General features: G+C 39.4%; 2 protein-coding genes across 2 annotated transcripts; both read right to left on the reverse strand.

Annotated features, from left to right (window-relative positions):
- Window positions 1–38360: 38360 nt before the first annotated feature.
- On the reverse strand, window positions 38361–39728 carry GCNT4 (glucosaminyl (N-acetyl) transferase 4). The gene has a single exon (XM_054286312.1). The coding sequence runs from the start codon at window positions 39726–39728 to the stop codon at window positions 38361–38363; it is 1368 nt and encodes a 455-aa protein (XP_054142287.1).
- An 18345-nt stretch (window positions 39729–58073) lies between these two features.
- Window positions 58074–120701, reverse strand: ANKRD31 (ankyrin repeat domain 31). The gene is made up of 24 exons (XM_054286240.1): window positions 120467–120701; window positions 120112–120167; window positions 118327–118421; window positions 115037–115083; window positions 114312–114391; window positions 113260–113300; window positions 109291–109953; window positions 105955–106094; window positions 105397–105524; window positions 102155–102334; window positions 99138–99280; window positions 96618–96762; window positions 95084–95142; window positions 92236–92398; window positions 88524–88709; window positions 87595–87737; window positions 84849–85008; window positions 84239–84321; window positions 83393–83474; window positions 81232–81328; window positions 76584–77643; window positions 73186–73326; window positions 72508–72604; window positions 58074–58754 (listed from the first exon to the last, which is right to left on the reverse strand). Exons 1-24 carry the CDS (start codon window positions 120532–120534, stop codon window positions 58603–58605), a joined length of 4209 nt encoding a protein of 1402 aa, XP_054142215.1. The 5' UTR covers window positions 120535–120701; the 3' UTR covers window positions 58074–58602.
- Between the last annotated feature and the right edge of the window lie 1195 nt (window positions 120702–121896).

The following is a 121896-nucleotide window of genomic DNA, read 5'->3' on the forward strand; positions in this document are numbered from 1 at the left end:
CTGGGAAGATATATAAGCACACACTCCAGTTTTAAAATACATTTGGGGTTTACTGGAGTTGTGATCAAACACTTCCCTGATGATTACAGTGAAAGAATTGGGATATTCAGTTGGTTTGTGTTTTACATACCAGGAAAGTCTGCCACAAGAAGCTATAAACTGAACTAGTGAATATCAATATTTTAGACCAGGAAGCTGCTCTGAATTACATTTTTCAGCTTTTGCAGTATTGAATTAAGCTCTGAAAATGAGTCATTGGGGAAAAAGAGTGGATCATAAGAATCCATTTTGAATATATTAGCTACATTACATTTTAGTCTTGTAAAAGAATAGTTTCCCTGCTCAGCTGAAGTTCTTACTGAAAAAAAAAGATACAGAAGCATATGTTATGTTGCTCCATGACTCCTTACACCATTTGTGCATGTGCAAACAAACTATAAGATGGTTTTGTGTAATTCGTTCAACATGCATAAATTTATCCACATAGTTGCTCCATTGACTTAAAAATAAGGACTGCATTTGGCTGTGTATCAACAACAGAGAAGTGGGTAAATGAGCAGAATTTGGCGGGGGTCGTTTCCATGTTTGTATGGAGTGAGTTGTTTATTATTGATGTAGTTAGCAGATGGAAAACATTATAGCCATTCTGCATGAAGTCCATTTATGGTACTAAAATGTAGTAAAAAACAATTAATTAATGTCTCTGTCAAAGAATCTCTACAAAAATGAAAATTGTATAAAAAAAATAAGGTTTGCAGCAGACATTTGTTAAATCTTATATATAACATTCACATGCAAGCATTGCAGCTCCAGTGCTGTAAAGCACAAGACTAAAGGGAACAGCTGCACCTCCACAAACTTCTCAGGTCACTCTGCACCTGGAGAGTGTGTAGGCACGGGAAAGGCACAGTGCCTGCCCAGGTTATGGTCCCTAATTCTTCCCTTCTGACTGGGAATTTTTTTCCAGTTTATGCCAATTTATATATTGGTTTAATAACTAAATAGGACTTTTATTAAAATAAGGACATCCACTGATGTGGTAGATACCAAGACATCTCCCCTTTATGCCAGGTACTATCCTTTAGGCTAGAATATCTTTGCAAAACTGGCCCTGTTTTCACTGAAGATTCATAGAGATTCAGGCTCATCATCCATTGAACTCCAATATAATTAAGATCCTTTTAAAATTTCAGATTTTTCCACTGATAGTGGAAATCGTTTTCCAAACTGCAGATTTGCATACAAGAAAATAGGTACCAAAATAGCTCCATTCACGAAAACCACTACTCCTCTAACCCAAGGGTAAGCTGAATACTTGTGCACCTAACCAAGCTGCTAAATAAAAAAAAGTCTGTATTTTTAATTATTAATCTTTATTGAGTCCTGACAGGATGCTGTTTATTAGCTCCCTAAGTCAGGTTTGCACATAGAGGCTCAAAACTGAACGCAGGCATTCTGACCAGCGCTGCGTCTGAGCTAACAGACTTTTCATGGCCTAGAAGGAAGTGTTCTCCCAAGGCACTCAAAGCCCTGTCAGTCTGCCTTGTCAGTGCTTGTCAAGGTGGAGCCACCCCTGCCCCTGAACCCTTTGCTCCACAGGCGTGGACGCCAGCACTCTCCCGTGATGATCAGCATTTGAATGAAATGTTACGCAAGGAGACAAAGGCTTCATGAAAAGCAATAGATGTTGTCAGCTTGCAGTGAAATGCTGAGGTTTGGCAGCCCTGACTGCGCTTGAAGCTTCCCAGAGCAGAGCTCCCAAGACACCTGCACTGCTGGCTCCAAGCTCAACACAAAAAGTTGCTGTAAGACTATCCCTCACATCAACTGAAGCTCCAATACAGCTTTATATCAAGTCATGCAAACTATTGCATGACTGGAGAAAGTGTAGCAGAACATTATGGATGTTCTCTGGGGCCCAGAATCCCTGATACATGTTTGAGGATGCTCAAACCATGCTTTTATAGGGTAGAAGTATCAAAAAAAGTCTTTAAGCAATGGAATATGATGGAGATAAAACACTCTGAGATATAAGGATAACACAATTCTCTTCTTGGATTTGTTCAGTCTATAGAGTTCTATGGAAAGATTTGATCATTCTACACAAGCAGTTTGAACTGAGTTTTAATGTATGAACTACATTTCAACAACAACCTCTGTTCTTCAGGTACTTTACAAGCGTCATTTTCCCCATCTCTAGCCTACTGAAGCTGGGCAGACCTTTCCTCTCATTAGGAGCAGGAATATCATACAAGACTCACTCATAAAGCTCCCTTTAATCTCACCTCATGAAGTTATGGCTGTGCTCAGGCTGCAGGTCAGGCAAGGCTGCCATCTGTTCAGCTTTGCTGCTGCAGAAGTGGTTCTAAGCCAGCAGGTGGTGGGGTCTGAGTGCACAAGCTCAGCCTGACATCAGGATGCAGGGGAGAGGGGGTCTCTGTGCCACTCCTGCCCTCTCAGAACATTGTTTTCACAAGTTACACAAATTCAGCACTAGGTCAAATTATCAACTATTTACTTCAATAAAAACAGAAGCTACTTTTTTAGCGGTTTCCATGTTTCATTGCTTTCATCTTTCACTGTCAGCTTGTGTGAAAGGGCACCACACAGTCTCTGGCACCTTCCTGGAAAGTTAGAGTGAAACAGCTACAATTTCTCCTAATTTCATAGGACTCTTATTAGAGGTCATGTTTCATAGCAGAAAATATTTTTAAGTGAGTTTGGTTTTGGGTGCTTTCTGTGATGAAAATCAAACCACAAGTCAGGTCATAATTTTTGATAGGATGGCAGAAATGGTAATGTGTGTACTGAACTCAGAAAATGAAATAGCCACTAGGGGACAGGAGAAATCCTACCATTATGGCCTACAATAAATAATATTTAGTGTAACAGAGTGAAGAGACATTAAATTCAAATACATTGTTGTATCTCTTTGGACTATGATATCTTTCATTTTGTCAGGGAGCTGCCCATCAAATTTAGTTATTTGTGTGGTATAACTAAAAATTGTTTAAGATACTGGAAAAATATGCAATAATACATGCTACAAACCTTTACAAAAATAACTTGAAAAACTAACTGTGCTTAATTTAATCAGAGACAAAATTCTTTCTCACTAACCACCTCTAGAGAAAGAGACAAATTACTGTAAACTAATAAGTGTAAATTAAATTAGTGTGTAAATTCTCAGACATGGGAGCTAGAGTTGGATAGCTGAAAATAAATCAACATTACCCAGACAGAGTGAGGATTTTTAGTGGCTTTAAACAGAATGATCTGAAGATGTTTGTGGACTGAAGAGATTTTATAATTAATTATTTTAAACTATTCAGTTGTCTCATGCTGTTTTTATAAGAATACACAAGAGGCCATAATCTCCTGATAAAAATTTTCAGCAGGTTACCTGATTCTATGTTCAGAATTGAGATGTGTTTTTATCCATCAGGGCAGAAAACCTGAAAAGGACACAAGTCCAAGAGACATGGCACAAGTGCAGTCAGAAGATGTCGTCTGAACTCTCTCCATCTAATGCAAATCTGTTTGCCTGCTACTGTCCAGGTCCCTTCCTCCAGAAAGGAGCTGGTCTGGGGCTGTTCAAGGCTGTTTCCAGAGATATGCACTGGCCAAGGTTCACATTAATTGATGAAATGATTCGTTTCCCTGTAATGAATGTTTAAACAGTGGGGGCTTTGCTAATGCATTTTGCAACTGCATACTAAGATCAGTGCCAAGACAATACCACAAACATAGTCTGAAACCAACAGACGATAAATAATCTATTGCTGCTCTTGTTATCAGATATTGGCTTGCAATCTAATAGCTTTTACAGTTTTCCATTAGACTTCCTGGCCATTCATTTAGTCCCCGTGAAGAGGTACTATGCAAAATGGAGGAAGAAGGATGGTCTGGTCTGGACAGTTTCTCTTTTATCAAGGAAATTTAGCTGCCCAGTCTGAGCAGGCAGCTCTTGATGAGCAGCACAGTGGAGGACACTCACCAGGCATTGTTCAAACATGTCAGCAAAGACAGTGAATAAACACAAGGCTTTTTTGCCCACCACCAGGTTCAAGACTAAAAGCATGCCTGGTTCCTCCTAGTCACAAGAAGAATGGCTTAAATAAACTGCAATAGAAAACAACAAGAAAAGGAATATTTAGGCCTGATTTCTGATTTGGGGGCCCTCAACCTTTGGTATTTCAAGTCCTCCCACAAAAGTGAGGAGGTTCAACACCTTTGGGGCTTTAATCAGGACAGCAGTGAATGACCACTGTTGCTATCAGTTTAAATTAATGACACTTCAAAAATTCTTTTAAAATTTTTATAGAGTACATACTTATATGTAATCTAAATTAAATCTTAAGTTTTTCATGAAATATGTTAAAAAATATCACTTTTTCTTATAATCATAGTTGTATGAATTTAACCTTATCACAGTATACTGTATCACAGTGTGAACTTAACCTTACCAGATAGATGGTAATGAGTAGAGAATCTCTGACAAAATCCTGATATGATGCTGACATTAAAGACATTTTTGAAGGCAGAGAATTGACAGGTGCAAGAACTGCAGCTCAACTATTTTGACATCAGACTGTTGGAGTGAATCCAGAGGAGGCCACCAAGCTCACTAGAGTGATGGACCATCTCTCTTATGAGGAAAGGCTAAAGGAATTGGGATTATTCAGCCTGGAGAAGAGAAGGGTTTGGAGGGATTTACTTTCTGCCCTCAGTACTTGAAGGGGTGACCTACAAGCAAGATTGAGCAGAACTTTTTGCAAGAGCATGCAGTGACAGAGTGGTGTGGTTTAACCCCAGCCAGCTGAAACCAGTGCTCAGGACCAGGGAAAATGGCTTCAAACTGAAGAGAAGAAGGTTTAGATTAGATATTAGGAAAGAAATTCTTTACTCTGAGGGTGATGAGGCCCTGGTGCAGGTTACCCAGAGAAGTTGTGGATGGCCCAATCCCTGACAGTGTTTTGGTTGGACGGAGCTCTGAGCAAACCAGTCAAGTGGAAGGTGTCCCTGCCCATGGCAGGGGGGTTGGAATTAGATGAGCTTTAAGGCGTCTTCCAATCCAAACCATTCCATGACTGTGATTTTCGTGGCCATCTCCCTTGCTCCTGCCCCAGCAGCTCCCAAGCAATTTCTTTTTTACGAAACCCCCACACTTGTGGGGCGGCTGCTGCAAACTTATAATTTCTTATAATATAAGGCTTACCTCAGTGAAATGCCTGATCTTGAAAATGAACCTTAGATGCCACAGCAACTGATCTTTGATGTTTTCACGGAGGCACAAAGTGACACCGAAAACAGGGACAAAGATTTATCTAGAAATACTGAAAGCAAGTAACTATTGCTAATTTAGACATAGGTAGGTTCTCCAGCTGAATAAAAAGTCCATGGCAAAATATTGCCAAAAAATTCCTTGGGTCAGTACTGTTTCTTATTCAAATAAATTGTATGAGCAATATTTTTTACTGTTCTAAGAGCCTCCATACAACTTGCTTTCACTGGAATAAACATGCATAAAGCTGAAGTAATATATATGAAGTAAATAATCCTCCTAACCAATATCTCCATCTCATAAAAGCTTGTACTTTTTGTGACTAGTTTCCCAGAGAGAGACAACGTTCCTAAATTCCCTTGTGCTTTTGAAAACATCTACATCATCCAGAAAATAGGCACAGGAGGATTTCCTAGCTCCAAGGATATTAGGCAGCTCTAATTCACTATATTTGGAAGAGGCAAAGGGAATTCAGATATGAAGGCTGCAACATGAACACCAAGAGCTTCTTGATCTACAAAATCTAACCCTACAGACACAAACAGCAACTGGATTCACCATAAACATGGGAGAAGGATACAGGAAGGATATGAGAAACATCTAAAGGGAGAGAGTGGCTTCTATATGCACTGAGGTATTGGGAGGCAAGGAGCATTTATGTGGGAGGTGGAATAGAGGTTGTGGTAAGAAAATAAAACCAAGGGCATTCGAAAACTCTGGCTATGCTCCTCCTGCTGAACACAAGACCTCAAGCTCTTCTGCAATGATGAACATGTTGGGACATTGGCAGCATTCTTCCCATTTTTTCAAGACATTTATGCTGAGAGCTTTTCCTCTTCAGACAAGCACATTCCTGGAAGACAGACTCTAGAGTAAACCTCTAATGCTTGAATAATTTTCCACGTGTGAACACAACTGAATTTTGAACTGTTCAGGATTAATTTACTTCACATCATGATCTACAGTTAAGATGCTCTGAGAAGTTCCTAGCCAGTTCCTAACCAGTCTCATTTGATAAATGAAGCATCATTCCTTCGTTATGGTGCTGAAGATTTTACTGTACATGTGAGTCAACCATTAAGCCTTGCTCTTAAAAAATCAATAAAGAGAATGACTATCATTGTGGTAAAAGACTCAATCCTAAATATAATGATTCTACAAGAAACATTCATCCTAACTCAGCTTTCTTTCAAGTTTATTTTGGGGTTAACTATTTCATTTATCAACTATTTCTTTATAATAAATATAGTATGAATGATACTAGAAAAGTCTTGAAGTGTCAGAAAAGTGTTTAAATTTTTAAGTGGAATATCTCAAGATATTTTTAGCCTATATAGAGTGTGTGAAGCCCAGATATGCTTTCCTTTAGGCTTTGATTTTCTTACACAGAAGAAAATTGACAGAAAATCTCTCCCATTAATATGTGAGATACAGTCAGGCATATCACAATGGTTCATGCACTCCTTTTTCTGTGTTTTCCTCTGCATCAGCTTCCAAAATTTTACTTGAAATTTCCTATCTTCTCATCTAATGTCTGAAAGCCATTCAATTCTCAACAGAAAAGTTCTTTTAAAAAACTCCTCTTTGTCTTTTACCTTCATGGCAAAACTTATGTCAGGTGACCATACCAGTGAAATTTTTAGGCAGGACCCAAGAAAAAGGAAACTTTTTTTATATTTTTAAAACTCTTATCCTAAACTTCAATCAAAAGCACAGGTTCAAAAATTATTATATGATCTCTTCTACAATCCAGGGTTCCACAAATTGCTGACAACACAAACATTCCTCACTAAGTCATTGCATATTTTTCTAAGCATATCCCATCTCAGTTTGAAGCTCACAGATGAGCATAAAAAATTCCATGGGGAGAGAAAAGGATTACATTAGGTTCATTTAACAGTTAATTGTACTAAACTGTAAGCCATCAGTCCTCCCTCCTCTTTCCTCCCCTCCTTCCTAGCTCTTTGATGTTCACTTTCAGCCCTTGTTATTTCAGCCCTTGTTACAAGCTGGCTGTTAAACCCTTACCCTGCTCCAATTGTTAGACAAGTTTGATAATGCTAATCTATTTTCTATCGCATGACTTGCATTGCATGTCTTTATTGCATTTTTTTATTAAACAACATATGAAACCTCCTTATGAAGAGAGTTCATTTCCCTAGAAACCTGACATAGACTCTTTAAAGGCATGTGACTCATTTTCTGCCTCTCTGCAGTTTCAAAATAAATTTTTTTATTGTACTCAAGATTTGAGTAATTATTCAATAGAGATCAGCCTGTCCCAGTGTCTAAATAATAGTTCTTGTGAGATAGTGAAAATTGTTCATTTCCAAGGACTACAAAAGGAAGGCTTCTGTTAAACATTTTTCAATAATTGAGAATTATCTCTATTTCAAATGGACTTAAAAGTTTTATTATTACTTACCTCTTTATGAAGCTTATTCAGTTAAATTGTGATTAAAAGGTCATTGAGATCACATTGGATGTATCCATGCTCAGCAAGCACAGCTGTGTTGTCTGTGCTCAAGAACCACTTCTGCACATACTTTTCATAAAGAGAAATTGAATTAATGAAAATAATCTAAAAAACAAACAAAGGAGAAACTTCCAGACAATCTATGTAGTTTTTCCCTCTTAGTGGTACAATTGCAGGGCTTCTAATACAATTGCCAAGAACCTAATTCCTTTTACCCTGGTCATTTACATCTTTCAGGATTGAATTTTAAAGCCAGATGAAAGATCTAGATACAGAAACCCTACTGACTTACAGAAAACCTTATGTTCTGGCCATAAGTCTCCCAAATGCTTCTGATGTCTCCATGTGTGCAGCTTCTCTATATCTGAAAAAATGGGCCAGTAAATCAGAGCATCAGCAAATGGCAGGTCAGCAGTGAGTCCCCAGACACATTGCAGTACGTAGTGTAGTGTATAGTGGTGTAGTGTAGTGTAGTGTGTAGTGTAGTTTGTATGTAGTGCCCAGCTCCTGATAGCCAGCTGCTTGTCTCTGACTCACTTTTGCAGGCTGACAACCTACCACTTCCTCCTATCTTATGGAATAATGCCAAAATACTGGCTTCTTAAAGATATCTGTCCCTAGGTCATTGTGGTCATTCTGTCTGGCCATCACATCCGTGGATGTGTTTAGTGGAAGGGGCATGCCACCTTTTGCAGTGGAGGACATTGAGCTGATATATGAATGTATGGGGAGAGAAGGGCACAAGGGTCCTGCCCCCTCTCCGGGGAGATCACAGAAGAGTGTAAGATCAGAGGAGACTGTCAGAGCCAGCCACACATGAGCACACTCATGAGGCAATTCACTCAGAGGAACTGCACCTATCAGACGCCCACTGTGTCCATTCCCAGAAAGTTCTAGACACGGCCTAACACTTGTCAAAGGTGACCCGAAAGGAACAGAAGCATACATGTGAAAGTCAACAGGGCTTAATCTCACACTGACATCTTGGTTTAATATTACTAGCTCACAGAACAGGTTATCAGCATCTTGGTACTCCTAATCTCACAACAACTCTCAAAGTGTGTAACGTGTTTATTTTAAAAGTAAACACATTCAGATGCTGACATGCTGGTTTTTGCCTATGATGGATTGCTCCACGGTTTACAGAATGACAGCATGGCTGGGACTGGGAGGGTGTCACTGTCATATTTTCTGAAAAATCCCTTTGCCAAGATTTCTTCTCCTGGGAAGATGAGAAGCTTCAACTTCTCCTGTGTTTGCTGCTCTGGAATGTGGTCTAGAGATTGTTTATCCAAACATGGGAATTGTTTTTACTTAATGACCAATCACCATCAGCTGTGTCGACTCTGAGACGTCAGTCACTAGTTTTCATTATCATTCTTCTTAAACATTCTGTCCGTATCCTTTCTCTTTCTTTAGTATAGTATTCCTTAATACAACATAAATATCATAAAATAATAAATCAGCCTTCTGAGAACATGGAGTCAGATTCTCATCTCTCACTTCTTCCTGGGGACCCCCCAAACTCAATATGAGGGGCCTTTTGAGGTCATCTTGCCCAGACCCTCTGCTCAAACAGGGCCACCTATAGCAAGGAGCTCAGGAATAGGAACTGCACAACCTTTCTGAGCAACCTCTGGTAGTGTTCTGGCACTTTCACAGGAGAAGTGTGTTTTCTATTCAGGTACATTCAGAAAGAATGGTGAATCCTGTGTTTCAATTTGTAAATACTCCCTTGGTGAATCCATTCTGAGCACTCCCGATGATTTTCTTGTTCTTCATGTGCTTGAAAATGGTTTCCAGAACTATTCGTTCTATCACCGTCCCAGGAATCAAGGGGTGGTTAACCAACCTGTGGTTTTTATTTCTACTGATACCATAGGACCTCAGTAACTTCAACAGGCTTTAGTTCAAGTCATAAAGAAAATGATAATAGACCCAGGAACCTTACCTTTTACTGTGGGTCACCAAATATGCCTCTTAACATTAGTGATGATCTACACTGAGCCTGTAGTTGCCTCCTGGACACAGGACAGGTGGAGCATTTGTTTGGACAGCTGTGTAGTGAAGCATCTTCCAGCATCACCTCTGAGGAAAACAGAAACAATAGGAACATACTAAATTGTCTTATTACAAAGAGGCACAAGTATCTCTTAGTACAAAGAGCAAACTTGCTACACTACATATTCAGAGGGATTTTCATAACTCTCTGGCTAGTACTTAAATTGAGATGTTTCTCTCCAAAGTACAAAATATGCTCTCTGGATCTGACTGGCTTTCTGTTTTCTGGGGGATTTTTTATCTGATTGCATATCATCTCTCACTTGCCTTCCCTCCTCCATTTTCCTAGCCCTGCTGCAGCGAACAGACACTCTCACTGTCATATCCTTTTCCAAGCCTCCTGGTATTCAGCCTCTTTTATTCAAATCCCATCTAACTTCATTATTTTTTAAATACAAATGGGAAAAATCTATTTCCTTTGCATTGCACTGATTTATTTCTTGACTACACACACCATTCCAAAACACAGTCCAATTATAAGAGAGCAAGAAGGAATTCAACTTGCACATCACATCTACAATCCCTTCTGGGTTGTGTGACAGGGAAGAGATACTAAATATAGAAATTATATAGCTTCCATACCTAATCTAGATAAAATTAAAATTTTAATATTGGAATAGAATATCTAATGTACCATTTAATCAGGATACTAATGGAATCATGTTTCAAAATATGAAACAGAAAATAGAGTATTTAATATTTTCCACATCAGAGTCTTTCTTTTAGGATCTGTATCACTTTTTGCTTAGGTGTTAGTAATTCCCTTCATACATCTTAAGAGACAAAATGGCTTTAATCTACAGGAAGGTTTGGCCACAGCCCAGAAGAAGATGTGCTGCTGGGTCTCTTTTGGTATTTACAACACCTGGCACTGGCCCCCAGTGGCTGAAAATTGGCTTGGGAGACACTGCAAAGCAAAGCTGCTGCCAAGCCAGCAGCAGGTTGCTGCCTGGCATGAGCTGCTCTGGGCTGATTTAAATCCAAATCTCCTCGGAACAGCTGTGCTCTGTGGAGAAATCTTAATCATCTCCTGCTTGGATACTGCCAATGAAATGTTCTTGCACACACATCCTGCTGCAAACCACAGCTTAAATATCAGAAGGCCTTGTACCACCTCAGAATTGCTGGAAGCCCTGTTACCCCCAGCTGGGGAGCTGCCTTCTGTGTCCCTTTCCCTGGGTGTTGCTTGTCTCCTTCCTTACCTTGCATAGCTCCACACTTTGGGAACACCTTCTGATCTTGTTGGGATCTGGAGGCTCTCAGCTCCCCTTGGAGCAGCTGGGCAGGGCAGAATGTTTGGATGAGCCTGTCACCTCCAGGGGCTGAGGGGCTGGAAGCAACTCTCTACCAAAGGTATCACGAACTGCCCTCCACCAGAACACTGCAAGTGTTGGTGCACAAATCTGGAAATCTCACGTCATTTCCATACCCCATTCCTGTATGTCTTTTAGGGCTTGACTGCAGTTCAGCTAATGGACACATTTGGGTTCTCCAAGCAGGCTGTGTTCCTCAAGGTACCAAAACTCCCGGATTATTTTGTCATAATATTGCTAATGGCAAAGGCTTGCAAAGTTGTCTCTGAAATATATTCCTGCACCCAGATGCCTTAATAATTCATAAAGTCAGCAAATCACAGTGTTGGCACAAAGATGTTTTAATATTAAGCTGCTGTAAGTTTGGACCAGATACATTCTGCTGAGTCCAATGAAAGACAATTGCAATAATGTGACAAGACAGTTGAAATATTCAGTACATTTAGAAAGACAGTTGGAAACCCAAATATTTAACAATTTATGCATTTCTTTTGCAGATACTTAAGAAGGATTTGATTTGTCTGAACACAAAACTAAGCTACTAATAAGGTCAAAACCAAGTTATGTATTTACAATATATAGCACAGTGTTACATAAGAGAGCAAGCCCCTCAAAAGGACTATATGCATTTCTTTCACAACATGCTGGATAATTGTAAAGTAATTCCTCTCATCTACTTCTAGTAACATCAGGCACATGGGACAGGAGATAGAAATTAATGTGGGAAAAAATATGCAGTCAAAGAAACTCACATAATTTTGCCCCTGTAGGAAAAATGGTAGTCACAAGCAGTCAGCTCTGGGGTAGACCACAGCAGGTTTCAATAGCACTGACAAACGCCACATGTATGCTTTGAGACAGAGGAGACCTGTGGGATGTAGGAGACAGATCAGAAAGTGCCATGCCTGCATGCTTAGTCTGTATGGCCGTCTGCAGGAGGAACAGTTTTCAAGCATGTCAAGTTTTTCTTCATTTCAGAGGAACCCAGAATAGGTGAGCAAAGAAAACATAGAAGGCATAGAAAATATTCACGTATTTTGTGAATAAGAAAAATGGCATTGCAGCAAATGGAAAAATAGTGGGTCCCAGACTGGAAGGACCATAGTTGGAGTAACAAAAATAAGGTCTGGTAATATGAATCACAGTACACTCATACTGGTTTTGGCTGGAGTAGGGTTAATGTCTTTCACAGTAAAAGAATTTTGGCTGGGGTTAAACCACAACAACACTGTAAGATTAGAGTTTTATTAAAACCTAACACAGATAAGGTAAGGCAATTACGGATTCATAAGCACTATCTTTGTCTACTTCCATTTGCATTCCAAACCAGGCATTATGACATTTCCCATCCAAGGTATTTTATGTAGACCACAAAGTTTTGTCCATATCTCCCGTTATGACTTAGTACCAATCCTTCTCCAGTTTCCTTTGCTAGCCACCTCCTATCACTAATACTGTCTTCCAGATACTGGTTTCACCCAATCCATCCCAGAGGACTATCCAGCATCCACTCTTTCACTAACAAAACTAAATGTTGAATTATCCAGCCAGTTGACTCTGACCTTCTAATTTGAGGTTATTCTGACCTGCGAATTTGAGGTTTCATATTTAGAATTTAAAACAGAAAATTTCCCAGCCTGGAGCTGAGAAATGCCAAGTGAATACCAAATGAATGGAAAAAAGTAGAAAGGTGTTTTATCTAGGCTAGAAATAATTTTCCAGCCAACAGTGATGAGCTGTTTTTATATACCTCAGTACATATATGCCTTTCAGAGAGAAGTACATTTAAGTTCTAATACTAAACTAACTTGTGCATATAGATGCCAGCTTAACAAGGCAGAAGTCTGGAATGGAGCTTAAAGCATGCCTTGGCAAAGTCCCAGTAGAACATAAACATTCCTTGGAAGGGCAACATTGACAATATCCTATCGAAATCAGAGGATGTTTGATGATCAATTCCGACAAGTCCTTATACACAAACAATAAAGAACTCTGGCTTTGTGCCCCTGTACTGTGCACTGCACCCTATGAGAAGCACAGGCTTAGCCTATCATTGTGCCTCAAGCCCTGGCTTGCCTGGCATCATCACCATCCCAAGCTCCTGCAGTGATGAGCTGAGGGAAGAGTCTGTATCCACACTCAGAGGCAATTTCTCCATGGATGCAGTTCTGCCTCCATCTGCTCTTCTTAAATGTTGGTACTTGAAATGAGGTAGGGCTAGAGGAGCTGTGCAGCCTGGTGTGCCTGTCCAGCTGGGGCTGTGGTGCAGCCAGCAGTGCAGTGCCAGCCCTGAGGCTGCCCGTGCTGACCATGCCCCAGGGCAAGGCACCCAAGGGCACTGCCTGTGCAGGAGCAGGGTGGTGGTGCTGCTGCAGAGCACACATCTGCTCCTCTCTGCCATGGTGGGGGCACCAAACCTCACAGACCTGTCATCAAGGAGCAAATATTTCAGAGGAAATTTTGCTTTAATCAGTTTCACACACATTTTAAAGCTGATTTTAACCACTGTAGTACTAGTGCTTGCTTCTTGCTCATGTTTCTAGCTCTTGTTTCTGTCAAGTTCAGTGAAGGCCTCTTCACTGAACTCAACAGGTCTGCTTCACAGCTCTCACAACCACAACCACAGTTCTTTTTGCAGAGCACTGTATTCCAGCTTTGCGTTTGATCTTGTGTCTCTATCTTGCCTGATCTCAACAGCTACAGCACCCTGCTGCTCACAGCTAATGGCTCCCCTTTTTAGTGCCAGTGATAGATGTCTGCCTTTTGAAGCTGATTATTTCCCAGATGCTGCACTTTACTGCAGGCAAGGAGTTGGTTAGAAAAGCAGGTGAGGAGTTGTATTGTATGAGAAAAATTATTTTTCATTTAACTTAGTCATAGAGGTAGTTAGACTAGATGCACACAGAGATCAAGTAACATATATAAAATAACAGTAATATAAGTTCAAGATCTGTTTCTCAGATCACTACCCAGAGAGAGGAGGAAACAAAAGGAAGATTTAGACAGATACACAGCCCTGGAAAACTCTGCACCAGTCTCCTGATGATGAGGGACACAGACACCAGAGAGAAAAAGAAAAGAACTAATAAAACATGGTTTTATCTTGTCCTGCTGTTTTTTCAGAAAAAGTGAACATCAATTAAGTATTAATGTCTTCAAGTACTCCCCCCTTAGAAAAAAAAATACTGCTGGAAAAGTTTTCATCTTCCAGATGAGCTGCTTCTTTACAAACTACATTTACTGCTCACCATATCAGGCTGGACTCCTGTTTTTTCTTTTAGCAGTAGTTAATGAGAATGTTTGTCTGATCAGATTGTTAGAGTCAACAGAATACAACAGTAAGAGACAAAAACCCCAAACAGGCTTGGTGTTGACTGCCCTGCCTGTCTGCCAAATACATCAATCCAGGGGAGTCACCAGCTTTGTTCTTTTCTGCTGAGCATTTATAGATACAGGGTTAATGAGCTTTGTTTGTCAATCCCAGAGCACAGCACATAAATCCCACACATTCATAAGGCAGCCTCTCCTCCAGGGCTGGGAAAGACTTGGGGGAAAAAGAGACCTGACCAACCAGTTTCTGAAGAGAAGAAACCTGATGAATTGTGAAAATTCCTTCCTTTTAACATTGCTGCCCTCAGGGATACACAGCTGGCTTTCTTCAGGAGGCAAAATCTGGGTGTGAAAATGGGTACTGGTTTGATTTGGTATGGTTTTGTCTGTGTGCTGCAGAAACATGAAGTTTGTTTCCTTAATCAAGTTACATGTTGTCTAATGTTTGCCCATAGACTCAGAAGTAAAGTAGGGAAGCTGTAGAGCATTTTGTTCTCCCCCAGCATGTGGCCATATGGTTGACCTGATGCCCAGAAAAATTCTGAGTTTCATTTTCTCGCATGGTGTGAAACCTTTTAATATAATCTAACTTTGTGGCTTTTGTAGCAAGAGTGAAAGAAATGTAATGCCCTAATTACCAAAAAAAATGTACAACAGCAATTTCTGCCCTGCACATGTTCTATCTGCTTTCTTTTCCCAGCTCTTCTGAACCACTTTGCCCACACCATAGTTACACGTTACCATATCCTGCTCAACACTGAGCAGGAAATTAAAAATAACCAAAAAGCAATGAAGTATCACCATAACATAATTCGCACAAGAGGAGATGCTGCCCTCTTCACTGGAGACCATCACATATCCATATATCTGTATCTCTATATATCTATATATCTACATAAATATAATTATATCATACATACATATAACATATATCACATACATTATATATATATGTGATATAATGATACTGTTTCACTGGTATCAGTGCAGAAACTACTGAGAATCAGACCAAAACAGATATTTCTGTATCCTGGACTCTAAAAATTGTAAAAAAGAAAGAGGATGGTAAAGCATCAGAAGTAAAGAAACCCTCCTGAGACTTACTGATGGAAAGGGACCACACATATTCGTAGGTGACAAAGTAAGTTGTGATGATACCAGTCCACAGTGTGTACAGAGCATGCAATTCTCACCCAAGGGCATGTAAAAGAAAGTTACTTGTAAATGATTTAAATAGGAACTTAATTTGTATCCAGGACACTTCTGTCAAAAGAAGCAAACACCCCAGACTGCAGTCTCTTTCTCATTTCCTTTTCTTCTTGGCTGTTAGTGAGCATTGTCTTATCCACATGTCAGTACAGAAGCTCCATCAAATACGCTTTAATCTGGCTAATGACCAGAAGAAACCAACTTTTTGTTGGATCTCAGGGAAGGCTTTACTCTGTTTGACAGAAACAATGAAGTCACACCTGAAGTCTAGGTAGGTTGGAAAGCCAGCTTCCTAAAATTACTGCCTATGTTCCCAAGAGAGAGAACAGGGACAAACCTGCCTGCCTGAGACTAGCTGCCTAAATAGGATCCAGTAACCCCAAGTGATCTGATTTGCCTTATTCAGTGGTGTTTTGACTTGGTTTATTTTTATCCTGATTTAGTGAGTGGGTTGTATTTATTGGCAGAGGCAGAGCTCACTGCCCTGTTTCACACCACAGTGAAATACAGGGTATCTCCAAAAAGTTTGAAGGCAAATAGAGGTCAGCTCTCCTGGATGCAGACATCTCTTCAGCTACAGACTTTAACTGAGCCTGCAATTCAGTGGGCCTGAATTGCAGAAGATAGGGACAAAATAAAAACTCCAGCAAAACAAAATACTCATAACAATGGGCAGATTTAAGCTTTCTCTTTAACTAAATGGCCTAGGAACTGTGAAGGTACCTCCATCTCCTCTGACCAGTTGTGTGAATAGAGAAGAGAGTCAAAATTACTCCCTCTTACGCCTGAACACAAGAGAGGTATTTCACTTTTTTTTTCCTTTCAGAGAGCACAAATGTTCCCCACCCCACACCTGGGAGAACCAGTGCTGCAGGTTCAGCTCTGCATTTTTGCTGCAGAGCTGCCTTGAGGCTTCTCTGGCAACATTCTAAAACAAAGGCTGGGGCTGGACCAAGGTCATGTTGTTGAGAACCCTGGAAAGGAAGAAGTAGTAAGAAGGAACTGTGGAGAGTTAGTCTTTATGTTCCTTTACCGTCAGCTGTTAGAGATTTTGGGAAGAGATGTGCTGCCACTTGCACAGCACAAGCTCTGCACAAACCTTTTCTGGGTATAATTCCACTCCCCAGCCCAGCTTCCCAGTTATCTGGAACAGACTAAAAATGGAGGCCATGCCATTTTTCTGGCCTGATCCCTTTCATTCTCTGACTTGGCCACAGCTTGCTGTGCTTTCTCCTCGGCCTGGCCTGGCAATGCAGGTGCTACCATACCATGTCCCATTCCAGAGCTGCTTCTGTCCCTGTGTGTGCCCTGAGCCTCAAGCTGGGGTGTGGTAAATCCCTTCTCCTCTCTCCATCTGATTTCCACCACCCGTGTGCTCGCTGCAAAACCACGATAAATATGAGTCAAGATGATACAAACTGGAGAGGTCAGCCAGCAAAGGGGCACATGCAGCTCACTTTAATGGCCTCTCACTGAATGGCCATTGAACGAGGAAGATTTTGTTGTACTTGTTCTTTCACTAATTAATGTCAGTATGACAGCTTTCAGGAGAGGTCAGACAGCACCCCAGGGAGGCCGCTAAATGCAGAACTCATTTGAGCATGGAGGTTGCTGCAACTGCAGCCCTTAATAAAACTCAGTATATTCAAGTATTGCAAGTAATTAATATTTTCCCCATTGGAAGTTGTCTGAGAATGAGATGATAGTGAACTTTTTTTCCTGTAAAGAGTCAAAATACATTTTAGTCTGCAATCAGACAGATATGCAAGTTCTGGAGGCTGAAAATTTATATGTCCTAATTTTTTACTTCCATTCTTTGTTCCAGTTCTTTCTTGGGCCTTGAAAACAGCTGGCATAAATTCTAACAGCAAAGATAGCTCCAAAATTAGGGCTCCAAACCTTTGATATTACTGATAGCTATTCTGTAGAAAAACAAAGACAACTATGGGAATTTTTTTCCATGCAGCATTCACACATAGGTCTGTGAAACTTTTGCCTGGAAAATCATTTATCTTCTCTACTCACAGCAGGTCGATTGCAACCTGTAGTTACATCTCCACAGGCAGAACTGTTCACATTCATACCGAGGCTTAAGTTTCATGTTCTGTCAAATAGCCTGGGCTTTGAACAGGACATGATATACAAGTGCCTCAGTGATAATCTAATATATTGATTTTACCCTTTTACATTTTCTCACATATAGTATTATTATGACTAGATAGTTCTTCTTGATTCTGCTTAGTTCCTAGCAGTATTAGCTACCCTTATGCACACACTCAACAAATCTGTTCAAGGCACCGAAAAGGATGCTTTGTGATTTTTCACCTACTAGTACTCATAAAGAGGTGTTGAATTTTCCAAGGTATTTTGTAGATATTTAGCACCAATGGATTTAAAATCCAGTGGTCACATTTTGTGCTTCTCCAGACATTTTTGGAAGAATTGACTCCTTTGGTTCTTATCTCTAGTGCTATGAAACCAGCAGATTCAACAGTGTGGAAAAAGCCATTGTAGATTTTTTGCTGTAATTTACATTCTAAAGAATGAATTTTTGTTCAGCTTATTCACATATAAGGCCTGCTCACATCTGCAAAACCCACAAGACTCTGCATTAAACTATCATTGAGTGAGTGGCAGGAACAAGCACTGTGTCAGGAAAGCACTTGCTAGGAATAGAGGATATAGTCAGCAACAACAGCTTACAGATATGGTGCCAGGTAATGACAACCTTTTGAAGGCAGTGGGAGATTTCCTTTTGTCAACAGAAGAGAAGATCAGGACTTCATGAAAGAATATATTTTTTTCAAGACACGAGGAAGGAGGTCTCTGTTATGTGGGACACAGTGAAAGCTGGTGTAAAAAAAGAAGGGGAAGAAATAATTTAATGTTCTGACATCCTAGAGCAATGCAAAGCAAAACCAAACAGGAGCAAAGTACTCTGGATACAGATAATGCAGGGCTATCAAAAAGCACAGAGGAGCAGATCCCAAATGCTGATCTCCCAGGTGCCAGAAAACCTCCCCACACCTTATCCAGCCTATGTTATGTCCATGTGCTAGACCTTCATGGAGACATTTTTGAATCCTGAAAGAATGGGTGGGTGTCCAGGTTTACAGCAAATGTGGGGAAGAATCCCCCAAAGGAGCTTCGGTGGGAAAAGCAGATCCAATCAGCCCCTCCCCCCAACTGGTCCAGGAGGGAAAAAATACCTCCTTGGAGAAAAGTGGAAAAAACCTGTTTATTAAACAATAAAACCAACACAATATCAAACAATGAGACCCCTTGCCACTCTAAAAGAGATGACAAACTGAGAAAACCCTGGGTTGAACCTCAGCTTACTCAGTCCCTCCACTGCTGGAATTGTCTTAGGCCAGGCCTGGCCCAGTGGGCCTTAGGTGCAGCTGCCGGTGCTCTGCTGGGTGTTCAGTCCAGAGCAGTTTCAAGAGGTCCAAAGAAAAAGGAAAAAAAACAGTCTAGGGAACTCCTCTGCCTCAGCTAGCTAAACTAACTAAAAGCAAAGGAGAGCTCTGTCCTGCTGTCTGTCCGTCCGCAGACAACACAGTCCAGGAGCAGGAATGCGGAGGAGGAGTGCAGTGTCTGAAAACAAACTGCGCACTTCTTTTCTCCCCCCCTTCACTCTCTGGAACACTCTTAAAGGTACAAAACTTATTATTCAACATAAACAGAATGAGACGACTGGGGATAAAAGCATCCCCATAGTCAAGCCAGGACAGTGGGAGAGCAGCAAAAGTCCTGTGCTCTCCCTGCTGGACCAAGCTGCACTGGACTGTGACAACTCAGAGGGACATGGAATTGCATGCTCTGCGTAGTGACTGGGCCAAATGCTGCTGTGACAGTCAGGGCTGTCACAGTCAGGGTAATGTGACTGAGTCAACAGCCCTCACTCTTCTCTTTTTAACATATGCTTTCAAAAATTCCCAGGAAGGGCCACGGGAAGTGTCAAAGGGAGATCCCAAAAATTAAATCAAAGCAACGTCACAATGTAAGGAAAAGTTTGAAAAGCTGAGTTCATTCTTATCTGAGTAAAATAGCATAAAATGCTCTAAAAACCATGCCAATAAAGTGGGAAGAAATTGACCAGAAGTCATTTATATGCATTTTGTACTCATGAAAGCACCTACCTAAGCGCAGAGAGCAGCAGGAAAGTCCTTAAGCAGTGGTCAGAGAGAAAGACATGAACTTTACATGTTTTCATTTGGAGAGTTGCAACAACATAATTATCTGTGATTCAGGAAAGCAAAGACAAAGCCTTTATTTTAGAATACGTATTTCATGTTTCTATTTTCATGAAAGTGTGTATTTATACATCCTCATGAATAGACACAGAAATATATTTTTTTTATGCATATACACGTGCTTGCACAGGGAGGCTGCATCTGCTGTCTCAGGCACTGTGAGTAAATAGAGACAGTCCTACTAAATTCTGCCTCCAGTGAGTGAACGGGTGCAAAAAGTCTTGCTTCAGAAAAATAACTTGCTTTGAGCCCTGACTCAGCTGGTCAGAAGCCACGGAAGGAGTATCTCCTTACAGCAGAGGAGCCTGTGCTGCCCTGCTCACCACACGCTGGTGACAGCTTGCCAAGTGACAAACCCCGCCAAGCCACGGGAAGCAGCAGAGCTTTCTGCCGTGTGAAAGAGCTTGCTCACTAAGAGAGGGTTTCTTGTTTTCCCCAAACTCTTAGGGCTGCCTTCCTAGTAGGCTTCCTCACAGAGCTTTCTCAGTAGTACAGAAGCAGCACTGTTTTAAGTCATCACTAGAAGGAAATAGGAGAGGCAGCTCATCACAATTCCTGCAGCCTCCCTCCTATTCTCCACACAGAGCTTATCAGATGGCTCTCCATTTAATGAACACTATGAAAAGCTATCTTTTTCAAACTTTATTTTTTTCCTGGAGGACATTAATTCTCAAAATGCAAGGGACTTTTCCATTTGGGAATTTCTTTGGAAAAATACCTTGCTTTTATATTAATTATTCCTCCTCAGACTGCATCACAAAGCCCTGTCCTCATCTCTCTCTTTAGATTTTAGCTGTTAAACTTGCAGCATCCTTGGGGTTTCTCCAGAGACAAAAGCAGCCTTCCACTTCTCAGTACGCAGTGTACCACCCTGTCACTCACAGGTCAGGAGCAACCACTTGACTTCACATCCCAAAGGATACAGTTTTCAGTCACGTGCACCGACCTGAACATGGTTCCAAAACAAACACAGCATCTCTTCACCATCCTAAAGTCTCTGTGGTGCTATGCACAGCTGAGAAGAGTGGGCACTCCTAGCAACAAAGGCTCAGGATCTTTGCTGATTTCACTGCCCAGGCTCTAAGTTTTATTTATTACCTTGCCATGTATGAAACACTTAAATGTCTGCAGTAAAATTAACACACCAAATTCAAATCAAAAATAATCTTCTAATTTTTCTCTCTTTTTTACTGTCTTAAAAAGCACTCTTCACACTGTAACACACAGTTCAACCGTGAGCTTCAAGCAAAGCCCACACCCGTCTACCAGGACACACAACAGCCAAGCACAGGCAGCCACGTCCTGCAATGCTGCAGCTGAGCTTCTGAGCCCCTTCACCTATGTAAAAAATTGAGGGTGCAGTGTTTAAAACTGAGAAATCAACAACACCATGAAGAGTTTAACAACCTGAAGTCTCCTAGGAGGGTATACAGAAGCAGCCCTGTCACTCTGCAGGCTTGCAGTGTCTCAGCCACTTCCCACTGTCCCCAGAGGAGCAGCACCACAGCGGCACTCGCCCCAGGAGCCGTGGTGAGAAGCAGACACAGCCTTTCAGAGGACAGCATCCTTACTGTCAACATCAACCTGCCTGTCTTCCATGCTGTGGCTCCTGCAGATCATTATCTCTATTTAGAGCCAAATTTGTCAGATGAAGGCGGTATAAAACACATCAAAAAAAAAAAAAATTAATAATTGAGGAAAACGCACTGAGCTCCATTTTTTTTCCAGAGTCAATCTCCTGGTCCAGACAATGGTACCTTTCTGTGAATAGTAGAGAAAACCTGCCTGTAAGTTTGGACAGTCTGCCACATGACATATAGGATTTTTTCAGCCACCCATGAGAAAGATGGCTTTCTGCCAAATCCTCAAGGATTTGCCTGGGGAAGTTCTGGTCTCATGATGTTCTCAGTCACCTTGCAGGGACTGAGAGCCTTTCACCAGGGAACCATGAATGAATGCCCACTAAAACATGATCTTCTCTTCCACTTTTCAGAGGCAAACACAATGGTCTTCAGTACAAAGGAGGAAACCCTTACCAGCAAAACCCTCAGGTTTCTGGGAAGCAGCAAACATGACTAATTGCTCAGGCTTGCAAGACACAAAACCACAGGCTGCTGGATGCCAAGTCATTTTGAAAAATCCAAATTAACTCAACTGTACAGTGGAAAATTGGACCTCCTCAATTTCTACACAGTCATCAATCATTCCCTGACAAGTTCCTCATGTGCATACAACGCAGAGCAGCACTGCCTTTTTTTTCAGTTTCATCATACTTTTACCCATTCTTTTTGCCAGTTTCAGTATCTTTTGCTACTTTTGACTGTCCCTCCAGCGCAAGTCTTCTGTGTTCTGAACTTCCATTCATTTTTTTGGAAATAGTCACTTGCTTGAATCTCAATCATGTCTCCCACCTACAAATTCTTCTTCATATTTCTCAGGTTACTTGTTAAACTCAACCTTATTTCCCATCATTTGGATTGCTTTTAATCAGCCAGTGTTAATGGGTTTTGGTTAGCTTATCCAGGGAGAATTTTTCTGGCGTTTTGTCTGTCACTACTCATCACACTTTCCATTTAGTGGGTCACACATCATACCACTCAACGTCACTACCACACAATCACTGGAAGCAGGACCTCAGATTGCTTTTAAGAGCAATCTCTGTAAAAAATATGTAGCATCATTCATCCTTAACTAGAGAACAGGTTTCTGTTTTAGGAAAGAGGAAGGGAAATGTTGCAAATGTACAGAATTAAATCCTCATGTCGTTTAACACAAATCCTCTTAGTGATTATAAATGTGTATGACTAGCTGACCCATTTTACGGCAACCTGTTCTAATTTTAATGTAATTTCTCATTCTATTAATCAAAATTTCTTGTTCATTTTTTTGAAGTCCTAATCACCAGGGGTTATATTGCACAAAATGGGAACATTTTCCTAGGTCACTAGTAATCTCTGCAAATAAGTGCCCTGGAAACACTACAAAATATCTTAACAGCTTTTGCATAAATTAAATTGGTATTAAAACCTGGAGATTAATGTTTGTGTAATGGCTAGTGCAAATGGTATAATATCTTGCTCCCAGCTTGTGCTTGCCTACAAAAAACATCTGCTATCAGTGATTTCTCCCACTGACTAAGGCAGACTGCACAAATCCTTCCTGAACCATTGCACCCTGGAGAGTAAGTCTTATACTGCATCACTATTTGATCCAATTTCCTCCTAGGAATAACCAAATACCACATTCATGCCTGGAACATCAGTAGGTCATACGTCTTTTCCACAAGACAATGCATCAAAGAAAATGCATCAAAGCTGTTCAGGTGAGAAAATCAGAGGATCTCATTTCTTTTCCATGTGGGAGCGCATAATAAGCCCTAATGTAAGCTCCAGAGAACAGAAAATTAAGGAAAGTTGAGATAAGTTCTTTAACTGAGGCAGAGGAGGAGAAAACTAACTTCACATGAATTATACTCCTGTCCCTGTGGTAATTTTTATGCTTTGCTTAGAGGATAGCACATTCTTCTTGTGGCTGAGGAAGTCTGCTGCGGGCTGAGTGGGTTGCTCTGAGCTTCTGTAGGAAGTGAAAGTGCAAAGGCCCAAGTCCATGGAGACAGAGCACAGAAGAGACTTTCCACCTGGAGAGAGGAGAAGGAGACCAGCATGGCAGAAGGAGCCAGCAGGCTGAGCTCCCTGAGGGACTGGCCCAGCCAGCACAGACCTACAGTGAGTCAGACCCATGGCAGTATGGCACAGAGCCTGGCACAATGATCCCTCCAAATCTGAGAAGTCTGGCCAAGCAGAGATACCCCTTTCCTCCATTTGTCAACATCCTTTAAGTGCAGGTCCGAGTAGCTGGAATAGTAGTGGATTACATCATTATATATTGATACATACACAAATATCTCAGGTGAGCCATAAAATTTTCCTTAAGGTAGCCCTGATGACCAACCTGAGTCACATACAGCACAAGAAAACCACAGCCCACATGGCAGAATGCTGATTTTGTTAAAAAAACACCAAAGGACAACTCAATGCAAAGCACCAAGGTGACTGGCATGCATACGGCGCCTTTAAACATGCACAGACACAAACATACATCTCCCCATTTTGTGGGGAAGCTGTCCCAAGCTTTGCACTTGAAAACCACATGGATGTATTTTGCAAATCACATTTGCTGCTAGGAAGTGGTGTCTTGGGTGACCACCACTGCTTTTCATCCTCTTGAAGCACTGACGTTCACGAAAGCAAAGACAGCAGTTTTGTTAAATGTGTTTCTGCATTGCTTCCGTCACTGGCTGACTCACTGTTTTGAAGGTCGCCCTTCTCAAGAGGTGACTACATGAGATTTATGCATCAAAGCTCCTTCCAGATGGCTCATGAGGGCTCTCATGAACTACCAAAGAGAAAAACCATCCCTATGACACAGAGTGCATAAATGACCTTCCTTATTTGTCTTCTTTGAGATAAGGCCAAGCCTAAACCAATCTTTCAGCAACTCTTTCAGGTCATTACCATGTGCTTCAGGAAGGTACAGTAAGTACCTTTTTATAAAGTGGTTCAGTACAAAATGTGACACATTGTTTTCCAGCGAGTTTTCCTAATAGCTTTTCCTATCAGGGCTGTCTAAGATGAAAAGCAAAGTGAAGCATTAGGCCTGGTAAGTCAGTAACCTACTACATAACACATTTGTCTTAGATAAGGTAGCAAACTAAGTGAATTGGGTTTTTTCTCCCCGTTCCTGCAAACTCTACTGTTTGCAGCCTGTGACTATGCAAACTGCCTCCAATGCTGTGTGCCACAGCTGGCCCCTCTTGTGAAATTCACAGGAGCATCATACACAAAACCCAGAGCAGTATTTTCAGGAATTAAATCTTTCTGGTATTTTTCACTTCTCCTTACTGTTTATCATTTTGCCTGCCTTTGATGCAGTAATTTTCCAAGATTTGTTTTCAGCTCAGTTACACTGCTACCTGGCCCAGCAACCACTGTCACCACTTGAACTACAAGGCAGTTTAAGAGCACACATGGCACACCTGGCTCATAGGCAGAAGGGTGACAGTCCCTTCTCATTACAGCACATGTCTGCAGGAGAACTGAATGGGCTCCTCAAACAATAGCTATATCCTCTGGGACAGGAGAAGCAGGGGTGCTTTCTAGCCTATAAAACCTTGGACAACTTTAAGAAAGGCACATGAGCAAGGTGAATGTAAGCTAATATGGACAGATAATAAACAAATTGCTATTAGGAGACTGCTTTGGCCATAACTTTGTTAGTTCTCCAAAGACAGCCTCTAGGGTCTGCCTGGGCAGTGCAGTTGCAGCAGGATTTATTGCATTTTCTTCTTACATGCGTTTCCTGATTTATGCTGGCCCTAGATTCTGAAGCCTAAAATCTTACTTTAGACAAGCTCAGCCTTATTGCAGCTTGCTGCTCAGCAGGTCTGTCCCCACAAGCAGCACAAGAACTACTCTCTGGGTTTCCAGGTGACAGCAAGACAATTATGTAGGTTAGAAAGGAAAGAAATCCAAATTAAACAATTGAAACAGGTCAAATAAGGACATGAAGCCCCTAATCGGTGTCTATGAGATCACAGTGAAAGCACATACATGTACATCTATTTATACCCATCTATATTAACTGGCAGAATATACTGAGCAGAAACGATTTTTCTTTAGTACTATGGGAGGAAGCCAATATGAAGCAAGAAATAAATAATCCTCAGAGTGACCTTCTGGGCTGATGTATGCTGCAGACATTTCCCAAAGCTGATGGAGACAGCATGATTAATTTTCATAAATTATTGAACCAAAACCAACTTTCAGCATCTAGAAATACAGATCACGCTGATAACTGTTGCATTATTCACCGTACACAGCCTGATTGTAAACCTATTTGCCAAGTAGTGAGTCAAATGTTTACTCATGGCAGCAAGGACATGCACACCTCTACACAGAGCCACAGGATTTTTGCAGGATTTTTTGTTCATATCCTAATAGAGGTATAACATGTTTATTATATTTACTGCTGGCTTGATTTGCAAGATTCATTTGCACTTTAAATGGTGACATCCCCATTCAGTGTGTGCTCTAAACACTCCTGTTCTCTGAATGCTCTCTGGGGGCCAAGTCCAGTGTCCTGGCTCCTGTTCATACTGCTTGCTAGCTATTTTAGGCCACACGTGAAAAATCTGACAAATAAGTTTTCCTCTGCCCTGGCCAAAGGCAATATACACCTTCATAATTCATCCTTCTTGAGTTTACCTGGACAAATGGTATCACGGACAGGCTGCAGAGCAGAATTTACTCAGCCACAAATGCAGAAAGAACTGCCATATAGGACAAATCAGGAGGGAAGGATGTGGAAAAGGGGCTAGCAGAAGAATAAATATATTTTGGAGAAGATTTTCAGAGTATATATGTGCCATCAAGTCATTAATATTTGGTCAAATGTTTTTTGAGATTTGTTTGCATACCTTTCATTAGCACTTCTGTTCCTCAACACATTTTGCAGCCAACTCACTTCCAATAGCACAATTCCTATTACAATGCCACAGCATCTAGTAATATTTTCACTGAGAAATGGAAAATGTTTCACCTGGAAACCTGAGTTTTTCACATTCAAGGAACAATAAAGCCCAGGATAAACTTTAAAATGTAACTTTTTTTTTTTTCAAAAGGAAGTCAAAATTGCAGAGGAAATATTTTTGTCAAAAGTCCAGAATTCTGTAGAACAATTTCAGCAGATATTTTCTGACATGTTGACTGGTAACCTCCTTGAGACTTCATCTCATTTAATATCAAGCTCAGAGTTTTTCTTCAAATCTAACTGTAACTATCATCCAGCTGATGTTATTTAAATGGCTTTGTCATGGCAGAGGCCAAGCAAATTAACTTCTTTTACTTTTAAACGTTTTCTTTCCAAAGATATTCTGCACCTGTGATGTTTTGACTCTTTGTGATGTTTTGCTGTCATATCTGGTTACTTGTAATATCAAAACTATGAAATTCAGGGACTGCCTGTATTTATACCTGTGTATAGACATGGGAGGGGACATAGAAAAATCAAACATAAATGGTGGCTCACTTGAGAACAATAAAACCAGCATATAGACATTAGCACTATTTTGGCTATATTCAGAAGTAAAAAATTGCTATTTCTTTACAATAGATCCAAGAAGAAGGTGATCCCAGGTATGTGATTAAGATACTGGCCACCAACTTAAACTGGAGGTCATCTAAGATAATCTGCATTTTTCAAAGCAATAAAAGTAATAATGGAAAAATTCTAAGGAAAGATAAAACAACAAAATGTATATTGGGGCCAGGGAATAGGAGCCTTCATACCATCTGCATCTTACACTACGTGAGGAAAGTAAACATACTGTAGTTACCAGATACACCCTTCTATCCTCTGCCCAGCTTTCATCTCTCTCACACAGCATCCCTTGCAGCCCCCAGCCCCCTTACCTGGCCGCACAGAGTTCTGTCCCCTCCCAGAAGGGAGGGAGGGTTGCAGAGCTCTCTCTCCCTGGGCATGGCACAGTCCAGGATCCCCCTCCCTGCCTCCCTGCCTGCCTGCCTGCCTCCTGCCAGCAGCAAGTCCTTCAGCTGCACCACCAGCCCCAGGAGAAACTGACGGCTTCATTAAAAAGTCCTGCTCTCCGAGTTATATCTACAAACAGAATCTTCTTTTAACCAATTTGACTGTGAAATAAACATTTTATAAATGTAGGGTAACACAGATTACCCATAGGGAAAAGCCAGTTGACTGGGTCAATGCAGCGGCAGGACCATTGTCCACTTAGGAACACTCTAATTGCCCTTACACATCAATATTCATTTCAGAGTTATTAAATTTAGGATATTTTTCAACAGAAGTGTAAAACTGATTTGCTATGGAAGCCGTTTCTGACACTGGAAAACAAGTAAAAACCCGGGGTGAGTTGCAGCCACAGCCGGAAGGGATCAGTGCCTTGGAGCATGGTCCTGAAACAACAGCCTGAATTACAGGCAGAAATTACATTTTACTTCTGTGACTCATTTACAGCATTTCTCTTTCTTCCTAATATTCAGTTAAACTAATCTTTCTCTGAGGGGGTCTGCACTGAATCTGGAAAACTGAAGTCTAAAACTCTGCTTCAGGAAAGGGAAGAAAGTTTTCTAGAACCGGAAAAATCGCTGGGTGACTCTCAAGGCTTTCTGAGAAGCCTTTGAGTAAGCCTCATTTATAATTTTAAGGCAATCTGGTGGCAGGAAGGGGATCCCTGTGGAGACAACAAACAGCCAAGAGCAACACTTTGAAGTCTGAAATGGGATTGTGCTGGGAGAGACAGGGATTACCTTACACCAAGGAGGAATCAAGGTGTGTGTGTGCAGCAACACCACTCCTCCATTAACTTCAGTTAGAACTTTCCAGTAGCATATGACTTCAAAAACTTCAGCTTGGCTTTTAGACTGAGTTTGCATCACTAGCGGGTGACTTTCCTTTAGCCTGTAGGCTGGCACTCTGAGTACGTGAATTAGTATGGAAGGCTGTAGCATAAAATCTCACAAGCAGCATTCTACTGCTGCAGGAGCAGCAATCACAAGTGCCAGCTGCAGACTTTTCCCCCATCCCCAACCCAGAAACACCATTAGCTGTGACTGATAGCCCTTAAAACTCCCAGGGCCACAGCTACCAGCTGGATTACTGGATCTCAGATCTTCTGACCTTTTCATTGAAGTGTCTGTATTGGTTTAACATCTTTGAATAGGTTTATGACTTGTTATTGATGTAGCTGCTTTTGTATGTGCTGTACATATGATCATCCTTTTTACTGTTTATTCTCTGTCCTAACAAGATTAGCGTACATAAGGATAAACTGCACTACTAAATAGGTGTAACTTTTCCTACTAGTATGTTTTCAGCTGATTGAACAAGAGCAGAAAAAATACAGCTACCTACGTTTAAGCGTAGATCACCATCACTGGTGCTGATTAACACAAGGGCCCTTTACGTTCATAATGCTCAACATGAGCATCTCCTACTCCCACTTGAGTTTGGCTTTATATTTTTTCCTAAGCTGATTCTATGATTGTATCTGCAGCCTTGAGCAAATGTAGCCCGCCTTTTGCATAGCACAGATCATGAAAAATCAGAGTCATTCCCATTTCAAGACTTGCAACTGCTGCTAAACTACTAATATGACAAAGAATCTCATGACCAAGAATCATAATCCTCGACAATTTGTTCTAAAGGCAAATTCCTTTGATGAAAAAGAGGTGTAATTTTAATTTTATTTTGGATATCTAGCACCATGTTCCAACCACTAGACCTCCATTATACTCCTGCCTGCTAGATTAAGCAATATGTAGTATCTGATGTATTCATTTTCTTCATTTATGGTCCAAGATCAAGTCCCTTGGGGTTAAAAAAGGCAGGCATTTCCATTTATCAGAAGCACTGACATAATTTCTTTTTGGCTGCTTTCCCTTCCCTCTGTGCATTATTTTACTTTTTTCTGGTCAAGTCACCCATCCATAACTGAGTTTCCATTAAACATTCAGCGCACGGTTCGTTCGTGTCAGCAGGGTTAACTGCAGCGCTGAACAATGGCCCTAGTGCGCCTTCCAGGACTTCTCAGCAAGGAGATGCCCATGGAATTGCTTTTTTGTAAACATCACACAAAAGGACAAATGCTTGATCACAACAATAGACTCAAAAGAAAACAGAAATAAAAGGATACGGTAGCAGCATTTACCCAGCAGCCAAAGGAAAGGGGAATTAATCCACTGTTAGAAAGACTGCTGGACCAGTTTGCTGTGAAGCAAAGTAACCTAGCAGGGGAAGACCCAGCAGCTATGCAACTCACCCTGGTTTGGCATCTCAGTCTTCAAACATACCCCCATCCCAACCTTGGAGACAACAGAAGCTCCTGGGTGCCCTATCCTGTGACTGAGTGTCTTGACACCACTGCAGGATGCCATCACTATTTAACTCCATCCAGAAACAGCCAAATACCAACTGAACTGTCTCAGCAGGGTCCTCTCACATCTCTATGACTTGACTGTGTGGACAAACATGATCGTATCACCAGTATTGCCAGCTAACCAAGCCTTGGACACCGAGTTCAGTCAACAGAGAGAATGCAGGTCCTTTCTCTTTACAGCCCAGCAGTCACTGTGGTTTACTGGAGCACAAATTCATCACGTCTGTGCTGGAGGAGAAGGCGCCAGGAGAGTGGATATTCAGAGCCATCTTTTTCAGACACTATGCAAATTCCCACTTGTTTAACAGAAAACAATTTCAATTTAATTTTAAACTTTCTGTGAACAATACCCAAACTTCATGCTACCATCAGCTAACGTGAAAAATATGGAAAGTCTATTGAAAGACAGCTGAAGATGTTGTCACTTTATCCCTCAGCTGGACTTCAATATCATGCAGAACTCAAGAGTTTAGTTGGTAAAAAATTTGAAACAGATTTGAAAAATAAATCTGTCAAAAACCCCAAGCAAATACAAATAGTAGAAATATGACAGCAGAAAAAACTCCTTTATTGAAGTGGCGGCCAAACACTCTTGGGCTAAGCAAATGAGTTATTGCTGAAGGTTAAACTGGCTTTCAAAGTGCACTTACCACTTTATCACAACCCAAACCTGCACTTCCTATATCTGGTCATCTGAAGGGAACATGTCTGCACGCTTGAATATTTTTTCTCGTTGGGAGCCATGTGGCCCAGACCTTGTCTCCTCTCTTTCCCCAGGCTGTAACACAGAAGATTTTCTGTCATGTTTGTCCATTCCAATGGCCTTGAAACACTGCCAGATAGGATCACTGCCCAAAGGGTTATTTCTAGAATGGTGAGACAGAGGGCACCTCTTCTGCCCCTGACTGCAGTGAGCAGCGCCTCAGCAGGGGACAGCGCAGCCTCTGAGGCACTGGGGAAACTGGTGAAGGTGCCACAGTGCCAGCAGCAGCTCTGCGGTGTGCACATCTGTCCAACAACTGAAATGGAAGCATACCACCTCATACAGACTGAAAAAAACTTTTCAGGTAAGTGCTCCAGGTAAATCTTTCATTAAGGTCTATTCTTCTTGGTATTCTGCTTTATTAAATGTCTCAGATTTCTGAAACTGAATGCAAAACTATCCTCTCAATGACTGCAGAGAAGTAAAATGCTACAGCTACTCAATTTTAGGATGACTCAGTTTTTCATGTCTTCAGCTCTATGGTTTTATTACTGCAGAACCTGATTTGGCTGCCTCCGTTTCAAATGAGGACAAGACATACAGTAATTGAAGACATACTGTGTCTGCTCCAAAGATCTATGTACAGAGATTTTAAATAAATCCTAATTTAAGAAAGCCATAAGAGAGAATGTCATGATTCTTCAGCCAATAAAAACAACACAGATAATACAATTAGCTGGCTGGTCTGGAAAATTATAATGCTGATGTGCTCTAATGAAAAGAAACAGAGACAGTGCTGGCTGAGTGGCCTGATTCCTGCTCCAGCTTGGTTCAGGGATGCAGCTCCATCTTCAAGGGGCTGACTTGTCCAGTCACTTGCATGCCAACAGACACATGCTTTTCTGGTTCTGCTCTACCATACCCAACTCTGGAATCTGAGACCTAGAAAAGAAATAAACCACCAAAGCCTGCTGATGGTTTCACAGAAATACAATTTTGTTCTGCAGAGAGGGATGCATCCACATCCCAGCTAAGCAACAGCTTGGAACTAAGAGAGCATTTTAAAGATTATTGCTAGCAATACAAAAGTCAGAAAAGTAACTCCAACTTCTTACAGTAACAGCTCTATGATATCTCTATTCAAGTCACAGCATCATCTGGGGGGTTTTTGGGGTTTTTTTTAAGTGGGTATTTTTTGGGGATTTTTTTTGGTGATGTACATGACTTTAATCCCTTGGATATATCTTCCTGATACAGCCTTATATATCTCTATATCTATATAATCTATAACTATCTATATCTGCATCTAAATCTATAAATCTCCTCTACCACACAGAATTCTACACAAGAGGAAGAAGCTAGGTTTGACATAGGAACAAAGGATATTTTTGATAATTTTCCCTTCAAATACAAGTGGAGTAAAATACAATTAATTTCCCAATTAATCGAGCACATAAATGTACCAGTTCAGGCCCAGGATAGCTGAGCATATGCACAAGTCCCACTAATGTCAATTAAATAGAAATCCACCCATGGTACAAGCTGATTGCACCAAGAATCCTTAGAACTGCTTCAGGAGCAGAAAGGAAGTTTTGGACTCCAAAGCAGCTTAGAGTAAATGAGGACTAAGTAATAAAATTTAATTGACATGGGTGTCTTACAACCATAAAAACAGCTGGGACTGCTGCATTAAAATGTAAGAAATAACAGAGGCAGGGGGAAAGCAAGCATAACATTGCTTGGAGAAAGTAAATTGGGACATTCAATTCTGCTGTATCAAACCTCTGTAGCAAGAGTGCTTCTGTTTTCTGCTATTTGAAAGGTCTTGAAATGGATCTACAGCTAATTATTCCATGCATCAGATAAAAATGCATGTACCACCTGTATTTTCATCCTACTTCCTATGGTCCCTAGCAATTAAGTGCTGAAATATTTGTGTGCAGTTATTTCCAAGTGTGATTTCCAATTCCTGTCACAGTTATTAATAAATAGTGATTTGAACCTCTACAGTATAAGTTGCAGTTATTCTTATTTTCCAGCTGTTATGCCACAACAATACTAATAGCATAATGGCTATAAATGTAGTAGCATAACAGCTGGTATGGTGGTAATAATGCCACCTGCAGCATCTCTGTATACTCTCTCATCTTTTCATTGCCCCAGGCAGAGCTCAGACTTGCCATCCTTTCCATCTCAAAGCACAAATTCAGGCAGAGAAAAGAGGCTCAGCAATAAAAAAGCTGTTGTTGTTTAATCTAAATCACAATGAAGTCTCTAATTGTAGCCCAGGGAAGAGTCTTTTAAGTAAGCCCACATGTATTAGAAGCAAATGCCTAAGATGCAAATGGGACATCAGTCAACAGTTTTTCAAAATAGCTCATATTAAAAATTTTTACTACATATAACACAGACAGCATCATTAAAAACCATTCACCTGCCATGAGCAGAAAAATCAGATGCTCCTTTTTCTGCCATCTCTGATGCAATCAGCACAGTCTCCTGAGTTTTTCTGTAATCCCCTAGTCAAATTCCAGTAAATTTCTAAGTACCTACTTTTTTACAAGACAAGAAACTGATACAGGCTCCATTTCTTTGCGAAATCATCTCTGTTTTAAAATGTACTAACTCAAGTTTCGCTTACCACAATCAGAGATGGCAGCAGCAACCATGCTATATGTAAGCATTTCCATTTAAATCTCTGCTGAGACATATTAATGGAGGCTCAGCAGCAATGAAACTTACTGTCCTTGCCCCCCCTTAAAAAATACCATCTAACTCCTTCCCATCTAGGTTGGGTTGACCCTGGCTGGTTGTCAGCTGCTCACCAAAGCCATTCTGTCACTCCCCTCCTCTGATGGCCTGGGGAGAAAAAACATAATGAAAGGCTTCTGGGTTGAGATAAGGACAAGGAGAGATTGTTCACCTATTAATTACTGTCATGGACAAAGCAGACTCAGCTTGGGGAAAATAAATTTCTTACCAATCAGGACTAGGGAAATGAGAAATTAAAAACAAATCTTTGAAAACCCCACCTTCTCTCAGCCCTTCCTCATGGTGCTACCTTCTTCAGGCACAGCCTGCTCTAGCCTGGTACCCTCACGGGGTCACAAATCCTGCCAGGAAACCTGCTCTAGTGAGAGCTCCTCCCTACATGGGGCCACATGTCCTGCCAGGACCCAGCTCCAGTGTGGAATTCCCATGAGCTTGCAGCCACTTTTGGGAATCCATTTGTTCCAGTGTGGGCTCCTCAAGGGGTTGCAGGTGGAGCTCTGCTCTACCTTGGATCTCCTTGGGCTGCAGGGGCACAGCTGCTTCACCATGGCCTGCACCACAGGCTGCAGGGGGATATCAGCTCCAGCACGTGCAGCACCTCCTGCCCTCCTTCTGCACAGCCTCAGTCCTCTCTTCTCTAGCTGTAGCTGCTGTTGCTTGGTATGGCTTTTTCCCTTTATTAAATACGTTATCCCAGAGGTGCTGTCATCATCAGCCTTGTCCAGCAGGAAGTCCATCTTGGAGCTGGCTGGCACAGGCTCTGTCAGATATGTTGGGAAGTTCCCGGCATTTTCTCACAGAATCCACCCCCACCCTCCTCCTGCTATCAAAAACTTGCCATAGGCTTTCCTAATTGCAAAAATGCCTCATATAAAGGTTTGTGGTTTTTCCTTTCTCTGTTTTCTAAAAACGACTGGTATTATAAAGATGAGTATCCCTTAGCCATAGAAAATGAAAGAGTTATGTAGCTCTGAAGAAACAGGACCAGGATAGAGTGTGTAACTGTCAGCTTGAAATACTAAACAGCACTGGGGTACTTCCAGTACAGATTCACTGCATGTCAGTAACAGATCACATTGTTCTGCAGAATCACTTCCGTGACTGGAAATTATCATCACCAAGAACAACCTAGGTTCTGTAAAAACATCAAGTTAAAACAGATATTATACCTGAAATAAAACTCAAGGTCACACTGTAAACACACATTAGTGCACCACATATACTCCACATTTGCTGCCCAAATACTGGTTTTCTTATGCTTATACATTCTGATTTAAATGCCACAGTAATGACACTGTAGTCATAGAAATAGTCAACAGGCCAAGTCTGTTTTAATTACAATTACAGATTAGAGTCTAATTCCTAGTCCTTCCTATCACATCCTTTTATTCCCATGCCAAAGAAAATACGTAGTGAGGCATTTATGTTGGTATGTATTATCCTCCGGATTACATGTCTAGCCTAATAAATTCATTAACAAGACAAGTAGTACAAATGTTGCCTCTGCATTTCTTTCACTAAAGCTCATTATTTCCTTTTCTTCCTTACTTAATTTGTCTGTGTTGGAATGCATTCAGCATTTTTTCAATTTTCAGACACCAATAAAATGGTGGGCTGGACACGTACACCAGCACTGACAGCCAGGAGCAGCACTATTGCTCTGCTTATGCATCCTTCCTGAATGGGAAAACTGGGTCACCTGATAGTCCAGATTCTCCACGTGACAAGCACAGGGCAGGATGGGTGGAAGACAGCCAGCATAGTGCTTCTTCAGCAGAACAAACAAAGAAGAAACCAATATGTGCAAATGTATGCATACTTCAAAATTGTGAAATAAATTACAAGGGGAATTTCTCAGAAGTGAGGAAAAGAATGAAGAGGAAAAAAGAAAAAGGAAATCTAAGTTTTACTAAGGAAAATAAAACCAAACCAACAAACATATAATGAAAACCACAAAGAGACCCCCAACAAACCGTGTGAGAGTAAGTGCCTATAATCTAAGTTTCAGCCGAAGTAAAACTTTTTGTTTTGCCATAAACTAGGTTCAGCCACTTTCCTCACAGAAAGGTTGTGTATCATGCCTTGGGTCCAGCAATGGCAGACATACCCATGTAAAGAGCAGTGATGATGAGGATGTTACCCACCCCTGTAGTCTAATTACTTAACTGTGATCCAGGCATCAGTATGGCAACACTGCTGAATGCAAAGCCAAAAACCAGAGAGAATACTATTCAAAAGTTAAGACACTTATATTTTGACTGTTCTTTTCTTCAGAAACAATGGAAAATATTCCTCCTTCCTTAGAGATCTGCGAAAGTCCCAGGAAAACCCAAGAAAACCAGCCCAAATTCAGTGTTGATCCTGTTGCAAGCAAGAGGCTGGACTAGAGGATCTTGCAGCCTCACCAATCCAATGACTGATTTTTGTGAACTGCCTTTCTACAACCTTGAATAGCCTTTAAAGCTGCTTTCAGAACAGCAGAAACATCTAGAATTCATTGGAAAATCAGCACTTCATAAAGTTGCAGCTATGTCTGTACACTGCCCTCTTCCTCATCTAGCAAACCAGTGGCTGATGCTGCCTCACACCGCGCCACATCCGCCCCCACTTCTCCACCACCTTGGAAGAACGAGGTGCCTTCTTCCAAACTCGTTAAATGACAGGCATCATTCCAGCCAATTCAGCTAAAACAGCACAAAGTTGCATGTTGATTAAAATCACACACTTCAATGAAGTTTAATGGGCTGGTGGATTATTTTTATAAATCTATGGCAGATCAAACAATTACAATTAAACCCAAAATGGGTATATGTGTACATGCATACATAAAGCCAGTTTAAATAAATACAAAATTTCAAATATATCATCAATTTATATGTACAGAAGGCTGTAGCTTGGCCCTCTGGGATCCTAACATTCTCTTTCATTAACTTTTTTACCACTGAGGACTCTATTTTATATGCAAGCACTAATACATGAATCCGTAAATACCACCAATATTTAATTTTCTACAAAGTATTTATAAATTACATCAAGTCAGGACAGCCGTGGGTAGACAGGGCATGTCACTGAAGTATGCAACTCAGACTCGAAAAATAATCCCCATTTATTTCAGAAACAGTACATTTAAGAAATACTTGACCTGTGCAGCCACAGACTCCATAAATAGTTTTGTGGATAATAAATTATCCACAAAATAAATTAATACTAAATAATTAGTATTGTGCAACCAAACCCACAACACCCACAGGTTTCAAAGTGCTTAGCAAGACAATAGAAGATTATGGCTCCCATTTCACAATGGGAACAGCTGAAACAGAAAACTCAGGTGGCTTGTCTGAGAACTTACTGAAAATCATTGTCATAAATGTGGAAAAATGCCTGAGAATCCTGACTCTCAAACCAGTCTTGAGCCATGAATTACTTCACTGTGACTAAATCTATAAACAAAATCTGAGACTAAAAAGCAGCTTGGTTCTTTCAGCACAAATAAGGAACAAAAATTTCTCATTGATATGAGATATGGTCATTACTACAGCAATCTGTAGATCAGTAAGACCAGATACAGATATCCCAAAGTCACTCATGGGGAAAGGTCCCTTAATAAAAGACGGATGGCTAGAAAGAAGACAGTGGCATGGAGAAAGCTAAACCCCGAGATCCACTGGAACCACCAAAACTGAACTTGTGGCAGAGCAGCACTCCAGGGAAACCCCCAAAATGCCAGTGGCGTTTCTGAGTTGCACAAGTTTCTGCAGAGACCACTGCACTTGCAAACACTTCCCTCATGCTGGAGTGTGGGAAGGCCAGCTGTGAGGAGGCTCCTGAGCCACTCCACAGCTGGGAGGCCTGGCAGGGCCATGGCAAACAGGGGCTGTAGGAGAACTCTTGCTCCACAGCTGAACCAGGGCCAATTCAGGCACCTGTCAGCCTGGGATCATGGGAGTGCACAGCCACGACACTTGCACAGAAACCACTTAATGCAGGGTCTTCCTTTCTGTAATATGGCTGTTCTTACGATTACTGCTCAACTTTGTGTGTTCAACATTCAACAAAGCACCACACTGCTGAACACCAACAGGAAACAGCTCTGTGTGTAGGGATACTGTCTCAAGAGGACTGGGATTTCATATAAAGATATTCCTAGAGGCAGATAGAAATGAAGATTGACCTCTTTTGGCACGAATACCTCCCCCACATGGCTGCAGAGACTGCCCTTAGGGCAGGCATGTATCCTGCCTCTGGAGAACACACAACTGTGTGCACTCAACAGGGCACAACTATTTCAACCAACTTTCACTGCTTGTGAAACCAACAGTGCTGGCACAGCACCTGATCACACGCTTTGTAGAAGGAACAGCAACACCCAGGTTAGCTGGGAGAAGAGAACAATGGTACACACAATGCAGTATACAGGGATCTTCTTTCCCTTGTATCATCCAGTCATATTCACATTGCAAAGATCTATGCAGCTCCCACAGACGAGAAGTGTGGAACTTCAGGTGGGGTCACATGGCTCATTTGGTGCTCCTGCTGATCTCTTGGTTTTTTCTGTGAGATGGGCACTTGCAGTTTTCCTGAGGTAGCAGATACAGAGGTCTTCCCTTTATTCCTTTAATAAAAGCAAAAGTGAAGGAAAGGAGGAGAGGCAGACAGAAGTGCTGGAGTTTCTCATAAAAGATACAAACACACTTGAAGTAAAATACATTTCTGAAATACTCCATTGGGATAGAGAGCACAAGAGCCTCCAAAAGCAAACTTCACCATCTCAGGATCACCCTGAAGTATAATTACAGGTTTAATGTGACAAAACAGTTAATCAGTGAGAAATTCCTTTACATAAATAACTAGCCAGGCACCTGGCTCTGCAGGGCCCCGGGCGTTATCCAGAATGGACTTTTCCCTCACTGCCATCCTGCAGCCGGTCAAGGCAGCAGGACTGCAGGTGCTGTGCACACAGCAGGGACAGCAGAGAACACAGCACTGCTATGTCAAGGCATTCGTAGAACTTAAGTGCAGAAAGTGCTCATCAGAGGACAAATGTACCCACTCCTTCTGTTGTTCTGCCACCTTTTCTGCCAAGCACTTTACCAGGACAGGATCTACTTTGGAGTCAATCTTGTTGGCAAACCAGTGTCCATAATTCAGAAGCCACCTTAATTCTCCAGCCCCATAGATGCAGACACTGCGAAGGTGGGTACCAGTGCATGGAGGATACAAATAGTCTTCAAGATAATTCCATTTCACCAGACGAGTTTTGCTTTGTAAGTCTGTTACATCCTGGGATGACCTTGGAACTTCCCCAGGGACCCCAGGGACACGTACAAGAGTGGCCCAGAAATGTTCATCTGGAGAGTATGTGTCCCTTGACCACTCAAAAAAATCTTTTGCAAGTGAGCTTTCAAGGGTATATTGAATAAATTCTCGGCTTAAAACAAAATAGGCACTGCCTACAAATATCTCAATACCATGAGGTGGCGGATTTTTGGAAATGTTGGTTTTTACAGGCATCTGCATGTACTCATAAGGCACTTTCATAAGTTCATAATGATAAGTAAATCGTTCTCTTTTGCTACTGCTTGGCTTTGAAGTTTCCAGCATGTTTCCTCCACCGAGTTTCTTCAGTTCAGCGACCAGTTCAAAATTTGATCTCAAAGGGAAATCTTGGCCACACAAATTGATAACATACTTCCAAGGAACTGCAGAGTCCATCAAATCAGACAAACAATTGAAATCTGCTTGCAGACGTGAAATATGTGCGTAGTCCACTGTCTCCAATTTTGATGCAATGAAAATATTTGGGAAACATTTAGCTAGATTGTTCAAAGCTGATTTGAAGCTTTTTGCTGCTTTTTGATCATAATGGATACAGTAAATATTTTGACGACTGTACAATGAATGTATGAGCCTTTCTACCATTGCTGCATCTTTGTGAACAACCAAAGAATAGGCAATCGGAAAACTCTCCTCCTCTGGAGAAACAGGTTTTAGCTGGTATTTCCTAAGTGAACGATACACATGACAGTCACTTGTCATTGCTACAACATCTTCATCAGCTAAATCAACTATTTCTTTTCTTCTTATCTCTAAACTCTTGCCAATTTCATGAGGATCTTGTTCATATATAGATGAACAATTAATTTCATACTGGAACTCATTTCTAGGGTATGAATATCTGTTTCTAACATAAGAAGAAGTGCTCAAAAAGTGCTCAACTAAGTAAATGCCTCTAGAGGGAAAAAAGTGTCTTTCGACATGGAGGAGCTTCAGCAGTGCAATCAGCCACCCAGTAACACACAGAATCAAGATCTTCCTTCGTGAGGGACATTTGTAGGACCACTTGTGTCTCTTCATTCTGCAAGAAAAAAAATACATAGTGTTACTTTAAATCAGAAATCATCTCTGAAGTCATCAGAGACCATTCCAACCCCTAAGAAAGATATGTGCACACCGTCTGTCTACAGCATAAATACCACCTTATTAGGAAGGCCACTGGTAATCTCTAGTTTTTTCCTAATCACAATTTTAAAATTTCATTCCCCTGAATTAGCTAAGCGAAGGCAATAAACCAGACGATTTCCAGTCAAATAAGAGTATCATAACAAGACTCCCACTGGTCTTTTTCCAAATATTTTTAAAATTTCTAAATGAGCTACAAGCTGAAGTACAGCACACCCTGGATTGGCAAAAACATTACTGTCATCCAAATGAGTAGGAAAGATTATTTATTTTCCTGAGTAATATCAAGGCATTTAACGGGAGCAGCAAAGGGATGTCTAGTAAGTCTGAAAAAAATGTGTGCCTAATGGTAGATATTAGTATTGGTTTTTTTAAAAAGCATGAAACTGAAAGTTTTAGTATTCAAACACTGCATTCTTATTATCACAAACACTGGAGCTGGCTCATAAAGATGTTCAAGAGCAAATTAATTTTCTTCCTATCCTGTGCCAACAAGATCTGACAAGCCCAAAGTCTCCTTTCTCTCTTCAGATTTGTTCTGGAAAATACTTCTAACTTGCCATGAAGACAGAGGTGGATAAATACATAGCATTTTCATCCACAGGTATGAACATATAAAGGAAGTACCCTTCTGAAGGCAAAAGGGGTGCAGTAGTAAGGAATAGTGCATCTGTCCTGCTCTCTGCCGTGTGACACAACCTTGGATGTGACCACAAAAAACACATGTGGCCCCTTTTTATACAGCATGTTATTTTAAAAAAATTCCTGTGTAGCCCATTAACAACTGAGTCACTACCACAATAAAAGCTGAACACAGAGATCCTCTTCCACATATCTTTGCTTTACTGGCTGAGTGTAATCAGCACTGTTCCCCAAATCGAAATTAGACCAGAACCACATAACAAGTGCAGCAGTAAACTTAGCTCTACTTAGCTTAAACGAAACTCCACTTTGTTTTTAAACTGAACAGCTCCCACTGTTTCTTTCAAATAGAAACTTTCCATAGTGCTTCTAGAGCCAATAAAATGGTGGGGGCAGCAGATGTGGCTTGGATGCCTGAACATCTCACACATGTATGTGAAATGAAATACTGAGATGTGCATTCAAATATAGTGCAAGACTAACTTGGGCATCTTTAGCATTCCCTTTGATGTCAGGTCTTGCAAGCTGTAGCTACATTCAAATTGCAGCTTGTCAAGGCGAAGCTTTTTCATTTGTCTCTTCTCCCTTGACTTTGCCTTTCCCTATGCATCTTTGTCCTTAATATTTCTATTCGAGGGCAACAGAAAGAAGGAAATGTTATCTCCTGGGGGTTGCCAGGTACAGACCAGGGTCAGCCAACACATACCTATTTCGTAGAAACCAAAGCTCAGCAACTCTCTGCAGGTTTTAGAAACAGCCTCCAGGTATGCTAACAAAGAAAGAGAAAAAAACCAGATCTGATAGAATCATTGAATAGTTTGAGTTGGAAGGGACCTTAAAGATAATCTCATTCCAAAATCCCTGCCATGAGTAGGGGACCTTCTCCTATGCTTGAATAATTCCAGGGATAGGGAATCCACAGCTTCTCTGGGCAACCTGTTGCAGTGCCTCATCATCCTCAAAATGAAGTGAGACATTCATATCCCTATGAAGGCAAAAATCCCACATTCCCCCACAGCAAGCAGGTGCTTTAGTTCATCTCTTCTTCAAATTAATCCCAGTCCAATGTCTAATCTGGGTTTCCCCTTTACCTACTTCTTTATGTATCTGTGATCCTGGAAAAAATCACTTTTAAAAACTGCTCCTAACCAAAGGCAGGTTTTTAGTCATATGAAAAAAAAAAAAAAAAAAAAAAAAAAAAAAGCCCTGCAGAGGGGGAAACAGGTAACATGTCCTGGCTTTTTTCTTTGGAGGGAGAAGACCTATGTGATGTGGCCTTTCTGTGAAGCCCACCCCATGCCTCTGCCCAGCGTCCCCCTGGCTAGCAAGGACAATACCTACACCCCTGCCTGAACAGGGATTGCCTAAATCAAGGAGTGAATCTTCTCTTATTCTCTCCTTCAAAAAGGCAAGTCTGGACAAAGAAAAAGGAGGGGAAAAATCCAACACATTCCAAACTTCTCCCTAACCTCTCTATCTGTGTCAGCCCTGGCCAGCTTCTGCCCAGTGCCAAACATTCTGTTGCTATGAAACCAAACAAAGCCATAGAATATTAGAATGTCCTGAGTTGGAAGGGGCCCACAAGAATCAGTGAACTACAACTCCTGGCCCAGCACAGGATACCCCAAGAGTCACATCATGTGCCTGAGAGCATTCTCCACCTCTGGACCATGGGAGTACTGAACTGTGTCAGGCTGGTGCTCTGTGACCTTTCCCTGGGGGGCTTCTTCCAGAGCCCAGACACCCTCTGGGTGAAGACCCTTCTCCTTATGCTTAACTTAAACTTCCCCCAACAAAACTTCAGACTGCTCCCTCGGGTCTTGCCACTGAGAAGGAATCAGTGCCTGTCCATCTGCTTTCCCTCCCAAGGAAGCTGTAGGTCACTGTGAGAGCTCCCCTCAGTCTCCTTTGGGCTTCATAGACATGGATCTTTCACCATCCTTGTGACCCCTCCTCCTCCCCAACAGTTTTGTATCTCTCTCACACTGTGGCACCCAGAGCTGCCCCCAGCACTGGAGGTGAGGCTGCCCCAGTGCAGAGCACAGCAGGACAATGCCCTCCCTTGCCTGGCTGGCCATGCTGTCCCTGATGTCCCCAGGACACGGGTGGCCCTCCTGGCTGCCAGGGCACTGCTGACCATGTTCAACTTGCCATCAACCAGGACCCACTGGTCCCTCTCTGTGGCACTGCTTTCCAGAATCTCATTTCCCAGTCTGCCTGCACATCCAAGGTTGCCCCATCCACAGCTGCAGAATCCAGCACCTGCTTTTGTTAAACTTCATATGATTGGTGATTGCCTAGCCCTCTAATTAGTTGAGATGTCTCTGCAGGGCCCCTCTACCTTCAACAGCTCCTCCCAGTTTAGTGTCCCACTTTACATCTTTGAGTTTGTCTTGGGTTCTGTATCCAAGTCATTAGTGAAGATGATGAGGAGCACTGGCCCTAAGATGGAGCACTGTGGAACCCCACAGGTGACATGTCACCAGCCTGATGTCACCCCATGCACTTAACCCTTTGTGTCTGACCCATCAGCCAGCTGTTCACCCACCACATGACATATCCAGAAGGATCCTGTGAGAGACAGCATCAGAAGCTTCACTGAAATCAAAAAACATCACATCATCAACAAGGTGAGCTGCCTTGTCATAAAAGGGAATTAGTTCGTCAAGCAGGACCCTCCCCTCATGAAGCCATGCTGGCTATGACCAATGACTGCATTTTCTTTCAGGGGTATTCCAATAACTCCCAGAATAATCTTCTCCACAATTTAACCAGGCACTGGAGTTATCAGGGTCATCCCTCTTGCCATGAAGGAATTCTTCCTCATATCCAACATGAACCTTTCCTGGTACAGCCTAAGGCCATTTCTCATCCTGTTGCTCGTTGTCTGGGAGAAGAGGCTGACACCCATCTTGCTACAACCTTCTTTCAGGTTGTTGTAGACAACAGTAAGGTCTCCTCTGAGCCTCCTCTTCTCCAGGCTAAAAACTCCAGCTCCTCAGTCACTCCTCATATGACTTACTTTCTGAACCCTCAATCACCTTTGTTTCCCTTCTAAATCATTTATCAGTATAAAGGTAATTTCAGCAAAACCTGCGATTTCTTGATGAACAGTGGGAAACAGAGGGATTAAATCTCTTGGGACCATCACACACCTCATCAGGTTTTGACTCATCTGAAAAACTTTATTTGTTACCGTATGCAGACTCAAAGCCCTACTCAGACATGGAGCTGTACTGTGCCATACACACCGTGCTCTCCAGAGGAGCACAGAATGAATGAACAAGGCAGATGAGAACAGCAACCTACTGCTGTCCAAAGCACCTACATTGGGTAGCACTGACCAGATGCTAACTCTAGTTATCTTGTCCACAAAAACTTTTTCCTTAGGTGATGCCATAGAATACACGTGCAAGGTTCCATCTTTTGTATCAAGATTTTATATTATGATCTTATACTATGAGCTTGGCATTGACATCTGGCTTTGTTCCGTAAAATGTGTTACTTGTCTTTTCTACATGTGAGAAGACTCCTGAGGTACATTTGCTTGTTCCAGGACTTGAGGAGAGCAGGAGCCCCAAGTCTTCACACAGTGTAAGACTTCTATCCAGATCCCCCTGGGTTCCAAGGGAGCTTCCAAGGGCTTCCACGAGCCCCTTCACAAACCTGGGCTCCCAGGGAAATCCTCTTCTCCTGCCTCTGCACCATCCTGTCAATAAACCTCAGATTTTACCCTCTCCATGTTGGCCAAAAACAAACACATGCACTTGTATCTGATTAACAGATCCGTTATCAGTTTATTATGTCAAAAAATCTGCATTTCCCTTATCACTAGCACTAGTAATGAAAAAAAAAATTAAAGTCGAGGAATTGTCTCTCCCTTCACAACTGTTGCTCACATTCAGAGAAGATGGATGAAGATGGGTGAAAGCATCCATCCCTCGAGACCAACAACAGCTCAGCCTCACAAAGATCATAACCTCACCTGCAAGGGCTACTGTGTTAAATGTTTCTGAATTCATAAATCCATGCCCACTGCTCAAGATTCAACCCCAAAATGAAAGTGGGTGAAGTTGTCAGGAAAGGGAGGAAATCCTCTCCCCAGGTCCTCAGGCTTCATGTGGGAGGACTCTGACTTCAGGAATGTGGTAGCTGGGCAGTGACCTAGCTAAAAGCTTTCAGTCATGAACCTCAGGCATTAATTGCAACTCTTCTGATTGACAGCAAGGGTCTAAGTGGGTCTTCTGTGATAATGAAGTTTAAAAATGTTAGGCAAGGGTAAGGTATGCTGCTAACATCAGATGCAACCAGGCTGGAAAACCCTGAACATGCTGCTCTCTGAACCATGTGAATAACTGAACGATTTTGCATTTGATTGGCACCCCCAAAACACATGCACATTGCCTCAAGTCAATGTATGTCCCACAAACTCAATAGAAATACTTTCTGTTTCAGTGTTTTCTGTTTGAACTGAACTGAGTTCTAAAAGAAATTCCATTTTGAATGAGAATGAAGTATTACAGAGGGCAACAATCCACCTTTTGGGTTGTTTTACAGATTACGGTATTTTCATCAAAATTAGGATAAATTAGAAAAAGTTTGTTTCTTCATTTGTATCTTTTAATAACTAAAAAAAAATGTTCTTTTCTGTAAAAATTTGTAAAAGCATCAGTGGGACTTCTGGCCTCCAAGGCAGACCCTAAGAGGGAGTGATGATCTGCCTGCCTGAAAAAATATTCTGCTGTTTCACCTGAGTGCTCTGTAACTTTTTCTGCATTCTGATCTAAATACTCTGGCTAAGGCCACTGTGCACTATCACATATCGGGTATCAAGGTAATTGCAAAATTGAAGCTTCTGATTCCTCTATTATTTCGTTTTTATTATTAATAGTTCCATAACATTGAATATCTAAGATGCTGTGGAAACAATACCAACCAGTGTAGGCAGGGTTTTAATTGGTTTTGAGTGTGCCCAACAGAATTTTCCCTGTATTTACCAAATTAGTGAAAAGTGAACCTTATTAACTGTGCATCATCTCAGTGCTATGCAAAGAAATTCTTGTGGGCCCACTGGGGAACTGCATATCAAGGTAGCATTGGACACCTCACACCACTGCAGCATCTTTTCCATGGAGGGAAGCAGACCACAGATACAGAAAGGGGAGAGAAGCCTTATCCACCTCCCCATAAACACACAGGAAAAAAAAAACAGGAACTGCTGTTGTTTTTAATTGGAAGAAGAACAGAGCAGTCCGGTAAAACTCTACATTATGAGATGTGGTGGTCAAAATTGAAGAACCACGTGGGAGCACATATATTAATTCACTAGGACTAACATTTTTTACAAAATATACCTCCATTCCTTCAGGGTAAAATCATGTTTAAACTATCACTCCTACTGAGAAACTGTACACCATCATATGTTGTTTCATAGAATTACAGAAACATGGAAATACATGGCTTGCAAGAGGACTTTTAAATGTCATCTAGTCCAAATCCCCCACCACGGGTAGGAACTTTTCCACTAGACTGCTTGAGGTTGTCACATAACATCTAGTCATACTTAAAGTTAGGAAGCAGAACTTAATGTAGTGAATCTACCCAGACTACTTCTAGATTTGGCCTTGGAAAAAAAAAAACCAGCAGACAACCTGTTCTGCAACGTAGTTGCTCTACAATGCATGTGAGCATAGCAGAGCATTGCTCTACTATGTACCTTGCCCAGACTAAGCATCTGATGCAATCTGCAGCCGGTGGAAAGATACCAGGAACTGCAAAGGATCAACAACTCATCCCAAAACAGGAACTGTGAGATGGGCTGCACAAAGCATCCCTGGAACAGCAAAGGGAAGCAAGGAAAAAGCCCAGCTTTTGCACCATAAATGCCAGCTCTGCCAACCCTGCTTGCAATGGCATAGCCTTGTTGCACCCCTAATGTGAGGAATTCCAGGGGTAGCAGTATCACACATAACGCTGATCCTCTGCCAGGAACACCCCAGCAGCTCCTCCATCCCAGAGTGGTACTCAGATGCAACGGAGAAAAGCCAGGAAGCTGCTCTAGCCAGCACAAGTCTGAGTTAGCTCAGGGAACCAAGATCCTGCTCTGGCTGACCTCCAATGGTTCATATACACCAGCGTCACAGCAGTACTTCTTTGAGTACATCCCTCTGTAAATGTTTAAAGAGGTATTTGAGAGCTCGGAGGAATGGACAGGTTACCTTCATCAGCACAAAGAAACTGGCAGGCTTTGGGCTCACACTGTGTCTCTGAAGATGAGTTTTTACTTTAGAAAGACTTTAATAATATTATGGAGACCTGGTTCGTGTGAGAGACCAGGGCATTACTGCAGTTCCTCACACTATTATTTTTGCTTTTTCCACAACCTCAATGCACCCAGACTCACAGTCTGTGCAACTTTGTGATGCCAATGTCATTCTTGTAGAGAAGTCTATACCTCCCTTCACCCTGAGCAGGAACAAATTACCAACTCTCATATTCCTCTTGCTCAGCATGGCAAGTCTCATCTGCTGTCCACACAGAGCAGAGGTGTTCCCAGTTTGTCCAGTTTATATTCAGAGCGCATTGAATTAGCACATCTGAACTACCTTGTTTGAGAAAATACAGAATTTTTCAACTCCCCAGCATTCCATTCCCTTTCCTCACTGTCTTTTTCAATACAGACTGTGCTGCATTAAACTCAAGTGCTTCAGTGATTAAAAGTAGAAGCTTCCAGGTGAATCTACAATGCCCACAAGCTCCCTGGACGTCGCCTGCAGGTTGGAGCCATTATGAATCATCCAAGTCCATCACAGGAAGCTAAGATATCAGATGTACCTCCAGGTAGAAGGATAAAACTCCTGCTTTGAAGGTTGGGTTTTTTTCAGGAAAAAAGGAGGGATCTCTGCTCAAAGAGAGCTGACACCATGGAGAGGGAAAGGCATTCCTTTGGTGTTGGAAGCAACTGGCTTAGCAGCAGGCATGCAGGCAGGACTACCTGAGGAGGTCTGTAACCTGTCTGCCTGCAATAACCAATGCATCACAACTTTCCTGAGGAAAACAAGGTATGTATTAACATCCACTGCCCCTCTCCCTGCTTTGTCCTTGCCAGTCCTTCCTGAAGGACTTCCTCAGTAGGCAAGCAAAAATCCAGTCTCAACTACTCAGCTACACTGAGTTACAGAAAACAAAAGCCAGGATCTCTCCTAATGCACAGCATTACCACATTTACAATACTTCTGTTCTACTTAAGCAATACTGATCAAAGAGGTCTCTGACCTTCTACAGATGCCACAAATTACTTTTGGTGCCAGGCAAGACAGCCAGCTGGTGGGAACCACCTCTTGTCCTTTGTCACATCTGCCTGGGACTGGTTTACCCAGAGCATAGACTGACAAGACATGGCGACTGTTACTAGAATAGGGATTCTTGGAAGCCTCAGGCTGCAAGCAGGCAGTGCTCTCTCCTCAGTGGATCTGAAATACATGGTGCCCACTGTGAAAGCATTGTGAGGCACCTGCTTCTGTGCTTGCCACAGAGCAACAGTGAAGTGAAAAGGTCAAGTTTGAGTGCAAGTCTGTGGAAGGAGACAAAAGAGGGGGAAGAGTTTAGGGGAATACAAGCGCTTTCACCCCAACAAGTGATTGTTTCTTGCATGAAGAAACCCTTCTGCATATGAATCAAACTCCTTGCTATCACCTAGATTAAAAAAAAAGGAATGTGTGCTGAGAAGAGCAGGAGCAGCAGAATAGACGTTGGAAAATTACAAAAAAGAATGGAGAGAGGGATTGAAAAGGGTAAGTACTTTCATGTAGGTAGCATTAACAACAACAACAAAAAACAGAATAGCAGAACAAGAGATTTCTTTAACCTGTTACACCCCCATCACTCAAAGACATCTGAAACAAAACCAGTGCGTACACCCTTCCTTGGAAACCAGGTCGCAGTGTATTTCAGCAGCCAACACCATTACTACATAAAGCAGGAACTTAAAGAGGGAACAATTCCCTCTCCTCAAAGTAAAAACACTTCAGGAAAGTTCCCCCTGATAAAATATCTCTGTTTGTTTAAAACACACCTGGCTCACACAGCAATGCAAACTCGGTGGTTTGCATGACCAACCCTGTGCAAAAATTTAGTTAACTCCTCCTGGTTTTCCCTGTGTTCTATACAAATCAAGTGTGGGCCTTGATAGGTCTGTGGGAAAGACAGAGGGGAGGATGTTCCTGGGAAACTAGGGAAAAGTAATCATGTGCTTTCCTAAGCTGTTTATTTTATTTTTTTGTAAACTATCTGTCTGAATTGAAATTTTATCACTTCTTAACTATTCAATGCTGCAAACTGGAAAAGTTACTTTACTATGTGCTATTTTTTTCATTGCAAAATTATCTATTGATAGAGATCATGGGATTTCTGTGGGAGTACATTTTATTGTCATTAAATCTCAATCAGTTGATTCTATCAAGTTTGCCTGAGTTTCCACCCACTTGCTCTGCACTGGAGCCTCTGCCTGTGCCCCTCCAACACAGTTACACTTAGCACCAGCCTTATTCTGCACATCTCACCCCCTTGTTTTGGCTTGCCTGCTTGAGTAAGTTAGATTACTTACTTTTCACTTACATTTTCTCTGAATGATGGACAACTAAAGAGCTAATTAAACACTTAATTGCAAGATGTGAAAAAATGTCATTACTTTTAGAAGTAATTAGATTATAAACCTTCCAATTTTAAGACCGTGAAGACTTAAAACAGCAGAGTATCCCCATGAAAAACAGTAAGAAATTACTACAGTTTAGCACAGTGTGATTTTTGCTTCTGGAAGCAGAAAGACATGTCCTTGCCACATACCTGGGAAACACCGCAAAGATCTGGCAGTTATGGATATCACACACAACCTTATCCCAGAGCATTGTCTCTTGCACAGGATCTGCATTTTCCCAGCAGAACTTCCTGTGCAGACAGTAAATTGCTTTGCTTGTCTGTTTGCCACTCAGTTCCAGCTCTCTGTACGCTCTTTAGAAAAGGCTGGATTCTCCTTTCTGGCTGCCTCCAGTGGCAATCCTCACAGTTTCAGTAAAATATCTTACATCAATTTCAGCATGTTCGTGTCCCAGAGGTATGTCAGGGTAAGCAAAGTCAATGTCTCAACTCTTTGGCCAGGAAAAGAGGTAAGCAACTTCTGCAGGGTCATGCAAGCAGCACAAGAGAGAATGTAATTCCTCTGCAACCCCAACTAATCTGAACTGCTTTACAGAAACTTTTCACAAAAGCTCTTTTACTGGAGGCCTGAAAAGTCTCTCAGCAAATCCCTCAGCATCCCGTACTACTGTGTGATGCCAGTCAAAGGATTTGCAGCCCTCTTAAAGCAAGAAAGTGTTCAGAAGGCACAGAGATGTCAGTCATCAAAATTCCCAAGTCTGATGCTTATATATTGAGAATATCAATTCTCTGACTTTGTGACATGGGGGTATCCATGCTTGCCAAGCACATCGTGTACTACAAAGGCAGGAGTCAAGAAAACAAACAAAATCCCACTAACAAATACATACTCCAACAAATAGAGTTTAGTCCTTTCTAATTTGTGGCAATCTAGAGTTTAACAGCTTTTTTCCACCTCATATGGGAGCTTAAAGCAATAGTACTAGAGTGGAGAGAGGGTTAACCTTTAAACTATAGAATAACATAAAAAGTAAACCCAAAGGGACAGTATTTGTGTTCATTGGCAAGGAGAAGCACTGTAAAAGAGGGTGGAAATTTCCTGTTAGACAGGGAAACAGGAGAAAACTGCATGACACCGCAGAAAAGCTCCCATTAACAGCTCAAAATATTTCTCCATTTCCTTCACCCCACCACCAAGCTCTGCCAAGTCCCACTGTAAACCACCCTCTTTAAGTCATTTCACCCCGCAAAGTCACAGCTTGTCGCGTCAGTAAGATCTCATCAGAGAAAGCTGCAGACCTACCTCCTGGACTTTGCTGTGGCCTCTTCCCCTCTTTAGGATGCTCTGTCCCAGGAGATCAATATGGGTACTGCCAGCTCAGTGGGCAAACCAAGTCCTAGTGTCTGCTCCATCCTGCCACTGCCCGCAGCCTCCACCAGTATCAGTGCTTCACATGCGTATGAAGTCGGACATACAGAGGTAGTAGGGATGGCATTATTTCTTGCACAAATTAAAAAAGAAAATGTAAAATGTTAGCTGAAAAATAGTGAACATGGAGGCTTGGTATGTTAAGTCCCAGGGGTGGCTATGGCTGCAGTTCTGAACTAATAAGCCTTTGCTTTTTAGCTGGTTAGTTGGGAAGGTTTTATTGTTATTAAGCTGTGGAAGGCATTATCTGTATAAGAAGCATTTATTCTTGTTTACTCACATAGCATTTCTAAGCACCAAGAAGGCAGGGAGAAAGGAACACCATAAAAAGAACAGATCACATCAAAGCAACCTAATTTCCTTCTCCGGCAGAATAAAGAGGACTTGGGGAGAGGCAGAAAAGCACTGGGACACGAGGAGTCTGTCAAAAGCCTCAGCAAGTCTGAGATGCACATAATACTTCAGGTACCAAGACTCCAGGTGTCAGAGGCCTTGCTCCCTCCACAAATAAAATAGCTCTGACACTAAGCTAAGGCCAGAAGTTTGGGCTACTGTTATGAGATCCACAGTCCTCATGATACTTCCTGAAATTCTCCTTAGATATGATGGCTTGCATTGCAAGTTCACCTATACCTAAGTCCTTTGTATGGTATACAAAGTCTCCCTGGCAAGAAATAAATTTCTGGGCTATTATACCTAACTTTTCTCTGTGTGATGCTTACAAAGAAATTTGAGGAACTAAACACTGTACTATTTGTGTATACCACAAACAACTATCATGGTATTTTTCCTCGAGGAAAGCACTGCAGCAGTATTCGTAAGGCATATGTAGCATTGTCCTCCTCTCCATCCACATTTTGACCAAAATACACACACCAGCCTCCTCTTCATCACCAGTCTGCCAGATGATACAGAATTATAAACTGCACTTTTGTGACTGAAGTGTCACAAGCCTGAGTGTCATAAGCCCCAACAGGGCTCTGGGTGTCACAGATTCAAGGGCCCCTCCAGTCCTGCCTTAGCTCACTGTCCTCAGCATTGCAAAATTATACAGAAATAATGGTATCCAGATTCCTTAATATGGAATGTTAATACTTCATATTGGCACTCTCTGTCTGTATAAGATGCAATGTGGCAAGACAGTAGCTGGGTCAAGTTTACCTCTTTTCTGTATGATGGGAGGGTACCACGGTCAATTATATAATGTGTTATAAATTGATTTTAAAAAAATTAAGTAAATGGGACATTTTCTGTGAGACAAAAGCTCCCAGCACATGCAAAACTGAAAGAGGTCCCCAGACAGCTATGCATCTTTTGAGTAAGATTTTGGATGCTGATTTGTCCCTGCCTGGAAATCAAGCATGAAGAAAGACCTCCCCCAGCAAACAACGCACCACAAAAACACACACAGGCCAGCAGCACTGCACAGTCAATTCAAAAGAAAAAGGTCTTTGATTGGCACCAGGGAATCCTGCACAGGCCATGGGCTAGCTACTTGACCCGCCAGACAAGCCATGCAGCAGTTGGATAATACAACAGAGCCTGTTGCAGGAGGATGGGTGGATCTCTGACAGGCTGGTATCTACCCCACCACCTGCCTTTATCTGGGTTGGGGCAATTAAAGACCTCCTCTTTCTTCACAGTTGTCTTTGTGACAGAGCAATTTCTGCCTCGTGCCTGATCACACTGCAAACCCTGGAGAAGCCTTCCTCGAGTGTTTCAGGGAGAGCCTGATGAGGCTTGACTTGTTGACAATTACGCAAAACGTACTCCCTTGCTGGATTCAGCACCCCGCTGTTTATGTTGCAGAAATGAGCTTTTTATGACTCATCTGGTACATTTCTTAGTTCCTTTATCAATATTTCTTGGAAGACCTCAAAAGCTGGAGTCACCATATGACTCCTAATGACTCTGTAGCTGTAACTGCCACGTAAATGCTTTAAGCTTAATTCCTCTGAACTTACCTGGACTATTCATTTCAGATACAGTCTCCTGCCCCTCAGCAAGGCATTTATAGGATGGTCACAGCCAGCCTGTTGACTGACTAGAATAATTTGCACATATTAGACCATAAAATAGCATGCATAGCATAGGTTAAGAATAACAAAACTTACAGAACCTGGTACACATGCAGTTTTCAGTGTGTGGATCCCTTTCTTGGAGGTCTGAATACCCAGTGCAATAACACACGGAGGTGCCAACCCAAGCAACTGAAACTTGAATGTACTCCTTATCACCATTACTGCTTTTCAGAAAGTTATAATCCCTAGGAATTACTAATTTATACTACACAGATGTCAAAATGCATTAGCCAGGTTTGTTGGTAATCTTTCAATGCCTTTACAGCTGGGCAGCATACAGAAAAATACGTGGGAACAGGGCCAAAACCCAACACTATCAGATGTATAAAACCAGAAACCACAGTCGTACAAATGTTGTAGCATTTCACTTCCCTTTCTATTATCATCTCAGAAAAGCTATGTGCATGAAAGAACAACTACATCATATCCATGGAGCCCATCCAGCCCAAGATGTTGTCTCATAGTAGTCAAGAGCTGATGCTTGGAAACAGGAGAAAGAGTGAATACTCTTTAACATCTTCTCCGTATGTCCTTTCCGATCCATTTCCTTACAGCTTAGAAGTTTTCAAAGACAGGTTACAAATGTCTTTGAAAATTTTGAAATCTTGTGAAATGTTGAATTCTTTCACCCAGTCATTTTTGGACCTACATAAGCTTTCTGACTCGCAGACAACTAGGGATTGTGTGGGTGGGGGGGTAACACACTACAGCTCACTTGAGCGTAGTGTAAAAACCCACTGTCTTGTACTTGTTTTCAATCTTCTGCCTCCCAGTGTCACTTGACTGTTGTAATTCTCTGGCTGAAAGAAGCAAGCAGCTCTTTCCTGTTAATCACCTCCCCATCAGTAGCAAGTTTATCTACCATCTCTACCCCTCAGCTGTTTCTCTCACAAATAAGCAAATGCAAAAGGATTACTACTAAGGAAATTGATTTATGCAAAAAGGCTACTATTAATGAAACATGCCTATCTCAAAATGAAACAGGTTGGTTTATGGATTAGACATTTGGAATGAGTCAGAGGATGCTCAGTGGAGCAGATCCTTGGGTGGGACACAGTGCAAGTCCCCCATGAGGTCTTCTATTTCTAAGCCTTATTCTAGCATTAGTAAATCTGTTCACCCAATAATAAGGGACAAGCTGCTACTGTCTCTCTTCGAGAAAAAAAAGAAGTTCTGCCAGGTTCTTCCTATTGTTACTTTCTGTTTCTTCACAAGGAAAAAGAACCTCTTTCCATATTAAAGAAACAACAAAGTGCACTTGGCAAATTTGAACACAGCTACATGAACATTCTGAACAATTTACTGGGAAACGAAAAAATGCCAACATCACAGCAACCCCGATTCCCCTTACCAAACCTTATTTTAAGTTGGTGTAACTGTTGATTCTGGAGAGAAGGTTACGAGGCTACGACATCTGAGTACACCTCTTACCAGCCGGGCTGCGGGCAGGTGGGTGCCCCGGTTCCGGACACCCGCACCCTCTTACTGAGACGCAAAATCCCCCCGTAACTAACTTTTAAGACAAACAGCACCTTCTTACCGGAGCTCTCCCGCAGCGCCGGCACGACCCTCCTCCTGCGGCTCGGGCCGCCTCCAGCGCCGCGCCCGGCCCGGCGCTCTCTGCCCCGCTCAGCGCCGCCCGCTGCGCCCCCGCGGAGTCGCACAATGCCGCGCTTTCCTCCTTCTCCTCCCAAACTCCGCCGCCACGGCCGAACATCCAAATTTGCGCCTACAGCGAAGCCGCCGGGAGCAGGGTGGGAGCTGCTGCCGCCCCAGTGCCGCTCCGCCAAGTTAGGGCTCAGCTTGGCGGGCCGGGACGTCTCGCTGCCGCTGTCCCGGGACGTGCCCGCCAGTCGCGCACTCACCCGAGCGGATCGCGGCCGTCCCGGGCCGGCGCCCTGCTCGGCTCGAAGGGGCGCTCTTGTGTGCGCGGGGCGTGTGATGGGTGTGCGGCACAGCATTTTCCTCCATGACGTGAAGGAAAAAAGAAGGGCAGCCGCCCGCCCCGAAACCTGGCAGGCAGCAGGAGGAGGACGAGTGGGAGGTGACGGTGAGGTCCCCGCCAGCACCTGGGAGCGGGAGGAAGCCGCCGCCTGCACGCCGCCCCTCCGGCAAACGCGGCACCGACTTCCCCACGACTCCTCATCGGGGGCGGAGCGGCCGAGGAGCTTCCCAAACCCTACAGCCGGCTCGACCGGGCGGCAAGACAGGGTTGGGTCTGGGCTGGGGACGAGTCCCCGGCCCTGGCTCCTTGTCCTCGTCTCGGCTGCCCCGGGAGCGCACAGCTGTGGAGAGGGAGGGGCTGCTGCGGTCCCGGGGCGGGTGGGCACCAGGCGCGGCAATAGCCGCAGCTCTGAGCTAACAAGCTGCACCCTGGCATTAAGCCTCTGCTTTATAGCAGGTTGGTTGGGGACGTTTTATTGTTTTTATTTAGCAGTGAAATAACCTGCCGCTGCCCTGGAATACTGCAGATCCCCAACCACATCCAGGATAAGGCCGGTGTTTTACGGTCAGGCCGCGCTGTTGGCTTTGCTCGCAGAGAGCCTCGGGCCCTTGGTGCACCGGCTCGGTGAGAAATGTGGAAGACGCCACAGCACCGGAGAGCATCTGTCTGCTGCTGTAGCGCTGACCCTGCAGCTGGGCACCGCTGTGACAGCTCAGCTTACGGCTGGTAATTGCATAAGCCTCTGTGACCAAGTTATGTGTAACTGGGTGTTGGCGCTCTCTCCACAGAAATGCGTAAGTGAAATCGTAAGGCCACAGCTGCTGGAAAACTCACCTGTGGATTACTCCACAACACCCGTATTGGTGTAAGTGGTAAAACCTCCTGCTACAGAGAAAGCCAAAGCTTTGTTTTAATAGAAACAAACACCCCAACAAAAAAACCCACATCCATAAAAAACATAGAGATACAAAAGTCACATTAAAAGTTATTTGAATCCTGTTCCGAAGTCTCATTCCCTAGAAATGTTTTAATCCCTTCCTGTGTCATGTTTCTCTTGATATGGCCATAACTTAGCACTTCAAATGTCAGATCACCCACATCATTTCCTACCCAACTAGCTAACTAATAACCAGTGATAAGAATAAAGGGCCCAAGTCTCATGTAGGCAGTTGCTCAATCTATTGATTTGAACAGAGTATTTTCCTCCAGTTTTGTATTAAGGTTTGAATACCAGAAAAAAAGTCTTTATGTCATCATGACAAAACACTTGCCAACTACAACTGCTTCAAGAATTTATCCAAACTCCTATGGCAACATTATTCATCCCTCTCCCTCCCCCTTAGCTGTATTTCCACCATCAAAAACCCAAGCAGTATTGCCTTAGAGTACTGTAAATACCTTTCACAAGCTGGCTTTCATTCCCATTATTCTCTTCCCTGACCTGCTCTGCTTTGCTTGGCAAGAAGGTGCAATGTTTTGTGTTGATCCTCTGCTTAGAATGACTTTAGCTCTCCCTGCACCTGCCTTTACTTTTTTCCTCTTCTCCATGTGTTTCCCTTGCTTACAGAGTTTCATGACCTCTGACCCGTTACTCAGGAGGTCACACTGGTTCCTGCTGGCCTTAAAATTGATGGATCCTGTGTTATATTGTCTGCCTCCCAGCTGCTTCTCTTCCTCTTAACTCATTCTTTTGTTTTGAATCTTGCATTCTTTCTTACTGGTATTAATCTCTCCACTGATTTTTTTTTTTAATTCCATGTCAGCAATAACTACATAAATAATTATGTGGAAATATGAATCTGAATTTTTGGCTTTTTGCAACACCTTTTTATCCTTTTATTCCCCGTGTGAATATTAACAGTAGTGAGAATGCCAGGAGTTTTGTCTTACTATTTGCATTTTATATTCTTTTTTACTTTAGCTTGCACATTCTGTGCTAATTCACAGCCTAGGAGTGGAGAAGAGGTCTACTAAATAAAAGAACTGAATTGTGAAAGCAGCAGAAGGGGCTGGGAGGGGGACCTGCCACTTGTGAGTAGAAGCTTTGTAACTGCTGCAGTTAGCATCACTAACAGCTGCCCATCTTTGACCAGTGACAACCAGATATTTTTATGCAAAGGTACACTTAAAAAGCATAAATTTAACCTGAGAAAACATGATGGTTTAAGTTTTTTCTCTCTTCATGGATCTTTACATTAAAATCAAAGGACTCCAGCAGGGAAATTAAAGAATATTCACAGTTTTAAGATTTGGGGAGCAGAATCCTACATTTGTTAGTCATATTAAGCCATATGTTGTCAAGCTAATGCCTTTCTCAAGACGCTTATATACAACTAAGAACTGAAAAAAGCCTCAGTGGTAGATTAGTTTTACATACAGCATCTGTAAGAGACAGTGGTTTTCATGTATCACTTTGCATTTTTACCTCTTTGCTCAGCTTGCTCATTTAATTTTCTGTCACTGTATCTTAGGATTGCCTTAGGTCATGTAATCATATTAATATAATAGACCAAAATAGTGCTGTCAAATTCTCCTGGGTTTTGTACATTAATTTTATTAGACATCTTGCAACAAAGAAAAAAATGTCAAACAAACATGTAATTCAGAGGTCATTTTAATAGTCAAATACCTTTTACTTTTCGGTGAAAACGCAGTATTTGAATAAGCACTTCCTTTGAAACAATATGCCTTCAGGTTTGTTTTGCTGCTGCAGTTGTGAGAACACTCCATTTTCTTTCTTCGTGAAACTGACTTTACAAAATACGTGTCACTCAGCAGCTTTTACCTTTTCTGACTTCCAGGCCACTGGCATTTCTCTATTCTTTACAGCCCATTAGGCTACGACTGCTCATGCATCCTAGGGCATAGTACTAGCTCTCTGCATATCAGGCCCCTCTCACTTCTCTAAACCAACTTCTGTTTAAGACACTAATCAGATCTTTCCAGAAGAGCTCTTCACACTCCAAAATAGCTTGCTGACAGTATGTATTAACAGGAGACACTTCCCATCCTATTCACTGGAGTTAGAAGTAGCAAGCACTATTATTCCATCTCTTCTTATAATCCAAAGAACAAAAGAGCAAGAACATTACTTGAACGCAGATAACTCTCTTAACAGTCAAAACTGTTACAAATATGCTGCTAAAGAAGATTCAAACATTGTAAAATTAAAACAAAAGAAATCCCTCAAAGATTGGGATGAATATCTGAGATGCTGTTACCTGGAAAAATTAGTGTTCCACAAACAGGCTAATTGCATTTCCTGTCATATGCCAGCACATTTTCTGCCTATCAGAGAGATTTGGCTGGAACATGAATGGAATTTTCCTGAGCACTTCCAACAGCTAAGATTCTTCTTTTAACCTCTCTGAGCACTTTTTCCCCTTCTCAATTTTTTATATATATCTATGTATATATATATCTATGTATATATATATATATATATATATATATATACACCACATAAAGCAAAGCTGATGATGATTTCCAAGGCTGCTCATCTTGATTTTTTGCCTAACCTAACAATTTATGTTACTACACAAACATGCACTGCCATTTCTGACAGCACATGCTCAGCTACAGCAGTTCCAGGTTTAGGTGTAAGAAGTGACTGTGAGTACTGATGCCTGCCTGTTTCTGTCCTGCCCCACCAAGCATGGGCAGTTACCTTAATCTGAAATAAAAACTTAATTTTAAAAAGTTCAACTTAAAAAGTTCAACTTAAAAGTAATCAACCTGGAATATAATTCACAATGAGCATCAGTGTGTAAATCCTATCTATTTCCCCATTTCCTAATCTTGCAGTGCAAGAGTAAATATTGCTCAGTTCTATACAGTTATCTTTGCCTGCTACTAAGTACTTCCCTGTTCCTCACTTACCCAAACAAATTTTCCATCATCCCAAGTGCTGTACAAATGATTTATCAAAATGACAGCAGCAAAGTACTTAGTTCTAAAAGCTCAAATGTTTACTTTTAAGTGATGGCAAAGAAAAATTCATTAGCACGCAAGAAGTCTTTAGAATCCAAAATCTTTGCATTCCTTGTAGAAATTCCAGTGCTTTTCCATTGCAGAGCATGGTAGAAACTCCTCTTTACGTGCCATTACTATCTCATGGAATTGAAGAAAATGTGTCAGGCTTTCCACTGAGTTGAACTGGACAGATGACCCTGTTGAAAATGAATGCAAATGATTAATGGAAAGCAGTCACTGGCACTATTACCTAAAAAGGTATTTGTAGTGTGTCAGAACCTTGCAAGTCTTAGTGATCCCTAAGAATCTGTAATGTGCCCTAGGAATCTTGTGGGGTAAGACTTAGGATGTCTTACCAGTATGTCTCACTCAGACCCAGTCCTCAATGAGACAAGGGCCACACTACACCTCCTGGTGCCCAGCCTAGGAAGCTAGCCATCTCAGACATCTCCAATTATATAATAGGAAAATGCAGTTGTTCTTCAGTTCTGCTTGAATTTCATGTAGTATATCTACAAAGAGGCATGTTCATTGTACTTTCCCAAAATAAGGAATCTCTCACAGAAAATGCCCGTCCTGAAACAACTTTATGAAAAGATATAGTGTGCAGACATGTACAGAAGAAACTGCAGGACTGAACATAAGTATTTTCAATATTTGAGTATCTGCTGGACTGAATTAACTATTGCAATGCATAAATTTAAAGCACTTTTGTCAGTACAGGAGAAGGTGAACTTTTCTCACTGTTAAAAAACACTAACAAAGTAACATTGTAAAGATCCACCAGTGAGAAATATTAGAAGACATTGATCCATAACACCACAGATTCCAAAATGCACTCAGAGCTTCAGGTTTCAGAGTTACTTGCTTTCATACATTTTCATCTCCACTTTTTCCCTTCAGCATCCTTGCACAAAGTAACACAGCTTCTGAGCTGCCACAACCAGCCCAATACAGAAAACTGCCAGTGAGGGCACAACTGTCACACATAGCAGATGGTGTCAAGAGAGAGAACTCTCATGGAAGTGGAGATGGTTTTTGTTTAAAAAAACCAACAAAAACACCAAAACAACAAACTGCAACAAAATATTGTGTCCAAACAACATTCAAGTGTCCTCAAGAAGCAAACCAGGATACTTATTTCAGGATTATTAGATCAGTCAAGATAAATCCTTGTCAAGAGGCAGAGAAAACACGTTTGGAGCTACACCAGTTGGCCAGTTAACTTGTACTTATTACTGAGCTATCTTTCTTTGTTACTACCACTTTTCATTTCTGTCATCTACACCGATTCAAAGAAGCAAAATAAACTCACTGAATGGACAACATCAGTGGTGCCAGTGCTAAAACAAACAGTGCTATATGCAGGTGCTACACCTTTTAATTCCATGTCTTGGTGACGATTTCCCTGCCATTTCCTGAGTTCCAGGAGCACACCACCCAAAGCCAGCCAAGTAGCAAATTGCTACTAGAAGAGAGAGGTTGATGTTCAGAGGTGCAAATAGAGTCTTGTGTGTCTTACAAGCTCAGTGCATGTTCGGTACACTTAACACAGTACATAATGGAATAAAATGTATGATCTGATATCTGGAATATATTTAAGTATCACTGACCGCAACAAAGATGGGCAGGCTGCACACCAGACCTATGTGGAAAGTTCCATCACAACACTCCTCACGCTTATGAAGCAGCAGTCAGTCACACCAGAAGAAGCCAACTTACACACCCCTTTAGAAGTGATGTTGAAAAGGTACAAGGAATGCTTGGATAAAAAAAATCACAAAATAGTTTCAAAGACAACTTCGGGTAAAAATGATCTTAAAGTATGCCTGGGATTTTTTAAAAAGAAAATAAACTGGCAGAAACTGAGATGAAACATTTTCATTAATACTGAGTATATAATGGCATGATAGGCATGATTTCTGCTCTAGTTGAAAAAATGCTCTTTTTTTGTTCTGAAATGTCCACATTTTGTATGTAAGTAGAAAGAAAATTCTTAGCAAAGCCTGTAACTAATTTAACATCCTGTATTGATAGATCATAATTAGAGAAAAGATGCTATTTTCTTACTTTGGAAAGGCTCCTCTCTGTACTGCAATGATTTAACTTACTGACTAAAAATTCTCAACTCAAATGTGAATTGTAAGACAGATAAGACCAAATACATATATTGAAATCACCTTTTTGAGCAGCAGATAACAGCTTTCTTTGCTGATTCCTTTGTGTCAAATTTATGTTTTACCTACTGGATTAACATTTTGTCGATTGAACATCACTATTCCACCATAAGTACTTTACGTAAGTGAACAATTAACATATCTAATCTCTGTATTCTCCACTTCTCAGTAATTTTAGATAACAGTCAACATCCAGCAAAACCACAGTAATTTATACATCCTAAAGCTGCCTTTCTCAGTTCTGACACCAGTGTTTGATTAAAAAGTTTCTATATCAACAGACAGTAATTTTCCCAAGTAGGTATGAATCAGTATTTTGTTTCCCATGTTTCCTCTGACACCAATGATTTCTTTTCCTTTGCATTTTTCTTTCTCAAGTCTTTCTCCCCTTTCTCTCTCCCTTTGCTACTATATTTAATCTTCTGATACCCACTTTGATGTTTTCTTCCTGCACTTTGCTGACTTTAATCCCCTTAAAAAAGACTGGCAGTTTAGAGACTGTAAGCAGCCAAGAAAGGTTCCTATACTGTTATCCAAAACTCAGTGCCTCAGGTACAGAAGCAAACTTAGTAAATTTAGACACACAAGCAGGGCCTTTCTCTGCTTTTCCACCCTTGCTGTCCTATTCTGTCAGTCTTCTATCATCTTCAGGAACAGCAAGATAAAGTATCAATATCAGAATGAGAGGTTTTCTTCCCTAAATATGGGGAAAACATGTTATCTCTTGACAGCTTTTCCATCCTGCTTATCAATATCCCTTCTGTCTTTGAAGGCATCCATTTTAGTCTAAAGAGTTTTGAAACCACTCTAAATATTTTCAACTTGTGTTTCCATTTTGTTGCATCTCTAGCAGTCCTTGTCTGCTGTGGCTGTTATGAATCTGAAAATTGTACTTAAGGAGAATTTCCATTAATGGCAACTACACAAATGTCAGACTATAATCTCCAGTTGCATAAGCGTTAGTCAGTGAAGAGAAAATTGTCACTTCAGTGCAGAGTCACCATTTTCCGATCATTCAAATAGCTCCTGAAAGATCAGGCCTTAAAAATCCCACCAGTATCTACCTTATTTTTCCCAAGCAAGAAAGTACAGAAAGTATCCAAAAAATGGGTTATGTGCTTTACAATTATCTTACTGGTGTAAATTATCTGTAAAATAATTTAAATGCTCTTGCAGTTTAGTCAACATATTTGAGTAAATTTACAAGCATCAGTAAATCAAGTTTAAATGTTTCTATAAAAGACCTAATGATGATTATCAGATCTGATTTGCAGTATCTGGCAAAGCCACAGGAGACTTTATTCTTTTGAGACTCAAAAGGATCTGGTTCAGAACAACTAGCTTAGACACAGGCTACAAATGCATAAACAAAGAGAAGATCTAAGAACAACACACTTAAAGGTGACAGCATTTGATCTAAACTGCCACAGTGGAATATTAATAGAACAAAAATCTGTCTTAAGTGCTTTCAAGTTTCTTAGGCCTTATCCACACTCCTCTCAAAAACTTAGAAAAGATCAGTCACAACCCAAGAGTTCCAACAGGCACTGTCTATTCAGACCAAATAAGGCCTCAGAATGACAGCCAGCAGTTCCTATAAACAACATTTTTGGGCCTTCTGAATCTTTAAATAAAGGTTGCTACTGGACTGAGGCACAATAGTTCTGCCTGTGATAGTGATAATTTTGAAAATAACTTTTCTTTTGGATTAAGTGTTCCCATTACCTATTACACTGAACCTGGACACTAGAACCTGGATTAACACCTGAAATTTAATAACTAAGCTGAAAAGTTCACCGGGGCAATTCAACATGGTGCTGGTTCACTATATTCTACAATTATTCAGGAAGAAGAAGAAATCTCAGTTAGAGGAATATGCGCTTTTGTCTAGTTTAGACCAAAACTAAAGCTTTCCTATGCATTTTTTCCCTTTAACCCAGACACATGGCCCTGGTACATATAGCTCTTTTTTCTCCTAAGATTGGAATATATCAGTGGTTTCGGTTACAGACACATCAAGAACTTATTTCACTTAATATTCTCCTGAGACTTGACTGAAAGCAAGTAACTGCCTTTGTGTTCTTAAGGTTTTTAAAAATTGGTATTCATGATCTATCAAATGGAAAGAAAAGCTGGTCGAGACCTGGTATTTTGGAAAAACAGATGTGTATGGACAGATTGCCATTCTAAGACCAGAACTTTATCTTACAAAACACAATATTTTCCCAGTAATTTAATATTTTTTTTCCTCTAAATGCATTCACTTTTTTCAGGTCTCCCCAGAGTTCTTGATTCACTTCACATGATATAGATGTCAGTTCTGTTTTTCTCTTGTAAATGCTGGAGTCCACAGTCTCTGTCCTTACAAACCAATCAGTAAGGAGACATCTTCTAATGAACAGATCAATCATATCAGTCAGACACCTAAAGTTAAAGTGGTGTCCATCCACTACGAGATACAGGCTAGCAGGAATTTTGACTACCTGCCTTTTGACCCTTTGTGTTCATCTCCATCCCAATGCTGAAAGTGTCTTTTCCCCAAGAATTAATCTATCAAGTGACCTAAATCATGCATACTGCATTTTTTGCATTGATGATTACAGAAAAAAATCAAAGGTTATTTATAGCATCATAGTAATAAATAAATAATTTCAGTTTGGAAGCTCCTTAATGGACTATAATGACCAGGTCATTCATAGAACAGCTATAACAGTGTCAGAAGGACACAGAGCACCTCCTGATAGTACCTTAGCATATGGTTTCTTTCTTCACACATCATCCATGACTCATCATGGATGATCTATAGGTTCAGTTCACCATATGCCTATAACTGAAATCTGTATAGCAGTAATGTGGAATTTAATTCATATTTTCACAATTCATAATTTTATTCCATTCCTTCTAGATAAAATTGTGTATTTGAGAAAGAAACATTACTTTCTCCACTCAGTAAAGGATAGTATTCCTCAGAAGTTCAAGGTCTGTTTATGTATCCAATGATATTGGCAAAAGCAATGTCATAAAGCAGAAAAAATATTAGGTGTTTAGAATGATTCTTTTTTCTAACTGCTCCATAACAGTGGCCTTTCTTGTTGCACTGTGTCTGCATAGTAAAAGGACTTGCAGGTATGATTAGAGACCAAGTATTCATGCCTTTTATTCTAAAGCATCAGTTTCAATGTTTATGCTGAATTCTTAAATTATGTTTCATATGGTAGAAAGTATTATTCCCACAAATGAACCTAAAGATGTTATGCTTTTTCAAGACACACAGTTAATAGTTCATCTGTTTCTACATGTCTGAAAATTGTACAACAGAAATACTGCTTTATAGGCTTCTTTAGAGCATTACCCAGATAAGTGATATGAATATATTATTTTCCATTAACCTTATGCGTACATCATGTTCTTATATATTAATTGTTTTTTTCCCTACATATCCTGGGGTATATGGCTGTTACACAGTAACAAATGCTTATTATGTGACATATACTGAATTATTATTTTTCAGATACCTTGGATTGATGCATCAAGATATTGTTACATTATTCATTTAACAATACGTCAAAGTCAAGTCCACCAATGTATTTTAGAAATCCAGCAATGTTTCAATAGTCTCTCAGGGACACAAAATGATAATTTACATCTTAGTAGCTCTTTTTTGCTATAGATGTAAAATTATTTTATCCCCAAAAAGTGAGAGAAGTATAACTGACATACATGCCAATACTAACTGAGAACTATGCACATCCTCCCATGAAGAATCTATCTTCAAGACTTAATTTATAAATAAGTAAAATAAGTACTTCTAAAATAAAACAGAATGGCTGGTTCCATTTCTCTTATTAAAAATATATTTTCTATTGAAAATATTTTTACACAGCTGTCCAGATGACCTTTCAGTTTCTCAATTAAGTCCATCACTGTATTTAAATATCAATATTAATGATTTTGAACTCAACATCAACAAAATCATATACTAGTATCCATTCTTAAAAGACCCAAGGATTGCTTTAAAAATAATTGGAGGAGACTATTTCTTGGTATGACTAGGAGGATGTAGGTCTCCAACATATGATTCTTTCTTTTTAACCTATTATGTTATTGTTGTAGACTTGATTATATAATGATTCACTTGTATACTCATTCAAAAGTAAAATGGTTCTCTAAAATTATTTCTAACCATTTTAGAAAACCTGAACTTAATGTGACAAGACAGCGCATAAAAAGTTCCAGCTCCAAACTTGGGTAATTAAAACCAGAACACTTTAGAATTCTTGCAGTTTACAGCAGACAGAAATGCAGGTTGGAAGAAACATAATACAAGTTATAAATCAAGTTTCAGTTCAGGTCAGAACAGTGCTTTGAAAAACCAACAGCTCCTGGTTTTCATGCACTGGTAAAATCTACAGCGTCTATTTTTTGAGTTTTATGTACAATCTCAGAACAACTTCTAGAGCCTTCTCCTACACTATTATCACATGGTGATTGAAAGACGGAATTGTTTGGTTTAAAAGCTTTGTCATAACTTTGTTAAAAGTGATTCCTGAAAAAAACATCAACCAGATAAAAAAGTGATAAAAATCAAACACTTCCGAAGATAATATCATCAGATAATCTCCTAAATATTTTCACCTCATATTATCAGTGTGATGTCAAAACAGTCTGTCTTGTTTGTTTAAAGCAAAGCAGCAGGCAGAAGCCAGTGCCTCTTGAAGGCTGACATGGCTCACACTGCCTTGCATTTATTGCTTTCATAACTAAGACAAGAAAAGACGTGCTCCAGGAAGATAATCTACAACAGTTCTGTTTGTCCTCAGTCTCCACAGGACCACCAAAGCAGATGAAAATGCTATAGTGCACCTAATTAAGTAAGAAGATAGGTCTGTTATCAAAGGATTCTTTTACCACTTGTTTCATAAAGTAAAAAGGCCAGAAAGCCAATGTTAAAAGCACTCAGCTAGGAGCCGGTTTTAAGTACTCTGGCTGGACTTCTCAGCAGAACATAGTTTCTGTATCAAAAAAAGGGGCAAAAGTTTTAAAAAGCAAGTTTCCCACTAGATACTGGGGAAAAATTCATCCTAAGCATGGTTAAGCATAGGAATACCCATCCCTGAAAATATGCAGAATTTGCCTGGACAAGGCAAATTTATCTAATTTGGAAACTGGTCCTACTTTGAACAGAAAGTTGGACTGAAGACCTCCAAAGGTCCTACCGAACCTATGTTAGCCTACGATTCTGTGCAATCACAGTATCATCTGGTTTCTTCTGAAGTAATTTTCCAATGTCAGAAAAATCTGGCTTACAGGTAAGAAATACAGACATCAGATACTTAGAATTGGTTTCCATGGCATGCAGTCACTGATAGTTGTTTCTTCCCCTACCCTCCTCTGCCCACCCACAATTTTTGTCCCTCTGAAAAGTGATTTTCTTTTGGCTCTTGCTAGCCGCATAGTCTGAATCACTCATGTGACATTTTACCTCCTACCCTGCTGACAGACAAATAACAGCAGGTAAAGGATTTTGGAAAGCAAGATGAAGGAAGCCTATACCTCACCCAAGGTATGCAGTTACTAGAAAATACTGCTTTGTAAATTCTGCAGACAGAACTGTGCACTTCTTTGTAAAGCATGTAAGCCCATAAAGCAAATGCCTGGAACTTTACAGTTCTGAAAAGTACTTTCAAGTATTTTGTCCGTAAGCCATAAAGAAGAGAGAACAGTATGATAGTTGCACGTTGAAATCCCCCCAAGACTGAAAAATACTATGGACAGACATTTTTGTCTACAATCTCACTTTTCTTTCCAAGCACAAAATACAAAGAACATATAGTTAATCTCCCTGTCTTTTGGAGTCACATAAATGGGGACATAGTGTAGTTGATGAATATTCTACTATAGGTAAGGAAGAAAAAGCACATATGAGATGTCAGGGGTTTGTTTTTTGTTTGTATATGGTTTGTTCACTGGGGGTTTTAAATATTTCAAGTACTTCTCTTTCACATCACTGTTGCCATTATTAATAGCATGATAAGCTATTACTTCAATAATACCCAGTCCAAAAAATTCAGATATACAGAATCAAGTTCCTTAAGCCATGCTATTTTTGTCAGAAATAATAAACTCGGGTTTATTACATCTTGACTTTTCAAACATTAATGTTATTCATCATCTTTTCCTGTTTTCCTTCAAAAACACAAAGAAGACAATAGTAAAGTTTTCTAGTGAAAGTAGTTTCTGATCTAACTCTCTGAGCCTAACCAGAACCTAGGGTTCTGATGTGGAGTACACTACAGCACAAAATATTTAATTTTACAATGGGCTAGATTTGTTGTTTGGATTATGCTACAAAGTATCTTCAACCATTCAAATATGCATATGAGATCCCTGTCCTGAAAAGTTTATAATTTAAAATATAATGGAAGACTGTTGCAAATATGCACATGCTGTGTTTTCTAGTAGCTTGATTTTACACTTGTTTAGGAGCCTACACATATAATAGCTAAGTTTCATTTATCTGGAATGATTCACGAGGATTTAAATGCTCTCCTGTTAAGTCAGCCATTTCAGCATCACAACTTTATACTGGTGTACAAGAGAGGACAACTGACTATCAAGAAAACTGAAATTGATTACCCTTTTATCATTTTCCAGGACTAGTAAAGACCACAAAGTGAACTAGTTTAAAGCAAACTTATACAGCTGAGCTTTACCTTCAGATTTGATTTAGCACAAAGTAAAACAGCGGTGGCATTGTGTATGTGCCTAGTTCTTTGGAAACAGAACTAGAGGACAAACCAATACAGTAAAATCATCTATGGGTTATGAGCCTTCTCATAACACTTACAAAATTTCATTTAAGAGACTGATTGAAGCACTCATCCTGACATGCTTGCAAAGGAATTTCCTTCTGAAATAGGAGTTTTCTTTTTACAGTTCATTTTAAAAAAAGGTCAAACTGTGAAACTTGAGAAGCTTATATTTAGACCTCCACAGAAAAGATTTGAGATTCACAAGGCAGAGATGTCAAAACTGAGATGGTAGATAAATTTTTACGTATTATACTGCATGTTCAGCAGCCTTTTTTCTTCAATTGACAAAGTAATTAAAGTAAGTATGAACAAAAAATTTATATATGGAACAACTGTAAATGTACAGTTTGTTAATTTTTTTTATAACATGTATCTTTAATTTTGTATTATCTCCACTGTCTGTTAATGGTTATTTTTGCTACACTATAACTCTGCACTCTTGCTGTAACTGTTTCCATTCAGGACTGAGCACCTAGATGGTTGGGTGACAGTGACTTTATATGCTGCAAGACCATTATTTTGCCAAGCAGAACACAAATAGTAGGCATATTTGAGAAAATGTCAATCTGGCTGTTCATTTGTTCAGCAGAGATACATAACTTCTACAAACCATAGTCTTTGTTACTTTTCAATTAATATCAAAGAGCAGTTAAATCTGGGGTTTTTGATATAAATAAATGTAGCAATCTACTACAGAATTTATTTTTTGTAACTTTACAGACCACCTTCCTCCAAACATTCTGATCTGTCATTTAAGATACGAAGCCTGTTTGCTTCTATTTAAAAAAAAAGATAACAAAGCATTTTCTCCAGAGGTTTCTCAGCTTAATCCTTGCAAGGTAGCTGTAGGGCCTATGTACAGAAGCATTAAGAATTGCTTTAAAATATGGATGCACTTTTAGTTTCCAACAACTGACAAAGACTAGATTCACTTCTGTTTTCTGTCTTACTGCCTCCCACGGCAGACCTGACTTGGCACTGTTACCCTGTTACAGTGCCAGGGCAGTATTATCTGGCACTGGGGTTTGAGCTGATCACTCCAACTTTGCACTGTGGTGAGTCAGGGTCATCCCTCCGTAGTGTAATCACAGGCAGTACAGGCAAAAATACCAAATGAAGTGCACTAGGCACTGTTCAAATCATACAAGTATTACAGATGGGGTTTAAAGTGCAATCAATGTAAAATGCAATACTGAAAACACAAAGTTACAAGCTTGGTCAACTACATAAAGGTCAAAGCATCTTCAGAAGCATTTCCACACCACCCTCTAAATTAGATTATACAAGATCATTTAGCAATGTTTATGTACCATATTTCTCCACCTAAATCCACAAGACATTTCTCCATGCTATTTTTTTTTTGAGACATTTAACTGAGTACTCAAAATGACACAAAGTTATTTTGTTAACTACACCAAAATAGCAAAATGTTTCTAATCATTCAATTCTAAGAGTTGACCATATTGAGCTATGAAAAACGCTGCTATTGGGTCATTTAGATCTAACCTAAACCCTCAGAAGTGTAACCATTTTTCCCCAGCACTCTTTCCCTCCCACACACAAATCAATTCCATGCCACCTACATTTTTTTTTTCCTCTCATATCTCTTGCATAGCCCTTGCATCCACCATTAGGTTTTCTAGACTGCTAAAAAAACACTCACTCATAAATTCCCTGGCAACAGCTGCTTCTCCTTCAGCACACAGCTCTCACAACTTATGTTTGTGGCAGGGATGTGGTGTTTGGCTGCATATTACTCAGGTTAAAGCTTCCAAGAGTCTGAGCAATGGAGCCACTACTAGGATTCTGATAGTGCCGGTGGCTCCTTGTGATAAAATTCTTTCCTAGGAGCATGAAAAGATACTTCTGTTCAAGGAACAAGAAGTGTCTCTTAACACTGATGGTTTAATGCACAGAGAAGTTATGATTTTTATTTTTCTTAATTTGTTTCTTTGTATTTTCACTTAGCCTTATATCACCTAACACATGTAAGGGCAAACTTTCCTTTGCTCCTTTACCAACCCAGCAGTTGCTGCTTTAAGATGACTGGGGCTTGTTTTTTGAGGGTTTTTACATCTATATCTTCCTTGTCAAAATTGCAACAGACACCGCAAAACTCTAACTTAAAAAGTAGCCTACTAAATGTATGTGTTTCATTGCTTGCCTCAAGGAAAACAGAAAAACACCATATCACATACAATCATAGCACAACTTTCCCACTTGCTTTCAGCATTCCTCCTGAGTTTAGTTTAAAATTTAATACTCCATACCTCAAATAACACTAGCATAAACCTTTCAAAACAGCTTATGGTTCAGCCATTAGGAAATCATTTGGATTCCCTTGAAAACACTCTTCTTCCATACAACTTTGGGACCTTTCATGAACTACACGTGAACAAGAGCTATTTTAATCTTTACAGGTGGCTAATGGTTGTTAAAGGCAGTAAGGGATTGCCTGTGCACAACAATTGGACTAGTCATGCTGTTTTCCAAAGACTGTCTTCCTGAAATAGCAATCTGCAAAATGAATGTGCACATCACACTTACTGTAACAACTGAATAAGCTTTTATTTTAAGCCACTTTGCTGGAATTTCAATGTGAAATACCTAACACCAACATTTGCTTGACAACTTAAATCTGTTCTTCAGCTGGCATCTGTTTCTGAATCCTTGTTATTCTTGGTAATTTTTAACAAACATTATGACAAGTATCGGAAAGCATGGAGGAATTCTAATCTATAAAATAACTGTTTATTCTGTTTTCCTGCATACAGATAGTCCAAGAGTGCTGCTCATTTGCTTAATGTTTACTTCTCACTCAGGCTTGAATACAGTAATTCTTGCTTTCTGCTGGCATGATCCTAGGAGAGACTGAAGACTCAGACTCAAAGAAGGTACATAAAATAAAATTTAGTTAGGATTTAGATGACCAATTCCAAAATTGCAATCTCTAGTGCTTCTACTAAATACTTGCATTGGTCTGGGACTGCTTTACTTCATTGGCTCTTCAAAAACTAACACCCCTAAGGTACCTAGAAATCTGATGCGATATAAACGTTGAAGCAACTTATAAATCTCAACCAAGCTGAAAAACTGGACCATTTATTGTGTTAGCCGCCACAGAACAGCAACTCCTTCTCTTCTCGCCAAAGGGCCTTGATTTGGTAGAGGTTCCTAAGACACTCTTCCTAAACTGGGCTGTACAAAAATTTCATTGGTAGCTGCTTCTTTCTATTCTACACCAAGATGGCTAGGTGTAGCCACTATCATATATCATTTTCTTCCCACTTCTCCATGCTCTTCATACAGTAGCTCAGTGAACACTGGGCCAAGGTATGGGAAGTTACAAGGAGCGTGAGGGAGGAGTATTAAAAATAATAGCATTCTCCTCCAAAATTGCTCAAATTCCAAGGCCCCAATCTTCTTTTTTAACAATGCTCTGGGACACACAGAAAAAAAAATCATTAATACAAAAAGCAAAAAAAGAAGTTTGGTTCTTTGAAAAGCAGAAAAAACTTCTACTATACAATACACCCAGGCCCTAAGCATATTAGAAAGATAGGAGAGTGCCTGGGCACTCTATGTCTCCAGGCAAGCAGTACAGAATAGTTTACATCCATACCAGCAAACTTTCCTCTGCTTTTGAGCAGGCTGGCTGCAGGCAAAGTGCCTGTTAGAAAAAGCACTTGGAACAAGCGAACTCATGAACTGAGCTCAGAAACCATTTGAGGGTTGTCTAATGAGCAGAACTGTACTCACAAAACAACCCTACAGATTAATCCTCTCCTGAAACAATTTAAGGCACTGTTTAATGTCCTAGATATCTGGCCATGTAGTATCTGAAATGGAACTGAAACTGTGAACACTTTGACTTGCCCTCTCAACTTCCCATGTAAGACTAACAGTTAGGCTAGTGGCTACTGTCATCTTAAATCACATATCACAACAAACTTCCTCAAATACTCTTTTCCAGATGACCCTGGACTACCTGGGAAAAACACCTGCTGATCTTCAGATCGACTTTTTTTTGGTCAAGAATAGTTTTTCAATAAACAGATTTCTCTGTTCTAGAAGTTACAATCTTTATAATAAATTTTTCACAATACAAATAATTCAGAAGAACTAGTGAAATTTTCAAAGGCCTATCAAAAAGTTTGGAAACCAAATATAGATCTAAGTCACTTACACCTGGTATAACTTGAAGTTAATGAAGCAAGGAAAAATAAATTCACCCTCTGGAAGCTCTTAGCCTGAAGCATAACCAGTAGAACACAGTAATTTGAATACCAAGTTAGCTCTTTTGAACTATTATCTTTAAATTTACTTTCAGTATGTTAAAAACAGACCAATCCTGGTATACAGATTACATGAAATAGAGTGTCTTATCAAATTAACAGAAGCAATCCCAAAGGCCTAAAAGCTTTATGGACTCCAAGTACAACTGGCTGTCAAAGGGACTTGTGTTTCCCTGAGAATACATTGCTTATCAAAATTAGACTGAAGTTCTTAAGTTTGCTAAGCAGTTCTGAAAAAATTGTTCAGTGTCATTTTGTCATATCGATACACTTTGTTTCTTTTGACTATTTATTTCTAGAGAATTAAGTATCCTCCTAATTATTAGTGTTGCTTGGGCAATAGAATAAAAAAAAATATTAAAATGGCTTACTCAAAACTTCACTTTATAGGAAATATTCTATTATAAAATGCTACTATTTTTTTTTACATAACAACCAAATAATTAGTAACTATTCCCTTCACACAACGAATTTATGGAAGTGTAGTTTTTTAGACTTCGTGTACAAATTTTGGCACTACTTACATTTCAAGATTAAGATTAGTGGTAACCATATACCCAAGAAAAAAAACTAGAAATCAATAGAGGTTCTGGTCTTTAAGTCCTTTCGAAATAATTTTCTTCTGCTTTCAGTTATGAAGAATATTAGATTTTAAGTGGTACGTACCCAAAGGATTTCCTTTCTGTGCTGGTAACTCCAAGTAGCTGGAAACTGACGTATCACCAACACTAAATTTTGACAATTCGGTCCCAAGATATGTAACCTGTAAAAAGAAATCTAGATGGATAACTGATTGCTTTAATTAGTATTTTTTAGGGTTTTTTTCTGATAGGTGTAGAAACCCCACTTTCCTTTTAAAACTGAGTTTATGCACTTGTAAACCTAATCTGCATCTGTCAAGATCAAGAAGAAATTATGCTAATTTGAATTCTAATTTAAAAAAACCCCAAGTATAATACAGCTCATCTGTAATGCCCTTTAAACTCTGCCAGTATTTTTGCAACAATCATGCATGACACCCTGATATTTCCGTAAGTTTGTTCCTTTTTGTTCAAACTACCTTTTAGTTTTTTCTATCACTCTTAATCATCTTTAAAGCAACTCTTTCAAATTCCTTTTAACTTACAGTGTGAGCATTCCATGTTCTTTCAACATTCATGATGACTTCACTATACAACTATGTAGCTACAGCACTTTCTTTGCTGCTCATTCATTAAAAGTGACATGATATTTAAAGTTCAGGCTTTTACCCTCTTTTGCTTTAATAACAGTAAGGAGATTAGATTAGTGAAACCTGTTACAGTCATTCATTATTGCTAACTTTGGGAATCAAATCAGGCCTACCTTATTCCACACATACTTCCATGTCACAGAAATATCACTTCCTAATAGATCTTTAACCCACTGAACTGGATTCTGTAGTATTTGTCCTTTACTGGTTCTGATCTTGCCATTCTTCAAGAGTGTAGCTTTATGACTAAATTCCTAAAAAAAAAAAAGAAATAATTTCAATTCATAAATTAACACATATAAGATCTTTGAAACATGAAAAATGCCAAAGAACAACGTAGCTGAAAAGTTGCAGCTAATTTTGTTTTTCTCTGGAAAAAAGTTAAGTAATCTAATGCGTCTATCAAAAACTGTACAAAATAAAGATTATTTATTCCACCAGAATAGGAAGCTTTAGCCTAGCAGAAGACATATCTCCCCATGTGTGTTTGTCAGAACTGTATTTGTATTTTAGTTCCTCTTACACATAACAAGGCTTTGAATAAATTAATGTGCAACAGTGAACTCAGGCAGTTACACGAGGCAAATCTGTGCAACAAGAAACGAGGTACATATATATGTCAAAGTTTCAGCAACCAGTCAAACATAAAACATATTTGCACAAAAATTTCACTTATATCAAGGGATATGACTTACATGTTTTAGGAGGAACCTAACAGCCTTACCTTATGCAAAATTAAGGATGAACAAACTTACTGTTAATGCTTCTTTCATAATGTTAATGCAGCCCAGTTCTGCAAACCTTTACACCTCTCCAGAAGTACAAGTTACAGCTGTTTACAGCTGAGTAAGTCATGGTTTTGTCATATTGGCCTCTGTTGACTAACATAGCTAAATAATGCAACAATTAACTCTTGATGAACTCCGTTAGAACCTAGTAAGGTCACTTATCATTCATAAGATTAAACAATCCAAGTAAGAGAATGATGCACCAGAAAATACGGAACCATCTCCTACCATATCCACTGGCTTGGGGTTGCTTTAAGAATTAAACTAAGACAATTAACCCAAATATTTCAATGAGAACTCAACCAAGTTCCTAAGTTCAGAGTTTCACAACCTAGGTCTACAGTATTCAACAACTGCATTCTCCCTGCCCAAAGCTAACCTTAAGTAAGGACTATGTACCAGCTGTATGTTTTTATCAAATACATCTCTATAATGATAAAGAAGGGAAATTTACTGATCATATCTTTGCAATGCAACACACACTGGATTCTAAATTTGGAATTCTGTAGCACCGTCTTCCAAGACATAAATGAGTGTCATTTTCATCCTAGTAAAGATCACTGACTTCTCTACATGCCAAACACTAGTACTTGCAGCACTGGATTACAATTCCTTAGGATCTGTGTGCACCAAGCTGCTAATACAGACAACTGTCTTGAAAAATTACAGTAGAAATAATGAATTTTTCATCCTTCCACTCAGTCATCTTGCAGTTCAAACAAATATTACATGTTTGTTCTTGAAAAAGAAGAAGCATGTCTCCACACCTATCATATGGCCTGATATACAGCCTTATGACTTACACTACCCTATGTTCAAGAATACAAGACCACACAAAATGGCAGCTCTCAGCAGAAAACCATTCCTGAGATTACAGGTGTAGGAAAAGGAGTTCTTTCTACATTAACTAAATTGGTGAGTTGGCTGAAAAGAACTTTACATATTTTATCAATATGATGCCCTGGAAATTAACTAGCTGTGTTGGTTTTGCACAGCCTGGTTTATTGTAGCAGAGGGGGGCCACAGAGGTGGCTTCTGTGAGAAGATGCCACAAGCTTCCTCCATGTCTGGCAAAACCAATCCCTGGTGGCTCTGAGGATGGACATGCTGCTGGCCAAGCCTGGACCAGTTACAGTTACAGATGTTGGTAATGGCTCTGTATAACATATTTAAGAAGAAAAACAAAACAAAATGGACAGAGTTCTTCCTTGCCAGAGAAAAGAAAGAGGTAAGAATGTGTGAGGGAAACAACATGGAGACTCCAAGGTCAGTGCAGAAGGGGGGCAGGAGGTGCTCCAGGCACTGGAGCTGAGATTCCTCTGCAGGCCATGGTGCAGACCATGGTGAAGCAGCTGTGCCCCTGCAGCCCATGGGGATCCATGGGGGATGCAGAGATTCACCAGCTGCCCGTGCTGGAGCAGGTGGATGCCTGGAGGAGGCTGTGGCAGGGGGAGACTCTATGGAGAGAGGGGGCCTTGCTTCCAGGCTGGAGCAGCCTGTCCTTGGAGGACTGCACCCCGTGGAAGAGCGACCACACTGCAGCAGTTTGGGGAGGACTGTCTGCCCGTACGACGACTCAGGTTGCAGCAGTCTGGGAGGAATGCTGCACATCACACTGGAATGGAGAAGTTCACTGAGAACTGTATCCTGTGGGAGGGACCACATGACTAGCAGGAAAGGATTCCTCTCCCCGAGCAACGGAAAAAAACCTTGAGTGATGAACTGACCAAAATTCCCACCAAAATCCAGTCTCCCTGTACTGTCAGTGGGAAGGAAGGAGGGGTTGGGGGGAAAAAGGTGTTTTTTAAGGGCTTATTTTCACTTCTCATTATCCTCCTCTGATTTTGTTAGCAATAAATTCTCTTTGTACATCTAAGCTGAGCCTGTTTTGCCCTTGGAGTGTTTTCTCCTGGTCCTTATTTCAACTCATGAAGCCTTCATTAAATTTTTCTCTCTCCTTTGCCCAGCTGTGGCAGGAGAGGGCAAGTGAGTGACTTTTCTGTATGTCTGGCATTTGGCCAGTGTCAAATCATGACACTAGCTCACATCTCAGAATTCAGTCAACAATTCCCTCATATGCTCAATACTAAGCCAGGTCCCTAACAGCTGTTGTGAAAATCAGCTCTTTATTTGGAGGGACGGGAAATGCTTTTGTATTAAAAGAGAGGGTTTTTTTGTTTTTTTTTTTTTTAATATGGTTCATACCATACTGCATGCTTACAGAATCAGCAAGCATGTAAGCAAGAAATTTTGCATGTATTCATGCCAATCACAGCACTACAAAATCCAAATGTCACATTTTTTACTTGAGGGACTTGAGAGTTGTTTCCAAGAATGACATTAAGTCATAACAGCAATCACATTCCTGCTCCTTCCAGTATGAAAATCATGTAGATTTTCATGAAAATCAATGTAGATCAGCCAAAGATTCCACTCTGGTTCTAGCCATAAGAAATATTAGCAAACTGGTAACGCAAAGTTAAACACAAATTTTACTTATGCAATATTCTGGGTCTTAAAATTATGGGCTGACAGAATATTTCATCCATAGAATTTTCCTTTTAAACTCATGAACAGTTATCTATAACCAATGAATAAAAATACTCACTAGTAAGTGCTGAAGAAGCAGACAAAACCATGAGAACTGCTTTTTCCTGTTCTAGTGTGAGGGGCATTTTTATTATCCACTAGTATTATTACTATTATAATTTCTCAACAATTACCTGCAGTTTGAATTCCAAAACATTTTCTCCGGGCTTTATTCTTCCCAATTCAAGCAGATCTATCAACTGATTCTTTTTCTTACTCTTCCATCCATATCTCACTTGGTTTTGTTCCCATTCCTGACTACCATAACTCTGTGAAGATTTCTCACTGATATTTGTTGGAGAGTCTGTATTTGAGGAAATATTAGTAAGCATCAGGTTGGCATTAAATGAATTCTCACTGCTCTGAAAGACCATTTGCTGCAAAGTATTAGAGAAGGTCTTTGTAGATGCTAATAAAGTTTCTTGCTGTGGCTGCTGTTGCTGCTGGAAAGCTTCTTTCTTATTCACATATCTGTGCAGATCCTCATGTGAAAGAACCTGCTTGCAGTGACTGGTTGTCTGAGAGACATTCTTACCCACAACAGTGCTTTGGGGTTCTACAATATTTAACGTGTTGGTCATTGAAGTGCGATTTAAAGACCTTTTTCTTTGTCCTACAGTTGCTACACAATCAATGTCTTTTGGCTGTGAGCACTTTGTTTTAGCAGTGGAAACAGTAGGTTCTGAAGGCAATGTCATCACTTCTGCAGCATTTGTCAGCTTTGACGTGTTGTCAAAGGCATATTCTCTTACTCTGTTTCCAGATGCCAAAGCATGATCAGAAGCCTCCTTGCTTGTAATTGGTTCTTTATTTGCTCCTGTTTCATCCAAGCAGATGTGTGGATGCTGGATGCATTCCTGAGCTGAAAATCTATTTTCTGAAGAGACATGTGCTTCTACTCTGTTTCCATTAGGCCTGCTGGCACCAAGCCCCATACTAAATGTTACTGTATTAGGACACATTATTTCATTAGCAGTTAAATTTTGTCTTGTATCACTTCCATGAAAAGTAACTAAGTTTGAGATTTGCTTCTCTGATGATGAATTGAATATTTTCTTTGTTTTCCTGTAATTTTTTAATTTCTGCACTAATTTTTCCTGGTTTTGGACAACAGTCAACAGGCTCTTCTGACTAGAAGCAAGGTTAACTAATTGCTTCCTTAGTGCACCTTTTTTAAATGATTCCACTGAAGCCCTATAAAAAATAAAAAATAAAGACATTGTAGTTACTGTAGATACAAAATTAAAACAGTTAATAGACATAATGAAGAACAAGAATACATTTCAACATTTAAAATCTGCCAACATTAAAATTTGAACAATATTTTTATCATGTATGAAGTTTAATGTTCAAATCCCAGGTTTATGAACAATGAAGTGCAGAATCCCAAAGTAGGATACGGAATAAGGATGCAGGTGGGAATTCCATAGCATTAGAATGTTAATCATCAAAACTTCAGAAATAGCCTTGCCTATACCACTCCTTAATTCATAGAATTCATACTTCTATACTGCCTTTAATTCAAAGAATCAAAACTATGCCTGTAGTATATCACCAACTGCTCTGTTCTTACCACAAATCATAGTAGCACATTGAATCCCATGTCTCAAAAGTCCACTTTGGAGCCTTTTAAAACGAGTTCAGGATGAGCTCCTGAAGGATGATACTATAAGGATTTTTTTATGGTGTACACAACAAAAGATTTAATAAAGCTACCAATGTAATAATGCTGCATGACCTTTAAGTAAAGAGGACAGAACAGTTTAGGATGTTGCCTGTGTAATCTGGGAATGCTGTACCTTCATCAGACCCTGCTACCAGACTGAGCCTCCTTCCTATGAGACCCCTTCCCTGGGGGACTTTACCTCCTCTCTGCTGGAAGAGAATTCTTTATTTACCCCACTTTCTTTGGTACAAGAGCCATCAACTCAGCATAACACTATTTTCTCCTAATTCTCCTTCATGAGACAAGTGGCATCACTATGACTCTAGCACCATTTTGGGAAGATAGAGAAGTAACCCAAGTTGTGGGAAATGGAACTACAGTATGGCTTGCTTTTAGGGCCACCCACTGCAGAGATGCCATGGCAGGTAACACCATACCAGTCTCAAAAGAGACAAACAGAACAAAGGTACACTAAGACTAGATGTCTCAGAACAAGGACAGAAAAAAAACAGCTTGACAGTATTGTTGCCTGTACTGTGATACTGCTTGGTATCTCATGTGCTTGGAATACATGTACCATCAACATATTAGCATAATATTAGCATATTAGTCACTGAGTAATCTATGACAACTGTGGGCTTTTACACAGGCCAGTGAGGCTTCCACACACTTCTCTAGCAGTTTTTGCTCTGGGAAGTTTTATTGCTTCGTTGCTATACAAGTACAGAAGAAGATGCAATTGAAGAGGCAAAGAGAGTGTGACTAAAATGACAAAGTAACTTCTAATACTTATTTTTCGTTAATTTTTCTCGGTAAAAGATATATCTTAGTACCTTAGTACAGAAGATGCTAGCACCTATATCTAAGTACAGAAAAGGAACAATATAAGTAGTATCTCTCTCTGGGCCAACTAACTGAACAACTGGAAGACAGAAAATGTGATGATGCCTCCTGATCTTCTATGGCTTGTGTAACAAAAGTTATAAGCCAATTAATTAAAAATAAGATGTTGACTATAAAAATAATAAAAAGCAAATATAATGTGATTTGGAATACAGCTTATTACTATTGATGGATGGCTGTTATATTAGCTGCAGGATATCTGCAATACCCAGAAACATTTACCACTTCACTCTGGAACACAGACTCAATCTCAATACTAGAAAACAGGTAAGTTTTTGTAGCTATTAATTTTACTGTCCTTGTTTCTTAACTCAGTCACTATTTTGCCCACAAGGATGATTTGGAACTACAACTCCTCATAAAATCATTTTTAAAAAAATTACCTGTGTAATATGTGTATCGTACATTTTATAGCTGGCAAAATGGCTTGTGACAGAAATATTTCAGTCTCTTTGCTCAACCCATCCAGCCTTTATATTTTGCCATGGGACTACCTGAAAGTTTTATGCTGCTGCTTTTACATGACCAACCAAATCCTGCCCACAAAAGCAAGAATGGAAACATCCTCATCACCTGGCCTAGAAGCATCTGTTAAATAGGATGCTACATTGTTAGGTGAGCATTCACCATATGACCAACCTTGAGTACTTCTCAGAAGGAAGTAAAAAGGGGTCTTGTGAGAGCTAGCATCATGAAGCTCCTAATTCACACAGTCTATGCTGATATTTTAAATGTTCTCACAAAAACTGAATGCCTGCAAGCATGCTTCAAGGTGTTTCTTTAAATGGCTCTTGTTGGCCATTGGCTGAACACTCCTAACCTAGGAGTCCTGAAGAAATAAATCAGAGTCATGGACACTCCAAGTAGTGTCTTGAGTTGCTATTACTTTCCTCCATGACACTGCAAAATAAATGTGATTGCTCAATACCCCCATTTCCTAATTTCTGCTTAGGTATCATGGTTCCATGAGGAGAAAAGTCCTGCTTATGAAACCTGATTTCCTTTTAAAACAAGGTAACCACCAAGCTGATCAAGGGAAGCCAAGTGATGTAATCTTCTTGGATTTCAGTAAAACTTTTGGTACCATCTCTCACAGGATCCTTCTCGACAAAATGTCCAGATAAACACATCACACAATGGGTGAGCAACTGACTCACAGGTCAGGCTCAGAGGCTTCTAGGGAATGGGATGACATCAGGCTGGTGTCCTGTCACAGGGTTCTGTGCTCTTAAACATCTTCACATCTTCATCTTCACTAGTAAGTTGGATGCAGAGCTGGAAGGGATACTAGGCAAGTACGCTAACAATACAAAATTGGGTGGAGCTGTTGACTCCTTTGAGAGCATGGAGGGCCCTGCAGAGGGACCTCAACAAATCAGAGGACGAAGCAATCACCAACCATATGAAGTTCAATAAAGAAAGTGATGAATTCTGCACCTGGTATGGGGCAAGCCTGGATGTACGGACAGACTGGGAAATGAGATGCTGGGAAGCAGCAACATGAAAAGGGACCAGTGGGTCCTGGTTGATGGCAAGTTGAACATGGTCAGCAGTGCCCTGGCAGCCAGGAGGGCCACCCGTGTCCTGGGGACATCAGGGACAGCATGGCCAGCCAGGCAAGGGAGGGCATTGTCCTGCTGTGCTCTGCACTGGGGCAGCGTCGCCTCGAGTGCTGGGGGCAGCTCTGGGTGCCACAACAGCCTCATGCAAGGCTAGAGAGTGTCCAAAGGAGTGCCATGAGGAAAGGTGCATCACACAGGGAGTAGCTGGGCACTGGAACAGGCTCTCCAGGGCAGTGGTCACAACATCAAGCCTGACAGAAGTGTTTGGACATTGTTCTCAGGCACATGGTGGGATAGTGCTGTGCAGTCTAGGAGCTAGACTCGATGATCGTTGTAAGTCACTTCCAACTCAGCATATTCTGTGATTCTGTGTTTTTCCACACATTCTGTATCATTCACTACCTAATTTCAATGCTCACTGTGAATACAGCAACCTCACTGTTTGCTGATTATTATGCATTAGCTAAATCCTGAAGTTCTTCTTTCATGTAACTGAGGTAACTGAAGCCAATACTGATCACGCTTCCAAAAAATCTGAATGAAAACCACATAGATGTACTTTTACACCACTATGTGTTCTTAACAACTTCTATCACTAGAAGAAGTGCAAAGAACAGCTTTCTATGAATACAATCCTTGTATTCTACTTACCTGTATTTTTTAGCAAGGGTATCCCTCTCTGTTTTCTGGTTTGCAAGTATTTCATTCAAAGTGTCTTGTATCTGAGACAGCCTTTGGATATACACATCTGTTCAATATTTTGAAATAATCAAAATTGTGATGGTGATAAGAAGTAGGAAATAATTTCATTAATAGCATTTTCAGTGTAGCAAGTACACAGCCAAAGTATAAAGACACTGCTAGAGCAGTAATGCATGCTGGTAGCTCCTAAAAATTGGAGCACTTTTAATGAAATTCTCATAGAAATAACTAAATACAAGTTTAACTTTAAAAAATAAGCAGAAGTACTAGAAAATTATGAAGTGCAAGTACCTTGTTTAGGAAATTATTAAGAGAAAAAGGAATTAATTAAAGAACTGCCCTATGGATGATAAGCCCTGAAAATTTTCAAGCTCTTTGTGTTGCAAGTAGCTATATAACATGGCAATTATACTGAGGCTACCTGCAGAAGTTACACAATCTTAACAAGGTGCCTAAACCTTTCATTTGAAGTATTATGAAATAGCTTAATGAACCTAGACTGTTTCAAGTTGCATGCAATGGTAAAAGCATATCTGTCCCAGTTTTACATAGTTTCTAACTCATATTATAAAGTTAAATTATAAAGAAGAGCAATTATAAATTCTTCTTTATACACCCTATCTCATATACATATAAATGAGGGTTAGAAGTCACAACCAGTGGATACCACTGGGATAATTTGCTAAAATTGTAACCTAATTCCTGAAACTCTGAAAGCCAATACAAGCTTTACATAATCAAGAAAAAATGAGAAATTACAACATTAAATTGGAATTTGTAAAATGTTTCCCCAAACATTTTTCACAGTACCTACCAGTATTTGCCTACTTAGTAATATGTAAATATTGCTTTTATTAAGGCAGTTTATAATAAATTTTGTATCTGTTACTTATAGTAGATTTCACTGCATGGAAATACCTTGAGATTTTAGTCTACTTTCTACTCTCTTAGTTCAATCTTGTGCCTCATCAATAGTAATGACTATGACTTAGTTTAAGAGGTGCTACATTACTAATGCATTTGTCAATAGTGGTAACAGATCACCATGTTAATTTCTCTCATACCCCTGAACAAGAGAAGTCTGATTACCCCTGAAAAGGAGAAGTCTGATAGTTCTTTTTGCTCATTCATTAAATTGCACTGATGTCTGTGCACAGGTGTCTGTCTGTTGTATCATCTACCTATCTGTCAAACATTTTTCAAGAAAACACCTATTTCAATTAACCATATCCCATAAATCTGAGTTGGAAGCAATCTATATAATTCCATATTTCGCATTTATTTTTAAAGGGATAAATTTACTTGTAAATACCATTTGAAAGCTTTAGCCTGTATTTAGGAATATAAATTTAAAAACAAACCCTTTCTTTCTGTCAGGAAGCAGAACTGTTTCATGCATATGAGATGCTCCAATTAAACAGCCCTGCCTAGATGGGTGAGGGCAGCTGGGGAGAGAGACCTTGGTCAAAGGCATTCTGCCAGGAAGCTATGCCTCTTGAAGCATCAAGGCATGGATACAACAGACTTCAACAGATACACAGCAGCAGCATTACGATCACCTAAGAAGTCACTGTCACTTAGTAAATTCTTGAGATTAATCTGAACTGAGATTTGATAGCCTAAAACAAATTACACCTCTGGGGATCAGCATCTCTTAAACTGCCCATCATTCACAGTCTGCTGTAAAGAATTCTCTTTTTTCCTCTCATAAATTACTTTAGGCTCCTGGAAGTCTAGCCACATCAGAATAAAAATGCTGCATCTGCTACTTCACCTACAGACATAGCTGTTCTTGGTCGTGCAGGGGCTCACGTGCTCATAACTGAATAATGCTGCCAGAAGTATGCATTGTTATCTAATGATCCCTTTTTATATAAACAGGTTTACTTGAGACACATGCCTCCAAGTGACATGCCTTCCTTTTCTGTCATAATTCCTGTTTCTGTTCATTCCTGCGTACAAGAAAGTACTTTGGGAAGTGCCCACTCCTGAAGCTGTACTTTCCAGAGGAGATTCAAATATATTATGTGCAATAATGTTTTAAAAACAGTTATATTGCCAAAGATATTTACCCACTAAAAATAGGTGAAACACTGGAATTTATGTCTACCTGCATCTTTTGAAGTTCTCAACTCCAACAGCAACAGTTCCTCCTGCTTCTTTTCTGTATCCTGTATGGCAGCAACAGACTCCTGTTAACAAACACAGAAATTACCGTAAGAAGTAGAGCCAAGTGCACCATACAAAACAGGCCATGACACCTGGCCTGCAGGTTAGGTATTGTAGACTCAAGTAATTCCAGGTTGGGGATTACTGTGTAAAGGCAGTGGGGCACTGGTAGGACAGAGGTACACAGTGACAAGAACATGCTCTGCAAGGAGCTGTCACAGCCTGGGTTTGCTGTGGCATTCAAACTAGTCCATGCTCAGAGTCCTCCAGAAACCTCAGAGTGCACAGCAAAGACTGGACAGTGAATTTCACCATGACAGCATCATCTAGACAACGCAGGCATAGGTTACAGACACTAGGAAAAGCTAACAATTTGTGCAAAAATCTTCCTTGTTGTTTTTTGGTAAGATAAACAATATCTAAATATCTTCATCATCATGATGGTAATTTATTACTGTTTCAAAAAGAACCATTCTGGAAACACGATTAAAAGCTTCAGATCTCACAACCTTTTTTCCTATTTTTATAAGCAATAAGAAATCTGTGTCAGTATTGACTACTGCTTCCACAATAATTTTGATTGCACAGGAATTATGAACAGAGAGAGGTGATTATAAACATACTCATCTATGTAAATCACAACTTATCTTCTATAACTCTCTGCATAATGCTGTTTTTACATACATTTCAATAGATTATTTATTTAAATTATATTTTGCAGTCATCAAATGTCACTATGCAGTTGTACACCACAGAGCAGTTTAACAAAACTGTAATCTATACTTACCACACTGTATTTCTCATGTTGTGTCTCCAAAGCTGCATCATCATTTTTATAGCAGTCGTAACAATGACGTTTTGATTTTTCCTCTCCACGATTAAGAAAAAATAAATAAAATTTAAAATTAATTTGCAGGAGCACCATAATAATATAGGTTAAAATGATGCAATGGCAGATCAACTAATCAAAAGTATCTTGTATACGCAAAAGAGATCAAATTTCGGTAGCACAAAGAAATGAAAGCCACCACTTTGAAAACTAGTCATTTCCTTTCCTGTGAAGGGAAATACAGATAATAACAAAAAACTGAGTATCCAAATATGTTCTTTTTACAAAAATCGGAATATCCAAATATGTTCTTCTTCTAAATATGTTCTTTTCTTTCTTTTTCTTTTTAAATACAGACAATAACATAAATCTGAGTATACAAATATGTTCTTTTTCTCATTCTCTCAGAAAAAAACAAAACCCACCCACACATGCTATTTTCTGTAAATAAATAAATAAATAAATATCATTCAATAGTTCATGGAATTAAAAATATCTGTGTCAAACTACTTGAATGTATGATTTTTCCTTAAGACTGCAGGGTAATCCTATGATTTATATTACATACCAGTAACTTCAACAGTTTGAAAAGGAAGTACAGAGTCTGTAGCACCATACGACTTCAACAGTTCTTTCATTTCTTCATCACAAGCTTGATTCAAAGCACTTTCTCCTGAACCATCCCTCTCATTGGGATTTGCCCCATGCTGCAGCAGAATCCTGGCTGCCTATTATGTATTTTTGTTATTTGTACGGTGGTAATTCTTGTTGTGGACTTACTATACAACTACATGTGTTATATCTAACATACATCACAAATAATACAGGTTCTCTAGATACTCTAGAGAGTACATAAGTAAATAGGATACTCTACAATCATTATACCTGCAATACAAATTAAAAAATCCCAAACAATTGGCTATTGTCAACACAGATTTCTATCTTACATTTCTTGCATTTTTCCATTAAAATACACAAATAACTCACAAATTTTCACAAAACACGTTATTTTTATAGTACTAATTTTTATGATTTTACGGTAATACAGAACAATTACAAAACATCATGTATCTAAATTAAGAGGAGCTGGTCAATTGCATTAAGACCAAAGTGCAGAATAGAAGTGCATTTCTTCCTTCAAAATTGGTTTCGGTTTCATGCACTGATAATTTTTTTTCCTAATTCCAAAAAACTTGAAGTTTGCTTAATCGCAGAATGTGGAAATCAGATTAGTGGCATCAGTGGAATCATCTACTCCCTGAATTCAAATCATATGAAAGTACTGATGAGGTCAGACCTTGGTAAAAGAATTTTCATATGTATGACTTTTCAGCTTTAGCATTTCTTCTTATTTCTTACACTCAGAGTGCAGGTAAGTAGGAAAATGCATCAGAAGAAGAATGCTGACTCAAAGTTCAGGATGTTCTCTTGTTGGTTTTCCCCCAAAATACTGCATAATACACTTTATACCTTTGCAAGAATCCTACTGATAGTTTGGCTCCAAGCCTGTGTGAAATCATCCCCTTTGTTTTACCCTTGGTCACAGAAAAAGATAAATGTGATGAAACATGAATTGTCCTGACAGAAATAGAAGAAGTATGTTTGAGCCAATTTGGCATCACCTTTACACTTAGTTCCCCAGAACTCAGTCTGTCAAAAGAACATTTTCTTTATTTCTGTGCAGTGCTGGGCACCACAAGTCAAGAGGAATGTGAAGGTCCTTGAATGTGTCCAGAGGGCAATAAAGCTGGTGAAAGTGCCGAGTGACATGCTCTGTGGTGAGCCACTAAGGACTTTGGGCTTGTCTAGTTTGGACAAAAGGAGACTCAGAGACCTCACTGCTCTCTGCAGCTTCCTGAGCATGGAAGTGGGGAGGGAGATACCCATCTTCTCCCCCTGGGGTCCAGCAACAGATGAGTGGGAATGAGTCTAAGCTGTGCTAGAGGAGTTTGCCTGAGAGGTGGTCAATGTCCCAAGGCTGTCAATGGTTAAGGAACATTTGGACAATGTTAATATGATTTAACTTCTGGGATCAGGCAGCTGGACTAGAGGATCACTGCAGGTCCATTCTAACGAAAACAGTCTGTTTTACAGAACCACAGAATGGTTTGGGTTGGAAGGAACCAGTTAACAAAAAATTGTTTATTTTTAAACAACAAGACCAGAATCTTTTCTTTACAAAAATATTTTTTTTTTACAATTAAGGTAGTGAGACACTGAAACAGATTGCCCACAGAAGTTGTGGCTACCCCATCTCAAGAAATGTTTGAAGTTTGGTAGGACAGCGCTTTGGGCAAGCTAAGCTAGTGAAAAGATGTCCCATCAATGACAGAGGCCGTTATGGCTACGTGCTATTCTCCTCTCCTGCTTAAGCCACAACCACCAGGGGCAGTGGTGATACATGCATCCAGCCTACTCCACACTTTGCGGGGGGGAAAAGGGCACTGTCAACAGTGACCCAGGCATCTTATTGGTATGGAAATATGACTGTGAGTCAATCACCTTACTTTATATATAGTGCCCAGCCCGGGGCCCCTTGAGCTTTCTCACACAGTAACGGGCTGCACACCAGGATCTCCCTTTGAGTAGGGACACATCTCAGCATTACTCCTTGAGGCACAGAATTTCCTGTCACAACAGATTCTCCTTAATTGATGCTAAACTTTGAAATCTTAGCTAAGTGATAGAAAGGATTGATTGTGAACGTACAGTCCTCTAGACATAAATTGCTGATTGAGTCTGCAATGAAGTCTGGATCTAGCCACCTGAGAAGGAGTTTAGAAAGCAAGGGGGTCCTTTCTGAACATCCTGACTCAACAGGAGGTTCCCTCCTTACAGCTGGGACCCTGCTTCTATGCAGTAAACAACAGAATTGTGGTAAACAAACTGTCCCATTTATCAGTGAACTTTGTTAACTCACTGTTTTATATCACTAAAGCATATAATTTGTTCTCTCTTAAGTGTGAAGTGCATCACTCCCATCTGCGGCAGCACTGAACTATCAATAAATTGATAATTTTCAACTTGAATACTGTTTTTAAGAAGCCCAAACCTAACAAAGAACCACAGGGAGTTTCTGAATTTTTATGATTTGTCTGTGGCATTAAAGAAGTCAACTAACCATACAATTTCAACTGTCACTACTGAAGAATATTTTTCTCTGATTTTTACCACTTTAAAGAATACTGGTTTATTTCCTAAATGCAAACCTACACTAAAATTATGTTTGTAACTTCAATGAAATGTGGATTTTGCTTTGTGGACCCTCTGCTGGAAATTTGTGTTAGGAAATCTTATGCAAAAGAAAAATATACCTCCAAATAATTGCCCAAAACAGCATCGTGTATTGGTAAAACACCATAGAGACTTCTGCTGTTAACATCAGCACCTGCTTTCAGTAATTCTAAGATCACATCAGTAAATCCTCCATTAGAGGCTTCATGAATTGCTGTCCAACCTAATAAAAGCAAGATAACACAGTATGCATCTGATCTGGAAAGATCCACAAAGGTCACTAATTGGTAACTCAACATTTTGCTTCATTTAAGATAAATTTTACACAAATAATCATCAGGAAGGTAAATGATTTTGTGTGCACTCAGTTTACTTCAAAGAAAAACTCATCTAATATTAAGCAGAAAAACATTGCTTTCTTTTCTACTGCAGTAGAAAAATGATAGAAGAAACAAAATTGGAGTAGAAAAACTCTAAAAACTCAGGAGCACAGTATTAATAATCTGATTTCTAATACCAGTAGCATTTTATAATATCAAGTCTGCCAGACTTGATAGTATAAAAGAGTATCCATTATGAGACTATGAAAACAGAAAAATGCTATATATTTAGGTAGGAAAAAGCAAAACATAATCTTGTCATCTGGTTTTTTTCCTTATTTCTTAAAGAAATAAGACCTGTCTGAATGTGCTTCACACATGCATATACTGATGCACGTAAGATCCACCAAACTCAAAGTTCATTTCTGTACACATCTCTGAAAACATGCTCTTCAGGAAAGTAAAAAGATCCTCCTGAGAAATAGTCAGCATTACCTCCATACTGACATGAAAGTTATGTATTCATTCAGTGTGCTTGCACTTGTTTAATGGCTTCCTTTCCTCCTCAAAATTTTAAGCCCAGAATCTGTAATTTTATTAAAATTATGCAAATGATATATACATGTCTATACTACAGATTATGTAAAATTGTAGTATAAAACAAGTTCATAGGGGAGTAATTTTCAAACCTGCATAGTCCTGCTCATTGACAGAAATTCCAGATGATATCAGAGTCTTCACCAAAGACAAATCTCCTCTCTTAGCAGCAATATGCAGCTGAGTTTCCCCTTTTCCATTTCTCCTAATTTTCATCTTTCTCACAGCTCCTGTCTTACAGGTACCAGGTACAATTACAGCTGCTTTCCTGGTAGATTCTAAACAGATATTGGGTGTTCATTAGAATTTTTTTCACAAAGAATGCTTAAGTATAAACAGAAAATTAAACTTCATAATTCATTTGAATTACTGTAAAGATAAATACTCTTGCTTTAATTATTCAATAACATTAAGTGACTACAACAAAAAGTTAAAAGGTATTGTGGTAGGTTCTGTGCAACAGGTCAAATGACAAGCGGATCCTGCACTTAAGAATTTCCGGTTAAAACCTAGATGATTCAACAAGGGTACAACAAATAAGGAAGACACAACAAAGGTAAGAAGGTTGAAATTTTATACTGTACAGAGGTAGAGAATGTGTTAGGTTTCTCCATGGACGGCTTTCAAGTTACCAGGCTGCTAAATATATAAACTACACACGTAAAGATATGTAAAAAACTATAGAAGTGGAGACTTTATATTGCACCACTCCTTATCAGTTGCTAATTCTGTATCAGGGAAAAGATAGGTGTGTGATTTATACATATGTGAGATATAGAGATATGGAGATATATATATATATATATATATATATATATATATACACACAAATTATACATATATATATATATTATACATATATATATACACACACAAGTTTTTTTTACAGCTGTGATGTGAAAAACTTCTTAGATTTAATAGTAGATGTAAGCTGCTTCTTAGGAAGTAGATTACAAGTCTTTGAGTAATGTTTAATGGCATAGATAATCTATCTTTTAAACCTGTGCACAATTGGACCCATAATTGCAAATAAACTTGATTTATTGCCTTATTGGCTCACAAAGCAAACAACATTCACTTTAATGATATCATGTGGTCATCAGAGAGGTTCTAATTCTGAAGCTTCAGGTAACAATCTACCAAATTCTAAGCTATACAACAGAAAAAAGAGATTAACAAAGTACTTATTATATATATTGAGTAAGGACAACTCCCTCTTCAAACTGGTACTAAAGAGACAGGACATATAAATCTTTCAAAGCTCTATCATCCATGCTAAATTTTTTCAAACTCTTGTTCCTTTTATCATACTACCCAGATATTTTTAAGAGTTTACTGTATTTTTTTTATGATTTCTTGAAAATATGTAATTTATTCAAAGAACACAGAAGCTTAAGGTTTTCAGTGAGCATTCTGCAACTCTTATCCATGTGGTTTTTTTCTCCTTTTATAGAACAATTAGTTTCTGCATCTTCCTCATCTCATCAAACAAGCTCTTTTCTAAAATATTTCCAGTCAGCATTATCCATTAGTATCAAACATCTTCTGCACTTGACACCGGCCTTTCTTCAGGCACCTCCCGCCTTCTAGAAAACTGGCTTTTCCAATGTTTCATTCAAAGTAAACTACAGAGCTTGTCATACAAGACTATTTGGAAGAACATGAAAGACAGACTGAAGTGATAGTACAGACAGACATACAGTGAGGATATACCCATCGTGGTTTTAAATGAGCTCACTGTAGGCTGTTCAAACCTGTGAGAAAGCATTCAGGCAACCCTTTTTGCACTGACACTGCTTGGCCTACACTGTATAGGCAACAAGAAAAACTCAAGAGCTCCTTTTTTAAGTGAAAACTTGAGATTCTAGAGCACACAAAGCCCATCACACTATTAAAACACTCATCCAATCTAAGACCTACTTCACCATAAGATAATGTCTTTTGTCTAAAAGCTTCTGAACTCCCAAAGCAATCATCCACTTTCTGATTCTTCCTTTTCTTCCCTTTGGATGCATAGGAGAATGTCCTAGGGATTTTTTACAGACATTGAAGGAAAAAAAAGGGCACACAACAGCCCATTAAGCTAATGAACCTTAGCAATATTGGCTGCAAGTGAACAGAAATAATTGCAAAGTTTTCCAGTTAAATTGTCAAGCACAACAGTTTGCTTCATGGCTGTTAGGAAACATTTGCAAAAGCATGATGGGACATTGGTTTGTGAATTGCAAAATGCTGGTTCTCTGTGGGATGCATTGCCAGGTGGGTCACGAGAAGGAAAGATCCAGATCTTGGCAAATACAAAGTCCAGTCAGCACAGTACAAAGATAAAATGAAGAGATTACGGTAACTAGCAATCAGGTTGGATTAGGCTGACATACCTCAGCAACTTCAAGGACATTGTCCTTCAATACCTCCACATGGGTCTGTGAGCAATTATTTCCACAGGTTGAACTATAAGAAAAGAAGCAAGCTGTTTGTACCTTCCTTCTGTGTAAGCAGAATGGAAATGTTGGAAGCCTAGTATATGACTGACTGTACATGAAAGTGACACTGTGTCAATTGTGAAGAAAATATTTTTATTCAATAGTAGAATAATAGAAGGAAGACCAGTGGGACACAGAAGCAATCAGATGGGATAAAAAGGCCAGTTCATGACAAAAAAGTGTAAGAGAGCAAAAAATGTGAAAACCCCACAACTAAGAAAACATAATCCCATTTTTCACTTTATTTCTACAGCAATCTGAATGCCATTGTCCTGGACTCCAAATTTATTATGGCCTTCAACTGTATGAAGGGCTATACTTTCTTGCACCACCTCTGAAATGGCAACACTCTCTTGGTATGAAAGGAACAATTAAATTTATCAAATAAAATATCACCTGAAGAATCTCTTATGAAGAAAAAAGTAGCCTGGGACATGCTACCCCAGAGAGGACCAAAATATAAGACACATGTTTGAAACAAATCTTTTTAAAATCATAATGGCACAAATAGAAGGCAAAAAAGGTTTTAAGAGTGAAGGGATCCTATTGGAACTACAGGTTCGGGTTTTAGTAAGTCTTGAGTACCATGGTTCTCTCATTCTAGAAAGAACCAAAGTACACAATGCATGCCAGCTTTATCAAAAAATCTGTAAGTGAAAATATATAGAGGTTACGATGAGCTGGAGCAGGGCTCTACTGTGATCATAAGGCTACAAGATAAATGCAAATCTTAGACATGGGATGAAATGCTAAACAAAAAACTGCATGTGCAGGCAGAAGAAAATAGAACTACCAGAGGATGTTAGATCCTTATTCTCATGGAAGTAGGTTTTTATCTATACTATAGCTAACCCAAAGGTACCAGTACAATCAGAGTCTATGCAGATTGTGCCTGATGAGGCTATATTCTGTATGTTACCATATTCTACAAAATATAAGTTGATCTTTGTGTGCCAAATATATGAAGAGGCCTGTTCTTTCATCTGTGACACGTAAAACAGTTAACTAAAGACCAATCAAATGTTATTTTAAACTGCTGTTTATGTAACATACTTAAGTAAAGATAAGCCTAAAGTTCTCACTTATGATCTTGCATCCCGTCAACGACAATGCTGAAAGACTGATGAATGTAACATAAACAAAATGTGCATTCTGTAAAATGGAGCGCAGATATTTCTGGAACAACTTAGCTATTCACTAGAGTATTTGCTCAACTTGCTATATATTTCTTGCCAAACTTTCCCTCATACATTTCAAAAAGCCTTCCTCGTGTACATTTGGAAAAAAAACTCCACTGGTTTATAAAGTATTAACTTTTCACCTGACTTCTTAGATGTTTTTTGTTTTGATGCTTGACTCAATTGTGACTGATTAGATGAAAGCTTCTTATTGCTGCTACTGGAATATGAGGCAGCCTTTGCTTTTCGGCTTGTCTCCTGAGGATTTGCACATGCTGGTTCTGACTCCTTTGTCTGTAAGGAAATCTATCAAAACAAAGGCAAAGAGAGTTTTAAACTCAGGGCTGATCCATTAGTTTTATTTCCATTAACATCAGATTATATTTGATTTGTCAAGTTTTGCAAAAAATTATTCTGAAGGTGTTCTCATATCTGTATTTAGACTCCTGTCACTCAAATTACTGCTGTTACTCTGCATGAGACTGTGTTGATCCCTGTCACATCCTGTTGTAACTTTAAAACAGATATATTGTGAGAGGAAGTCAAAGCAAATCAGTATTGACTGAGAATCAAGTGCTCTTACAGTTTTGAGAAATGGATTTGTAAAGGATTCTCAAAACTTGACTGAAAGCTCACACAGTCTTGTACATCTGTATGCAAACTCTGAGATAAGGAGTGCTGACTTAGAAAGGCCATGGAATAGAGATGACATGGTTGAGAGATATTGAACTAGAAACAAGTTTCAAATTATGGCCTTGCAAAAAGACCAGATATTTTGGAGAATCAGAACTGTGAAAGATGCATTGTAGCAAGAACACGTGGGGTAAAATAACAGGTGATTGGTGTTAGAAGTATTAGCAGCACTGTGCGGCAAAAGCCAATATGGTGAAAAGCATTTATAAGGTACTGTGACCAGGAAACAGGTTAGTTTCTAACAAAATGGCATAGAGTCTTACATCTCTTGTCTCACCCTTCTACGAGATTGATAATGGAATTAAATCTTTTAAAACTCCTCTCTCAGTTGCCCTGTCTCTGTAGAGCTAGGATTCTCCACTAAACAGTCTGAGAATGTTGTGCACACACTTTGTCTCCAGAAACCATGGATGTGAGATAACACAAATCAGTGATCTCCATCCTTTTACAAAGAAATTGCTGAGCTTCCACCAGTGTTGCCCTTTTACTCTGCAAATGAATTTTCACTGTACCATTGCTGAATTACATTCCTGTCACAATACCACCTGACAGCTCAGTTGCTCTACAACATTAAGTGGGAGGCAACAATTATGAACAGATACAGCAATAGTCTGGCCCATTTCATTAGGTCCATCATGAGGAAAATATGCTTTCTTTAAAGCTCCTTGGATTGTACAGGGAATTATACTTGCGGTCCATATGACATGAGATAGTATTTCTGAATAGTTTTACTCTTCGTTGTAGCCTCTGCGATAAGAATAGCCTTTTTTGATCTTGTTGTTTAATTTTTTAAATTTTCTGCCTTCAGAGAAAAGTTCCTAAGATCTTTATTACTGTGTTTTCCACCTGACTTGTTTTTCTGCTTTGTTCATGTTTAGCAAAATTTCCTTTGATGCTCCAGTATTATCATGTTGAGGTACACTTGCATTTGATTCTATCTCCAAACCAGGCAATATCATTAAATTCATTTTCTGATAAATTGCTTTATTATATACTAGAAGAAAACTGTGCTGCTATGAAATTAACTGATTTCCTCTGTGCTGCTTTTTTGAAGTACCAAGAATTTGAGGACCGAAGAAACGTGTATAATAATGAAAAACTTCATGGGCAAAATAAAACAATAAATATTACTGAAGTGCTTTAAACTCGTATTTATTTTTGAAAACTGAATGAGTTTGAATTAACGCCTTTAAAACTGCCTTGCTTTTGTGGCCATAAACCAGAGCTTCATATTTCTGACAAGGCTGTCTGCAATTATTCCAGGAAATTACAAAGAAGGGTAAATAAAACATCAAAACCTCACAGAATTAACTCATGGTAATCTCAAAACCCATCTGGTCCAAAGGACAGTGACTTTCTAGCATTATCCTTCTGATTACTTTATACTGGAGAGAGAACCAGAACATACATTGCAACATCTGACACAACTACTGAAATTATCAGTTACAAATCTAGAGTAACAGGTTTACATAATTAAATGTCTACAGCACCATCTTTATCAATCATTTAATGTTTTAAAGCATAATCTAAGACTATACACCACGGATGCTGCTCCACCATAACATTTCAAAGGATGTGTAGACTGTACAACTGTGAGTAACAAGGACAGTTATCATCACCACATAAAACTTCAAAAGCTCCAAAAGATGTATCTATGCACTCTATATCCTACATTTCAGATATTATCTGTTATCATTGTTGAAAGGAAGAAAACAGAGAGAGAAAATGCAGCTCTTAATGCTAAAAGCTGTTGCACTATATGCAAACACCGACCCAAGTGACTGATCACAGTCTTGTCTTCACATGAAGCATCAGCTCCCTCATCCTGCTGAGACCTCACAGAATAATTGTGCAATCCCTACGCAAGAGAGTGTATTCCCAACCCTTTTCTCTCAAAACCCAGCACAACTTACTCTACACCGAGGCAGGACATAATTATCCTACTGCTACAAGCCAGGCAATAAATGGCAGTTTCAGTAAGGTTTCTGCAAGTACGAACAGGCACTGATGTACCACACTTCCTGTAATTAGCTCTGCAGCACTTGAAAAAACAGCAAGAACCACCTTCCATGAGATGCTGCCTGTTTTGTATCATCATGAGGCTCTACCTTACCCCAAGTACTAGTAAAGATGAACTAACATTGACTGTTACTCTCAGTCCCTGCTGGACATATCTAGTACATTGTGTGCTGGAATTGAAACACACTTCAGAAACAGTCATCTGCTTTAGTTTACCGAAGACTGTCAGCAAACTCCTAACAATTTATAATCAAATCAGATTTCTTCATAAAGATATACCTGGTGCTGATTTGTATCTTCTATACACTGAGCATTTAACATCTTTGAATCATCTCCACCTGAAATGAAAATGAAAGACAGAAAGAAACCAAAACTGAAGAGATTGTAATTTACTTTATACTTTACATATACACTGTCTTATGTCTACAGCATTGCATGTAACATTATTTACAATATTTAGCTTTCAAGAAAAATTATCAAGCCCATAAGGGTTTTATTGGAATCTAAAACATATCAAGATATAAAATATTTATCAAATTTTGGAGTCTAATCTTTGTTGCAAATAGCATCTTGTTCAAATGTTTCAAATTTTCTTGATTGTTAGTGTTCTGAGCAATTCTTTTTGAAACTTAGCATAACCCCTGGCTCCTCTCTGTAAGACTTCAAGTGCGCTTCAGGAGACCCAAAGAATCTCAGAGCAGAAGTCTGAGAGCCCTCACTAGCACCCCACCTATCTAATCTTCATGTCACCTGACAGCTTCTCAGGGGCAAGCCTGATATCATCTCAATCTCTCTTCAAGTCTAGTTTTGAGCTCTATCAATGAGCCCTGCTAACTTATGAGCAAAGACCTTCTTCCTTCTCTGAGAAAGGTGAATGCCATCTGACACCAGAAGGCCTGGGGATATCCAGACCGTCCCGTTACTGAAAAACCCACAATTGTGGCAGTGACATTAGCTACAGAGTTATGCATTAACAGATGGGGTTTGTCTGCTTCCAATGTCCCTGCTCACAACTGAAAAAAGTGAGGAGAAAATTGCCTGTCTGAAGTCTCTTGATTATCCCTGGACTACATGTTAAAGCCATCCATGTGGAAAAGCAGTAATGGATAATAAGCTGAGGGATTGGGACTCTTTTTGACTTACACATAATACAGCCCACACAGTCCCATGGGTGTCCATGGTCTTAATCCTAGCTGTAATCAAGGCTTACCTTGTACCTGCTTCTGATCAAACAGCCTCCTCCAAAATTTCTTCACAATTTCACAAGTTCCCAAGAATGTACAAGACCCATCTCCCTCCTTAGCCAATCACTAGCTCTAATCCAGCTTTTTCCTTACAACTTCACTAGCTGTTACCTACAGTAATATTTTCCTGTGCCCAGCCCTATCAGTAATTAAGGTTTGGCAACCCCTAAGTTCTAGATCTAATAGTAGTTTCTCATTTTTTTCTCTTATGGATCTTTCAAAATTCAGATTTTGTGCCATTTTAAAACCTAATTTTATCTCTATCTCTAAACCATATCTCATCCATCAGCAAGTCAAGCAATGCTGCATCTTCCATTTAGATAGATAACTATTGTGTTCCACATCCTCATTTCAACTTTAAAGGTAACTCCAGCCCAAGAAAGAGCTGGACACTTACATTTTGTCAATGTACAGCAACTGTGGAGGGTAAGGAGTGCTCACTGTTAACACAAGGCATCAGACAATGAAGGCCATTGAGGTATTAGCAGTAATTAAGGAAATATAATCCAACAGATGTTCTAAATTTCTCCATTTAGCAGTAATGCTATGTCAGAGTAATTCTTTCCTACCTGCTACTGAGTATCTTCTGGATTTTGCCACATAACTTTCAAGAAGTTTCACCATAGATGGGTCAGAAGCTTCCTCTAATGCACATTTTCCCATCTGATTCTTTAATAAGGGATCAGCTCCATACCAAAGTAATAAGTCTGCCACCTAGAAAAATAAGTTTTTCAGATAATTTTTTTTCTGATAGTATTTTTCAGAATCCTTATACAGGCTTCTCTCTCTCGTACTTGACAACACAAGCAACTAAAATCAAATCTCTCTTTCTTTTAGCTCATACACACCAAGCATTCCCCTAGATGCATCATTATCCTATAGCTCTATTATTTTTATGAATTATTCCAGTTATTTTTACAATTGTTCCATTGTACCTGATGCCATTAAAACAAGGTCTCTCAAAATACAGGGAAGGATTCATCCTCCCATAGCTCTTAATTGGCAGAAAATAACAGGTGATTTTAGGGCTTGAGTCAGCTTATCTAGCAATGGTATCTACTTTAGGAGAAAATAAACTGTGCTGTAGATGTGTCTATTGTGACTCCTGTGACTGCAAGGGAAGTTTTGACAGCTATTTCTGACGTGCAATATCTGCTCAAACGAAACACATTGAGATGGTCTTGCTAACAACATTATGATTTTTGTACAAATACAAAGCCTGAATCTATTGTTACTCAAGAAATTACCACTAGCAAAATCTTCCATCAACCTTTGCAAAATACTTTTTTAAGACATGGGAAATTTACAGTCTGATTATTTCATTTCTATGGGTAACTGCAATCTTATTTCCGCATTAATGTGATTTTACTTGTACCTCTGTATTTATTTCTTGAGCATCGGTTATCATTTGAGACTGAATTTGACTCACATCCCTCACCCCCATGTTCAAGTCCCTCATTACTTCTAACCAGAGTGCTAATGAGAAAATTGTTAATGAAGTTTTCCTAACTCATACATTCTCCTAACAAGAGAGGAAAATAAAAAGGGTTCAGCTGGCAGCAAAAGCCCTTTTTGGTTTCACAAGTTGTCCCAAGTCTTTACATTTTTTCAACCAGTAGCCCTGAGAACTCTTCTTCCATAACAGGATCATTGAGAGCATCACCACTTGGGTGCTCTCCCCTTTAACTTGACCACTAGAAAATCTTTTCTATGCTTACCATTTTTTCTGAAATAAATAGATGTTGCAGTACAGTACAGAAAATTATAAAGTAGTCAAAAGCTGTGTTTCCAATCTACAATAATAAATTCACACAGAGAAGGTAGCTTTGAAAAATACAGTTACAAATATCATGTTACTCTAAGTCACATTACTGAATCACTATCACTATTTTGCTGCTAGTCAAAAAACAACAAAATAGAATGTGACAGACCACTACAATAAGACAATTTTACTGCTACTGAGTAAACAGAGCACCACCATGTAGTACCATTCTTTCTGGATATACAGCTTGCATAACTTCAGCTCAGCTCTGGGCTGAATGATCTTGGTGTGCCTCAAGTGACGCAGTTGAGATCAGTGCTCTTCCAGTATCACTCAAGTTGCTGGCCCATCTCTCTACCTGCAGAGATGTAGAGCCCTTTCTCCACAGCCACAGGTATCTTAGGTGACAGTCACAAAACTCAGAAACATTTCATGAACCTGGGACAATCTGTGATGCACAATCTTCAATTTATTCTTGGGGCTCTCAAGTCTCAGAAAAAAATATTAACCAGAAGTCCACTTTTCCCCTTTGCTCCAGACAGACTTTTCCAGGAGAAACAAAGTAAGTCTCATCTCAGTTGTGAAAAAGACCAAATGTTCAGGAACAAAACTCCCCAAAAAACCCTTTAAAATCTGGAAATCAGGAATAATTAGGCAGCATAAAGCAGGTCTATAGAAAAAAACTGCCAGCAGATAAAAGGGACACACAGAACTCCTACACAAATTTGGGCTACCCTAGGAACATGCACAGTCAGGTGGAGGTGGCCACCACCAGACTGAAAGAGTATCTGCAATTCAGACACAGGCTTATGAAAACATTGCATTTGGCAAGAAATTTTACCATTAAATCAAATTGACTATTCAGTTAGTGTTCAGTTTAAGACCCTACAAAATATAAGGCTGTCTTCATAATCCTCCGTGTTCTGTGTTAACACATGGGTGTGCATGGCTGTGATGACCTGCCATATATCCATGACTCCTATCCTAAATCATTAAAAAAATGTCATTAATAGTCCAGAAGACTGCTCAAATCAGAAGTTACTCTGCAGGGTGACTACAAAATCAGTGAATGAAGTAGTATTAAGCAGTAGCAATCTTCTCCTCAGTAGTACAACCATTGTATGAAACAGTTAGAAAAAATTTCTCCTTTTGGACAAATCTTAAGCATGGAGCAGTTTGAATAGAAACCAGGCAGAGAGGACTTGCAAGCTCCTGAATTTACCTATAATCTAAAAAGACCAGTCATGTACAAAAACATGTGACCTTCCAGACACAACAACAGTAACTTCTCTTCCTAAATCACACTTTGTGTTCAATTCAGATATACCTCATAATGGCCTTCCTTAACTGCATCTTCCAAGGGTGTTATTTGTTCCTTTTGTGTAGCATTAACATCAGCTCCTGCTTTCAAAAGCAGATTTGCTATCTCATAAAAGCCTTCCACACTTGCTATATGTAGTGCAGTCAAGCCTACAAAAAAAAAATGTATATCACATTCGGTTGAAAAAAATTCTAGAAATTCGTGTCACTTTTAGGTTCTCCCTGATGAAGACTTCACAGAGTATATTGAAATGGTAAAAACTGATGCATTCCAGTAAGATGTGTGAAGAAATGTTTATGAGAATGTCACAAGTGTTGGGAGATCTCATGGTTTTGCCAAAATTTGTACCTACTGAGGAAGTAGATGCTGCGGTAACAACAGTAGGTTTAGATTTGATAGTTCTGTTATGAAAGGAGAGAATAGAAATTATTAATCCCATATTTTAGTAACTTCCTCTGGAATAAAACATATATGCTATTTTAAGGACAAGGCAATTTTTCACTGCACTCTTTTATTTACATGGCTATGCTGAAAAGGGTAAGTAAGAAACAAGTGACAAAATAAAGACATTAAGCATTACTACCAAACAAAAATGTTTGTAATGCCATCCAAGAATTGTTCGAGTGTTCAAATAAATGAAAAATTCCTAGTAAAATTGCATATTCATGCCCAGATATATGGAAAAAAACCAAGATACCACATGAATCCTACTCTATGAAGGAGCAGTTTAGGAAAAATATGGAATGCAAGTCTTTGAACTGGATTTTGCATAACCATGCATCAGGTCCTTAAACATGCAGGGTGAGAGACATAAGGGAAACACGCAGAGGATTTTCCACTTGCTAACTTCCAGCTCTGAAACTAACATGCCCTCCAGAAGATCGCTTTGATGGATAGTCTTGATCTTCAACAATTTTCCATTATTAGAAGTTTGTTAGGGCCTAATTCACATACTAAATATGTGTATTAATAAAGGTTAGGAAGATTGTTTCAGTTCCATTAAGGAAAATTATCTTAATTTCACTAGAGGGAAACTCTCGAGGCTCTTTCACACACAACCCAACCCTGAATATTGTATATTCCTAGTAACCAGGTCTGTTATGTAATCTATTAAAGAGATAATAAAAATTTGCATTTAGGGGAATGCACTAATTTCACTTTCAATAAAAAGTATACTCTACCTGATCCAGTAATAAGACCTGGAAAAACTGAAATTGCCATACATTCAATTAATAATCACTAGAGGTTAGCAACATGAGTCTGCAAGGACACTGTGCATGCTCCAAATCAAGAAGTAACACAAGTTTTAGTGTAACTGCTTCTCAGATCCCTCAGGACACTGTGAGTCAAGACTGAAACTTAAGAGTACAACACAGTATCTTTAATATGTTGGCCATATCCTACATGCTGATGTCCAGGAAAAAAAAAGGAGGAAAAAAACCCCCAAAACAAAACAAATAACAGAAGATCCCAAAAACTCAGTAAGGTACTGAAGCAGAGTACCATAGCATAGGAATAAGGAAAGAATACTAGGCTAAGATATGGATAATCATTGGGGGGAAGCTTTAAGAAGGAGAACAGACAGAGGCAGAATGTAATATTCAGAACAATGACGCAAAGAAACCGAGATGAAAGTGCGTGCTAAAATGACACAAGTCTGTTAAGTCTTTCTGATTTCACCTGCCTCACCGAAAATAAAAGAAGCAGGGCCAGGTCAACCTCTTATCTCTTCAAGGAGTACAACTAAAAGATATCTTGTGCAGCTCTGCTCCTTTTGCACCACAAGAACCAGCAGCCAGAATCTGGGGGATGAAAAGATGGTGGCCTAGCAAAATACACAAAGGCAGAAAAAGCAAGCAGCTGTGACCCCAAAATCTAGAACCATTGCACTTTAGTACACTTGCCTACTGTGGCCACAGCTGAACCCACACTATCAGCACTTCTCAGCTGTCAACACAGGGTCTGAACCCTACCAACAAAATATTTTCTCCTCTGCCTCCAACACACATTAGTACATATTACATGTCACTCTGTTAGCTCAAGTGTCTCTGCTGTAGAAGTCTGAGATTTGCTGCTGACCCAATCTATCTCTCAATATATTCCAGAAGACAGAGAATTTCAACCTTAATTCCGGTCCATTATATGCCTGCATTATGCAATAGCCTATGACTGCAGAATGCGGTTTTTTTTCTTTCCCAACGGACAGTTGTGAAATCCTAGCTTCTAGCACAACATGGAAAGACTGTAAGAATGAAGTTTTCTAGCAGAAGAGCCAGCTGTCTGAAACATTTTTTTTGTTATGGAAATTTTTCAGAGACTAATGGATGAGACAGAGAAATGCAGATTAAGAAGAGTCTAATATTTGAAACAACCAAGTAATAATTAAGGCATAGTGAAGTCTTTGACACAAAGTAACACCCACAAAACTGGATAAGGCAAATTGCTTTAATAAAAACATTAACAGCTGGTTGCTCTTCGTCAAGATTTTTTCCCTGCCCAAAACAAAGAAAAAATGGAAAACACCAAGTAATCACAACTTTAAAAATTCAAAGCTGTGCTCAACTTCTCTCAAGATGTAAAGGGTGAAATCAAAGTTCCTGGAAAAATTTAACAGGAAAAATTATATCTTGACATATCAAGTTGGCCCCTGAAATGGACAAAAAATGCTCCCCAACTTTAAAACCTATGAAAGTGATTATTTAGTGAACTGTATTTAATGACTGTTTTGTGATAAGCATGCATGGAATCATTGAACTAAGGCACGTAAACCTAATTGCATCACTTTGTAACTTTTTCAAGTGCTTAACTTCTCCCTCAAAATTTTTTTTTCTTGTATACTTTTATAACTAGATCTACATGTTTTCCCATGAACAAGTACTAAGTTAAACCAATAAAAATTTAATAATCAGTCAATCAGTTACAAATTTAGTCTTTTCCACTACACAAACTCATAATATATGCTTTTATTAGTTATAGACAGGTATTTGTACTGAAAATAATATTTTAGTACAATTGCAACTTACCAGCATAATCCTGAGCATTTACATTTCCACCGGCTTTTATTATCCTACGTACGAGGTTTATGTCTTGGTGAGTAACAGCTCTATGTAGTAAGTTCTCACCATACACATTCTTCCTGTGGATTGTGGAAAGTGAAAGGGGGCGAGCTGGATTTAGGGAATTCCTAACAAAGGCTTCTCGTTCTGAAAAATAATGTAAAAGATCTGTTGCACAAAGAAGTATCTTTTCTCTCTTATCTTGGCTTCACTTTATATCAAAATTAGTAAATAAGCTTCTTGAAGAAACAAATGTTCAATCAATCTAGTAAAAAGGAAAATCTCAAAATAATCACAAATTTAATAATAACGCCATTTAATAAAAGATGTCATAGTGAATTTCATAACAAAACTTCAACTGAAATTAAACACACAGAAATAAGAGTATGTAGAAATGTTTTAACTTCAGATTTTTTCTTTTCTAATGACATTTTTGCAAGGTGCATTGCTTCCCAATGGATAATAAAATCACTATTTTGCATTCAAATAATAATAAGGTGACCATTTCAATAACTAGTAAGTCATTAAATAATTTAACTTATCTTAAAAGTAAAATTTATGCACCATTCTTTTTTACTCTTCTATCTTTTAAAGTCTCTGCTTCATAAGAAAGTATTTACACTAGGATTGATATTAGCTCCCTCAGGTTATCTTTTCTCATTATTTCACAACCAGCTCAGTCATTTCTGCATTGAATGAAAGGTGAATATGAGGTCTAAACGTAAAAAGTAAAATTTAGAAGAGACTGCTTTTAATGTTTAGTTTAGTATTTAACAAAACAAACACTATCTCCCATTATGCAGTCATCACACTTTTCAGCTTGGCTTAAATTATTTCCAATACACAGATCAGCTGCTCTGTACTTCACCAGCACTGCTATTCCAATATCCCTTAAAACTGTAGGGAAGTGTATCCTGGCTACTGCCTCTGATGAAAAACAAGGAGGGAAGAAAGAAAGGAAGAAAGACCAGGAGAATCATTTGAAGATAGACATAGTGCAGGCCTAGGCCATTAATTCATCTACTCATAAAAACTCCTAGGACTATGCACATTGCTCCTCTCCACAAGCTGTATCAGGTCTGCCTCACAGGACCTAAAACTCCACCCAGGTGCCAGTGATGCCCTAAAGAACCTAAAAATGAAAAAAACACACTTTCAAGGCAATATTAGTATAGGAGATAATATAAAGGCTGGTCCTTATTGGAGGCCTCCAGGGGCAGATATGGAAAATCCACATCCCCACATGGGGTGAATACAGTTTTATAAGTTTAGTAAATTAACATAACTGACAAAAATCCTCAATTAGAGACGTAAGTGGTGAGGTAATTCCTGCCCAGTTCAACTCTTTTCTGAATCCTCTCACCTAGATAGGAACTAAATTTTGTTTATGAAAATGTGTCCAAAGAGCTGGTTTCAACCTTGGCTCCCAGGAATAACCAAGATAGGTTAGGGGCCTTAGACCCCCAGCCTGGAACCTTTGGAATGTATTTTGTCTTTCTGCCTATCATGGTAGGGAAAAATTGTAGGACTAACTATAAATACAGTAATGGACTACAATGCTACATATATATGTGTAAAGAATATAGGGAATACATAAAAGCAAAAAAGCCAAAAATCAATATATATATATATCACCAGAAGTAGACCTAAAAACCCATGGTTCTTCTAGAGATGTAGCTCACACAGCCTGATGTTTGTACACTGTGATACACTATGAGCTTGGACAGATTCCAAACATTCTTAAATTCTTGACTCTGAGTAGATTTTTAGAATCTAATAGATAGGGGTTTCCCTCAGCTGAGAACACAGTCCCTCTCCACAGTCCAGCCTCGTAAGACGCCAATTGTTTAAGACAAGCAGTCACTAGTCAAAGCTGGTCTAAACCAGCCAAGCTGTTCAGGAGGGATTAAACTGCACAGACATAAACAGAATGATGTGCAGTTTTATGTTACACTTTACCTCATTAAAATCTTCCTTGAAGGGATCTATATCCCACTACTTCCACTTGCCTTCCCTAGAGCTTTCCATGCGCCTGACCTTGTGCAAAACAAGTGACACATGCAGACCCAAACCAAAACTTATTATGGGGAAGTTTTTAGAGTGAATTACCAAACCAAGATAACTATTGGGCTCTTAGAAAGTCTGATGTGAAAGGGAGGTAAGCTTGCTGAATTGGTTTACCATGAAGCTACCTCTATAGACAGTGCAATTCTTTCTGCAGAAACCATGCTAAAGAACCAGTAACTTGTTTATTGAGTGGAAAATAGCAAGTCGATTTGAAATAGATGAGTTAGTCATTCAACTTTAAATCTCATCAAAATGGTGCTTCCACTGTGAATAATTAAAATCCTGCAACAGAGAATTAAATCCTGTTAACTGGAAGTGGACTTCTTCACGTTTTTTAAGATCTATAACATAGCTGTTGCAACTCAAATACTTACAAATTTTGTGCGTTTAAATGATTGTATGTAAGTGGAAAAACCCAATTTGAGTGGACTTAAAACAAAACAAAAAAAAAATCAAAAAATCCAACAGGTAAGACCTAATCTTAAAGGTGCTGGAGTGAAGACTTGAGTGAGGAAATTCTTTATTCTCCCACAAAATTCCTCTGCAAGGCCAAGAACTTCTCCGCATGTACTTTCAAAGGATGAAAATCAGCAATCTGTCTCTCTAACAAAGAATATTCCAAATAAAAATACTTCAAAAGAGAAAAGAGAGTGCTCTGTGGTAGTAAAGGCCCTCTAATCCTGTAGACAGGGTAACAACCACAGGCATTCAGAATAGAATAAACCATTTTGTATAGGTAAATTCTTGGGGATGGCACTGCTCTGACTGTGATTTTGCACATAACACTACATGGCAGAAGGATAAACAAATGGAGCTCAGGATCTATGTTTTAACTTTGCACAAAAACAATTCTCTTCTTTTCAGTACATACCGTATTTTTTTCAAATAAAACACTAATAAAAATTGAATTCTGAAAAGCATCTCATGATTCTTATGCAAACAAGTTAATCTGCTGGGTTGCTAATATAAGGGTTTACAGAATAAGGGAAATTATCAATAACTTTAATTATTAAAATGAATATTTACACCATATTTTTAAAATAAAACCATGCCACAATATATTGGAAAAATTATGAACTATATTTGATTCAGTATAGTTGCTCAAATAATAATCTGTATTATAAAAACATAGCGTATCTTACTCCGTTTGTTGTCAATTCTCTTGCTCCTTCTCCTCTGATTAGCTTCTGCATACTCGTTCAGAATTATTTCTTGCCAAATGATGGCTTCTAGATCCTGCTTGTCTTCAGAAGGAGATTTCTGAATTTTACTGACAAGAGATTTGCTTAGCATCAACAAAAATATTCTTTATATAAATCAATGTCTAAAGTAGAGCTAAGAATATGAATACATTTGATTTCAAAAGGAACTCTGTAATAGCAGGCTAACTTAGGTAGTACTGAATAAGGAGTAGATCAGGAAAGAAACTAACTCCCAGATCTTAAAATAAAGAGTAAAAATCTTTCTCTTTGATCATTTGCAGTCATTAAAATGACAAATGAGTAGTCCACATGCATTGTATTTATTACATCAATATATATAAAATAATATAAGAATTATTATACATAAATTTCTCATACCTAAAATGCTTAGCTTCGTTTCTTTTTATACTGCCACTCTGAACCATTCTTGCTGTTTCTTCCAGAATTTGGTGATGTGAGGAAACAATCTCTGTACTTTCCTGAGGAGGTCTCACTTACCTTGATGCTGTTTGGGTTGTTTCCACACATGCTGCAGGCTCCACTGAATATGAATGTCCCTCATCAGTTTGTTTTTCACTAAAAGTGGCATCCAAGCAATCCGACATTACTTCTTTCTCTCTCTGCTGACCACCCACAGGCTGTGACAAAAAAAGAAATATTAGAAGCAACTGGTAGACATGAAGTTAAAACAAAGGCCATATATAAAAGAGCTCCAAGAACACTCTTTTTTAAATTGTATGCCCACAGAGAACTGAGGGATTGCTTCAGTGAATAACTGGAAATCTACAGGTATGAAAGACAGAGGCTGCCACAGGAGAGGCAATCCTGAAGTAGTATGCCATGCAATGTGTTCCTGGCAGAATTAACCAAGAGAATTCGGGTACTCAAGAGTCACAACTTCAAATATAAATCTAGGCTGGATGACAGCAAGCAAAAATTGTTCTATCTGAAAGTTATTTGACTGGACATTTGAAATGACAACAGATTAATTTCAGTGTCCTATGGACATGAGCTCCCATCCTAAAAAATAAGATGATGTTTGAGATGTCTTAAGATAGCCCATACTATCTCACTGCTGCAGAAGCCTAAAAAATTTACACGAAGTGAGATCCCTGTTTCACCTGAAGTTCAGCAACTCCCAGATGAGCAGCTATTTCTAAAGATATACCAGTGAGCTACAGCCACTCCAGCTGAGAGTCACTTCACTTACCTTCAACCTTCTAAAAGCCAGGCATGTAGATGACACTAGGCATCCTCATTACCCCACCACTTGTAAAGAGGAAGAGCTACTCCAAGATGATAGCTCTTCCTCATCCCAAGTTGTGGAAAGGAGAATCTAAATGATTCATATATACCAGAGACTTAACTCTAATCCCACCCTAGAGACAGGTCACTGCATGGCAGTTTAATTGGAGTTGCTTGAGTTCATTCACTGTTTTAGCTATATGAGTGGGACATGCTGTCATGCATCATTCAAGCTCCTGAAATCTGGGTTTAATTAGTTTATTACATACTTGAGTAATGCTGAAAGCTTTCAGGACACACCCTCAGCACACACACACAGAAATTCTTTCACAATGATGTGGGAGAACTGGTTAGTCCTTTTTTGCGATACAAACACAAATGGAGAATGCACTGATTTAATTTTTTTAACTGTCATATTTAGCAGAGACGTTACTAAAGAGGGGAACTGTCTTCTTAGAAGTGGTCCCTCTGAGTCAAGAGATAATGCATGTTAACATGGGATGTGGGGTCGTTTAGCCTGAGGAAAAGGATTCTCAGCAGCACCTTTAATGCTCCCTACAACTACCTGAAAAGAGTTTGTAGTGGGGTGAGGGCTGGTCTCTTCTTCCCAGTAAAAAGCAATAAGACAAGGGGAAGTGGTCTGTACTTGTGCCAAAGAAGACTTAGATTGAATATGAGGAAAACTTTTTTCACTGGAAGTGTGGCCAGGCACTGGAACAGGCTGACTAGGGAAGTGGTGGAATCACCATCCCTGGAAATGTTCAAAAGACAGGTGGATGCTGCATGTGGGGACATGGCTTACTGGTAAACACAGTGATCCATGGTTGGATAATTGGACTTGATGATCCCAAAGGTCTTTCCTATCATTAATGGTTGTATGGCAGCTGCGAAAAGTCAAATATATTATTTTAGAAAACTATCATAGTTGTACTTTCCATGGATCCACATCTGCGACTGGGAGCAGGGTTAGAGAAGGAGAAGAAAATATTTCAAAGGAAAAAAAACTGCACATTTGCTTTATAAGAGACCATATACTAAAATATCTGACATGTCCAGCATCCTGATTGCATCTACAAGTCAGTACAGACTCTCCTCTTTTCGATACTTGTTTCAACACGAAAATACTTCAAAGAAAGAAGGGTGAGAAAAAAAAAAACATGGTGAACAGTATACTGTTACAATTCAACGGTTACTAACAAATTAACTGTTTCTTTTTTCTTATTAATTTGCCCCTTTCCTTCTGCCTTTAAGAATACCAGATAAAGGCACAAAGAAAAGAGAAGGTTGATTGCTGTTTGACAAGAGGGTAGAGATCTCCATTTCCACAAGACTCTGCCTCTCAATTTTAACTGCAATTTTGAGTAAATCTGTATATTAATCTTCACACAGCTGTGCTGCAAATTTCAGAAATAAATACATCACTGAAAGAGCTTTGTAAAGTGGTATGGTTCTGAGACAATTGACCCACAGACCTTTCAGCACCTTGAAATTAGCCATCTTTGTGGCACATTTAATGTGCCACATTTACTTGCTGATATATTCTGTTAATACTACTAGGAAAAGACAGAATTAACTCATAGTTTTTGGATGCTTTATGCCATTGTTGGTTGTATAACTACCTTAAATAGCCAGCTTCACATGCCTGATCATTGATTAGCAGCTCCAGATAATTCGAATACAATACAGAGCATAGAATCACGCTGCAGGTTTACAAGAGATGCTTAATATAGTTTGCAGCGTAAATCTATGTCTCCTATCTGCCCTTCTCTTTCCCTGACTATAATCTAAACAGGAAGAATCTATGGCTTTCCTTTCATGCTCCTCTCCATATTTTTGCATTGGTGTTACTGAGCAGAAATGACATGTTACAGAACACCTTTACAGCACAAGAATCAACAGGAAGGATCATAAGCTCTATTTGTACATACTGGTTTCTTCAGGGAAAGACAGGAACATAAACACATACCTCAGTTCAGTATGTCTTGCATAGGCAGAACTAAATACAAAAAAACCATTTCTAAATACATGTGTAAAAAATCCCCACAGAATAATCTTTCTAGTCTATAGGAAAGACATAGCTGTGATCTATTTTGTAATACTTGCAAAGCATTTGCATTTACAGCAGTGAGAACTATGACAAAAGAAAACAGCACACTATTGCCTGTATCATAAACAGAACAGGATGCAGTAGGAACCTGGAGACGGAATTGGCTGGTATATACCGGTATGCTACAATGAAATAACAGAATGGTGTTTTGGAGAGAACATAAGACACAGAAGATGTACAGGCAGTCTAGGAGTTTCTGTAAAACCCAGGCTGATTCTAGTTTTCCACATCAGTCAATAAACTAACTTCACTAGGACTTCCCATCCCAGCAAGCTTAGCTATTTTCATAACATGAATACATCCAAACAGGAAATACAGTACTGGACTTTTAAAACAAAAACAACTGAAATTACTTAAACATGCAAATTACTGATGCTAGTTTATTCTTTACTAAGATTCCCATTTTCAATTAATTTGGCTGCTTCATATAATATTTTATGATTAACATAAAATTTCAAATATTAATTAAATTGTGGTTATACTTGCTCATTTGTTGTGGTCTGCAAGTTAGATCCTGTGAAGGCATTTACTTCTTCCACCTGAATTGCAGCAAGTCGAGGCTCCATCACATTTGTTATTTGAGTACAGTCATCATCTACCTGCAGAACACTGGTTTCTGAATTTAGCTGCTCTTCCTTGGTGTTAAGCTGTCTCTCATTTGGCACCAGAGGAATGGCAGGTTGTACCATTGATCCTGACAAGGCATTCAGAGGCACCACAAGCTCTACTGGCAGGACATCATTGCTCTCAGCTGCTGATGGATCGATGGAACAGGCATGACCCTGACACTCTAACTTGTCAGGCAATGGCTTTTTAACTTTAAGACTCTCAGAATGACTAGGGTACCTCAACAAATCACTGATGTCAACTTCACTAGTCTCTATATTCAGTTCAGTGAATACATCCATGAAAATCTTCCCTAGGGATGACAGTGAAAGATCCGTATCATTATTAAGGGAATGCTCTTTTACTGTGTTATCTGTGTCAATAATGGTCATGCAGGTGCTGTGGCAATAATCTAAAACACGTGGCATTGTATCTTCTGGCATCTGCTCCTCTTGAACTGTTATTATGTCTTCCACAGGATCATGAAGATAGAGGCTTATTTCTGGACAGCAATCTTCATTACTTAATTTTCGTGATATCTAAAAATTAAATTTAAAAGTTTACAAAAAAGAATAGAGCAACTCTTAATAAAAAGCATTTAACTAAAATTCACTTTAGAAGTCATCTCTCTTTCTTTATACATGTGTATATTTTATTATGAACTTTTGCAAAACCTGGAAGACTCAAAGCCTTCCTTCATATACTAACAAGAGTTAGACTGAGAGCTCAGTTTCAGAAGAAGTTTCAGCTTCAGCTGTTGACTTCTATAGCAGTGAAAATCCAGGGCAGAAGAGACTATATCTGTTTTAGTCAAAGATATTATGTCATTACCAATGGCAACAGCAAATAACCTGAAGGTGTTATAAGGCTTTAAAAGAAAGTCACCCAAAATTTCTGTCACACAGAAATAATGAGAGCAAACATATATTCACAATAACTTTTTGATTACATGTTTATGTGGATCCAATACAGATATGGAGGATTTGTGTCCCACAAACTTCAGTTCAAAACTTTAGGATTTTGAGAAGTTTGTATGGTGTGGTTTCCACACTGAGTACAGAGGACAAAATCATAACTGTTCTTGGAAAATTTGTACTGCTGGTTTTTTTAATAATTTTGAGCTACATTCAACAGACGCACCCATTCTTACACGAAGAAATTGCTTTTCTAATTTTTCCCCATCCTTGTCTTAAATGCTTCGCAGAAAAAAAAATATGATGCCTCCAGAGACCTAAATCATATTTTTTCTATATAACATTTCTATATAATAGTGTTTGTACTTAGTAATACTGGATCTAAGAAAATCTCTTTCAATGCATTTTTGGAGTCTTGCTGCCAGCAAGTGGCAATACCAGGCAATGCAAGAAACCTTTAACTACTGGTGACATGATTTGGATAAAGCTCACACACAACAAAGCAGTAAGGGCAGAAATCTGACTGCATACATCCAGGTTCAGTTCACAAGCTAGTATAAATCCTTGTTTCTTTCTTGAAAAATTATTCCCGTGCCAGCTGTTTCCTATCTTTTACATGTGCATCAAATTGTTTCTAAGTACTGATTACTTCTTACTTTGCTTTATTGAATTACATTTTATTTTTACACCACTTCTCTAATTCATCCAGACTTTAGTGATAACTTTCTTTACTTGAAGAAGTATGGTATAAGCAGCATGTATATGTTTTACAAATTTCCCAAGAAAAAGGCTCAATGCATGTGTCAAAGAGTGGGTGAAATTTTGCAAGACTCTAAAATCCCCAAAATCAACTGAAATTCAACCCTTAAATGTGACATGTTCACAAAACTCCAGACACAGAAGTCCAGGTGGGGTCCCACAAGAGCAGAGTAGAGAGTCCACCAGGATTCCAAAGTCCTTCTCTGGCAGAGCTATTTTCCTGTCAGCTAGTCCCCAACTGTACTGGTGCCTGAGGTTATTTCTCCCCAGATGCAGAACTTCTTGCATTTCCCCTTGATAAATTTAATGAGATTCCTCTCCTCCCAGTTTTCCTATCTTTTCAGGTCCCTATGAATGACAACACTACTGTCTGTTCTATCAGTCATTTCTTCCAGCACCATCTCTGAACTTGTTGAGGATACTGTGTGTTCCACTTTCCAGGCCACTAATGAAGACACTGAGCAGTATTGGCCCCACTATAGACAGACCAACCACAACAGAAATCAGTGCTGCTACATCATCAAAACCAAGAAAACTCAGCAAGACTAATTGTGAGGTGTCAGAACTCTATGCACAGATGGTAATTTACAGATTTTGTATTTTCAGGGACACAAAAAACCAAACTATTCAGTGACTCATTGCTGGTTGTCAAGGGGTCTGTCCTGACCTTGCTTCAAATCAATACATGGAAGCCTGTGATTGTCATTGGTTCATCTCACTAAAGATCCTTCTGCAGGACTCAGACCTTGCTTAGGGCCAACATCAGCCAATATCAAAAAGTAAAATCCACGGTAGTGATTATTTCCAGTCTTCTTACTCCAGGGTCCTAAAATATCTTCTCTGGAGATACTCCCAATGCATTCAATCTGCCTACTCTCCAGAGGTTATTAATAACAGGCAATCTCTGTTTCAAGACATTTAGAGTTTGTTCTATGGGACTAACCTTGTACAATAAGAATGTTTCATTTAATAAAGTTATAGTTTTATATTAATAGTTGTATATTTCCAGAAAAGAATACCCTTAGAGATTTCATTTTTCCCCCTTTGTTCTGCGATGGAATATGTCACCCTGTCATCACTCATATTTGCTGGAAGACATGAGCAATAAGGACAGCAAAAAAGAACAGCACTTTACTCTGATAAGGACAGAAGAATAGAACAGCACAGTCTTGGAGAACTAGATTAAGGATGTAACTTAGGCAAACAGAAGCCATACAAAACACAAACAGGATGTTAGCTCAGTTCTGCAAGCGTGATGAAGCAGAAGTTAAGTAAAACAATGATACTGTGCTTACTCAAAAGTAGGGGTCGAGGAATAGGCACCTAAAAAGAACATTGAAAACACCCAAAGAAGATGCCAAAGAACCACACAAAGACTTCTGATAAGGGGTGCAGCTATGTAGATGAGGTAATAGATGTACATCAAGTAAGAGGGATACTAATGAATGCGGGACTGGTATGTATGATAAAGCCTGTCCACCCGATGCTCAGAGCTCTCAATGGAGTGAAGGATCCTCCAAGTGACCACTGCTGCAGCAAAGAATGACTGCTCTCAAATACTCACAACTGTGTTAGAAAGTTACTATCTGGCCAATTTTGGTATCAATACTGGTCTCAAATCTGCCTTTGGTGAATTCTGCTAAGAACTGCTCTTCCCCTGACATAAACATCAAAAAGGATCCTTCAAAAATGTCAAGTAAAACTGATTTATATAGAACCCTAACTTTTTATTTGTAGGTACAAATCAATGGGACTAGATGACACAGTCATAATGATAGGACATCTGCGTTAAGCAGAGTCTTTCACAGCAGGAACTCTGCTAACTACCTATTTCTGACCACAAGTAAGACTCTCCCAAACAAAAAGACAGCTACAGATAACCTCTTCATCCTCAGAAATCATCCAAACGCACTGTCTGTCTCATAGCTTTCATTGGTGGGGAACATTTTAAGCTACTAAGTGTCTTTACTACTTTAGCTTATGTAACAGCCTTTATAGACTCTGTCTCATGATGATGTCCTTCCCACCTCACTTTCACTGCCATGCTTCTACCCTTGTGTACTGCAAGCTCAGCAACTACAGCTCTTACCAAAAAACCAGAAAATAAAGTTTAGCTTTAAAGTTGTTTTCAATGTGCTCAGTGTCAGTGTAAATAGCTACACGCTTGCTTACCTTTTCTTCTGAATCCTTTTGAAATCCATTCAATTCGATATCTAAATTTAGGAGAACAGAAAAATATTTGAGTTTTACTTTCCACTTCTGAAAGTTCTTATCATCTCTTTAAAAAATGGCATAATTTCCTAATTGAGGCTTAAGTTTCAAACCTTAAAAATTACTATCGTCATGTTCCCCTAATGAGAACTAACAATAAAATCTTTGGTTAGGCTCTGTTAGTCACCAAATAATATGCCAGCGCTATTTTGTCACATTTCATCACTGTAATTTAGAGTCCTGTGTTTCCAAAGACTATCAGCAGATGGAATTGCCACCCATTTCACATGACAAGACCTAGCCTCTGTCCTCTCTAATTACAGTGCAGTTAGACAATACTGTTAAAACAATCCAATACCTTACTGCCCCTGGACAGCAACGATCCCAAACCCCCTGATCTCATCACCTTGTTTCAACATTCATGTGACTCCCTGGCAATTTCCTAATCAGAAATAAAGTGAATGCTTTTCTGTTGGATTACCAAAAATAAACTCAAGTGGAAGACAGCAAAACAGATGGGTTAGTTCTGCACTTTTGGAAACACTGAGGAATGGAAGGACAACTTAAGTAGCAGTACACGCCATATGGACCAGAGGAACAGTAGCATTTTTGTTTCTCTTTTCTCACAGATGCCTTTGATTCTTGAGTATGTTAGAAAGAAGCAAGCAGGAACCCTCCATGAACTTTTTACCTTACACATCTTTAAGGTATTTAAGCATCATGTGGCCTGTAACCCTTATCAGAAAACTCCACAGCAATGAAATAACTTTAATTTTGATACATACTACTGGCTTGAGAATACAGTTATTTCTTCCAACAATCCTAACACAATACTTACAAAAACAGAACTTGCAGTCCATGACTATAAAAACTGAACAATTGTTGTAAAAAACACATATAGTCAGATTCTGCATAAACTTAAAAGGATACTCACCTTCAGCTTATAAAATTATTTTCTCAAATGATTTTGCCTCAGCTGGAGCAACTCCTAGTTTTGTACAAATACAACATACCTACAGAATCATTTTGCTGTTCCTCTGCTGCAGAATTTAATGAAAAATGAGGCATAGGTGGTGAATGGTTTATCCAATCCCTAGGATTAAATAATACAATAAAAAAATTCTTAAAGAATTGCAATCTGCTCATCTTAGGAACATTTTTACAGTACTCTGAATTGGCTGCTATCTGTGGAAACAGCTGCAGTTATTTTAGAGGTCCTTTCTTTGCAAGGACATGCAATAAATAAAACTTCTGGATTTCCTATGTGGAGCTAGCAATGTTTGCACATTTGTTCTCTAAGTGAAAAAACTGGCTTTCTCTATTCTTTATTACTTCCTTCTATATTTCTGTTATAAATCTATCTTCTGCTGAAAACTTTCCATAGTTTCCAGGAACAAAAAGCCGAATATTATTTATTACAAGTTTTTATTCATTTAATGGTTTTCCCCAAGTTCTGTTACTCTTTTTGGTTATCTTCTTAAACCATTTAAAGTAGGACCATCAACAAAAATAAATCCAAGTACCACTTGGTCCACACTGGACACTGAACTACTGGCAACATAAATACAGATCCTTCACTAAGCAAACAAGAAAACTGTTTTTCAACAGTTTTCAAACAGTACTGCCACTGTTTCTCAATAGAACACTGGGAATAAAATAACATACAAATGCAAGTATAACAGGATTATTTAATTACAGTATGCCTGACTGGAATTCCCACATGATGTACTATACTCACTTCAGTAGGGATTGAGACTGCTCAGATGTGTATGCCTCTTGAAGTACCTGAAAGAAGAAAAAACATAACTAGTTAGTAAGTGCTTAACTGTTTATTTTCTCAGTTTAATTGCACACTTATCTTCTTCCTTCTGTAACTTAGTTGGGAAATGGAATTCTTAGATCCAATTATTACATACATTACTACTAAGAAACAAAAGCATTCCACTTAAACCTTTTTTTTACTTGTACTATTTGACAAAAATGTTGAAAAATAAATCAAGACTATAGAATAAAACATTCACCCACACGGAAAACAAACTGTTGCAACAAAGATACAATTGCTCCAAACGTAAGATGTTTTATACACCAAAGGACCAAAACACAATGTTTTAATTTCAACTCACAGTTTCAATCTTTCTTTGATAACTTTTTTCATTAAATGAGACAGCGTGCTGCTCCAAAGACTGTGATGTTTAGTTTATTGCTCTCAATATCCCTATAAATTCCATATTTAGGGAACTTCAAGACTTGCATATCAGCCAATTCTGGCAGGGCTGCCACAAACCAACACAGGAAAGAGCAGGTGGGTAAGGAGAGCACTGATGTCACAGTAGGAGCCAAATTCCAACTCCTTATTACAAAGATCTTGGATCTCTTTTTCATACCTTTGCCAATAATGCAGAGATCTCCCTCAGCATGGAAAAAGAAGCCTTTATAGAAAGTCTCAGGCAAACTAGGAATGATTAAGATAGTCAAGTGAACTGCAGAATGGTTCTCACACCATTTAGCTAAGACTGAGTATTACTAGTGGACTATGCACACAGTGGCTGCAATTTTAAAATTAATCACTGACTTACAGTGGACAACATTAACAGCACTAGACAACTCTAAGAACACCCTGGAGAGGACACTATGTGACAATTTCTCTGGCTTACACTAGGTACTAGCCACACAGGAAAAACAAACACCTTAACAATTGCTTTAAGAGCAGGACACAGGACTGCTAAAAGGCTCCCTGGAACAGAACAGATTCTTTAGTTTGCGCAACAATCATTGACTGATGTAATTCCAAAACATGGCAATGAGATAGTTCGCAGAAAGTTATTTATTTGCTTACACAGACCCTTCAGGCGAATCAGCCTGAATACTTATACAGAACATTACCCAGAGATCAAGCAAGGTCAGGACAACACCAGAGCAGCTACTAAACCTCTCTAACTGGCTAACATTGCTCAGAGAGGTGCTTTAAAACATCAGCTAACTAATGCTACAACTCGGATACAGACGCTGTTTTGTCTGCTAAAAAATTAGGTTCTAAGCGAAATCAGTGTATTGGTCACTGGTTGAGAGATCTTCTCAAACCATATACATTACACAAACTGTATTTCTGGCCACTGACTGAATGCTGGGATCAGTATTTCATCCTGCCCTCATTTTTAGTGAAGAAATTCCTGCAAAATCTCAGTATTTTTTCTCACTTGAGCACTTATTTATATATGAGGGGACTCTGGATGTTTTCCAAAAAAAGACTAATGCTTAAAAGCTGTTAGGTGTTACCTAACAACTTCTGGTGTCCTTCACCAAACAGTGTAAGAAAAAAAAATATAAAAAAGGGGAAAGCACAAACTTAAAACTATTACATCTGTCTGAACAAGCTGTAGAATACCATGTTAACAGATAATGAAAATGATTTGTTGAAAAGAACCTGGATCCTACAAAATCTGTATATATGTCTACTGCATCTCTTGTAGATGAAAATTCTTAAATAAAATTTTTCTTTAGGGAATCAAAGACAGGACTGCATATCATAAGTCTCCCACAACCCATCTGAAGTACAAAGAAAGCTAAGACTCTCTGGAACAACTGGAACAGACGATACTTTTCCTAAAAACATTCACAGCCATTTACTCTGCATGAGCCTCATATCCAATCACATGCTGTGATCATATATGCTGTATTCATACATGATAATTTCTGAGGACAAACCAGAAGGAAAGCTTCTATAATAGCACATTCCATGTTGGCTGTAGAAGTGGTTGAAAAGCCACATTGTTTCTATTTACACATGTGGGTATCAAAGACCACAGGCCAAGATCACTCCTTACAGTATTTGGTAAAAACTTAAAAATTTAAACTGTCCCCAGCTGTGCATGACCAAGCTGCCAGTGTCTTGCTATACGGGTTTCACCAAAACAAAACATACTAAGACTATTTGGTGAAAAATACTAGGTTTCTTTGCTTTTCTGACTTTTTCTTTAGTGGACTAGGCATTTGTCCTTGGACTTGGGAATGGCTAATCTGGTGAGAACCAGGAAGCCAAAGGCCAGGGTTAAGAAGCAGCTAGTGAGATCATCTCCCAGAGGGGAAAGGGAAAGAGCAAAAGTGCACTACTATCATTCCCTTCATCCTTAGAAAATCACAATAAACTTCAGTCAAGACAACCCTCAGACACTCAAGGAGCAAAATAAAGTTATGGAGAAAAATTTCGGAAATAACAGCATCTTTTGGATTTTGTTCACTGTTTCTCACACTGTCAGTTGAGACAAATTTATTTTCAATTCTAGAATGAGCTGTAAAACATTCACTTCAGCAAAAAGCATGTCTTTTTTCAATGTACCTTTTGTCATCTAGGAAGCAGTCTAGCTCTTTTTAGAAAACTCTCTTTTACCAGAATAAGGAGACTGTAGGCTTTGGACTGGTGAATCCAGCTAAAGACAGTGTAACAGTCACAGTTAAAAGCAGAGAACCTGTTTGTCTCTAATTGTTTCATGACCCTGCCATATGTAGGTGGAAAGCTAATTGCTCAACTGAATAGAAGTTTATGGGCAAGCTACCAACCATGGTAAATACATTAAAAGGTAGGCTAATTAGCAGATTAGGGAATGCAGAATTGTCCACAGAGTAAATTAATTACCCCATCATCATACAAGCAGACAATTTATTCTGCATTTTGGATTGTTATCTCTTTCCTTTGGAAAGAAGCAATTGGTCAATCATTGGACCACAGCTAATTTAATATTGAGTAACCCAGGGTGTATTCTAGCACAGTCAACCCAGATGATTACCCTTCAGCTCCTGAAAGGGACATATTAAAAAGTCTGTGCTCCACAACTTTTTCATCTTCATCCTAGGCTTGTTCCCCAAATTTAAAGGGTTATAATCTCGTGAAACACCAGAGAAGACACTTTGATACATTCCTGCAGACTCTGTGCTAAGTTCAATTCAGCTATAGCCACCAGAGCTCCTCAAGGGGATCCCCAGCGGGTTTATCAATAATTAATCATTAAAAATGCTTAGAGAAGACATTACCGTTGGTGGACTTACTGGGTTTGTCTGTTCTGCCTTATGATAATATGTGGGGTCACCAAATTTCTGTATAAAACAGATTTCTGGAGAAAAAGTTCCTAGGAAAAAAAAAATCCTTAGTAATTAAAATTTTGATTGTTTTAATTTCTGTGTAATATTCCATGATTCCATAATTTTTTACATAACTCAGTAACTGAGCTACATGCATCAAAACTTCTGATATGTAATGGATTCGACTGGCTACATAGTCTATCACACTAGATTTTGAATCTACACGAATGAAATAGAAATTAATAAAACAAGCCAGCAGTGGAAATTTATTTCACTTAGTGTTCCATAACCATCCCTGATTTTTCATTGGAGATTACATCTTTCCCATTATTTTTTAAACTAATAACTGCAATTTTGGTAACCTGCCTGATCCATATGACTAAAATATACTCCTAAATGGCATCATTTCTTTAATGACCATACAAATGAAGATCTTCTCTCAAAAAAAGTTTAAAAAGAGAGAAACCCTTAAGTTTGGATCCTATGCTTGAAAACTAAGGTGTTGCTACTGACACTAACAAAACACCAATCAAATTAATATTTATACTGTGCATCTCATCACCAAATTATTACTATACAAGTATGCACAAAACTGTGAATGATGAAATTCTAATTCAAACTTCCTAAATATAATATGATGCAGGCAGAATGCTAAAAATATCACAATCTATTACAGTTGCAGAGACATATCTCACCACTCAACTGCCAGATAAGTTCCCACTCCACAAACTAAACACAGTCAAACAGACATGTCCCATGTATGTTGAACGTTGCAAGGATTTATTTCCAGTGGACTACCACAGGGAAGTTCAAAATGAGATGATTCTGCCCTCTTTAATTAAGATCATTAAGCGACTATAAAAGGTTCAGCATTAGGAAATCACAGCCATTGGAGTTTTGGCAGATTTCAATGGGCTGAAAGTAAGATTTGTATTAACTCAGGGCAGGTTGATAAAAAATTATGGCTTGCTCAGATCTTCAAACTGGCAAAAAGAGGAACACAACCAAATCTAGAAGAACACCATATGTCATTTAAAGTATTCCCAGTCTGAAATATCACTGAAATAAAACCTATAGGATGCAAGTCAAATGGAACATATAAAAATGTCAAGGAAGTAATATTAAACTATTATGTCACTAAAATATGCTTGCTCATGTAGCCTGCTCTACAGGAGTTATTATGGAATATTTTAAGATCTTAAATGAGTGTGCATTCATTCATGCTGAAAGTATTTAATGATACACTAAACACAATGCACTGAAATATCCCTACTCAAACTTTTTATGTTAAAAAGAAACTCACAGTTTTTATGTTAAAGAGAACAGATATACTAACAATATTACTGGGGTTTTAAAAATGCCATAAGCAGCTAGAGTTACATACAACTGTTATGCATATAGAATCCATTTATTTTATTCTGCACAAACACATACACAAAAATGCATTCATATAAATAAAAGCAATATCTCTATATATAGCTCCAACACTTCTCAAACCAGGGATTCTCAGTCACAGTGCACAGGAAGAACACAGAGAACTCAAGAGCAAACCTGATCAAATACTAAAAATATGCTGAAGAATCTTTTAAAATATGATTTTAATTAGGAATTAGGAATATAATCAAAGAGCACACAGTTCTAAATATGAACTTCATGCAACACCCAAGTTTAAACATGGACTCAAGCAAAATCCAAAGCAACAGTTTAAACACAGACTGAAAAAAGAATCTGTCGTACCTTTACTGATACTTATCTCAGTTGTTAAAGCAATATTCTTGTTAAGAAAAGCCAACCTTTGCAAAACAAATAAAACAAAAGGTCGTTAAGGAGCTTCAAGCATTACAGTCCTATAAACTCAAAGGGCATCTCCGAGCACCCGTCCCAACCTCTGCCGTGGGGACACACCTAGGAGAACTCTGACACAAACAGTAAAAAACCCCAAACTCAAGGCATGTAATGTGATTTTCTGCATAGAAAACCATAACTAGGGAGGCACCTCGCTGCTTCAAGTATTTCCAAGAACTACCGTGTCACAAAGCCATCATAAAGGTCTGCGTGTGGTTTCAAATCCTTGCCACTTCTTAAAGGATACAAGAGATAATGCCATGAAAATGACATCAAGGCAAAGTTGCAAGGAAATAGAATTAGCACAAACTGCATTTAATAGTGCTTATTTTCTCAGAGTTGTTTTCTGGGACATTTCACTTCTTCTGACTAAAATGTTAATAAAATGGTGGGTCCGGCGACATAAGCCCCGAGGCACAACAGGTGTATGAGAATAGACGGAGCTATTTGCAGAGCTACGAAATGCTGGGTCCAGGAGCATATAAAACGGCTCTGAACAGAGCGGAGAAAACAAAAAACAAAAGAAAACAAATAAAAAAGAAGGGGAGAGGGAGAGGGAGAGGGAGAGGGAGAGAAGAGAAGAGAAGAGAAGAGAAGAGAAGAGAAGAGAAGAGAAGAGAAGAGAAGAGAAGAGAAGAGAAGAGAAAAGAGAAGAGAGAAGACTCTCAGCTCGGGAGCGGCCCCCTCAGCTGCCGCCACCCTCACACACGTAGGTGAGCAGGTGCCGCTCCCAGCCACACCGCGTTACCACCTCCTCCTACGGAACTCCTCTTCCTCTACATCGCTCTCCGGCACAGAGCCCTCCACGACAGTCTCGTCGCTGTCCGTGTCGCTGTCGCCGCCGCTCCCGCGGCGCTCCATGGTGCGGCCGCTCCGCTCCGCCGGCACCTCCTCAGGCAGTCGCCCTCCCGCCTCAGCGGCGGCCGCCATCTTGTGGCCGGGCCCTCTCTGCCCCTCGGGTGGCACCAAGCTCGCCAGAACCGCAGTCCCAGCACACATCGTGCTGTGTGTGATCAGATGGGACTCACTTCTCCGAGTGTGTGCGCTTCTGACGTTGGGATCTCAAGAGTCAGAAACTGTCACTTGCCCAGAGAGTTACAGAGAGTGAAAAGGGGGTTGTGAAACGGTGTCTTATCAGTCAAAAAGGCCAGACAGCCTCAAAGCGGGGACTCTGAATGAAGGATTAATTGGGCTTTGACTGTATAGTCTGGGGTCTTAGAATCTGAGAATGTTAAGGGGTTGGAAGGGACCTTAAAATTCATCTAGGCTCAATCCCCTCTGCCATGGGCAGGGACACCTCCCACTAGAACAGGTTGCTCAGGGCCTTGTCCAGCCTGGCTTTGAACACAGCCAGCGTTGGAGCATCCACAGCCTCCCTGGGCAACCTGTTCCAATGTCTCACCACCCTCACAGGAACTCTTTCTTCCTAATGTTTAACCTAAATTCCCCTTCCATCAATTTGTACCCATTTCTCCTTGTACTGTTACTACAGGTCCTGAGAGTTCCTGTTGAGTTGTTGGCTACTGCTGTGCCTCTTGTCACCTGGCTGGTGCTGCAGGTGCAGTTTGTATGCGATGGATCAGTGCCAATTCACGGGCTCTTAAGTCTCACAGTGAGAGATTTCGACCAGTAACTCACGAACTACCATCTCAAGAAACCCACCTACTTGAAAATGGT

Source organism: Melozone crissalis, unplaced genomic scaffold (assembly GCF_028551555.1).
Source record: "Melozone crissalis strain CALT ecotype California unplaced genomic scaffold, PUWL_Pcris_2 ptg000005l_1, whole genome shotgun sequence".
Taxonomy (NCBI): Eukaryota; Metazoa; Chordata; class Aves; order Passeriformes; family Passerellidae; genus Melozone; species Melozone crissalis.

Bases quoted from the DNA above. Each gene is read 5' to 3' on its own strand.
- GCNT4 (XM_054286312.1), bottom strand. From the start codon at position 39,728: ATGAAGAGACACAAGTGGTCCTACAAATGTCCCTCACGAAGGAAGATC.
- ANKRD31 (XM_054286240.1), bottom strand. From the start codon at position 120,534: ATGCAGTTTGTGCTAATTCTATTTCCTTGCAACTTTGCCTTGATGTCA. The intron at 105,525-105,954 runs GTAAGTGAGACC...ATCTCTTGTCAG, and splicing joins ACAACCCAAACAGCATCAAG to TAAAATTCAGAAATCTCCTT. The intron at 84,322-84,848 runs GTATGTAATATA...TTAATCGTGGAG, and splicing joins TCAAACTGTTGAAGTTACTG to AGGAAAAATCAAAACGTCAT.